Source organism: Bufo bufo, chromosome 1 (assembly GCF_905171765.1).
Source record: "Bufo bufo chromosome 1, aBufBuf1.1, whole genome shotgun sequence".
Lineage (NCBI taxonomy): Eukaryota > Metazoa > Chordata > Amphibia > Anura > Bufonidae > Bufo > Bufo bufo.
In genome coordinates this window covers 289,167,646-289,280,323 of record NC_053389.1, presented here as the reverse complement: position 1 = coordinate 289,280,323, position 112,678 = coordinate 289,167,646, and the positions used below count along the sequence as shown (strand labels likewise).

The following is a 112,678-nucleotide window of genomic DNA, read 5'->3' as shown; positions in this document are numbered from 1 at the left end:
CACCAACATTGTGTCAATGTAAACGGATCCGTCCCTATTGACTTACATTGTAAGTCAGGACGGATCCGTTCGGCTCCGCACCGCCAGGCGGACACCAAAACGCTGCAAGCAGCGTTTTGGTGTCCGCCTCCAGAGCAGAATGGAGGCGGAACGGAGCCAAACTGATGCATTCTGAATGGATCCGCATCCATTCAGAATGCATTGGGGCTAAACTGATCCGTTTGGGGCCGCTTGTGAGAGCCTTGAAACGGATCCTGAAAGGCGGACCCTGAAACGCCAGTGTGAAAGTAGCCTAAGACAGGTCTAATTAATATGCACATGACAATGTGGCGCAAGTGAGCTGAAATTAGGCGCGTGTTTCCATGAAAGTAGCCAAACAGAGGCAGAAAAATACGCCAGGCCTGGGGTGGAGTAGAAATTAGACTGTTTGTACTACTAAATCAGGCACAAAATAAACATACCGTAAATAGGTCGGGGAAAGTAGGTGCAAAATCTGAATTAGTCTTAAAATTCTAAACAGGTGGAACAGGCACAAAATCAGTTGGTTAAAATAAGACAGTTGGAAACAGGCTTTTTTCTCATGAAAACAGGCGCAAACATTGGGGGACATTTATCAAACTGGTATAAAGGAGAACAGGCTTAGTTGCCCATAGCAACCAATCAGATTCCACCTTTCATTTTCCAAATGAGTTCTGAAAAATGAAAGGTGGAAGCTATGGGCAACTAATCCAGTTTTCCTTTACACCAGTTTGATAAATGCCCCCCAATGTTTGCGCCTGTTTTCATGGCGCCTGTTTTCATGAGTAAAAGTTCGTTTTTCTCAATAAAGGTTTTAGGCTGTGAGATGGCACTAATATAGTTATGTTCAGCTGACATTAGCACATCGCTAATGTCAGCCAGCTTAATACCCATTTTTCAGGTGACAGAAACCCTTTAAAGAGGACCTTTCACTACTGTACAAACTAAAAACTAACTATATCAGTGGGCAGAGCGGCGCCCAGGGGTCCCCCTGCACTTACTAGTATGTCTGGGCGCCGCTCCGTTCGCCCGGTATAGGCTCCGGTGTCTGCAGCTCCCTCTGTTGTACTGGGCGGAGTTTTTGTATTAGGGTTGTCCCTTGCTGCAGCGCTGGCCAATCGCAGCGCACAGCTATAGCCTGGCTATGAGCTGTGCGCTGCGATTGGCCAGCCGTGCAGCAAGGGACACGCCTCATACAAAAAATGAGTCAGAGGGAGCGCAGACACCGGAGCCTATACCGGGCAAACGGAGCGGCGCCCAGACATACTAGTAAGTGCAGGGGGACCCCTGGGCGCCGCTCTGCCCACTGATATAGTTAGTTTTTAGTTTGTACAGTAGTGAAAGGTCCTCTTTAAGGCCACCTGTACATGAGTAAGTGTGAACTCATATAAGTTCTGCACATTTATGTGCGTTTCTGCACCATATACACACCAAAATCCACAATTTCTAGTTGCGGTTTTTGGTATGGATTAGATGCGATTTTGCCGTAGATCTCATTGGAAAAGGGGTGAAATGCACAGCTAAAAACGCAAATATAATTGACATGCTGCAGATTTAAAAATCCGCATGGCAGAAGGTGCGGAATCACACAAACAATTGACATGCTGATGATTTTAAAATTGTACATGAGCTTGTCGAATCTCATACACTTTTCTGGTACTGTATTAGGCCTCATGCACAAGACCATCAAGACCTTATTTTTGGTCCGTGACCAATCTGCATTTTTTGCAGATCGCACATGGATCCATTCATTTCTGTGGATCCGCCAAAAAATGCACAGCCGTATATTGTCTGCATCCATATTGCCCCGGCCGAAAATTATAGTCCCTGTCCTATTCTTGTCTGTTTTGCGGACAAGAATTATTATTTTTTTTTATAGTGGGTCCCGCAAAAATTGCAGGATGCACATGGACCACATTTGTATTTTGCGGATCCGCAATTTGTGGACCACAAAACAGGTTTAGTCGTATGCAGGGGGCCTTAGGCCCCTTTTACACGAGCAAGTTTTCCGCGCGGGTGCAATGCGTGACATGAACGCATAGCACCCGCATTGAATCCGGACCTATTCATTTCAGTGGGTCTGTGTACATGAGCATTGTTCTTCATGCATCGCTTCTTTGTTATGTGAAAATCGCAGCATGTTCTACATTCTGCGTTTTTCACGCAGCCCTGGCCCCATAGAAGTGAATGGGGCTGCGTGAAAAACGCAATGTATCGGGATGAAATGCGTTGCGATATTAAAATATGTTACTTAGCAACAGTGAAGTCGCATGACACAGGAAGTTGGCTGTTTTCAAGCATCTGCTGAGCGTTTGCAGTGTGAGGAGAAGCTTCCAACTTTTCTGCCAGCCCTTGCAGTGCATCTGACAAGATGCCCAAAATCCCCAGACCTCTGAACGTGGAGAAAATGATCGTCCTTGTGCAGGAGAGGCCCTGCATTTTGGACACACGGTCTGGGGAGCACCATGACCGGTACAAGAAGGAGGCAGCCTGGCTGGAGATTACTCAGGAGCTTTTTGCCAATGTTTGTCCAAAGACTGCAGAGAAAAATCGGCATGTTCTTGGTAAGTTAAAATTGGAAAAATTTTACTGAACATTAGCATATATTCACTAGCCTAGCACATGTCATACCCTGTAGTATATGGCCTAACACATGTCAAACAGAATGGAGAATTGTAACATTATCCTTTTTTTTGTGTTTTCTATTTTTATGTACATTTTAGTTGAAGAGGTTAAAAACAGATAGCGGAGCTGCCGGGACCAGTTCCGCAAGGATATGATGCAGACCCGAAGTGGGTCTGGGCTCCCGAAAAAACGCCCCTATATGTTTAAGGAGCAGCTTATGTTCCTACGTGACATCATGGATTTGCGCCTGTAAGTAATATCTTCATAATGTGTTGATGATGCTATATAGTAATAAAAATTATAGTATGCAACGTAAATATAATATAACTCTATATTTTTACCTTCAATTATCTTTATATAGTTTTTTTGGTTTTAATATTTGGAAAAATATGCAGCCATCTGCCATGTGTTGGTGTGAAAATAGTTTGTTTGGCCAGAATTGACTAAATGTGCTTGATTAGTGGTTTCAATAATGGTGGAGATTCTTCACACTTCTGTAAAGTATAACTGGTTTAGTTGTCCATAGCAACTAATCTGATTCCACCTTTAATTTTCCAAGTGAGGTCTGAAAGATGAAAGGAGGAATGTGCTAGTTACACATTACACCTGTTTGATAAATGTCCCCTAATGTTTTGGCCTACTTTTTCTATCAAACTGCCATACTTGCCCATATTAACCTATAATATTAGAGCTAAATGTTATAAATACATTCTGTGCTAGCAAAACATGTATTGTAGCATAGGAATCATGGATCTATGACACAAGTGCATTTAAAGGTGTTGTCTGGGTTCAGAACTGAACCTGGACAACCCCTTTAACCATCACTATGTGTACTATCGAATGGCCCCTACAAATCGTAATGTCTCAACTTGATGCTGGGGGCAGATTGTTTGTAGAACTTGTCCATTAAAAATTAGGATATGACTATACTGTATGTGTTTAGTAATATTGAATCGACATCATATTTAACATGTTGTTTTTTAGGCGACATCATATTTAACATGTTGTTTTTTAGGCGACATCATATTTAACATGTTGTTTTTTAGGCGACATCATATTTAACATGTTGTTTTTTTTTGTTGTGAAGAACAGAGGACAACCTTGAGGAGGAAGTTGAGGAGACATTGGAGCAGCACTCCAGTGCATTTGAGGAGGAAGGCCCATCATCCCAACCTCCTAACAGACAGTGGTGAAGGGAGAGCCTCCAGTGTATCCCAGGCGACTGTTCCTCCTCCAGTTGAATTGGAACCAGCTTTGACAGTCCAGACGCGGCGGAAGAAACCTACTCCAGCTACAGAGACTACAGTCAATACTCAGGCACTGGAGTATCTGTCGAGAGCACACCATGAGGATCATTTAGACCTCTATGTGAGGAGTCTGGCGACAGATTTTCTGAATCTGCCTCCAGAATAATACCTTAGAACACAATCAGCAGTAGGTATTGTTCTGGAGGCAGCCACTCCTCCAAATGATTCGTCCGAAATTTTTTGGACCTTGAAGAACTGGCGCAGCCATGGGAAAATCACTGTCCCTCTGCCAAGGCCACCTCTTCATGTTTACCAGCACCCACAAGAATACCATCCTTAAGTGCGACAATATGGCCCCCCACCTCGACATTATGGCCCTACATTATAGTGGGGAATCCACTTATAGCCAACATGCCCCCTCATCTTCCAAACCTGGCCCGTCTCACCAGCCAACTACATCCTAACCATGGGCCACATTATGAGGGACCCCCATCCACTCCTGCATGCTTTTTTCAATTGTAAATGTATGTTGTTTTATTTTATTTTTTGGACCTGCACAGGTTAATTTATTCTCATAAAGGTGATAAATCTCACTTTTATAATAAAGGATATTTTTCTTTGTTCACTTGTATGGTTTTTATTATTGAAAGCGTGCTTATTTTTATTTATTGTGTTTGTACAGACACATTCAACATATTCCTCTGTAGCCATTGTTTCAAATACCCAATGCACACTGGGGATGTCTTTGACTGTGTGCTAAAGTACAAAAATATGTATACCCTTGCTTCTAAATAGAAATACAAACATAGGTACTTTATTACACATCTTCATTAAAATACATGTCAGGGCTCAAAATATCAATGACTACAATGTACACAATTGAAAAAACAATAATAATTTTTTATTTTTACATTACATATGTAAACAATTATTAAAGTAGGCCAAATAAAATTATTGTTACAGGTAGACATATTTTTCAGAGATTGACATTACTGTACATTGCTCTGTTCCTAACAATGAGGTATTAGTCCATGTTTTACAGACATTTATAAAAAGAATATGGGGGAGAATTATCAAAATGCTGTAAGCTAGTTGTACTGTACATTACACCAGTTCAGATAAATCTCCCCCAGTACGTCTGCAAAATATGTAAGCTCGCAACCCACATCAAGGGTCCTCATTGTCTTGCAAGTCCCTAACTAAAAAAAATAGAAAAATACTCGAGGTGGGACGAATCAAATTTTTTTCAAATCCGAATCTGAAAAGGTTCTCGAATATATTGAATCTTTCGAATCTCGAATCCTACGAATCCTGTACATAAGAATTGTGTGAACGTTGTAAGAAACAAAGTCAGACCGCGTCAGTTTGTCTGAACCTCCGCCTCCACCCCCCAGTCACGGTCGCACCCTCTATGACTGCGATCATTATGCCCCTGCTCCTATCACTACAGAAATACAGGGTAATACAGCGCCCCATACCTCTTACATCCAGTGACGTCTCCTTTGATGTACATGGTCTCTTTCCTCATCTTCTCCTTTCAGACCTTTAGACCAGACCACCATTTTTCAGCCATTTTTCTACTTTTCCATCATCCTCCCATCTTCTGGACAAATCATCCTACCACCCCCAATACTGTGCCGCTGTGCTCCCCAATACTATACTGCAGAAACAGATAATACCCCTGATAATACAGAGCCCCCATATAAAATACCCTTTCTTTGTGGCCTCAGTAGATGCCCCCATAGTGCCACCCAATAATGTGCCAGTAAGTGTCCCCATATATGCCCCCCTAATCATGTGCCAGTATCAAGTGCCTCTCTCCCCCCCCCCCCCCCCACATGTGCCAGTACCAAGTGCAGAGTGCCTCTCTCCTCCCCCCCATGTGCCGGTATCATAGTGCCATCTCCCCCCTAATGTGCCAGTATCATAGTGCCATCTTTCCCCATAATGTGCCAGTATCATAGTGCCATCTCTCCCCCACTGTGCTAGTATCATAGTGCCATCTCCCCCCCAATGTGCCAGTATCATAGTGCCATCTCCCCCCCAATGTGCCAGTATCATAGTGCCATCTCCTCCCCCAATGTGCCAGTATCATGGTGCCATCTTTCCCCATAATGTGCCAGTATCATAGTGCCATCTCTCCCCCAATGTGCCAGTATCATAGTGTAATTTTCCCCCCAATGTGCCAATATCATAGTGCCATCTCCCCCCATAATGTGCCAGTATCATAGTGCTATCCCCCCAATGTGCCAGTATCATAGTGCTATCCCCCCCAATGTGCCAGTATCATAGTGCCATCTCCCCCCAGAATGTGCCAGTATCATAGTGCCATCACCCCCCCCAATGTGCCAGTATAATAGTGCCATCTCCCCCCAATGTGCCAGTATCATAATGCCATCTCCCCCCCCAATGTGCCAGTATCATAGTGCCATCTCCACCCCAATGTGCCAGTATCATAGTGCCATCTCCCCCCATAATGTGCCAGTATCATAGTGCCACCTCCCCCCCAATGTGCCAGTATTATAGTGCCATCTCCCCCATAATGTGCCAGTATCATAGTGCCATCTCCCCCCCCCCCCAATGTGCCAATATCATAGTCCCATCTCCCGCCATTTTATATTTATTTAACCGCTTGCCGCCACGCTAACGCCGAAAGGCGTCATTGCGGCGGCTCCCCCAGGCTACGCTAACGCCAATAGGCGTCATCTCGCGTGAGCCGAGATTTCCTGTGAACGCGCGCACACAGGCGCGCGCGCTCACAGGAACGGAAGGTAAGAGAGTTGATCTCCAGCCTGCCAGCGGCGATCGTTCGCTGGCAGGCTGGAGATGTGATTTTTTTAACCCCTAACAGGTATATTAGACGCTGTTTTGATAACAGCGTCTAATATACCTGCTACCTGGTCCTCTGGTGGTCCCCTTTGTTTGGATCGACCACCAGAGGACACAGGTAGCTCAGTAAAGTAGCACCAAGCACCACTACACTACACTACACCCCCCCCCCGTCACTTATTAACCCCTTATTAGCCCCTGATCACCCCTGATCACCCCATATAGACTCCCTGATCACCCCCCTGTAAAGCTCCATTCAGACGTCCGCATGATTTTTACGGATCCACTGATAGATGGATCGGATCCGCAAAACGCATCCGGACGTCTGAATGAAGCCTTACAGGGGCGTGATCAATGACTGTGGTGATCACCCCATATAGACTCCCTGATCACCCCCCTGTCATTGATTACCCCCCTGTAAAGCTCCATTCAGACGTCCGCATGATTTTTACGGATCCACTGATAGATGGATCGGATCCGCAAAACGCATCCGGACGTCTGAATGAAGCCTTACAGGGGCATGATCAATGACTGTGGTGATCACCCCATATAGACTCCCTGATCACCCCCCTGTAAAGCTCCATTCAGATGTCCGCATGATTTTTACGGATGCACTGATAGATGGATCGGATCCGCAAAACGCATCCGGACGTCTGAATGAAGCCTTACAGGGGCATGATCAATGACTGTGGTGATCACCCCATATAGACTCCCTGATCACCCCCCTGTCATTGATTACACCCCTGTCATTGATCACCCCCCTGTAAAGCTCCATTCAGATGTCCGCATGATTTTTACGGATGCACTGATAGATGGATCGGATCCGCAAAACGCATCCGGACGTCTGAATGAAGCCTTACAGGGGCGTGATCAATGACTGTGGTTATAACCCCATATAGACTCCCTGATCACCCCCCTGTCATTGATTACACCCCTGTCATTGATCACCCCCCTGTAAAGCTCCATTCAGATGTCCGCATGATTTTTACGGATCCACTGATAGATGGATCGGATCTGCAAAACGCATCCGGACGTCTGAATGAAGCCTTACAGGGGCGTGATCAATGACTGTGGTGATCACCCCATATAGACTCCCTGATCACCCCCCTGTCATTGATTACCCCCCTGTAAAGCTCCATTCAGATGTCCGCATGATTTTTACGGATGCACTGATAGATGGATCGGATCCGCAAAACGCATACGGACGTCTGAATGAAGCCTTACACGGGCGTGATCAATGACTGTGGTTATCACCCCATATAGACTCCCTGATCACCCCCCTGTCATTGATCACCCCCCCTGTCATTGATCACCCCCCCTGTCATTGATCACCCCCCTGTCATTGATCACCCCCCTGTTATTGATCACCCCCCCTGTCATTGATCACCCCCCCTGTTAATGATCACCCCTCTGTAAGGCTCCATTCAGACATTTTTTTGGCCCAAGTTAGCGGAATTATTATTTTTTTTTTCTTACAAAGTCTCATATTCCACTAACTTGTGTCAAAAAATAAAATCTCACATGAACTCACCATACCCCTCACGGAAACCAAATGCGTAAAAATTTTTAGACATTTATATTCCAGACTTCTTCTCACGCTTTAGGGCCCCTAGAATGCCAGGGCAGTATAAATACCCCACATGTGACCCCATTTCGGAAAGAAGACACCCCCAGGTATTCCGTGAGGGGCATATTGAGTCCATGAAAGATTGAAATTTTTGTCCCAAGTTAGCGGAACGGGAGACTTTGTGAGAAAAAAATTAAAAATATCAATTTCCGCTAACTTGTGCCAAAAAAAAAAAATTTCTATGAACTCGCCATGCCCCTCATTGAATACCTTGGGGTGTCTTCTTTCCAAAATGGGGTCACATGTGGGGTATTTATACTGCCCTGGCATTCTTGGGGCCCCAAAGCGTGAGAAGAAGTCTGGTATCCAAATGTCTAAAAATGCCCTCCTAAAAGGAATTTGGGCACATTTGCGCATCTAGGCTGCAATAAAGTGTCACACATCTGGTATCGCCGTACTCAGGAGAAGTTGGGGAATGTGTTTTGGGGTGTCAATTTACATATACCCATGCTGGGTGAGAGAAATATCTTGGTCAAATGCCAACTTTGTATAAAAAAATGGGAAAAGTTGTCTTTTGCCAAGATATTTCTCTCACCCAGCAAGGGTATATGTAAAATGACACCCCAAAACACATTCCCCAACTTCTCCTGAATACGGCGATACCACATGTGTGACACTTTTTTGCAGCCTAGGTGGGCAAAGGGGCCCATATTCCAAAGAGCACCTTTAGGATTTCACAGGTCATTTACCTACTTACCACACATTAGGGCCCCTGGAAAATGCCAGGGCAGTATAACTACCCCACAAGTGACCCCATTTTGGAAAGAAGAGACCCCAAGGTATTCCGTGAGGGGCATGGCAAGTTCCTAGAATTTTTTATTTTTTGTCACAAGTTAGTGGAAAATGCTGATTTTTTTTTTTTTTTCATACAAAGTCTCATATTCCACTAACTTGTGACAAAAAAATAAAAACTTCCATGAACTCACTATGCCCATCAGCGAATACCTTGGGGTCTCTTCTTTCCAAAATGGGGTCACTTGTGGGGTAGTTATACTGCCCTGGCATTCTAGTGGCCCAAATGTGTGGTAAGGAGTTTGAAATCAAATTCTGTAAAAAATGACCTGTGAAATCCGAAAGGTGCTCTTTGGAATATGGGCCCCTTTGCCCACCTAGGCTGCAAAAAAGTGTCACACATCTGGTATCCCCGTACTCAGGAGAAGGTGGGGAATGTGTTTTGGGGTGTCATTTTACATATACCCCTGCTGGGTGAGAGAAATATCTTGGCAAAAGACAACTTTTCCCATTTTTTTATACAAAGTTGGCATTTGACCAAGATATTTATCTCACCCAGCATGGGTATATGTAAAATGACACCCCAAAACACATTCCCCAACTTCTCCTGAGTACGGCGATACCAGATGTGTGACACTTTTTTGCAGCCTAGGTGGGCAAAGGGGCCCACATTCCAAAGAGCACCTTTCGGATTTCACTGGTCATTTTTTACAGAATTTGATTTCAAACTCCTTACCACACATTTGGGCCCCTAGAATGCCAGGGCAGTATAACTACCCCACAAGTGACCCCATTTTGGAAAGAAGAGACCCCAAGGTATTTCGTGATGGGCATAGTGAGTTCATAGAAGTTTTTATTTTTTGTCACAAGTTAGTGGAATATGAGACTTTGTAAGAAAAAAAAAAAAAAATCATCATTTTCCGCTAACTTGTGACAAAAAATAAAAAGTTCTATGAACTCACTATGCCCATCAGCGAATACCTTAGGGTGTGTACTTTCCGAAATGGGGTCATTTGTGGGGTGTTTGTACTGTCTGGCCATTGTAGAACCTCAGGAAACATGACAGGTGCTCAGAAAGTCAGAGCTGCTTCAAAAAGCGGAAATTCACATTTTTGTACCATAGTTTGTAAACGCTATAACTTTTACCCAAACCATTTTTTTTTACCCAAACATTTTTTTTTTATCAAAGACATGTAGAACTATAAATTTAGAGCAAAATTTCTATATGGATCTCGTTTTTTTTGCAAAATTTTACAACTGAAAGTGAAAAATGTCATTTTTTTGCAAAAAAATCGTTAAATTTCGATTAATAACAAAAAAAGTAAAAATGTCAGCAGCAATGAAATACCACCAAATGAAAGCTCTATTAGTGAGAAGAAAAGGAGGTAAAATTCATTTGGGTGGTAAGTTGCATGACCGAGCAATAAACGGTGAAAGTAGTGTAGTGCCGATTTGTAAAGAAGGGCCTGGTCTTTAGGGGGGTATAAACCTGTGGTCCTTAAGTGGTTAAACACTTTATCAGTCATCCAAAAAAAATAATTTTGTAAACATCTCATTATCAACATTTATCGTCATATTTTCCTTTACCCCCCCAAAGCGTCTTCCTTCACCACCACTCCTCCGATCAAGACTGAGGTGTAGTGGTGACGAGTGAGGAGCCGAGAAGTTCTATGAATTCCAGTCTCCCCAAATTCCAATCCATTTTTTCTCTGTATTCCTCTGCCTATACAGGATATATTTATACCTCCTAGTAGTATTCACCAGGTTTAACCATGTATTCATAGTGGGACTGTTTTGTGAGAACCAAGAGCGTGCTATCAGAAATCGTGCCAAAAACATTATCTTAAATAAAAGATTTTTTTTATGTTGTTGACAACTCACCTTGGCCAACTCACCCAGTACCCAACATTCAGCGGAAAAAGGGATCTGCACCTTCAGTTTTCCCTCAATGTGTTTATGGATAGCCCCCCAATACTGTTTCAACTCTGGACAAGACCAGAACATATGCAAATAATCTGCTTCAGGGAGATCGCACCTAGGACAGTTAGAGTCTTTCCTAATCCCACATTTATTGAGCCAGAGAGGTGTAACATAAAGTCTATGTAGAATATTAAACTGCACCACCACGTGATTAAAATTATGTGAAACCAATTTCAAATTCAAAGTTACCGTCTGCTGGTCATCCAAATGAATCATTGGACACTCATTTTGCCACGTCCTCTGACCAGCAGAGGAAACACCTCCAAATTGCGTTATTAATAAAATTTTATAAAGATGAGAAATCTTCATCTTCTGTTCTAAATTCCCAATCCACTCATTAAATTGTGTTGAAGTGTGTATTTGCAGCCTATTTTTTTCTTGTATACTCAAAAGTGCCGATCTTAACTGTAAATACTGAAACCATAATAATTTCTGTGCTTCTTTTCTCTGTGATAGTTCTACAAATGAAATAATATCTCTATTACTTACTACCTGTGTCAAATACACTGCTCAAAAAAATAAAGGGAACACAAAAATAACACATCCTAGATCTGAATTAATTAAATATTCTTCTGATATACTTTGTTCTTTACATAGTTGAATGTGCTGACAACAAAATCACACAAAAATAAAAAAATGGAAATCAATTTTTTAACCCATGGAGGTCTGGATTTGGAGTCACACTCAAAATTAAAGTGGAAAAACACACTACAGGCTGATCCAACTTTGATGTAATGTCCTTAAAACAAGTCAAAATGAGGCTCAGTAGTGTGTGTGGCCTCCACGTGCCTGTATGACCTCCCTACAACGCCTGTGCATGCTCCTGATGAGGTGGCGGACGGTCTCCTGAGGGATCCCCTCCCAGACCTGGACTAAAGCATCTGCCAACTCCTGGACAGTCTGTGGTGCAACGTGACATTGGTGGATAGAGCGAGACATGATGTCCCAGATGTGCTCAATTGGATTCAGGTCTGGGGAACGGGCGGGCCAGTCCATAGCATCAATGCCTTCGTCTTGCAGGAACTGCTGACACACTCCAGCCACATGAGGTATAGCATTGTCTTGCATTAGGAGGAACCCAGGGCCAACCGCACCAGCATATGGTCTCACAAGGGGTCTGAGGATCTCATCTCGGTACCTAATGGCAGTCAGGCTTCCTCTGGCGAGCACATGGAGGGCTGTGCGGCCCTCCAAAGAAATGCCACCCCACACCATTACTGACCCAATGCCAAACCGTTCATGCTGGAGGATGTTGCAGGCAGCAGAACGTTCTCCACGGCGTCTCAAGACTCTGTCACGTCTGTAACATGTGCTCAGTGTGAACCTGCTTTCATCTGTGAAGAGCACAGGGCGCCAGTGGCGAATTTGCCAATCTTGGTGTTCTCTGACAAATGCCAAATGTCCTGTACAGTGTTGGGCTGTAAGCACAACCCCCACCTGTGGACGTCGGGCCCTCATATCACCCTCATGGAGTCTGTTTCTGACCGTTTGAGCAGACACATGCACATTTGTGGCCTGCTGGAGGTGATTTTGCAGGGCTCTGGCAGTGCTCCTCCTGTTCCTCCTTGCACAAAGGCGGAGGTAGCGGTCCTGCTTCTGGGTTGTTGCCCTCCTACGGCCTCCTCCACGTCTCCTGATGTACTGGCCTGTCTCCTGGTAGCACCTCCATGCTCTGGACACTACGCTGACAGACACGGCAAACCTTCTTGCCACAGCTCGCATTGATGTGCCATCCTGGATAAGCTGCACTACCTGAGCCACTTGTGTGGGTTGTAGACTCCGTCTCATGCTACCACTAGAGTGAAAGCACCGCCAGCATTCAAAAGTGACCAAAACATCAGCCAGGAAGCATAGGAACTGAGAAGTGTCTGTGGTCACCACCTGCAGAACCACTCCTTTATTGGGGGTGTCTTGCTAATTGCCTATAATTTCCACCTGTTGTCTATCCCATTTGCATAACAGCATGTGAAATTGATTGTCACTCAGTGTTGCTTCCTAAGTGGACAGTTTGATTTCACAGAAGTGTGATTGACTTGGAGTTACATTGTGTTGTTTAAGTGTTCCCTTAATTTTTTTGAGCAGTGTATATAATATTGCTTTTTTGCCAACATTGTTCCTTAGCTACTTCATCTAAGGTTTGTAAATGCTGGTTATACCATAAAGGAGTGCATCCTAGTGTCACGAGGGTGTCAAGAGCCACGTCTGACTCCGTTATACCCGGGGTCAGGAAGTCGCAGTGGGTGGCTGCGCGCTCTATGTCTAAAGATAGTGCTGTTTCTTAATGGTAGCTTTCTGGGTTTGCCTTGCAATCCTTTTTGGCTCACTCAGGGATCCGTAGCTTCTCCTCCTTAGCTGTTTCTTGTCCAGCAATCCCAACCTCCTTATATTCCCCTCTCCCACTTCTCTGGTTGCCAGATATAGAGCTTCCTGCCTGGACTTCTATACTGACCCACTGGAGCTGTGTAGCTGTGATTCCTGGTTGTTGTTCCAGAGCGTTACCCTCCGGATCCCTGTTGGGCTTTTGTTGTCCGCTGTTGTCGCCCACCTGGGATTATATGTTATGTCTGTATTGTCTGTCCTCTCCTTGGTGTTTTCCTTTAGTGTTAGTGGTGCGGACTAGTGTTCCCACCGCCCTATTCACTACGTAGGGCTCATCTCAGGGAAAGCCAGGGTTTAGGCACGTGATCAGCGTACGGGTGAGAAACCCGTCTAGGGACGTCAGGGCAGTCAGGTGCCAGCCTCAAGGTGAGTTAGGGGTCACCACCTTTCTCTCTCCCTTGGACAGGGCCTTCCCATTTCCCTCCCTTTGCGTCACGTATGTGATCGGCACGTCGGTCATGACACCTAGTGAACCTTTCACCCCACACCATAGTCTAATAGCCTGCCATGACTTCATAAAAAGATTCCTGGCTGATCTAAATTCCCTATCGGGGTTGGTCAATTGATCAGACTCCAATAAAGTAAAAAAATTATCATATGGAGATCTGTTCACCAAGTCCCTACAAAGTGGGCTATCTTTCCATTCACGGGGAAAACAAAACTGTGCAGCTAAGAAATATCCCCTAAAACAGGGGAGGTTAACTCCTCCCCTCTTCAGGGGCTTTTACCAATGCTCTAACTTGAGTCTTACTCGTTTCCTCCCCCAAAGTAAATCATTAATAATTCTTTCAATTACCCTAAAATACCTAACCGGGATCCAAACTGGAGAATTCCTAAATAGATAGAGTAACAGAGGGAGAATCACCATCTTGACTAAAGATATTCTATCCGCCTTTGATAAAGGTAATCGAAGCCACGTTGTTATTTTTAACCTTAACTTATTTATCAATGGCATCAAGTTGAGCGGAATAAAATCTTCCGGCCTAGGGGAGACTGTAATGCCAAGGTACTCAAAGGAATCAGCAGTTTTCAAGATGTTCAGAGGACTATCCTTGGGAAGTGACAATTTATCTAAGGACATAGTTGTTGTATCTAGTGGCATAATTGTGGTTTTATCCCAGTTTACCTCCAGACCTGAGACTTTTCCAAAAGAGTTTATCGTTTGCATAATAGTTAACAAAGTAGACTTTGTCTGTTGGACATAGAATAAAATATAATCGGCATATAAAGAAATGCGATCTTCCGTTCCCAATACCCCAAACCCTAATATATTAGGATCTTGTCTAACCCTGGCAGCCAAAGGTTCAATATAAATATCAAATAGAAGAGGAGAAAGTGGACATCCCTGGCGAGTGCCGCTGGTCATGGGAAAACATCTTGTAAGATGTCCATTTAAATTTAATCTTGCAGTAGGAGATCTATAAAGAAGTTTAACCATATTAGTAAACCTAGGGCCAAAGCCCATCCTATGAAGCACTCTCCATAGAAACCCCCACTCCACTCTATCAAAAGCCTTAGACGCATCTATAGACAAGAGGGGAGGAGTTTGGGAAGGAGTGTGTGTATATATAGAGACAGACTCATTAGCTGGCCTAATTCATTAGCTGCAAGTACTACCTTCAAGTACTACATTAAGTACTAGTAAAGAGATATTGCAGGAGATAGTCAGGAGGTAGGCTGGAAGGTGGAAACAATACAAAAAAAAAAAGGTAAGATTTGTTTGATTTAAAGTTACAAATTATTATTATTTTTTTTTTTCTCCTCTTTAAAATGGCAGACTTGGTTCAGTGCAGGAATTGTTGTGCATTTATTTCATGTTCCACTCTTTGGAGATTCGGATGCTGTCAGATCTGTAGACAGTTCTCCTTACTGCAGCAGGAAATTGCATTTTTGAAAGCTGAAATATTTAAATTATCTGTTAAACAAACTCCAGCTAGGACTGCTGCAATGCCACTGCCACAGAGGACCCCCAGAAATGGCAGATGGGTTACTGTAGGTTCTGGAAGTCTTAGAGTGGTGGATAGAAGACATGTCCCACAGTCGGTGGTTCTCCATAATTCATTTGCAGCACTCTCAGAATGTAAGGACAACATGGATATGGACTCAAGCACAGAGGGTGAGAAACCATCGACTCCTATGTCTAATGTATGCAACAAAAAAGATAAAGTGAAGTCTCAAAGGAAGCAGCTGTTGCTGGGTGATTCAATCATAAGAAGTGTGGAGCTTAAAGAAAATGGTTTTGTGAGATGTCTCCCTGGGGCTACTGCTAGAAGAGATAGAAGACGTATTATTAATATTGTTAAGCAAGCAAAGCAGGAAGGGGACGTGGATGTTCTTGTCCATCTAGGGACAAATGACCTGGCTTGCAATGAAGTGTCAGAGGTGAAAAAAAATCTTCTATCACACTTGGTAATGACGTACAGGATTTTGCATCCACCATTTCATTTTCTGAAGTTCTGCCTGTGCATAATGTTCAGAATGATAGGCAGAGGCGCATTAAGGAGTTCAACATATGGCTTGGTAAATGGTGTCAAGAGCAAGGATTTGGCTTTGTTTCTCATGATAGCTCTACTTGGAATAGAAAGGAACTGTACAAAAAAGATGGTTTGCATCTTTCTCTCAAAGGAACAAATGTACTTAGTGAACAACTCCAAGAATTTGCGAAAGAGTATTTAAACTAGGAAGGGGGGGCAAAAGAGTGAAAATAAAAGAGTCCAATTGCCCCCCGAAACAATGCCAGAACAGGTCAGAAGCACAGAGGTTAAGAAATGATAAGCTCAGAGTCCTGTCTACAAATGCTCGCGGTTTAGGTAAAAAAATCAATGAACTTGGGTCAACATAGAGTCAGTTTGGGTTACGTTGCAGTTTGCTAACCATGCAGTAACTCGTGTAGGTGTGATATATAGACCACCTGGTCAAGTTAAAGAACTAGATGATCTACTAGTTGAAGAAATAGCTAAAATGACAATGAAAGGAGAAGTTATCATTATGGGAGATTTCAATCTTCCAGATATAAACTGGAAAACCAAAATAGCAAGTTCTACCAGGAGTACAGATATTCTAAATTCCCTACTGGGGTTATCTCTGCAACAAGTGGTTGAGGAGCCAACCCGGAGGGAGGCCATTTTGGATTTGGTATTTACAAATGGGTATTCGGTATATGATGTCATTGTAGGCGAAACCTTGGGATCTAGTGATCACCAGTCAGTGTGGTTTAATATAAGAACTGTGAAAGAGTCCCACCACACAAAAACAAAAGTTTTAGATTTTAGAAAAACAGACTTTTCAAAAATGAAATTAGTCATAAATGAGTCCTTATCAGACTGGAACGGATTACATGGAGTCCAGGAGAAATGGGACTACTTAAAAGGTGCATTATTGAAGGCAACAGAAAATTGCATTAGACTTGTCAGTAAATGCAAAAAAAGGAGGAGACCACTGTGGTACTCAGCAGAAGTGGCCCAAATCATTAAAAATAAAAAGCTAACATTTTGTAATTATAAAAAAAACCAGAGCAATGAAGATAAGGAAATCTACAAGATTAGGCAGAGAGAGGCCAAGCAAGTTATAAGAACTTCTAAAGCGCAGGCAGAAGAAAAACTAGCTCAGTCTATGAAAAAAGGGGATAAGACATTCTTCAGATATATAAATGAAAAAAGGAAATTAAAACAAGGAATAACTAAATTAAAAACAAAGGACGGAAGGTATGTAGAAGAGAATAAAGGGCTAGCCGACTGCCTTAATGAATACTTCTGTTCAGTTTTTACAAAAGAAAAAGGAGAAGGACCTCCACTAGAAAGAATGACTAATAAATCGTTTGATGCATGTATCTTTACAGAGGAAGATGTTCTAAGTTTGCTGTCTAAGGTGAAGACAAATAAGTCACAGGGGCCTGATGAGATACACCCAAAATTATTAAAAGAGCTTAGTGGTGAGCTGGCAAAACCGTTAACAGATTTATTTAACCAATCATTAGTAACAGGAGTCGTCCCGGAAGATTGGAAATTGGCAAATGTCGTGCCCATTCACAAGAAAGCTAGTAGGGAGGAATCGAGCAACTATAGACCAGTGAGTCTGACATCAATAGTAGGCAAATTATTGGAAACCCTATTAAAGGATAGGATTGTGGAACATCTAAAATCCCATGGATTGCAAGATGAAAAACAACATGGGTTTACTTCAGGGAGATCATGTCAAATAAATCTTATAGATTTTTTTGACTGGGTGAATAAAATAATAGACGGTGGAGGTGCAGTAGACATCGCATATCTAGATTTTAGTAAGGCTTTTGACACTGTCCCACATAGAAGACTTATCAATAAACTGCAGTCATTGAGCATGGACTCCCATATTGTTGAGTGGATTAGGCAGTGGCTGAGTGACAGACAACAGAGGGTTGTAGTCAATGGAGAACATTCAAAACAAGGTCATGTTACCAGTGGGGTTCCACAGGGATCTGTACTGGGACCGATTTTGTTTAATATCTTCATAAGTGATATTGCAAAAGGCCTCGATGGTAAGGTTTGTCTTTTTGCTGATGACACAAAGATATGTAACAGGGTTGATGTTCCTGGAGGGAAACGCCAAATGGAAAAGGATTTAGGAAAACTAGAAGAATGGTCAGAACTCTGGAAACTGAAATTTAATGTGGATAAGTGCAAGATAATGCACCTGGGGCGTAAAAACCCAAGGGCAGAATATAGAATATTTGACACAGTCCTGACCTCAGTATCTGAGGAAAGGGATTTAGGAGTAATTATTTCAGAAGACTTAAAGGTGGGAAGACAATGTAATAGAGCAGCACGAAATGCCAGCAGAATGCTTGGATGTATAGGGAGAGGTATAAGCAGTAGAAAGAGTGAAGTGCTTATGCCGCTGTACAGAACACTGGTGAGACCTCACTTGGAGTATTGTGCGCAGTACTGGAGGCCATATCTCCAGAAGGATATAGATACTCTAGAGAGAGTTCAGAGAAGAGCTACTAAACTAGTACATGGATTGCAGGATAAAACTTACCAGGAAAGGTTAAAGGACCTTAATATGTATAGCTTGGAAGAAAGAAGAGACAGAGGGGATATGTTAGAAACTTTTAAATACATAAAGGGAATCAACTCGGTAAAGGAGGAGAGCATATTTAAAAGAAGAAAAACTACCACAAGAGGACACAGTTTTAAATTAGAGGGGCAAAGGTTTAAAAGTAATATAAGGAAGTATTACTTTACTGAGAGAGTAGTGGATGCAAGGAATAGCCTTCCTGCAGAAGTGGTAGCTGCAAATACAGTGAAGGGGTTTAAGCATGCATGGGATAGGCATAAGGCCATCCCTTCATATAAGATAAGGGCCGGGGGCTATCCATAGTATTCAGTATATTGGGCAGACTAGATGGGCCAAATGGTTCTTATCTGCCGACACATTCTATGTTTCTATGTAAGATAGATCTTGAAGGCCCTCCAGAAGTCTGTATATTAGAAAAAAGACGATGTAGATTATAGTGTGTCCCCTTATTAGGAATAAAGCCATTTTGGTCTGGGTGTATAATTGTTGTCATAACACTAGATAGCCTCGTAGCTAAGATTTTAGAGTAAAGTTTAACGTCTGTGTTAAGGAGAGAAATAGGTCTATAAGATCCCAGATCCCTGGGGTCTTTACCCTTCTTTATTATTATTGTTATCACGGCCTCTCTCATTGATTCTGGGAGAACTCCCTCTTTTATTAAATCAGAGAGCGTTCTCCACAAATAGGGAAAAACAATCTCCCCATATTTACGATAGAACTCATACGGGAGTCCATCCAATCCGGGGGAGGAGTTACCTGAACAGGTCTTCATTGCCTCCTCTATCTCTTGGGGCGACAAATCCATCTCCAAGCATTCCTTTTGCCCATCTGTAAGAACCGGAAGGGAAATAGAATCCAAGTATGAGTCAATTGCTGCCTCTGGGAGGACGCTCTCTGATTCATACAATTCACTAAAACACTTTATAAATACTTCTAATATTCCCTCCTGATCTTCTACAGTGGTGCCATCAGCCATACATATACTACGGATCTCTTTCTTTGAATCCTGGCTTGCTACTACTCTAGCCAACATCTTCCCAGGGCGACCTGCCTCTGAAAAATATTTTTGTCCTCTAAAGAACAGTTTCTGTTGTGCTTTATCCAGGAGAAAGTCAGAGAAAGCCTGGCTTGTCCTCTGCATAATCTCTCTACCCTCCTTCGTTTTCCCCTTGGCATACCTAGCCATTCCTTCAGCAGCTGCTTCCTCTAATTCTTTCTCCTTCATCGTATTGCACTTACGCAGATTTGCCATTGTGCTGAAAAATCCCTCTCATAAATGCTTTAAACGCATCCCAACTATATTGAGATTTAGTTGAGGCATAATTCCTATCCCAAAAGGAGATAATTTCCTTTTCTATCTGATTATGGTTATCTATTATTAATAGCCAATGGGGATTCAATCTAAATGGGGGTTTCACTCTAGCATCATTCCCTGTAATACATAGCTCTATTAAGAAGGGAACATGATCTGAAATGGATCTGGCCTCGTATTTCATCCGCTTAACACAATTTAGATAACCTCTATTTATCAAGGTCAGGTCAATTCTAGACATGGAGCTTCCAGATTTACTAATACAGGAAAAAGCTCTTTTTTCTCTAAATAGATATTCCCAGACATCCACGAAGCCCACCTCTTGGCAAAAACGAGCCAGGGGGGACCCCTGGACCGGGGAACACCCATTCCCTCTAGCAGAGATCCTGTCTACCTCTGGATTCATCACACAATTGAAATCTCCATTGACCATCACCAGACAATCAGGCCACTGTTCCACAAAGGCCATCAAACAATTCAATACCTGCCTAGAAAACGGGGGAGGGATATAGATAAACGCCAAGATACATAACTTTCCATCAATCCTACCATGCAGAAAAACATATCTCCCCTGTTTATCGATAGAGGATGCCAAACATAGAAAGTTAATCTGTTTGTAAATCAATACTGTGACTCCTCTAGAGTAGGTAGTATATGTAGAGTTATAAACCTGTGTAGCCCACCTCCCCCTGAGTCGGAGTATCCTCTCCTGTGAAAAATGAGTTTCAACCATACAGACAATAGCTGGCAAATGTCTCCTTATCAAATCCAAAACTGCTTGTCTTTTTACCTTCTCCCCTAGACCCCGAACATTCCATGTCAGTATTCTTGTAATCATTGATTAATCCTACAGTCTCCAAGTACCATCCTCCTCAAACTTCACTTCGTTCCCCACTTCGATGTTGGACGCATCGCAGGACACCCTCCCCTCTAGCCCCCCCATCCTACCCCTACCCCCATCCTACCCCTACCCCCACCCAACCCCTCCCTCCACCACCCCCCACCTCCACCACCCCCCACCCAAAAATCACATATCCCCCTTGATTTGTAGTTGAAAAAAAAAACAGACCTCTTAACTAGGACCATCCCTTCGCCACTCCCCCAGCCGGAGCTCCATCCACCAAAAAAAAAGAACAAAAAGTGAGAATATCAAGGAAGAAATCATATTTTAGACATCATTCCTATCTAACCAGTCGGTGGCCATATCTGGAGTGTCAAAAAATAGTACTGATTCATTATATATGATCCTTAATTTGGCTGGATACATAAATGAGTACTTAATGTCCTTGCCCTGAAGAAGTTTTTTAACACCCAAAAAAGTACGTCTCTTATCTTGAACTTCCGTTTACACCCGTTATGAGAAATCGTAGATACTTCTCTTGCACGCCTTAGGATCATGTCTCTATCACAGGCAGCTAGCATCTTAATTATTACAGTCCTTGGGGGATTCCCCGGAATCGTTTTGCCCCACGGAATTCGGTGTGCCCTTTCAATTAGAAACAAAGCTGAAAAATTTTCCTTTCCAAGATTATCAAAGATTATAGATTGTATCATTCCCGCCAGTTTTTTTTTTTTTATCGGGAGTTTCTATTAAGCCTATGATTCGTACATTAGATCTTCTTGACCTATCCTCAAGGTCCACTGTTTCTTTTCTCAAGTAGTTGTAGACCTTTTTTACTACACTGTTCTCCGCCTTTAACATTTTCACTTCCTGCTCCAATTTATTCACTGTAGTTTCCACCTCCTTAATTATATTGTGAATCTTTGTCAGATCTTCTTTTATAATAAGTACATCTGATTGTACTGACCCCAATTGAACAGCAATATTTTGTATCGCTTTACCATTATTTTTAACAATCAATGAAATCTCCTCTAGTGGAGAGGAGTTTTCCTCTTGCTTCTCTCCGTCTCCAATATCAAGCTCCCCCTCAGGTGGATCCTTCAATCTAAGCTCGGCGATATTTTTTTTAACATTAATATCTTGCCTCCCTTTTTGTCCAGACCTAGTGCTTAAATTCGGTGATCTCAAAAATGTATCAATTTTAGCAGACTCTATTGGTTTCTGTCCTGGCTTAAATAAAGTTGAGTCCGTCGATCGTCTATTCTGTTTAGGAGCCATTTTCTCGCCCTTTTTTTTTATTTTTTCCCCTCTTTTCCTTTTCTTTCAAATTTTTTATTTTTTATTTTTTTCTTCCCTCCTGTTTTTCTTTTTGGGATTAAATTATCCCCCCTTTTCCTCTTTTCTTTTTTTTTTGCCGTTAATGTTTTTCTCACTCTTTTTCATTTTTTTTTCCTTTTGTTCCCCTTCTCACAGTTCCTAGTTTTTATTTCTTTTATTTCCTTATCTGTGTACTTTTCCCTTTTTTTTTTCCTTCCTCCCCCCTTCCAGCAAAAAAAACTGTAGATGTTAACAGTTAGTTGGAGGATGAGAAAGTTAGAACTGATGTAAAAAAAAAAAAAGGTAGCGCAGACTCCAGAAGACAAAGGGGAAAAATATCAATCCAAACAGGAGGGGAGGGGGGGCAAGGGTAGCCAAGCCAAGATCTTCAGGGTCTGGGTCCACTATCGAAGTCCAGAATCTCAGGAGAGGCACTCAGCCAGAAGGAGACCGGAGCTCCAACCAGAGGGTCCAAGCAGGAGGTCCGGAGGATCCAAACACGGGGCCAGTCCAGCCAGAAAGGAATAGCCAGGCAGCACGTCAGCAAAGAGACCGGGCAGTAAGACAGACACACACAGCCGGGGACACACAGAGCGAGGAGGGGAGGAGGGAGAGCGCAACGCTACACCATTACGTCATCACATCCTCCGTCCATGCAGTGTAGTCTCCCCCCATAATGTGCCAGTATCATAGTGCCATCTCCCCCAATAATGTACCAGTATCATAGTGCTATCTCCCCCCCAATGTGCCAGTATAATAGTGCCCTCTCCCCCCCAATGTGCCAGTATAATAGTGCCATCTCCCCCCATAATGTGCCAGTATCATAGTGCCATCTCCCCCCCAATGTGCCAGTATCATAGTGCCATCTCCCCCCACCGTGCCAGTATTATAATGCCATCTCCCTCCCATAATGTGCCAGTATCATAGTGCCATCTCCCCCCCATGTGCCAGTATCATAGTGCCATCTCCCCCCAATGCGCCAGTATCATAGTGCCTTCTCCCCCCATAATGTGCCAGTATCATAGTGCCATCCCCCCCCCCAATCTGCCAGTATCATAGTGCCATCTCCCCCCATAATGTGCCAGTATCATAGTGCCATCTCCCCCCATAATGTGCCAGTATCATAGTTCCATCTCCCCCCCCCAATGTGCCAGTATCATAGTGCCTTCCCCCCCAAAAAATGTGCCAGTATCATAGTGCCATCCCCCCCCAATGTGCCAGTATCATAGTGCCTTCTCCCCCCCAATGTGCCAGTAGTATCATAGTGCCTCTCACCTCCACCCCCCCCCCCCCCAATGTGCCAGTAACAGATAATAAAAAAAAACACTTTTACCTACCTCCGCTGCGATGCAGGCCTCTTCTGGCCTGTGCCCCGCGCTGTACGGCTCAGGCGGGGCGATGACGTCATCGCACCGCCTGCACCGGCCTCTGATAGGCTGCAGGACTTGTGCCGGCAGCCTATCAGAGGAACAGGGAAAGGAGATGCCTCTCCCTCCCCTGCCGCAGCAGCGAAGCGCTCATCTCCTGATGTGCCCTGCCGCCGCCGCCACCAGTCTGGGCCCCACTGGGATTCGTCGGATTCGTATCCGGTAAATTACGTCGGGATTCGAGTCCACGAATCCCACAAATCCAGCAAGATTCAAGGGATTCGTGCATTCAACGAATCCCCCGTCCCATCTCTAAAAAATACTAACAAAAAAAAAAAGAATCAATCCAGGATATATACATGTAAAATAATTATGTAGCTCCACATGAAGATTGCTGTGGATGAAAAGGAAATGAACCAGCTAGAGACATGAAATAATAAGAAAAAAATTCCCTCACTCTCAGTCCTGCAGAACCAGCTCTTCCAAGTTGAGAGGGGTCTCCATGGGCTGCTGCAGTAAAGACGTCCGCATCTTCGCCCGCAGTAGCCTCATACATGCGAATGTAGTTATGGAGAACTACACTTTTATAACAGTATTTAAATTTTCCTGGCCAAGCTAGATGGCAGAAAAAAAGATACGCCATTTCTCGAAGGCACACTCCACAAACCTTCTGGCCATGCTTAACATATAATTGAATGTGAACCTTTTCTCATCCAATCCTCGCCTGGGGAAAGGACGCATTAGGTTTGGCAATAGAGCAAACCCCTCATCGCCAACTATGACATATGGTGCAGGTGGGCCAGAGGAGCCAGGAAGAGGAGCTGGCTGGGGAATGTCCAGTTGGTTGGACCAAAGCCACCTACCCATTCTGGAAGCCCGGAAGATTCGAGCATCTGCTGAACTTCCATAGACCCTGATATCTACAATTATAAATCTGTAGTTTATGTCAGCCAAGGCCAACAAAACAAAAGAACCGAGAAAAACTGCTTATAATTATAGAATCGGGACCCTGAGTTCGGTGGCTTCTTCACCCGTATGTGCTTCCCGTCAAGGGCACCAATACAGTTGGGAAATTGTGCCCTCTCCAGGAAGCCACTGCTGCCTTGTTGGTTGTGGCAGCACAGCAGCTCGCAGCCGCAACCAAATAGTGGCACAAGTTGCCCTCACTATCCCAGCTATTGTGGAGGTCTCCATGCGAAATTCAAAATGTAAGGATGAAAATTAATTTCCTGTGACCAAAAATTTGTGAGAAAAAATTAATTAACATCAGGGAATGCTGAAAACACTATTACCATCCACTTTCTTTTACTAATATGCAACTTTAAATCATCTACAGTACAGAACAAAAGTTTGGACACACCTCCTCAAAGAGTTTTCTTTATTTTCATGACTATGAAGGCATCAATTAACACATGTGGAATTATATACATAACAAACAAGTGTGAAACAACTGAAAATATGTAATATTCTAGGTTCTTCAAAGTAGCCACCTTTTGCTTTGATTACTGCTTTGCACACTCTTGGCATTCTCTTGATGAGCTTCAAGAGGTAGTCCGCTGAAATGGTCTTCCAACAGTCTTGAAGGAGTTCCCAGAGATGCTTAGCACTTGTTGGCCCTTTTGCCTTCACTCTGCGGTCCAGCTCACCCCAAACTATCTCGATTGGGTTCAGGTCCGGTGACTGTGGAGGCCAGGTCATCTGGCGCAGCAACCCATCACTCTCCTTCATGGTAAAATAGCCCTTACTTTCAAAGTTTTCCCAATTTTTCGGCTGACTGACTGACCTTCATTTCTTAAAGTAATGATGGCCACTCGTTTTTCTTTACTTAGCTGCTTGTTTCTTGCCATAATACAAATTCTAACAGTCTATTCAGTAGGACTATCAGCTGTGTATCCACCTGACTTCTCCTCAACGCAACTGATGGTCCCAACACCATTTATAAGGCAAGAAATCCCACTTATTAAACCTGACAGGGCACACCTGTGAAGTGAAAACCATTTCAGGGGACTACCTCTTGAAGCTCATCAAGAGAATGCCAAGAGAGTGCAAAGCAGTAATCAAAGCAAAAGGTGGCTACTTTGAAGAACCTAGAATATGACATATTTTCAGTTGTTTCACACTTGTTTGTTATGTATATAATTCCACATGTGTTAATTCATAGTTTTGATGCCTTCAGTGGGAATCTACAATTTTCATAGTCATGAAAATAAAGAAAACTCTTTGAATGAGAAGGTGTGTCCAAACTTTTGGTCTGTACTGTATGTCCAAAGCCAAGAAAAATCCAGCTTTGCAGATGCAAAAGGTGGAATCTTTATTGTGCGATTAAAATCCAATACAAGACATCACAGGTTACAGTAACGCGTTTCAGACCATAAGTAAATCAGGGTCCTTCATCAAGGTTGCCATCCGTGGTTGCCATCCGTGCTCAAGGCAGGTGGACGGTGGGTGAGAGCTGCTCTACCTCCTTTGTTTTAAATCATCTATATATCGTAAATAAATTACTTTTATGTGTTTATAACTGCACTCATTTTTACATACCTGAGAGTTATTATGAGCCGTTCCTCAGCATGATGGTGTCCATGAAGGCCAACCCGGGCCTCAACTCCACCAAAAGTAGGGATGGATATTCTACAGTAATTATACAATTTTGCAGGGTGCTCACATAGGTCTGCATACAGACTCGTAAACTGACCTTTGCAAGGCCTCTACGAAATAATAGGATAAAACCACGGAACCCCCGTGGTTCCTTCACAAGCATTTTTCTCCGCTCTCCAAAGCATCGGTACACCAGCCAGTGCAAAAGCACATGGTCAGGATATGATAAGGAGAAAGCAGACATCCTGCTAAGGAACAATTTCAAACACTCCACACCCTAGATTATATCCTCACAAAATGGAGCTTTCCCAAACAGAAGAGCATGCCGGGTGTTTTTATATGTGTTTCAAATGAACATGTGTCTCTAGAGGATGGTTGCTTTTTTTTCACGTGCGTTAAAAACGCATGCCATCCGGATGTCATCCGCACGGAAAAAAATGCAAACACTGAACGCAATCGCAGTCAAAACTGACTTATTTTGACACCAAAATCGCACGTTTTTAACTGAACGCATCTGGAGCCAATTTGTCACGCTCGTGTGAACGAGCCCTTACTCTGCGATTTTTCTGCACAAAAGCCACACAGAAAAACTGCTTGTAAGCTGCACCATGTGCAGCCACCAACAGTGCATAATTGTGTGCGGACAATCTGTATGAAATCTGCACCAAAACACACATAAATCCACACTATTTATTGTGGTTTTGGTGCGGTTTTGATTCAGTTTTGGTGTACATTTTCGTGTGAATTTTCTGTTTATAATAACAAACCCATTGAAGTCTATGGGGAAACCACTCTACAGAACGTGCAGAGTCAAACAAACAATTGACATCAATTTCCACACCGATGTCAAATCTCATTCACTTTGCTGGTACTGTATTACGCTGCGGTTTTTCTGCAGAAAAACAGAGCAAAATCTGCAGCATGTGCATTCCGTGTCCCTATGTCTGCATGGCCGTTCCATAAAAAAATAGAACTTGTCCTATTATTGTCTGCATTACAGACAAGGATAGGACTGTTCTATTAGGGTCCGGCCGTTCCATTCCTCAAAATGTGAAATGAACATGGCCAGTATCCATGTTTTGCAGATCCGCAACTTGGGGACCGAAAAACACCAATGGTCGTGTGCATGAGCCCTAAGGGAGAGTTCACATTGACGTTATTTTTCTGCTTATCTGAGCCATCAAAAAAATAACAGAAAAACAGGCAAATAAAGAAAAATCATGTAGAAAAACAGATCCTGTGCATCAGTTATGCAAATTTGGCATCTGTTTGAGCCATGACTGAAAAAAAAGTCCCGCATGCAGTACGGAAAATTACGGTGATGTGAACTCCCCCTACCCCGAAAAAAAAACATGCACCAACCCGCGAAACCACTCTTCCATTAACAATGAAGGTAGAAGAAACAATGCGGTCGTAATTAGTTATTATGATGCATCTGCGGCTCATATGAATGCGCGGCGCTCTGCCACTTTGTGTAGTCATACCCTGCAGTTGTTTCTCTCCCAGTTAAACCTTTAATGGAGTTACCATTGAAATATAGTGCTATAGCCCTGAAAATGATGCATGGATGTGTGAGACCTTGGTGTAGTGTTGTATACTGGCATATGCAGTGACCGGGCTGCAGGGGCAACACGTGAGTTACGGTGAGCCGATGGGGGAAGTAGTAGTTCTACTCACGGTTAGCTGAGCCTTCCTGGGCTGGCGTGCAGTGATGGGGAAGACAGCACTAAATCCTCCGGGACACTCTCTAGTACAGGGATAACCAGCCAGCTAGTAGTTGAGGTGCCCTTAATGGTATAGGTGTTTAGTGTGCTTTTCAGGCTGGGACCCGGTTGTTCGTGATGCCAGCACCGTTAGGTGCAAAGGTTGGTGGTGGAAAAGATGAGGAGTCGGTTGTAGTAAAACAGTTGAACTTTTACTTAAATCACTTGTCTCCATGTAGTCAGTACAGTTCATTTATATGACATAAAGATATCACTCAGATATTGGTTTAGCTGTAATCCTTGTAACAGGTTGGACATTTGTCAGTTAAGGAGTTTTCCTAAGACGTTTACTTTAACAGGCAAGAAAAGGGCTCTTTCTTATAAAAGTCTGTGCTAAGTCCATTCTCTAGCACTCAGGTACTGAATATAATAACTCTTATTGGTCAGCAGCAATGCACAGGGTGGTCTCCCTAATGGCAGGCATCAGTCTTCTGCTCCATTCTTTGGAAAGGATGCTCACTGAAGAATTACGGTCCACTATGTCCATAGAGGCATGTGGTAAAGGACAATTTTGCGCATTGATCATGCGGCTGTGTCCAGGTACTTTTAGGTTCCTCCTGATCACTGGTGCTTGTGAAGTCCATTGGATAATTTAGCTGCAACCTCCGCTAGACTTTATATCCAGATGTAGACTCCCTGGTCTGTGCTGTGCTGCTGTAATACTCCCTTAGCCTGGCCAGAGCCAAGGGGCTAAAATAGCAGCTACATGGTAGACTAGGCCTGTTCTGCTCCTCCATTAACTTCCTACCTTCTCCTCTGTTCTCCCCTCAGCAGCCAACAACCAACTAACCACCTTTATTAGCAAACCCCAGGCTATATATATAAGTGGTACCAGCACCACCTAGGGCCGAATAAATGAAATGACGCTGCCAGCCTGTTAAAGGGCATTATAAATACATTCAATATAGATGCAAAAGTTTAAAGTGTCTCCTTTTCACACAGAGTGGGACACTGCACATACACCTACAAATTGAGTTGCTGTGGCTTAAAATTACAGAAGATAAGAGTTCACCTAAAACAACTGTACCGGAATGAGTGGTTGAGTCTTCTAATACCTTCCAAAGCAACTTTTTACCGGTTTCTATTTGAAATTACAGTTACTGCAGTACACCAGTCCTGCAGGGTGAGCGAATGTGAGGTCATGGTTAATAGGCAGAACGAGGGTTGCTCTTGGTACTCACAATTTTATTTACCCTGGGCAGGCGTACAGCAGTGATGGAGAGGCTGGCACATGAATCCTCTGGGGCACTCTCTGTGTATAGGGACCAGGCCAGGTGGTAGGTGAGGTGCCCTGGGTGTTGGAAGTTTAATGTGCCGGTGGCAAGATCCCTTATAGTTCGTGACGCCAGTGACGGTAACGGTGGCACACCGATTTGTTGTAGGAATAATTGAGGTACACAAAGTTGCAGTGAACCAGAACTTCTTTTTACTGAACAGTTCAACTATTTACAGGTTTCAGTTAGTTCCACATGTACAATGTTGGTCACAGGCAGGCTTCACATAAGTGGCAGGCAAAGTCTTTGCAAGATACTCAGAGGGAATAACACTTACAGATCAGGCTGTATTTTGCTCAGATCCTGTCTGGCTTTCTCCAAGGCCCGTATGCCCTATAGCTGGCTTTATCCTTGGGTAGGGAAAACTTCCTCAGGTATATATCTTCTTGCTGTAAATATCCTTCTGCCCTTCAGCTCTCTGCTTAGCTGGATAAAAGTGGCTCTGCACTATACTTTTCAAGGTGCTAGATATCTTCAGGAGGAAACTTCTTCTCCTGGGTTAACTTCTGAGCTTTTCTTACTCAGGAACCTCAGGCAGGCTAGACTGAGCTACATAGCCTCCTGGACTGGACTGAACTACCCTTTCCTGTCTGAGCCTAACTATATATACTAGGGGGTTCCCTAGCTCCTTCTACAGCTTAGGAGGAGAAACTACACCCCTAGCAGGCCTGGTACAGGAGATAATCATGAAATGATACATTACAATGCAATATAAAATACAATAGCAATTTCCCACAGGAGGTGGGGCAACATGACCCTTAGTAGTGCCCACCCTTACGTAGTGGGACACTACATTACTTAACATTAAAACCCTAGCAGTTTTCTTATGTGCAAAAAAACAATAAACGCCTTTTGAAACATAAAACCCTAGCAGACTCCCGTCTTACTCATCAGATGCATTGCTTACTGTTAACATCAGTCCTAGCAGCTATCCCACCTTCACTAGCAGCATGTAAGTACACCCACTCACAAGAAAAAATTTATCTTATTGCTATTCGTTACTCTTGACCCTGTTGTGGTGGTTACTCCACCTAGTTGAACTGTTGAAATTTTACTTGACTGCTGCTACACCTTTAAAGGGGTTATTTGACTATTTGGAACTGATGATCAGCATGTAATCTGTGTGGGGGTTCAACACCCAGGACCCCTGCCAATCAGCTGTTTGTGAAGGACCGGTGATCCTCTGAGCACAACAGCCTTCTCGCTGCTTACCCTAGTGACTATCAGTCACGTGGCATGGGCGCAGCTCAGTCCCATTCTGGTGGATGGGGCTAAGCTGCACCCAGGGCTACAGGTATAGATGACCTATTTATATTCAAGTGAATAGGAGCGGAAGCTGTAATTGTGTACAGTGTACAGTCTAAGGGGTTATCCTGTGATAGATAATGATGACCTATCCTCAGTCAATTAGCTGTTTCAGGGAGCCACCACACTTCCCGGAGCTCTGGGGAGCGCAGCGGGCTCCCAACAACTTTCCAAGCACAGAGCCATATATTGTATGGTGACTGGGCTTGGTATTGTAGCTCAGCCCTATTCACTTCAAGGGGACTGAATGGTAATTGGGCCATGTGACTGATGTATGGTGACATCACATGGCCTAGGAAGATGCCACCGTGTTCATAGAGCACCCACCCTCTTTAAAAAGCTGATCGGCGGGGGCCCAGGTGTTGGACCTTTAGTGCAATACTTCCTATTGTATCACATTTTATATCATGCTGTATTTTATCCTTATGTGAAATTCCTGTTACCAGGCTGTCAGGTGCACTATACACATTCCACCACTAGATGGGGATAGCACCACAGTATATATAGCACAGTTCAGGCCTAGTTAGGGTGTTCAGAGTGTGGGAGTTGAAGAAGGAGATGGAGTGAGGAGCTAGGGGGAAGCAGAGGTAACCTCTCCTCTCAGCTCTCTCTTGGGTTCCACGGCCCTGAGGAGCCAACTTATCTCAGTGTCAAGCCAGGAAGATAGGCAGAGGTGAAGTCTGTATTCTACCATTCACTCTTCTGGAGTACCAAGTGGATTTTGTCAAGTTTATTGTGGATAAAGACAAAGGATGGACAAAGCCATTATATTAGGCCTTTGTACCTAGGTGAAGGATTTATTAGCTTCCGGCAGCCTCACCATTATTCTAACGACAGATAAGATTTCTGTTGCATCACTAGTGTGTAGAAGACTAAGACTTGAACTACCTCAACTGAGACTGAAGTGAGGCAAAGAGCTGAATATCAGTGAGTACACAATTACCTACTATAGCCTGAGGCATAACTACATGTACAGCCTGTTACTGGGATTCATCACATCTAACTTGCATGTGTATCAGAGACTATTATATAACTGGATGCTAATTGTTATCAAGAACATGGTTATAGTAAAGTTTTCAGTTGGATTCAAACCTGCCTCGTTCTTCTAACTCCATACTACTACTACTCTCAACATTTTGCACCATCAAGGTGCTGGTGTCACGACATTACTTAATTCAGGGCCCAATCACCATCAAGGACACCTCAATCACCACCTGGCCGGTGTCCCCTGTAACCGAGTGTGCCCCGGAGTATCCAGTGCTGTTCTCCCCTTCACTGCACTGCTGGCCCAGGGAGGCATCTGCTAAACTGTGAGTAACCGATGAACCTCACGTGTTGTACCCCTGTGGACTGGCAGGTTGCACTCATTTCACAGAAAAGTCTATAGAAGCTGAATATGGCAATTCACTCTGCTGTCTTTATCTTCTCAAGCTTTACTTCAGGCAATGTAGTAATGGTTCTCTCAGGAGAAATCTGTGTAGTAGAAGGAGCACTGCAGTCTGTGCCCTCTCCACTCTGTCTCTAGGCAGGAACTCCTCCTCCGGGCAGGAAACAGGACAAGCCCAATGCTACCAAGAGGTTAGGAAAAGGGTGGTTAACCCTGCTCCTGCCAACCTTTCAGATTTATAGATTAATGAGCCCTTAGAGTGAGATAATCTCTCTATGGGTAAAAGAGGGGAGAGAAGTAAACAAGATGTAGGTGAAGTAAAGAAAAAAGGGTAATAACGAGCGCCACAAATCAATTAAATAGATATACGTACATGCGGTTGTTGTTAATAATTTCTACCATCAGGAGGGGATGTCAATTATAAAATCTTAAAAACATTATAGTAGTAAAATTTAGTTGTCAATTCACTTCACCGGGGAGGGTCCTAAAGGATAAACTCAGTACACCCTGCCAACCTTTGCCATGCCTTCCTTGCTGGCAGTAATAGCCAGGAAACAAACTGTGAAATGCAATGACAATAAACTATTTGTAGTATGCCCTAGTCTGGGATACTACACACCCCCATGGTGAAATGCAAACTGTTCTCGCTGTCCTCGGGATGTGCTTGTGGTCTCCCCTTGGTAGTCATACATCAGATGTCCAAGGCCGCAGTTCTCGCTGACCCTCTCCCTCCCATTGCTGTGAAGAGACCAGGTTAAGGACATAAGTGCTTATGCAACAAAACAATGCCTAGGCTAGCAATATTAATTACATGGGGAACATAAATGGCTAGAGTCCCAAGATGCAGTCCATGATAGTGCAAAGCAGGGGTGTTAGGTATCCTAGACTAATGAAACACAGTCTCAAGCTGTGGGGCTCTTCTGCGTCAGAATCCTTGGGAATCCACAGTGGTGCAATAGTGGTTCTTGGGTCTGCTGCTCTACTTCGGAGTCCCAGAAACACAGTAACCAAGCACACCTCCGCTCAGGTGGAAGGTACCGAAGGTGGGCTATAATCTTAAAAACGTTGCCAGCAATGGAACCCTTCACTTGCGGCTCTTTAGCAAAGAGTCCTGGAAGCACCTATGAAGGTCACAAGGATCTCAAGTACATTTAAGTCTATTCCTTAGGCATTTCTTCTTAAACATTACAATCCTTTCTCTCTGCAAAATTGATCCAAAAACCCAAAAAAGGAAAGGGAACGGGACACAACAGGTGCCAACTCTGGATGAATGGGAGTCCCATACGGCCTAAAGGCGCAGGAGGGTGGCAAAAATAGGGCCCATGAAACAAAGTCAAAACAGGGGCTGGTCTCATGACACAGGATACAGTGGCGCAGTGTGTCTTTTCAGCTGGGTGATCTGCCTGCCATCTTGAGCACGTGCTGGACTCTTCTACCTTCGTCTCCAAGCAGCTTCTGGCGATGGGCAAACTCTGAGTCCCAGGTACTATTCTGGCCTGAAGAGTCTTTTTGCTGCTGAGCATCTTCTCTGGTTTCCTACTTTGGAGGAGCAGTGCTTCAATGAGTCAACCCATGTGGCGTGGATCCAATATGGACGATTAACCACTTCTGTGCTGGTGAGCGATGAATGGAGTGTTTCTGGGCCATTGCAGCAAGTGAGGGTGTGTAAAACAACACTGAGGAGTCTTGTTAACATTAGGTGGCTGTAGCTTCCACTGAATTTCTTTTGGCAAGGAAACAAAGTCTCTCTTAAGGCTGGGTTCACACATGAGGGTTTTACAGCGCGTTCCTACGCGCTGTAAAACGCTCAACAGGCAAAAACCAATGCTTCGGTATGGGCATGGTTCTCACCTGAGCGTTTTACAGCGCGTACGAACGCGCTGTAAAACGCCCTATGTCCCAAGAATTACAGGAGCTTCTTTGGGTCGTATTGTCGCGCGTATTGTGGCAGTTTTTCATTGGATTAATCACACAAACGCACGTACTACGCACGTTTCCAAAATACAAAAAGGCCCCAAAATACGCCTCAAAAACGCCCAATAAAAACGCCTGTAAAAAGCGCTTATCGAATACGCTCAGGTGTGAACCCAGCCTTAGGGTCCACACAATTAGGCCATCGCTAGCAAGGCACGGAGGTTAAATGCCATTTATGCAGCATGCTCTCATGGGAGGGTCCCTAATGTAGTATTCTAGTGTCACAGAGTCCTACCTCAGGCTGTTGCTCCCTGGGGTCCATTGAAGTGAAAGCTGTAGCACTGAAGAATGAAGCCATAATTTAACGTAGCAAAGTCCTTTTACTAAGTGCAATGTAAAACTTGAAATACATACAGTAGCAGCAGACTTTAGTGCAATTCTTCTCTGGCACTAGCAAGGATATTGAGGTAGGTTGGTTGTTAGCGATTTAGCACATAGGTGATACTGGCCTAGTGGTTGTTTGGTGAAGGGTTCTTACAGTAGCTGTAATCCCTCACTTCACAGCAGTGTCTATAGAAGCTGAATATAGCAATTCACTTTGCTGTCTTTGTCTATTCAAGTCTTTATTTGAGGCAATGTAGTAATGGTTCTCTCCAGAGAATTCTGTGTAGGAAAAGAAGCACTGCCATCTGCGCACTCTCCACTCTGTCTCTAGACAGGAACTCCCTGTCAGTAGGCATGACCAACCCACTCCTACCAAGAGGTGAGGAACAGGGTAGTTAACCCTGTTCCTGCCAACCTTTAGTTGTTCCCTGTTCCTTGCTGGTAGTAATAGCCAGGAAACAAAACAGTGAAACGCAATGCATGACAATAAACAATTTGTAGTACCCCCAAGTCTGGGGTACTACAAGCAGCAGGCATTAGATAGGAGAGTGAGCTGGGGAGCTGCTAATGGAAACAAAGCCAGCAATAATTCTGAGAGAAATTAGCTAAATAGTGTAGGTGATTGGTACTAGTAATAAAGTAACAATATCTCAGGGACTAGCTAGGGCATCTGAAGCTAAGCATCACAGAAAAGTTGAGTCCTGAAATTAGGATTAGAAAGAAGCCACATAGTCTGTGCATCCTGGACATAGCCAAGGCCTGTAGTAGAAGACAAGCCTGTAAGCAAGACCATCCAGCCTGCAGCCTTTAAGTAAGGCCGCATTCACATGACCATGGAAAGATCACGCCCGTTTTGTAGACCACAAACCACAAATCTGGAAAATAGAGACACTGGCCCAGATTCAGGTAGATTTGCCCATTACTTACACCTGAGCCGCTCAGCTGAATTTCTCTGCGCTGGAGCAATTTTGCCAAATTGCCACCTGATTCAGGAATCGTTTGTTCATTTAATTTGCTCCTGTTTAAGGCAAAGCTGAGGGCGCAAGGCCGTGCAAGTCAAAGTGGGTGTGCCCCTATGTAAATGAGGAATTTTCGGCTCAGCAGAGGTTTGCTAGCATAATTTCAGGGCAAATCCTGCTCAGCTGCTTGCACTGAGCAAATAAATAGGAGCAGACTTGCGCAGGTTCTTTGCTGAATTTCATCCTGCTTTTTCCTACCCCCCCCTGAGCAAGGAAATTCAGCCCTTTTGCAAGACATGGCACCTCCCAAAGGGACCAAAAAAAAGGAAGCCCAACTTTGTGGCTGCAGAGATGGACATCCTGATTGCTGCACTCCAGCAGCATAAGGAAGTCCTATATGGTGCCCAGCGGGCAAACACCACCATTGCCCAAAGGAGGGCTATATATGAAGCCATTGCCCTGGACATCAATGCCCTGGGTAATGAAGTGCGTACCTGGGATGACATCCAGAAGAAATTAAATGATATGAGGCGCAGGGTCCGTGAAAAACTGGCTCTTATCAGGAAGCATACCGGTGGCACGGGAGGTGGTCCGCGATGTATGATCCGGCTCAATCAGGAGGAGCAGCTTATTGCACAAACGTTCGTGCAGGAGCAGGTGGAGGGACTTGAAGGGTACGACTCCACTGTTGGGAACTTGGGGACTGGTAAGTTATTTTTCTTTCATATCTGCTGTGCATCATGGGAGGGGGTACAAGTGAACATATGAGAAGTGTGTTGCACCAGCAAAATATGTCGTTTTGGTGTCATCCACAGGTGGTGATGAGGAAGAAGAAGCTGGGCCGTCTTCGGCTGCGGCTCGACCCAGCCCATCCAGACCAGAGCCAGGGGTCCAGTCAGGCCCCATGGACATTCTGGCTATGCTGGTCCAGGAGGAGATCATACCGGGGCCAAGTATGGAGGAGCAAGTGGTATTGGAGGAGGATTCCTTTTTCCTCATCCAGGAGGACTCTGGCTCCCTCCAGGAGGATACCACCATCCCTGTGCAACCCACCACCCCCCCGCCCAGCACGTCATCCCCCTCCAGGGCAAGCCCCTCCAGGGCAAGCCCCTCCCTTGTGGACCCCTCCCCTTCTCCCTCTGTCCGTGGCCGAGCCTCTCCTCCCAGGAAGGCTCTGTCCAAAACGAGGCATATATCCTCCAGCCTCCGTGACGGTCTGCTGGAGGAGCAGGCCCTGCAGACCCGCCATATAGGGGCCATGGTGGGAGAGGTGCGTCGTCTGGCGGACAGCATGGCATCCACCTCCACCTCTATGCAGCATGCCCTCACCCTGCATGAGGACCGGGACAAACATGTGGCACAGAGCCTGGGGGAAATTAGTGGCAACTCTAAGGCCATAGTCACCTGCTTGGTGGCTCTGGAGACCACACCAGCTTTGTTAAGCAGGATGACAGCTGCGGTGCAGGCCAACACCGCTGCAGTGCAGGAGGAGGCGAGAGTTACCCGCCGGCATCAGCGGGATACCACCACCCGTCAAATGCGGATGTTGGCCCAGACCAACACCATCCTTGCCCGCCTGGCCAACGCCATGGAGGGCATGCAGCCACCACCTGCAAGGAGTGTGGAAGTAGGGGTTGATGCTCCTCCCCCCCCTCCTCCCCCCACCCCTCCATGCCTCCTCCGCACCACGGAGATTGAGGAGCCAGAGCCGGGGCACCCTTGGCCCAAAGAAAAAAACAAAAAAATAATTTTATGTCTACATTTTTTTGCTCAACACAATATGTTTTTTTTTTTTTTTTTTCTATATGCTCAGGGTATGAGATTTTTTTTTTTTTATATGCTCAGGATATGAGTTTTTATATTTATTTGTAGTCCCTACACACGGTGAGGAGTGTATACTACAGTGTGACTGGTGTGTGAATGGGGGGGGGGGGTGGCACTCCTGCTGGAAAAGGGGTGTCACCCTCTGCCATGTGAAAGGTGTATGAATGGACAGCAACATAATTGGAGCCTTGACGCGGCGTTGCTGCTCCCTAATACCATGGGGTATTGTTGGGTCTAATCCAATTGGGGGTGCATGTGTCGGGTGTGTGCTAGGGACTACAGTGGTGTACATACATGCATTATACTTGTGACAAGATCAGGGTGTGTTTAATGTGCAAAGAGACGTTCCACAAGACCATTCCGGATTGCTCTTCCCTCAGAAGATCCGGTAGTGTTTCTTGGGGGGGGGGGGGGCGTGGTTCGGGGGTAAGGTCATTGCGTAGCTCAATGTGCATGCCCCTTCTTTGAGCTAAATTGTGGAGAATACTACATGCCCCTACGATTTGGCATACAAAGTTGGGTGAATACAATAGGGTCCCCCCTGATTTATCCAGACATCTGAATCGAGATTTAAGGATGCCAAATGTGCGCTCCACCACCAAACGGGTACGTGCATGGGCTTCGCGTTATATCTTTCCTCTCCTGGTGTTTGAGGGTTACGAAATGGGGTCATCATGTGAGGTCCCAGGGCATAGGCAGAGTCACCTGGAAGGGAAAAGACAGGAGGATGTTAGTCGTGCATGTGCCCCTTGTGATGTGTGCATCATGGGGGGGGGCAGTCATACCTGACACCCATGTCACTCACCAATCAGCCAGCTGTCTCCATACATTCTGGTCAAACTCGGTTGGGATGGGGCTGTGTCGGTAAATAAAACTGTCATGGCTTGACCCTGGGTGTTTGGCACGGACATGCCATATGAGGCCATGTGCATCCACAATCATCTGCACATTTATCGAATGCCAATGTTTCCTGTTGCAGTAGATATGCTCGAGGTGCCGGGGGGGGGGGGGGCGTAGTGCCACATGGGTACAATCTATTGCACCCACAGTGCGTGGAAATCTGGCTAATAAATAAAAATCACTGATTGCCTTCTGCCGCACGTCAGCCGTGGTTGGTTTGATAAATTGTGTGCCCATTCGTCTGAGTATTGCAGGGATCACTTGGTGCACACACCTGCTCATGCTGGATTGGGACATCCCAGCCACCACTCCACCTGTGCGCTGAAATGAGCCAGTTGCCAAAAAATGAAGGGTTGCCACTACCTTCACCAGTGGCTGCACTGCCTGTCCCCGATGGGTCGGGCTGCTGATGTCATCCTGCAGGATTGTTACCAACTCAAGGATGACTTCAGGGCTAAAGCGAAACATGCGATACACCTCAGTATCAGTCATCTGAAAAAGGTTGTAGCGCCCTCTGTAAATCCTCTCCCGTGCCCTCCTACGAGTCGGCTCAGTCAATAGAATATCAAGAACCATAGCTGCCCCTGGCATGTTGGTGCACAGATGTGAGGTCCCGAAAATGTGGGTGCTCTGCTTGTTCAGATCGTCTGTCTAGGTGCTGCTGAAGTTGCGCGCTCCTTCAGATGACATTTGGCCATCTTTTGCTAACTTGCCCCTGCTTTTAACAGGAGCAAGTTTGCCCAGGGAAAAAAGCTTGCACGCTTCCAGCGCAAGATGCGCATCACACGCGCATGTTTCTGAATCATCGGCAGTACCTAATTTGCATATTCGCTGAGGGAATTCCATGAAGGCGCAACTTACACCCCGCGCAAAATTGCACGAAAATTGCGCAGGAACAGCTAGGCTGCGTGCGCGGGAAAATGGCCGCATTTCAGGCTTAACTGGTTTACAGAATCAGCCGCAAATTTGCATAGGAGCAAATCAGTACTTGCGCAGCGCAAATCACACTTGTTCCCGCGCAAGTGCTTCTTGAATCTGGGCCACTGTGTGCACTCCGCATTGCTCTGTGCACTCATTGACTTTAATGGGTCTGCTATCCGCAAGAAAGTGCTGAAGATAGGACATGTCCTATCTTTTGCGGCGTTGAAGCATGGATCTAAAAGCACATGGAAACACGGAAGCCCTTCCATGTGCTTCCCAGTCTGTGTCTCCGTGCTGCAAAAGATAGGATATGTCCTATTTTCGGCTGCATCTTGCAGATCACGGACCCATTAAAGTCAATGAGTCCACAGCGCGATGCAGAGTGCACACAGCCAGTACCCATGTTTTGAGGCCCCATTCAAATGAATGAATGGATGGAGACACAAACATAAAGTCATATGAATAAGCCCTAAATCAGGGCTAGCTTAGCTGAATGTCATGAATATGATACCTTTCATTTAGTGATGAGTTGCTTCTGCAAGTGAGCTATTAACTGCACCAAGGGCAGGTCCAAGCCTCTCTCTACATCCTTGCTCTTACTGCTTCCAGCATCTCCTTCTCCTTCTTTATTGATAGGGCCAAGTTCTTGCATATTCATCTTGCCTGGCCCTGACAATGAGGAAAGAGAGGGAGAAATAAGAAAAGGTGCACTTAACTGTTCATTTGCAATTTAGTTAAAAGTAATTTTTCTCCAAATTCAGCTGAGAGAGCCCTACAAGGTATTTTGCCTAGTTTATTAGTTAATTTCTGGGGATAGAATGTCTTTAAATTACAAATGAATCCATATGAATTCCTTGCATCACCCTAGAGTGGTGAACTATGTATACCACTCAGGGCCAAAAAGATCTTTCTATAAGGTCTGACCCCTCTTAGGCTACTTTCACACTTTCGGCAGGACAGAATCCGACAGGCTGTTCACCCTGTCGGATCCGTCCTTCCTCTATTTCGCCGTGCCACCGGACCGCCGCTCCGTCCCCATTGACTATAATGGGGACAGGGGCGGAGCTCCAGCGCAGCACGGCAGTGCAAGGCGAAAGGCCGTCGGACTAAAAGTCCTGCATGTCCGACTTTTTAGTCCGGCGGCCTCTCACAGCGAACTGCCGTGCTCCGCCCCATCCCTATTATAGTCAATGGGGACGGAGCGGCGGTCCGGGCGGCACGGCAAAATAGCGGAAGGACGGATCCGACAGGGTGAACAGCCTGTCGGATCCGTCCAGCCGCAAGTGTGAAAGTACTCAGGCTGAGTTCACACCAGTTATTTGGTCAGTTTCCAGTTATTGTGAGCCAAAACTAGGGGTGGATCGAAAACACAGAACAGGTGTAAATCTTTCCAATACACCTGATCTCTGTGTAGGCTTCACTACTGGTTTTGGCTCACAATAACTGATGGAAATAACTGACCAAATAAATGAAGTGTGAACTCAGACTTAGGGCTTAATCACACGAACGTGTGCAGTCCGTGTCCGTGCCGTAGATCGCAATGCACGGGCACCAGCCGTGTAGCCACCATTTGCAGATGCATACACATTCACTTGAATGGGCCTGCGATCTGCAATATTCAGTAAGCAACGCATGTTCTGCGCTCCGTAGTGCTTTCGTGGGCCTCCGCGCCTCCGATCCGCACCGGTTCGTATCTTGTTGATTGCGGACCCGTTCAATTGAATGGGTCTGCATCAGTGATACAGAGCGCACCCGCTGCCCGTATATTGTGGACCCGCTGTTGGCGGGCTACAATATGGGCACGGGCAGCACACGTTCGTGTACATGAGCCCTTACAAGCATCCTTCTGGAGTTGGAGACTGCACACCTTATATTCTTTGCCTCCAACCGAAGCCAAGATCTTCCATACTGAAAACAATAGCAACACTGACATTTGCTATATATGGTATACAGATGGCTCACTGTGGATAACCACGACTGGTGCTCAGGTTGAAAGAAACACCCCTTGTTCTTAATTATATAGTTAGGAAATTGAACCGGCACTCAAAACATTTCGAGAATATGTAAAAAAAAATACAAATTTATTGTATAGTAAAACCGCAATATACCTAGGTAATATACATCTTATTCAATAAAAATACATAAGTGATAAAAAATAAAAAATAACAAATTCATCAATTGATCTCACTGTAAATGGAATTCTACTTTGATTCTCTATATGTATAGAGCCTTAGGCAGAAATCCTGATGGCAGTTGCCATATAATCAGTCCATATACAGTCAGGTCCATAAATATTGGGACATCGACACAAGTCTAAAATTTTTGCCTCTATACACCATCACAATGGAATTTGGAATTAAACAAACAAGATGTGCTTTAACTGCAGACTGTCAGCTTTAATTTGAGGGTATTTACATCCAAATCAGGTGAACGGTGTAGGAATTACAACAGTTTGCATATGTGCCTCCCACTTGTTAAGGGACCAAAAGTAATGGGACAATTGGCTTCTCAGCTGTTCCATGGCCAGGTGTGTGTTATTCCCTCATTATCCCAATTACAATGAGCAGATAAAAGGTCCAGAGTTAATTTCAAGTGTGCTATTTGCATTTGGAATCTGTTGCTGTCAACTCTCAAGATGAGATCCAAAGAGCTGTCACTATCAGTGAAGCAAGTCATCATTAGGCTGAAAAAACAAAACAAACCCATCAGAGAGATAGCAAAAAACATTAGGCATGGCCAAAACAACTGTTTGGAACATTCTTAAAAAGAAGGAACACACCGGTGAGGTCAGCAACACCAAAAGACCCGGAAGACCACGGAAAAGAACTGTGGTGGATGACCAAATAATTATTTCCTGGTAAAGAAAACACCCTTCACAACAGTTGGCCAGATCAAGAACTCTCCAGGAGGTAGGTGTATGTAGGTCAAAGTCAACAATCAAGAGAAGACTTCACCAGAGTGAATACAGAGGGTTCACCGCAAGATGTAAACCATTGGTGAGCCTCAAAAACAGGAAGGCCAGATTTGAGTTTTCCAAACAACATCTACAAAAACCTTCACAGTTCTGGAACAACATCCTATGGACAGATGAGACTAAGATCAACTTGTACCAAAGTGATGGGAAGAGAAGAGTATGGAGAAGGAAAGGAACTGCTCATGATCCTAAGCATACCACCTCATCAGTGAAGCATGGTGGTGGTAGTGTCATGGCGTGGGCATGCATAGCTGCCAATGGAACTGGTTCTCTTGTATTTATTGATGATGTGACTGCTGACAAAAGCAGCAGGTGGAATTCTGAAGTGTTTCGGGCAATATTATCTGCTCATATTCAGCCAAATGCTTCAGAACTCATTGGACGGCACTTCACAGTGCAGATGGACAATGACCCAAAGCATACTGCAAAAGCAACCAAAGAGATTTTAAGGGAAAGAAGTGGGATGTTATGCAATGGCCAAGTCAATCACCTGGCCTGAATCCGATTGAGCATGCATTTCACTCGCTGAAGACAAAACTGAAGGGAAAATGCCCCAAGAACAAGCAGGAACTGAAGACAGTTGCAGTAGAGGCCTGGCAGAGCATCACCAGGGATGAAACCCAGCGTTTGGTGATGTCTATGCGTTCTAGACTTCAGGCTGTAATTGACTGCAAAGGATTTGCAACTAAGTATTAAAAAGTGAAAGTTTGATTTATGATTATTATTCTGTCCCATTATTTTTGGTTCCGTAACAAGTGGGAGGCACATATGCAAACTGTTGTAATTCCTACACTGTTCACCTGATTTGATTGTAAATACCCTCAAATTAAAGCTGACAGTCTGCAGTTAAAGCAAATCTTGTTAGTTTCTTTTCAAATCCATTGTGGTGGTATATAGAGCCAAAAATGTTAGAATTGTGTCGATGTCCCAAAATTAATGGACCTGACTGTATATAGGGCTTCTGATCTTTGTATAAAGGGACACAATTCCTACATAGTCCCAAACTTTAGAGTCAATAGGGTTCACCCGTTTATAGAAAATGTAATGTACACATTTGGTACTCACGATACGTTGCGCTGATCAAAAAAACTTTTTGCGTGTAGAGGTTCTTTCAGTGGCGTCCCACAGCTCCACCACGCTCCAACAGTGTTGGTTTCGATTTGCAGCGTCTTTCGGGATCTCGTCCCAATTCTCGTGAGACTTGGTCCGTCTGTAAGCTTCGTAGGTAAAGCGATATTGTATTTCTTGACGGTGAAGTTTAGTACATGGCCATGTATATTATGTAGTTAATTAACGCACAGGTATTCTGTCCAGACGCGTTTCGAGATAACTTATCTCCTCCTCAGTGGGTCACCTGTGGTCTCAAACGTCTCAACTTTTATGCTCTCTTCATTCGTACTTAATTGTTCACATCGGGTTTAACATGTGTTGGTGATTATATTCGGTAATAGGGGATTTGCGGAGTATCCGATTTTTTTATTCTTCATAGTTTCCAGTATTATGCAAAACATATCTCATACAGAGAGAAGGGTATATGACACATAACATTAAATACCAAAAATGTGTATGTTTCCAATGGATAATAGATATACTATACAGTTTCATAGTCAGACAGTTGGATAACAGTGCGTTATTATCGCGTTGTTCACACTTCTCGATTTTATCTTTCCCTTATTTCTGGGCTGATATTTTTGCAGTCTACCAGCACTATATTCACACTTCTCGATTTTATCTTTCCCTTATTTTTGGACTGATGTCTTTACAGTCTAACAGCACTATACAGCTGTATAGATGGACATGTAGTTCTTCTATTGTTATGTTTTAACATGTGAGTATTTGGTCCCCTTGTGTGTTTCCAGAGGAGATCTTTCAAGAGGTGTGCAATTCTTCTAATATCTTATGGTTTAGATTTAGGTGCGTTTTTCATGCGTTTTTTCATTGTAACTGCGTTTTTTGTAATATATGTGCAAAAAGGTCATGTTAGTGCTCTGTATATAGTATTCTTTTCAAAAGAGTAGAATTAGTCTATTTTATCCGATTTATATCTGTGATACCCTTATAACTAAGAGGTGAAAAGGGGTGAAAGGTGAAAAAGTGATTTCTCTATCATTTTAATGTGTGTTTGAAAATTCCTTCCCTCTTTGTGTGAGACAGTGTCACTATTATAGTGATGTTTTTAAACCCATTGTAGGTTACTTACAGAAGGGAATAAGCAGTATCAATTGTTGTGTATAAATGAAGTATCTACAGTGAGATTTGTGTTAGACCAGTGATTCAGTTGAACCCAAAAATCTCTAGGTCTGAGTTCAGACCTGCTAGGAGAAGACTGCCAAAGTCATAGATTCTCCTAGACTCGGCTCGGGACATTCTCATAATATCATTGCCCCCTCTCCAGTGTACGTCTACCCTCTCCAGGGCCACAAAGGAGATAAATACCCCTGAAGTCACTATTATGTGAAACCTTGAAATGCTGAGATAGAGAATGGTTTTCAAAACCCTTCTTTATGTTGTTCAGATGTTCTGTTATCCTTACTTTCAGGGGTCTCTTAGTTCTGCCGATATACTGTCTCCGGCAGGGGCACTGGATAAGGTAGACGACACTGGAGGAGTCACATGTGAGACAACCCTTGATGTCTAGAGAAAAATTATTCTGAGTAGATTGGACTCTAGTGTTTTTTTTTCGGGAATGTTGTATTCCTACATCCCAAACATTTCCCACTCCTATAGAAGCCGTTCATATTCAACCATTTTTGGAGTGTGGTACCATCCTTCTTTGTGTGGTTTCTAATGGAAGGTGCAGTCTTCAATCCTAAGCTGGATACCTTGGTGAATGTAATAAGGGGTGAGGTATGAAGCATGGGGCCAATAATTTTATCCCTCAATAAAAAATGCCAATGTTGGTTGATGATATGGCGTACTTGTTTGGCTTGTGCACTATATGGTAGAATTACTCTAAGTTCTCCTTCTTTTGTCTTTCCCTACTGTATTTGTGGTTGAAAATATGATTTTCTATCAGTCCTCCGTGTTTTTTCTAAAGCCACCTCCACAATTTTTTCCGGGTAGTCCTTACATTTAAATTGTTCCTTCATTTTTAAGGCCTCTAACTCAAAGCTCGCCCCCTCGGTACAGTTTCGTTTAATCCAACGGAACTGGCTCTAAGGAATATTTAGGAGCCACTGTGGTAGGTGGCAACTTGTGAAGGGTATAAAACTGTTTTTCGCAGATGGTTTGTTATAAGTGTTACAGATATATTTATTGTCCCGTCGTGAAATCTGTATGTCCAAAAATTCCGTGGATTCTTGCCCTACCTTGGGCACAAAGACCAAATTCATATCATTGAGATTTAAGCTGTCTAGGAAATGCTGTAACTGATGTGTGTCTTTATTCCACACAAAAAGGACGTTATCAATGTAGCGACGCCAGAGGACCAGGTCCGTCCCCAGCCTGGGACTGATGTTGTCATGTTCCCATTGCGCCAAAAATAAGTTAGCGTAGCTGGGGGCGAACCTGGTCCCCATAGCTGTCCCACAGAGTTGCAAAAAGTAGTTGCCCTCAAAAAAGAAATAATTTTGGTGGAGTATGAACTTTATCCCATCTATCAGAAAGTCTATCTGCTTGGTGCACATAGTGCTATTTATCTCAAGCTGGGATTTTACGGCTGAGATTCCCAGGTCATGTCTGATACTGGTATAGAGGGACTGGACGTCCAACGTCCCCATGATCCAATTGGGTTGGACGTCCAGGCCCTCCAATGTACCAATGATCTCCGTAGTGTCTTTGATATATGACCCGGTTCTCCTCACCACAGGCTGTAATAGGGCATCAATATACTGGGAGAGATTCGATGTAAGTGACCCTATTCCAGATATTATCGGACGACCTGGAGGATTTTCAAGGCATTTGTGTATCTTGGGCAGACAGTAGAAGATGGGTAGTCTTCCCTGTGTGCCCAAGATAAAATTCCGCTCTTGTTCCGATAAAATGTTGTCTTTTAAGCCAACATCACAATAGTTGGTAAGGATTTTATTAAATTCCTGTTCTGGATTTCCTTTTAATTTCTGGTAGGTGGTAGTGATGGACACTACCACCTACCAGAAATTAAAAGGAAATCCTCCACAACAATTGATACTGCTTATTCCCTTCTGTAAGTAACCTACAATGGGTTTAAAAACATCACTATAATAGTGACACTGTCTCACACAAAGAGGGAAGGAGTTTTCAAACACACATTAAAATGATAGAGAAATCACTTTTTCACCTTTCACCCCTTTTCACCTCTTAGTTATAAGGGTATCACAGATATAAATCGGATAAAATAGACTAATTCTACTCTTTTGAAAAGAATACTATATACAGAGCACTAACATGACCTTTTTGCACATATATTACAAAAAACGCAGTTACAATGAAAAAACGCATGAAAAACGCACCTAAATCTAAACCATAAGATATTAGAAGAATTGCACACCTCTTGAAAGATCTCCTCTGGAAACACACAAGGGGACCAAATACTCACATGTTAAAACATAACAATAGAAGAACTACATGTCCATCTATACAGCTGTATAGTGCTGTTAGACTGTAAAGACATCAGTCCAAAAATAAGGGAAAGATAAAATCGAGAAGTGTGAATATAGTGCTGGTAGACTGCAGAAATATCAGCCCAGAAATAAGGGAAAGATAAAATCGAGAAGTGTGAACAACGCGATAATAACGCACTGTTATCCAACTGTCTGACTATGAAACTGTATAGTATATCCATTATCCATTGGAAACATACACATTTTTGGTATTTAATGTTATGTGTCATATACCCTTCTCTCTGTATGAGATATGTTTTGCATAATACTGGAAACTATGAAGAATAAAAAAATCGGATACTCCGCAAATCCCCTATTACCGAATATAATCACCAACACATGTTAAACCCGATGTGAACAATTAAGTACGAATGAAGAGAGCATAAAAGTTGAGACGTTTGAGACCACAGGTGACCCACTGAGGAGGAGATAAGTTATCTCGAAACGCGTCTGGACAGAATACCTGTGCGTTAATTAACTACATAATATACATGGCCATGTACTAAACTTCACCGTCAAGAAATACAATATCGCTTTACCTACGAAGCTTACAGACGGACCAAGTCTCACGAGAATTGGGACGAGATCCCGAAAGACGCTGCAAATCGAAACCAACACTGTTGGAGCGTGGTGGAGCTGTGGGACGCCACTGAAAGAACCTCTACACGCAAAAAGTTTTTTTGATCAGCGCAACGTATCGTGAGTACCAAATGTGTACATTACATTTTCTATAAACGGGTGAACCCTATTGACTCTAAAGGTTTGGAACTACGTAGGAATTGTGTCCCTTTATACAAAGATCAGAAGCCCTATATATATAGACTGATTATATGGCACCTGCCATCGGGATTTCTGCCTATGCAAACATGTCTCTATACATATAGAGAATCAAAGTAGAATTCCATTTACAGTGAGATCAATTGATGAATTTGTGATTTGTATTTTTATTGAATAAAATTTATATTACCTAGGTATGTTGCGGTTTTACTATACAATAAATTTGTATGTTTCCACATATTCTCGAAATGTTTTGAGTGCCGGTTCAATTTCCTAACACTGACATTTGTCCTATGACTTAAAATCTAGGGACGTCTCATAAGTATTCCCTTCCTGAGATACAGCCAGTCTATTGAGCATTCTGACCCATGACACATACTATTCGCCCTCCAGTATCTGGACATAGGACAAATTTTAAGAACGACATGGGATGCTGGTCTTTCTTATGTCAACAAACATGGTATGGATCATGGGATAAGGTGTATATGTAGAGCCAACACTTATTTCCTTTAAACTTATTATATTAGCGATCCAGTATCACCATTAGCGTAACCAATCATAGATACATAGATCAGATTGAATAACAAATCACAACTCCATCACAGTTACTTTTAAATAATCATCAATTTTATTGGTACACAGAGTTATAACCATTGCTGGCCTCACAGACCTTAAGAACATTTAAAATTAACCATCAGACTTCGGGTGTATGGCAGTTATCATTCATATAAATAAAGTGCTAGTGCAAAAGTATACATGGAAAGGTATAATCAGTGCATATACAGAGTGTTGTCCTGTCCACAATATATGGTCACAGAGCCAGAAATGCCGACCCTGGATCCTACGGACACTATCAAAAAAACACTACTATGCTAAATTATCGTACAATCAGCAAAAAGCTATGCATACTGACCCAGGTATCTGTCACACCGTTAGACTGTGCCCCGAAGCGCGTTTCGCCATCAGCTTTTTCAAGGGGTAATAATATTAACTACATAGCCGGGGATGTAGTTAATATTATTACCCCTTGAAAAAGCTGACGGCGAAACGCGCGTCTGGGCACAGTCTAACGGTGTGACAGATACCTGGGTCAGTATGCATAGCTTTTTGCTGATTGTATGTTAACTTAGCAAAGTATTGTGTTTGATAGTGTCCGTAGGATCCAGGGTCGGTAATCTGGCTCTGTGATCATACTTTGTGGACAGGATAACACTTTGAATATGCACTGATTATACCTTTCTATGTATATGATTGCACTAGCACTTTATTTATATGAATGGTAACTGCCATACACCCGAAGTCTGATGGTTAATTTTAAATGTTCTTAATGTCTGTGAGGCCAGCAATGGTTATAACTCTGTGTACCAATAAAATTGATGATTATTTAAAAGTAACTGTGATGGAATTGTGATTTGTTATTCAATCTGATCTATGTATCTATATGTAGAGCCAGTGCTACGCATGGGCAACGGCCATGGGTCCCTTAAAGCAAATGTTTTTCGTGACGCCAGTTGCAGTGAAGCAACAAGGGCACAGGGCCCCTTTTAGTGATGTAGTACATGGTAGGATAGGAATGCCAGAGTGGTGTAGAGTGGCCTAAATGTCCCTTAATGTTGGTGCACGTGTCACGGTAAATGAGCATTAACAGTTACATAGGAATAGCAATGCACATTGTATAGGACCTGCAATAAATGCATAAGGCTACTTTCACACTAGCGTTCGGAGCGGATCCGTCTGATGTTTCATCAGACGGATCTGCTCCGATAATGCAGACGTTTGCATCCGTTCAGAACGGATCCGTCTGCATTATTACTTAGAAAATTTTCTAAGTCTGAAAGTAGCCTGAGCGGATCCGTTCAGACTTTACATTGAAAGTCAATGGGGAACGGATCCGCTTGAAGATTGAGCCATATAGTGTCATCTTCAAGCGGATCCGCCCCCATTGACTTACATTGTAAGTCTGGACGGATCCGCTCGCCTCTGCACGGCCAGGCGGACACCCGAACGCTGCAAGCAGCGTTCAGGTGTCCGCTCACTGAGCGGAGCGGAGGCTGAACGCTGGCAGGCGGATGCATTCTCAGTGGATCCGCCTCCACTGAGAATGCATTAGGGCCAGACGGATGCGTTCGGGGCCGCTCATGAGCCCCTTCAAACGGAGCGCACGAGCGGACACCCGAACGCTAGTGTGAAAGTAGCCTAAGATGTGTTAGCCCATAGGAGACAGTAGCGGGGTGCGGAGTGGTAATGACACTCTGGGTCATTACACCAGGGATGGGAGAGTAGAGGTCAGGAAAGCCTTTCCCAAAAGGTTTGATCTCGCAGGATGGATGCAGCTGTAAGGGTACAACCACACAGCACAATCGTGATCTGTTCAGCCACGGCCAGCTGTGGTCAAGAACCATGCGGCCAATTAGGCCTCAGCTGCCAGATATTTCACTAATGAGTACCGCACTGTATAGGCGGTATGAATGCTTAATCGCTGCGCAGTATTGAAGGTGCCATGTGGCCATTAAGGATTCAGACCATTTATACAGTGCAATCCTCATTAGTTAAATCTCAGACAGCTGCGGCCTGATGAGTCACAAGGTTTTTGGTCGCTCCCCAGACGGATTACGACTGTGCCGTCTGTTCGTACTGTGCTGTCCCAGCATTTATTTCTTCCATTTAAGATTAATGGCTGTATTTGTGTTATCACATCATTACCATGGTATGTAAGGCTGCCACCCTGTGGTCATTCTTGTTATAGGTTTCTGAATGTATTATGTAAATACCAATGCCTTTGCTCTCTGTCTACTCCTCCTTTTCGGTGACATCATATCCTGTTGTGCTCTTCCTGTGTCTTTCTTTCTGCAGCAGACTCCTCTATATGTCTTTGCTCAAGGTAAACTCAATAAATTACCAAAGCATCTCCATTGTATCCGCCTCACTGGATCTTCAAATACAACTGGTACCACGACCTAGGGATATTAGTGAGTTCAGCTATCTACCATTGTTTGTACAGAGATTACCACTCACAACCAGAGACTTCTCTAACGCACATCTGTGGCAGAATAGTCAAAACGAAGTCTAAATCTACAGTCTTTGTATGTCTACACGCAGTCTGCAAGCAAGTTTAGAGCTGTCCGCCATCTTACATGCACGTGGCTTCATAAGCACAGTGAGTAACCTGAAATCTTTTCTTAAAGAGACAGTACCACTTAAATAGGAATAACATGTCCACAAGAGGCTCTGTGGATTTCTCGGTCACTGAACATACGGAAACTCATCCTGCTCCCAAAAACTCAGATATACAGGAAGCAGAGTCCATGTTCACTGAAAAACAAGCTGTACGATCTAAATGTGATATCAAACCAACACAAAAGATTAGAGAACTTTGAGGCAACCAAAGAAGAGTTCAGTGACAATTTAAATGATTTACGGCAAAGAACTGAACACTATATAGCAGCTCTTTCACGCTATAACAATGATGCACTAAAGTTAACCACAGCGTTGAATCATTTAACTAACGCCTATGTCCGCTATCACCGACTGTCTGCAAAGTACATCACTTTCCTGAGCGACTCCGATTTTTATGATGCTTCAGAAGAGTTGAGAGAGAGAAAAAATCTCCTACAAGAGAAGGATGCCTTAGTACAAGACACTAAGAGTAAGGCAGAACTCCCCATCGCACACTTGCAGGAGGTGAGATCCCATCGATCAACTTCAACCAAATATACGCTTTTATCTTCCAAAACCTCATGTTCCGGAAGGTTGACATTACATTAAAAGATTATAGAGATCCGGGCAGAATCAGAGGAAGCTAGTGTTAGAAGTTCCTTTGCTAAAAAAGAGGCTGAAATCACAAAGAAGAGAGCAGAAAAGGAGGCTGAGATCGCAAAGAAAGGAGCAGAAATGGAGGCTGAGATCGCAAAGAAGAGAGCAGAAATGGAGGCTGAGAACGCAAAGAAGGAGGCAGAAATGGCAAAGAAGAAAGCAGAAATGGCCCAGATGGAGGCAGAAGCCCAACAAAAAATTCTCCAAACAGAAAGGGAAAAAGCAGCTACCTTAGCTACACTGAAGGTCTTAGAGCAAGCATTAGGCCAAGGTACCGACCTGGACTGTTTCTTAAGTAAAAAGGGAGAGTGAGCACTCACAACGTCTGTATCATATGGAATTAGTTTTACTAAGACCTGGTTGGTCAAATAAGGTTGAACACTAGTACATTAAACACTGATGCATTCACATTAAAATACAATTGACTTAAAATATATAAAATTGTTGTAATATGGTACCAAATATAATTTCCACTATTTGTGGTCGGGGTAGAAAGTTCGTGGCCGCACTCCGTAATACTTGTAGCAAAAAATGTCAGTAACTGTGAATAGAGTGGGTAGAAGCGTCCTAAAAGTTCCTCATATAGTACACTTCTAAGCGGACTCCTTGTGTAATAATTCCTTTAGGAGAGTTCACTCCTATTAAGACAGTGAAGGCAATGTTCCAGACTTGTAATCACCAGTTCCTACCTGGTTCCTTGATGGTATGTCCCACTGCTCTCCTCGAGGCGAGCGGTGCCGGCCGTCCGAGTATCTTCCGCCGCAAGTATCAGGCGGGTGACGTCACAGTATCGCGGGATCCTGGTCAGCGGTCTACGCTGAAGGCTGTGTCTGTATTAGCTTTGCCAGGAATTCATTCATGCATGGCCATGCAATCCATAGGGGGGTCCGGTATATTCGGTGGGCGCTTTTTCTCCTCTGCTTACCAGACGCGTTTCGGGGCGTCTACACCCCTTCCTCAGTGGACTGTTTCATCCCAGGAGAAGTGGAAGACTCAGTTGACCGCACTGCCAGATATGTGCTAAGGCAATCATCGCCTGCTCCTCCTGCTAAATTGCATGTACCAACGCCACTTCGAAATCACCAACAGGGTGAACCCACAGAGCACCAGATATCTTCACCCGATAACAAGGTAATTTATAGCGAAGAGCCAGCTGATCCTCCAGAGACTAAACCACAGCTTAATACTTATGCCACATCATTTTGTCCTGATCAATCTCAGCCTTATGTGCCAGAGCCCCTACATGCCCCAGAGACACCACAATGCAATCCAGCAACAAGGAATGGGAGATCAGACATGTCGGACTTTGCCAGATACATGATGCTCAGGGAGCTGATTAACATTAGTCTCTCAAAGTATGATGACCGTGCTGAAAACTACAGAGCCTGGAAATCGACCTTTGAAGCTGTAATCAGTGATCTTAACCTCACTGCCAAGGAAGAACTTGACTTGCTTGTCAACTGGTTAGGCCCAGAATCTGCAGAATGCGTAAAGACATTAAGAGCAGTTCATGCAGGCCACTCAGAGGAAGATCTCGCTACAGTATGGGAGAGACTTGAACAGACCTATGGCAGTTCTGAAGCTATAGAAAGGGCCTTATTCAAGAGACTTCAACCTTCCCAAAGATAACTAGCAAGGACAATCGCAAGTTCCAGGATCTGAGCGACCTACTAAAGGAATTAGAATTGGCTAAAATGGACCCACATCTGCCAGGACTGAGTTACCTTGATACTGCCCATGGTGTCAATCCAATTGTGCTGAAACTACCACACGGCATGCAAGAAAAATGGTCTGACCAGGGCTCCTGATACAAGAGAGAACACAATGTGTCTTTTCCCTCTTTCACTTATTTTTCCAGATTCATCAGTGACCAAGCTTGAAAGAAGAATGTTCTCAGCTTTGAATTCACAGAATCCACCCTCATCCACTCTCAAGCATCCTCATACTCAAGGTATGACAACACAACAAGTATACGTAGAGACTTAAGAGGAACAGTATCAGTTAGGAAAACAAATGTCTCACTTATTGCAACCTCCACTACTAGGAAGGACACCCCTGTCCTTAAAGAAAAGGACCCTAATCGCATGTGTCCTATCCACAAAAGACCTCATCCTTTAAAAGAATGTCGTGGGCTCAAGGCAAAGACTTTGCAAGAACACGGAGAGACACTCAAAGAGCTTGGAGGGTGTTAAAAGTATTGTGCTTCGTCAAATCATATGGCAAAAGACTGTAAAGCTATCATCAGGTGTGCAGAATGCAGCAGTGACAGGCATGTTACATCAATGCATCCTATTTTGCCTCCAGACAACGCAGTATCTCAAGCCGCAACCAACGCCGTCGCACTTCATGGCGGGGAGCTAGCTACAAAGACTGTCTCCTCTTCCTGTATGGAAATATGTGTCAAGGAGACTGGTTCAAAGTGCTGTGCAAAAGTGTGTTTGGTAAACGTCTACCCAGAAGGGCAATCTGAAAAGGCCACCAAAATGTACACCATTATAGATGAACAAAGCAATAGGTCTCTGGCAAAACCTAAATTCTTTGAGATCTTTGGCATAACGGGAGAAGCAACACCATAAATCCTAAACACTTGTTCTGGTCGTGTAGAGACTTATGGCAGAAGAGCAACTGGATACCTTATCTCTTCCATTAAAGGGAACGTTCATATACCCTTGCCAACGTTAATTTAATGTGAGCAGATACCTGAGGAAGGAGATAAAATTCCTACTCCAGAAGCTGCATACCATCATTTCCACTTGAAACATCTAGCTAGTGAGATTCCTCTTATGGACATGAATGCTGACGTCCTACTCTTGCTCGGGAGAGATATTCTGAGAGTCCACAAGGTGCGGCAACAATGTAACAGTCCTGCCGACGCCCCCTATGCACAGAGACTCTACTTAGGCTGGGTTATTGTGGGCGATGTATGTATAAGAGCCACAAACCATCTCATGTGAACTCCTTCAAAACTTTTGTGCTCAAAAATGGTCGCACAACTCACATTGAGCCATGTGTTCATCATTACGAGGTAAAGGAAAAGCTTTCTAACCTCCTTAAGGCACCAGACATCATTCCTACCATTTGAAAGATCAGTGTTTTGTACAACACCAGAGGACAACAGATTAGCCTTGTCCATAGATGACAAAGAGTTTATTAAAATAATGGACAATGGATTCTTAAAAGATGCATCTAACAACTGGGTTGCACCTTTACCTTTCCGTGCTGTAAGAGCCAGACTTCCTGACAACCGGGAACAGGCACTATACAAATTCATCTCCTTGCAACGTACGTTAAAAACAAGCCTGAAATGAAAAATCATTTTGTGGTCTTCATGGAAAAGATATTTCACAATGACCATGCAGAGTCGGCTCCACCTTTGCAAGAGCATGAAGAATGCTGGTACTTTCCTTCCTTTGGAGTATAATCACCTACGTAAACCAAACCAGATAAGAGTGGTATACAACTCAAGTGCCAAACATAATGGCGTATCTCCGAACGACGTCCTTCTTACCGGTCCAAACCTGACAAATAATCTGGTAGGAGTACTTATGAGATTCAGAAAGGAGCCAGTTGCCATTACTGCAAACATTGAACAAATGTTCCATTGCTTTTTTCGTATGGCAAGACCACAGAAATTACCTCAGATTTATTTGGCACAGAGACAATGACACCAGCAAGGAAATGTTTGAATACCGCATGAAGGTGAACGTGTTCGATAACAGTCCTTCACCGGCTGTGGCTACATATGGCCTACGTAGGGCTGCCTCTGATAGTGAGTCAGAGTTTGGGAAAGATGCCCGAAACTTCATTGAAAGAGACTTCTACGTGGACGATGCACTCAAATCCTTGCCCACAGCGGAGGAAGCCATAGATCTGCTCAAAAGGACACAAGGTCCGGAGTTTTTGCTGAACCAGAGTAAAAAAAACTCCTACTCAAGACGTCTTCAGTCTCCAAGACCCTCATGAAGATCCAGAGATTCACTTTGAAGTTAGTACCCTTGCCACCAAGTCTGAAAAGAGGGCTGGCATGGGCTGTCATCGCTTTGAATGCGTCTCCAGATGGTCAAGGCTCGTTCACACCATTGCAAGGTTAGTCCACATTGTACAGTGCTTTCGCGCTGAGAAACATAACGCTGAATGTTGCAGTTGGCACGTTTGCCATAAACCTCTCTCTGCAGAAGATATTGCCCTAGGTGAGTTGCTTGTGATACAGCAGAGTGCCTTTCACATGGAACTGAAATGTATACATGACATGCCAAAAAGCAGCCCCATTGTCAACTTGAAACCAGTAATTGACGATCACGGCATGCTGAGGGTTGGTGGTCGCCTAAACAAGGCTAAGTTAGAGATTTCAGAAAATAATCCCCTCATTATTCCTGCCAATCACCATTTTACTACACTGCTGATACGGCATTATCATGAAAGAAAAAGACACAAATGCAATGGCACTCTGCAACCAGCATTCTGCCCTGCCTCTATGCTGGATGAGGCATTGGTGTACATTTTGGCCAAAGCGTAATAAGCCACTCACCACGTCAAGGTCGCCTCTATGGAGTGGTCCCTAACACTAGTTCCTACCTGTTTGTGGGCCATGACAGCCACACAAAGTCCAGGGAATGCAGGTGCAGCATGCACGCCAAGCACACTCTGCTTTTAACCCCGTCCGGTGCCATTACAGCTTTCATCGGATCCAGGGATGCAAGTACCAACATGCATGCTGAGCCCACTATATACTTCTCCTGGAGCCAAATGGCTACTGGTTGGTGCTATATATGCAGACTCAGTTTTATACCGACTTTAAAACCAGCCTCCAGGACAGATTGACTGGTCAGGTGTGCATGACTGCATGGAGATCGCCACGCCTCCAATATATACTACAAAGAAAAAATGTGGGGGATTCAATCAGCACAACACTATATGCAGGTGCACATCGCTATGGCGAAATACATATACAAAGAAAAAGACACAAATGCAATGGCACTCTGCAACCAGCATTCTGCCCTGCCTCTATGCTGGATGAGGTATTGGTGTACATTTTGGCCAAAGCGTAATAAGCCACTCACCACGTCAAGGTCGCCTCTATGGAGTGGTCCCTAACACTAGTTCCTACCTGTTTGTGGGCCATGACAGCCACACAAAGTCCAGGGAATGCAGGTGCAGCATGCACGCCAAGCACACTCTGCTTTTAACCCCGTCCGGTGCCATTACAGTTTTCATCGGATCCAGGGATGCAAGTACCAACATGCATGCTGAGCCCACTATATACTTCTCCTGGAGCCAAATGGCTACTGGTAGGTGCAGACTCAGTTTTATACTGACTTTAAAACCAGCCTCTAGGACAGATTGACTGGTCCGGTGTGCATGACTGCATGGAGATCGCCACGCCTCCAATATATACTACAAAGAAAAAATGTGGGGGATTCGATGAAAGCTGTAATGGCACCGGACGGGGTTAAAAGCAGAGTGTGCTTGGCGTGCATGCTGCACCTGCATTCCCTGGACTTTGTGTGGCTGTCATGGCCCACAAACAGGTAGGAACTAGTGTTAGGGACCACTCCATAGAGGCGACCTTGACGTGGTGAGTGGCTTATTACGCTTTGGCCAAAATGTACACAATGCCTCATCCAGCATAGAGGCAGGGCAGAATGCTGTTTGCAGAGTGCCATTGCATTTGTGTCTTTTTCTTTTTATATGTATTTCGCCATAGCGATATGTACCTGCATATAGGGTTGTGCTGATTGAATCCCCCACATTATCATGAAAGAATCAAGCACCAAGGCAGACATTTCACTGAGGGTGCTTTAAGAGCCGCAGGTCTTTGGATAGTGGGAGCAAAAAGACAGGTTGCTCATTAAATTCACCATTGCATTAAATGTCGCAAGGCAAGGGGAAAAATGCAACTTTAACAAATGTCTGATTTGCCAATTGATAGGACAAGCACCGAACTACCGTTTACTTATGTTGATCTTGATGTCTTCGGGCCATGGACAGTCACTGCATGAAGGACCAGAGGTGGCCATGCAGACAGCAAACGATGGGCAGTGTTGTTTACATCCTTAAGTGTACGTCCTATACACATTGAAGTAATAGAATCCATGAACGCTTCTAGTTTCATAAATGCTTTAAGACGATTTCTCACCATCAGAGGACCAGTAAAGCAAATGAGATATTACTGTGGAACCATACTTCATAGGCGCATTTCGAGAATTGCTAATCGACTCTAAGACAGTTCAAGACTACTTGGCCAACAATGGTTGTACATGGATCTTTAACCCCCCTTATGCCTCTCATATGGGCGGTTTATGGGAAAGAATGATAGGCATCACCCGCAAAATATTAGACTGTATGCTAATGGACTCAAACTTCTCAAAGGCTCACTCATTAGACTTTGACTACCTTCCTAGCTAAAGTATCTGCTATCGTCAACGCAAGACCTCTTGTACCTGTATCTATGGATCCAGATTCCCCTGCCATTCTAACTCCAGCAACTCTTCTCACTCAGAAGTTTGGATCTATTCCTAATTCACCTGAAGAGTCTTCTTCTGGTAACCTATATCAGAAACAGTGGAAACACTTTCAACATCTGGCTAACTGTTTCTGGAGCAGGTGGAAAAAGGAGTACTTAACCCTTCTTCAAGGACATAGGAAGTGGCAGCAGGCCAAGCCAAGCTTACAAATAGGAGATCTTGTTCTCATGAAAGACCAGAAGGTGGAAAGAAATTCCTGGCCCATGGGTCTCATCTCAAAAATGTTTGCCAGTGAAGACGGTAAGGTGGGAGTGACCATCGCAAAACAAGGCGATCCCAAGTCCTTCATCAGGCCTGCATCTGAGATTGTTCTCCTCTTACCCGTTGAGAAATTATTTCTTCTACATTGAGGGACTTGTAAGAACTTTTCTTCCATTTAGTCGTCCATCTCCGGACTATTCCTAAAATTCCAGACATTGGACTGTTCCTCTCCACCCATTCTAGTTTATTATGTTTTCTTTATTGCCTTCTGTCTTTCATGTTCCAGTATTTTCATTGAACATCATATGGACATTCATGTTTTGCATATAGTGTGAAATCTTAGGATTTCAGACAGGGACTGTGCTGTCCCAGCATTTATTTCTTCAATTTAAGATTAATGGCTGTATTTGTGTTATCACATCATTACCATGTTATGTAATGCTGCCACCCTGTGGTCATTCTTGTTATAGGTTTCTGAATGTATTATGTAAATCTCATTTCATTTGCTCTCTGTCTACTCCTCCCTTTCGGTGACATCATATCCTGTTGTGCTCTTCCTGTGTCTTTCTTTCTGCAGCAGACTCAGAGCTGGTGAGAGCATTTTGTTTTTACCTCTGATATCCTCTATATGTTTTTGCTCAAGGTAAATTCAATAAATTACCAAAACATCTCGATTGTATCCTCCTCACTGGATCTTCACATACAACTGGTACCACGACCTAGGGATATTAGTGAGTTGCAGCTATCTACCATTGCTTGTACAAAGATTACCACTCACAACCAGTCAGAGACTTCTCTAACGTACATCTGATGCAGAATACGTACCCAAATACAACCATATGCACAGGACTTGCAAAAATCCCAAGCCACTAGACTGAGCTGGACTGGACACTTTAAAGGGTGATCTTTGTAAAGAGTTAAAAATTGAGAACCTGAATTTTGGCCTAAAGGAGCATTTTAATAGCAATAAGTACAATACAATTACATTTGGAATATGTAAATGATGAGGCTGTAGAACCAGCCTTTGAAAAAATATTTAAGACAAGTACAATTTAGTATTTTTCTTTAATGTGGTTTGGTGATATCATCATTTAAACATAAAACCCCATACACACAAAAATCTAGATGTCATCCCTGGTTTCTTACTCTGGTAGTGGACGTTGGTGGGAGGACGGTAACCCTTGTGGTTACAGATGAGCTGCCCTGTAAGTTTTGAGCTGTACAGGTATAAATACCATCATCCAAAGCACGAGCTTCATCGATATACAAAATACTTTGGGACTGCTGCATTAGCTGTCCTCCACGTCTTGTCTGTGAAACGTTCTCTCGGACATAAGGAGGTCTACCAATCTGTGGAAACACAAAACTGTAAGTCTATGGCTGTATATAAGTTATGTTTTTTTTTTTCTGGCTCTGGCTTACAAGATGCATTATCCTATGTAATCATGACCTCCCACTTGTGGCTCTCCAGCTGCTGTAACCCTACAACTCTCAGCATGCCTATTTCATGCTGGGAGTTGTGGTTCTGCTGGAGAGTCACAGGTTGGAGACCATAGGGCACATTTATAGGTGTAAAAATGCTGTTTTAGACTGTCTTATTTTTTAGTCACATTTACTACTGAAAATGTGCCTGTTTTGGAGGCATTTGCTCCTCGGTCACCTATTTTGATTCTTTAGACGTTTTTAAACTTTTGCTACTGTTTTCCGACCTATTTATGTTGGTGAACCTTTTTTGGAGCCTGTTTCAGTCTCAAAAACAGTCTAATTTCTAATTAATTTTCTTCAGTCCAGGGCTGGTGTCGTTTTCTTTTTTTGTTTTTAATGGTGAGTTGTACAAAATTCTGCCTAAAAAGTCGCACTTTCATGAAGATGTGAGCCTATTCTCCGCTCACTTGCACTATAATTTCATGTGCATACTAATTAGTCTTAGTGAATATGAACCTGTCATACTGATAAAGAACCACTAGAGGTCATACTAATAACAATATGCCTATTCTAATTCATGAAGTAATATAGTTTATAAGGCTAACATCTGTCCATCCAGTTCAGCCTGTTATCCTGCAAGTTGATCCAGAGAAAGGCAAAAAAACAAGCCCTGTGAGGTAGAAGCCAATTTGCAGCCTACAGGACCGCAGGGGAAAACACGTGAGGCTCACGGTGGGTTGATGGGTGAAATAGTTCATGTACTCACGGTTAGCAGATGCCTCCCTGGGTCGGCAGTGCAGTGGATGGGAGGACAGCACAAGATCTTCTGGGGCACTCTCTGTTGCAGGGAACACCAGCCAGATGTTGGTTGAGGTGCCCTTGATGGTGGTGATGTTTAGGGTGCTTGTGGCTGGGCCCCTGGTTCGTGACGCCAGCACCGTTAGGTGCAAATGTTGAGTAGTAGTTGTAAGAATGAGGAGTCAGTAATTGTAAACCAGTTGAACATTTACTGAAGATCAATAGTCTCTGGACAGTTGGTACAGTTCATCAATGGACAGCTTTTGTATGCATAAAAAGTTCAATGGTATTCTGTTATCTGGTAGTGGCAACTGTATTCAAGGAGTTGTCCTTTTGGGAGTAGACTCTTGGCAGGAAAGGATCCTGATAGAAATCCTATGTTTACTTCACAGCACACTGGCACTAAAGATGCTAATAATTGTTCATCTAGGAGTTTTCCTTCAAGGGCTTCCCCCTTACGGCATGCAAACACATTTGCTTAATTATTTGGCAGCAAACTCATCTAGAAAGGATTTTATGTTTTCTCACTACCACACGGAAGGTTAAAGAGGTTGGCCACCATAAGTATAAAAACAAATAAAGTGCCCCAGACAATACCTAAAGCCAAGAGGAATTTGTATCATGACAGATATACTGTATATACTGTATATCATTTTTCTACTGCATTTAACATAGCATGCTCCCATTAATGAGAGGCTGTGTGGGCGGAGCAGCTGCAAAGTGAAAGTAAAAATCCCAGCATGCATCACAGCAAGCATCTCCAGGGGAGCAGTCACATGACATCTCTGCCTACTTGTGATGCCATAGTGACAACAGCACATTAGGTGTCATTTCATCAGTGCTTTAGCATACCTCCCAACTTTAGAATAAAAGGAAGAGGGACACTACGTGCCCAAGGCTACTTTCACACCTGTGTTTTTTGCGGATCCGTCATGGATCTGCAAAAACGGTTCTGTTACCATAATATAACCGCATGCATCCGTCATAAACGGATCCATTTGTATTGAAAGTGAATGGGGGATGGATCTGTTTTCTATTGTGCCAGAGATAACGGATCCGTCCACATTCACTTAGATTGTGTGCCAGGACGGATCCGTTTGGCTCAGATTCAGGCAGCGTTTTGGTGTCCGCCTCCAAAGCGGAATGGAGGCGGAACGGAGCCAAACTGATGCATTCTGAGCAGATCCTTATCCATTCAGAATGCATTAAGGGCAAAATTGATCCGTTTTGGACCGATTGTGAGATCCCTGAACGGATCTCACAAACTGAAACCAAAACGCCAGTGTGAAAGTAGCCTTAGAGAAGTGCCTGTGGGGAAGAGCAGGTAAGGCAGCGTTTTGGTGTCCGCCTCCAAAGCAGAATGGAGACTGAACGGAGGCAAACTGATGCATTCTGAGCGGATCCTTTTCCATTCAGAATGCATTAGGGCAAAACTGATCAATTTTCGACATACCTCCCCTGTATGGCTTTAGGCCTCATGCACATGACCATAGCCTGCCTGTGCCTGTATTGTGGCCAGCGAACAGGGGGTCTGCAATATACAGGCACCAGCCGTGTGCGCACCGCACCGTATCAAGTGATGGGTCTGAAATCCGAAAGATACGGTGTGGTCTGGAATGGAAGCACAGATCGGAAACCTATGGAGTCCATCCATGGGTTTTCTGTCCATACCTCCGCACTGCGAAAAAGTGCTGTCGGATGCAGATTGCAGACCCCATTTAAATGACTGGGTTCATGTCTGCAGACAGTGGACACGCTGTCGGCGCCCATGCATTGCAATGTATACATACATACACACACACGTGTGTAAATATATGTATATAAATATGTATATATACACATGTGTATGCATATTCATATATATATGAATACACGTGTCTATATATATATATATATATATATACAGTACAGACCAAAAGTTTGGACACACCTTCTCATTCAAAGAGTTTTCTTTATTTTCATGACTATGAAGGCATCAAAACTATGAATTAACACATGTGGAATTATATACATAACAAACAAGTGTGAAACAACTGAAAATATGTCATATTCTAGGTTCTTCAAAGTAGCCACCTTTTCTTTGATTACTGCTTTGCACACTCTTGGCATTCTCTTGATGAGCTTCAAGAGGTAGTCCCCTGAAATGGTCTTCCAACAGTCTTGAAGAAGTTCTCAGAGATGCTTAGCACTTGTTGGCCCTTTTGCCTTCACTCTGCGGTCCAGCTCACCCCAAATCATCTCGATTGGGTTCAGGTCTGGTGACTGTGGAGGCCAGGTCATCTGGCGCAGCACCCCATCGCTCTCCTTCATGGTCAAATAGCCCTTACTTTCAAAGTTTTCCCAATTTTTTGGCTGACTGACTGACCTTCATTTCTTAAAGTAATGATGGCCACTCGTTTTTCTTTACTTAGCTGCTTTTTTCTTGCCATAAATCAAATTCTAACAGTCTATTCAGTAGGACTATCAGCTGTGTACCACCTGACTTCTCCTCAACGCAACTGATGGTCCCAACCCCATTTATAAGGCAAGAAATCCCACTTATTAAACCTGACAGGGCACACCTGTGAAGTGAAAACCATTTCAGGGGACTACCTCTTGAAGCCCGTGAAGAGAATGCCAAGAGTGTGCAAAGCAGTAATCAAAGCAAAAGGTGGCTACTTTGAAGAACCTAGAATATGACATATTTTCAGTTGTTTCACACTTGTTTGTTATGAATATAATTCCACATGTGTTAATTCATAGTTTTGATGCCTTCAGTGTGAATCTACAATTTTCATAGTCATGAAAATAAAGAAAACTCTTTGAATGAGAAGGTGTGTCCAAACTTTTGGTCTGTACTGTATATATATATATATATATATATATATATATAAAAAGCAAAACAACAGCACTCTCAATAGATGAAAATAGAAAAAAGATTATTCACCCATGTGGACGCGATGTTTGTATATATATATATATATATATATATATATATATATAATCCAAAAAGCAGGCAGCATTTCCAAGGTAAAGGTGTATGTATATATATATATATATATATATATATATACACTGCTCAAAAAAAGGGGACACAAAAATAACACATCCTAGATCTGAATTAATTAAATATTCTTCTGAAATACTTTGTTCTTTACATAGTTGAATGTGCTGTGGAAAAACACACTACAGGCTGATCCAACTTTGATGTAATGTCCTTAAAACAAGTCAAAATGAGGCTCAGTAGTTTGTGTGGCCTCCACGTGCCTGTATGACCTCCCTACAACGCCTGTGCATGCTCTGTGGCGGACGGTCTCCTGAGGCAGTGGCGTACACACAATTCATGGGGCCCCGGTGCGAAACTGATCCATGGGGCCCCCTCCCCGTCGACGCCCCTCCAACCCGCCGCCGCGCGCGCGTGTGTATGTGTGTGTGTATGTATATATATATATATATATATTATATTGTATATGACTATATACAAGAGGATGATATTCGGTATAACCCATGGTATTCCCACGTAAAACCAGCTCTGCTACATTATGTAGCAGTGCTGGTTTTGTCATGCATTTCTTTTGCCTTCATATAGTAAAATACATTGGCTTATCAATGGCTTTATAACTAACTCTGCTATATTTCTGTAGCCTACAACCTCTGACTGCCCAGTTGGGCTGAAACTACTACACCCAGCATGTTCTGGCAGTAATAGTAAATGGATATTGGTGCAATTCTGAGCTACTAGTCTATATAATACATATGTAGCCTACATATTGTATTATATAGACTAGTAGCTCAGAATTGCACCAATATCCATTTACTATTACTGCCAGAACATGCTGGGTGTAGTAGTTTCAGCCCAACTGGGCAGTCAGAGGTTGTAGGCTACAGAAATATAGCAGAGTTAGTTATAAAGCCATTGATAGGCCAATGAAGTATTTTACCATATGAAGGCAAAAGAAATGCATGACAAAACCAGCTCTGCTACATCCAAGCATATACTAGAAGCTCAATAGAAGTGCCTACACAAAAGAGCTGCACCCCAAGACAACAGAAAAAAAAACATTACTTCATAGCACAAGTCACCAGTCATAACTTTACATACATTGCCCATTGAGGGTGACAATTGAACAACAGGTGCGCAGCGGGTGTATAGCAACACATGTGCTACAATGCCGCAACACCTAAGAACAAGATGTATAAACAGGCAAAATCAAAGTGGCCATAAGCAAAATGAAGTATAGATAGTGTAGTAACTAATATAATAATACATAACGGCCGTTGCCCCCATAATAAATGAGGATGCCTTTCAGAAAGATGTGGGAACACATCTCAGACATTTCCAAATCAGAGGATACACCAATAGCTCTCCACGTGACAGCTTGTGATAAAGGCAAGGTAACCTCGGTGCAGTTTCAAGGAATTGAACAAATCAGGATGTCAGCGAGAGGGGGAGATGTTGACCGTTTTTTGCTGCAGAGAGAGGCTCAGTGGATCTTCAGATTACAGACTACCAAACCCACTGGCCTCAATGATGATATTTCATGTCTCCTTCATATAAATCCCCCCCCCCCTCCCCCCACTTGCTGGAAGAAATTGTGTGGTCTTTACTACTACTCTCTGGCATGTCCCTCTATATATATTAGGCCACTACCTAACACTTTCTGAAAGGCATCATTATTTATTATGGGGGCAACGGCCATTATGTATTATTATATTAGTTATTACACTATTTATACTTCATTTTGCTTATGGCCACTTTGATTTTGCCTGTTTATACATCTTGTTCTTAGGTGATGTGGCATTGTAGCACATGTGTTGCCATACACCCGCTGCACACCTGTTGTTCAATTGTCACCCTCCTCCATTGATAAGTATAGGTGTCCACATCCTATTTCAGTAATTACACCCCTATGGTTTTTTTCTATAGGGTGTCTGTCCTCACCAGTGGTCATGTGTGATCACTTGTCTGCACCAGGGATCTTCTTGGATCGCCCGGCCACTCTCTGGTTCACTTACATATCCAGCCCCCAAGAACCGCCGTTAATATTTATTTTCAGCGCGGCTGCGCTTTTCCCGGGGTGTACCCTAGTTCCTCCTCCTGGCTCTCCAGCTGACTGGCGATGTCAGAGGCAACGTCATGTCCGGCAAGCCGCACCGCCGGCCGGGGAGGAGACTCAGGGGGAGGAGACTCAAGGGAGGGTAGGGCTGGCTGCAAGGAAAGTCAACACTGGGGGGCGGGCCCCGGGCCTGCCGCCCGGGTTATACAGGCACAGCACTACTGCAGGGCGGGTCCACAGGCGGCCGGGCCCCCTGGAGTGCCGGGCCCGGTCGCAAGTGCGACCCCTGCGACCCCTGTATGTACGCCACTGTCCTGAGGGATCTCCTCCCAGACCTGGACTAAAGCATCTGCCAACTCCTGGACAGTCTGTGGTGCAACGTGACGTTGGTGGATAGAGCGAGACATGATGTCCCAGATGTGCTCAATTGGATTCAGGTCTGGGGAACGGGCGGGCCAGTCCATAGCATCAATGCCTTCGTCTTGCAGGAACTGCTGACACACTCCAGCCGCATGAGGTCTAGCATTGTCTTGCATCAGGAGGAACCCAGGGCCAACCGCACCAGCATATGGTCTCACAAGGGGTCTGAGAATCTCATCTCGGTACCTAATGGCAGACAGGCTACCTCTGGCGAGCACATGGAGGGCTGTGCGGCCCTCCAAAGAAATGCCACCACACACCATTACTGACCCAATGCCAAACCGGTCATGCTGGAGGATGTTGCAGGCAGCAGAACGTTCTCCATGGCGTCTCAAGACTCTGTCACGTATGTCACATGTGCTCAGTGTGAACCTGCTTTCATCTGTGAAGAGCACAGGGCGCCAGTGGCGAATTAGCCAATCTTGGTGTTCTCTGGCAAATGCCAGACGTCCTGCACGGTGTTGGGCTGTAAGCACAACCCCCACCTGTGGACGTCGGGCCCTCATATCACCCTCATGGGGTCTGTTTCTGACCGTTTGAGCAGACACATGCACATTTGTGGCCTGCTGGAGGTCATTTTGCAGGGCTCTGGCAGTGCTCCTCCTGTTCCTCCTTGCACAAAGGCGGAGGTAGCGGTCCTGCTGCTGGGTTGTTGCCCTCCTACGGCCTCCTCTACGTCTCCTGATGTACTGGCCTGTCTCCTGGTAGCGCCTCCATGCTCTGGACACTACGCTGACAGACACAGCAAACCTTCTTGCCACAGCTCGCATTGATGTGCCATCCTGGATAAGCTGCACTACCTGAGCCACTTGTGTGGGTTGTAGACTCTGTCTCATGCTACCACTAGAGTGAAAGCACCGCCAGCATTCAAAAGTGACCAAAACATCAGCCAGGAAGCATAGGAACTGAGAAGTGGTCTGTGGTCACCACCTGCAGAACCACTCCTTTATTGGGGGTGTCTTGCTAATTGCCTATAATTTCCACCTGTTGTCTATCCCATTTTAACAACAGCATGTGAAATTGATTGTCACTCAGTGTTGCTTTCTAAGTGGACAGTTTGATTTCACAGAAGAGAGATTGACTTGGAGTTACATTGTGTTGTTTAAGTGTTCCCTTTATTTTTTTGAGCAGTGTATATATATATATATATATATATATATATACACACACACAAAATCATAGTTCCTGGCTAGATGTCCTGCTTTCCCTGTTGGTTGCAGGGGGCGTGGCCTAACGGAACCGGTGGGTGTGGCTTAGCGGGTCGGCTGTGTGGTGGTAGTGCAGGAGGATGGGGATTGACTAAGTAGCTTCTGCAGTATGGACTCTTAGGCTGGGTTCACAACTGAGCGTATTCGATAAGCGCTTTTTACAGGCGTTTTTATCGGGCGTTTGTATCGGACATTTTTAATGGGCGGAAACAAGCAAACACCCATTTAGGCGCGTTCCCGCAGAAGTCTATGGGCGGGAACGCGCGTCAATCTGCCCCAAAGAAGCTCCTGTACTTCTTGGGGCGTAGGGCGTTTTACAGCGCGTTCGTACGCGCTGTAAAACGCTCAGGTGAGAACCATGCCCGTAGGGAAACATTGGTTTTCGCCTGTTGAGCGTTTTACAGCACGTAGGAACGCGCTGTAAAACGCTCAGGTGTGAACCTAGCCTGAAGGTTTTTTATCACAGCCAGCTTCGGACAGGAATCAGCTGTTTGTAGAGAGGGAACAAGCAGCTGATTCCTGTCACAGTTGGAGCGGGCAGCAGGGAGCCAACCACTGACAGGAGCAGACTGCACATGCGCATGGACGAGCTTCCTCTCAAGCTCCTCCATGTCGCGTGCAGCCATGGACGAACTCAGCTGCAAGGTAGAGCAGGACTAAGGGGGAGTGGCTAATAACTGAAAGAAAAGCAGGCAGATGTGTTTAACCACTTCAGCCCCCCTAGCTTAAACACCCTTAATGACCAGGCCACTTTTTACACTTCTGACCTACCCTACTTTCACCGTTTATTGCTCGGTCATGCAACTTACCACCCAAATGAATTTTACCTCCTTTTCTTCTCACTAATAGAGCTTTCATTTGGTGGTATTTCATTGCTGCTGACATGTTTACTTTTTTTGTTATTAATCGAAATTTAACGATTTGTTTTGCAAAAAAATGACATTTTTCACTTTCAGTTGTAAAATTTTGCAAAAAAAACGACATCCATATATAAATTTTTCTCTAAATTTATTGTTCTACATGTCTTTGATAAAAAAAAAAGTTTGGGTAAAAAAAAAAATGGTTTGGGTAAAAGTTATAGCGTTTACAAACTATGGTACAAAAATGTGAATTTCCGCTTTTTGAAGCAGCTCTGACTTTCTGAGCACCTGTCATGTTTCCTGAGGTTCTACAATGGTCAGACAGTACAAACACCCCACAAATGACCCCATTTCGGAAAGTAGACACCCTAAGGTATTCGTTGATGGGCATAGTGAGTTTATAGAACTTTTTATTTTTTGTCACAAGTTAATACAAATAAGTCACAGGGGCCTGATGGGATACACCCAAAGCTATTAAAAGAGCTCAGCGGTGAACTAGCAAAACCATTAACAGATTTATTTAACCAATCACTGGCAACAGGGGTCATCCCAGAAGATTGTAAATTAGCAAATGTTGTGCCCATTCACAAGAAAGGTAGTAGGGAGGAATTGGGCAACTATAGGCCAGTAAGCCTGACATCAATAGTGGGGAAATTAATGGAAACCATACTTAAGGAGAGGATTGTGGACCATCTAAAATCCCATGGATTGAAAGATGAAAAACAGCATGGGTTTACTTCAGGGAGATCATGTCAAACTAATCTTATTGATTTTTTTGATTGGGTGACTAAAATAATAGATGGAGGAGGTGCAGTAGACATCGCTTATCTAGACTTTAGTAAGGCTTTTGATACTGTCCCACATAGAAGGCTTATCAATAAAGTGCAGTCTTTGGGCTTTGACTCCCATATTTTTGAATGGATAAGGCAGTGGCTGAGGGACAGGCAACAGAGGGTTGTAGTCAATGGAGTATATTCAGACCAAGGTCTTGTTACCAGTGGGGTACCTCAGGGATCTGTTCTGGGACCCATATTGTTTAATATCTTTGTCAGCAAAATTGCAGAAGGCCTCAATGGTAAGGTGTGTCTTTTTGCTGATGACACAAAGATTTGTAACAGGGTTGATGTTCCTGGAGGAATACACCAAATGGAAAAGGACTTAGGAAAACTAGAGGAATGGTCAAAAATCTGGCAACTAAAATTTAATGTTGATAAGTGCAAGATAATGCACCTGGGACGTAAAAACCCAAGAGCAGAATATAAAATCATTGATACAGTCCTAACCTCAGTATCTGAGGAAAGGGATTTAGGGATCATTATTTCAGAAGACTTAAAAGGTAGGCAGACAATGTCACAGAGCAGCAGGAAATGCTAGCAGAATGCTTGGGTGTATAGCAAGAGGAATTACCAGTAGAAAGAGGAAGGTGCTCATGCCGCTCTACAGAGCACTAGTGAGACCTCATTTGGAGTATTGTGCTCAGTACTGGAGACAATATCTCCAGAAGGATATTGATACTTTGGAGAGATTTCAGAGAAGAGCTACTAAACTGGTACATGGATTGCAGGATAAAACTTACCAGGAAAGATTAAAGGACCTTAACATGTATAGCTTGGAAGAAAGAAGAGACAGAGGGGATATGATATAAACTTTTAAATACATAAAGGGAATCAACAAGGTAAAAGAGGAAAGAATATTTAAAAGAAGAAAAACTGCTACAAGAGGACATAGTTTTAAATTAGAGGGGCAAAGGTTTAAAAGTAATATCAGGAAGTATTACTTTACTGAGAGAGTAGTGGATGCATGGAATAGCCTTCCTGCAGAAGTGGCAGCTGCAAATACAGTGGAGGAGTTTAAGCATGCATGGGATAGGCATAAGGCCATCCTACATATAAGATAAAGCCAGGGGCTATCCATAGTATTTAGTATATTGGGCAGACTAGATGGGCCAAATGGTTCTTATCTGCCGACACATTCTATGTTTCTATGATTTTTTTTTTTCTTACAAAGTCTCATATTCCACTAACTTGTGACAAAAAATGAAAACTTCTATGAACTCACTATGCCAATCAGCGAATACCTTGGGGTGTCTTCTTTCCAAAATGGGGTCACTTGTGGGGTAGTTATACTGCCCTGGCATTCTAGGGGCCCTAATGTGTGGTAAGTAGTTTGAAATCAAAATCTGTAAAAAATGGCCGGTGAAATACGAAAGGTGCTCTTTGGAATGTGGGCCCCTTTGCCCACCTAGGCTGCAAAAAAGTGTCACACATGTGGTATCGCCGTACTCAGGAGAAGTTGGGCAATGTGTTTTGGGGTGTCATTTTACATATACCCATGCTGGGTGAGAGAAATATCTTGGCAAAAGACAACTTTTCCCATTTTTTTATACAAAGTTGGCATTTGACCAAGATATTTATCTCACCAAGCATGGGTATATGTAAAATGACACCCCAAAACACATTGCCCAACTTCTCCTGAGTACGGAGATTCCACATGTGTGACACTTTTTTGCAGCCTAGGTGGGCAAAGGGGCCCACATTCCAAAGAGCACCTTTCGGATTTCACCGGCCATTTTCTACAGATTTTGATTTCAAACTACTTATCACACATTAGGGCCCCTAGAATCCCAGGGCAGTATAACTACCCCACAAGTGACCCCATTTTGGAAAGAAGACACCCCAAGGTATTCGGTGATGGGCATAGTGAGTTCATGGAAGTTTTTATTTTTTGTCACAAGTTAGTGGAATATGAGACTCTGTAAGAAAAAAAATAATAAAAAATCATCATTTTCCGCTAACTTGTGACAAAAAAAAAAAAATTCTAGGAACTCGCCATGCCCCTCACGGAATACCTTGGGGTGTCTTCTTTCCAAAATGGGGTCACTTGTGGGGTAATTATACTGCCCTTGCATTCTAGGGGCCCAAATGTGTGGTAAGTAGTTTGAAATCAAAATCTGTAAAAAATGGCCGGTGAAATCCGAAAGGTGCTCTTTGGAATGTGGGCCCCTTTGCCCACCTAGGCTGCAAAAAAGTGTCACACATGTGGTATCTCCGTACTCAGGAGAAGTTGGGCAATGTGTTTTGGGGTGTCATTTTACATATACCCATGCTTGGTGAGATAAATATCTTGGTCAAATGCCAACTTTGTATAAAAAAAATGGGAAAAGTTGTCTTTTGCCAAGATATTTCTCTCACCCAGGTTCATATTCTGACCCGCTAGATTCGTCAGATGAGGGTTCCCATTCCTCATCCGGCTGGGTCAGAAGCCTGTAGGCCTTTTCAGAAGAATACCCCCTGTTTGACATTTGGACTACTAAATTTAGGGGTATTCCTTGAGACTACTCAAGAAAAAAAGCAAGCCTGTCTTACAAAGGGGAGGCTAGCGAAGTACCGGAGGCTGCTGCGATTGATAAAAAATATCAAAACTGATTTTTTTATCGCCGCAGCGCTTGGAAAGTGATTGTGCAGTGATCAAAAAATATAATATTTTTTGTCACTGCGGCGGGGCGGGCGTGGGATAACGCACGTGTGGGCAACCGATCAGGCCTGATCGGGCAAACACTGCGTTTTGGGTGGAGGGCGAACTAAGGCGACACTAATACAATTATAGATCTGACTGTGATCAGTTTTGATCACTTACAGATACTATACAAGTACAAATGCTGATTAGCGATACGCTAATCAGCGAATCAGTGACTGCGGTGCGGTGGGCTGGGCGCTAACTGACGCTAAACTACCTAACCAAGGGGCCTAAACTATCCTAAAACCTATCAGTCAATACCAGTGAAAAAAAAATGTGACAGTTTACATTGATCACTTTTTTCCTTTCACTAGGTGATTGACAGGGGCGATCAAGGGGTGATCAAGGGGTTAATTCGGGTGATGGGGGTGATCTCGGGCTAAGGTGTAGTGTTTGGTGCTACTCACTGTGATGTCTGCTCCTCTGCTGGAACCAACCGACGAAAAGGACCAGCAGAGGAGCAGACAAGCCATTTAACACATCATATTTACTAATATGATGTGTTATCTGGCTTTTCAGCTGGCAAGCTGATGACCCGACCCCCCTCTAAATTTTGCCGGCCCGCGATGCGCATGCGCGGGCCGGCTTTGAGCGAAATCTCGCGTCTCGCGAGATGACGCATATATGCGTGACTCTGCGCAGGGCTGCCGCCTCCGGAACGCGATCCTGCGTTAGGCGGTCCGGAGGCGGTTAATGAAGTATATTAGGGACTTCATTTTTTTCCTGCCTGCCACACTGTAGTGGAGAGTATTTAAAGAGTGGTCAACCCCTTTAAGTTAGTGATAAGGACAATTTGGCCTAAATTATCTGGTTGTGTTCAGTACAAGCTACTCCTGGTCACTTGTTCTAATGAGGCCCATAAGCCTTAGTTAGCTGTTACCCTCACTAGTCTCCTTGCATCTTGTGTATAGACTCACTGTCTGGTGCTGGTCTTCTGTAGATATACTCTCTAGGCTTGATCAAGGCCCAGAGGAAAGTACAGCCGTTACATGGTGACTTTAGTCTGTGTCTCTCCTCCATGAGCTTGCTTCTTGCTCCTCTCAACAACTACATTCTAAACTTCTCTTAGCTAGACACCCCCCCCACTATATATACTATGTTGTGCCAGCACCACCTAGGGGAGAAAGGATGTAATTACATTGCCAGCCAGAAAAAAGTAAATACCATACATTGAGGTTCAATATACACATATTCAGATGTTTGAAGTGTCCCCTTTTCACACATATGTGGGATACTGCAAATTTTCCTTACTTTAGGGGGAAAAAAATCCTTCCCGACTCCAATCAGGCAATCAGAATAACTCCCTGGATCAATGACCCCTCTCTAGTAGCTATAGCCTGTAATATTATTACACTCCAGAAATACATCCAGGCCCCTCTTGAACTCTTTTAGTGAACTCACCATCACCATCGACTTTTTATAAATAATAGGCAATAGACTGACAGACGAAGCAAATATGCCTGTCTAATTGTACACCTAAAAACAGGCGAGACGGATAAATGTGCCCCCATGATCATACAAAAATAACACATCTTATATGGCGAATATTCACTTCTCTTTACCTGTTGTCCTGGATATTCCCAGGTAAACTCCACACTGATCTCCAGTTCACCTAGAACCGTACACGTGAGAACAAAATTTTCTCCTGCATGTACTGACTTCACTGATGCTTCAATGGTGGGTTTAGGAGGGGCTGATGGGTCTGCAAAATATAAAAAAAACTTTATAAAAATGTACAAATTTTCTTCCCAGTACACATTTCCTGCTTCAAAATCAATTTTATATGCAAATTACCGCGGACAGGGATATAAGGGAGCTGCCACATATTCCGATTTTTTATGCTGTTTTGGAATCCAAGACCAAGAATAGAAGTAGTATCTCTCCTTAATCCTTTCCCTCCTTTAATGATCCACTTCTGATTTTGGCAGCACCCTTATACATTTAGAAAAATTATAACTTGCCTGGTACAACTTGGGATTAAGGGCTCATGCACACAAACTTATTTTTTTGACTCATCTAATATGCATTTTATGCAGGTTGTATGCAGACCCATTCACTTCAAATTGGGCCGCAAACGATGTGGACAGCAAACTGTGTGCTGTCCGCATCCATATGTCTTTTCTATTGCACACGCAAAACAATAAAACATGTCCTATTCTTGTCCAGGATAGGACAGTTCTATAGAGGGCAGGATGTTCCGTTATGCAAAATGTGGAATGCACACAGACGGTATCCGTGTTTTGCAGATCCGCAATTTGCGGACCTAAAAAATAAAAACAGGCTATGGTCCATGTGCATGAGCCTAAAGGATTATTCTCATTTTGTAAGTGATGCCATGTATCAAAGACACCCACAATCATGGGAATGAAGGGGCCACAGCACAGGTGTAATGCTACTTCTCTTCACAGCGGCTCTCCTGGCCATCTGGCTGTGCAGGGAACTGCGTATGAGTAGGCTGGCTGCTTTTTCCTGCTCAATTTTGGGGGAATACGTAGAAGGGGACACAGTACTGCAGCCCCTTTCTCCTTAGAATTGAGGGGGTCCCAAAGATAGGAATGCCACTGATTATAAAGTGATGTCCTGTCCTAATGGCATGTGACTTTATGAGATAATAATACCCTTATAATCACCATATAACACTTTTGAAGATGATGTTTAGGGTCCATGCACCTGGTATTGCCATATGCCTGAAACCTATAGGTAGGCACTCCATGTAGGCATTCCAGGTCCCGCTGTATAGTACCTTTGTTATGCAATGTATTCTTCATGGACGCAGGTCCGAATCAGAGAGCCATACAACATGGATCCACCCTACACCTATGTGCATGGTGTCTAAAGTTGGGGATACAATACCCAAATTTGAACAGTCAATGAGGTCACAGTACTAACAGTTAAAAGTTACTGGTACTGCAGCTCAACTCTAAGTAAATATGCAGTACCAAACACAGACTGTAGACACATGTATTGCTGTTTTTTAGAAGACAGCAACCATGTTTTTCTAATACTGTACAGTCCCTTTAAAAGTTGTTTGTGGTACAACAAAAGTCTCCATGAATCTGCAGCCTAAGCTAGAAATAGTACTAACGTCTGAACTGGACCTAATGTGGATAAACCAGGGAAAGAGACTCATGGCTAGGACAAATTCTCTTGCCCCCGGAAAAGGCTCCATCCCTCACATGCCTGAGGTATAATGGTTCTATTGGTGTGGTCTATACTTGTCCCATCCCTGAAAACAGTTCAAACATACTTGACTTGACTTTAATTTTACACCACTGCTGGTCTCAAGCCTCACCCACTCCTTCCTGTTGTCATTGCATAGTGTTGACATGTTGTCTACTTCCACCTGATCATAGCAGGCAATCAAAGATCACAACAAGGGTTCCACTATGAACACCACATATCTACGTGATCAGCATTTTGGTGTTTTTTTGCTATTACTTTTGGTTAACTATTTTAGAGGTCAGAAAACACCCTTTAAATCTTGTATGGTTATCTGTGGAGGTTGGTGATACATGGAAAAGGCACTCACAGTGCACATATATCAGCATGTACTTAGTTGACATCTGTCGAAGATTTCCATGCTCTGCAATGCAGAACAACGATCCTGCAAGAGATGGATGTGGTTGGTATATGACGAATCCCTTCTTCAGGTCAAAAGCAATCTTCACGCCATCCACAGGGATCTGTTCTGGTGGGAACTCTCTATTCAGAGTGACCTTGGCTAGTGGGTTAGTGACCTGGCATGGAAGTAATGCTGGTTGTCGTGTTCGGAGCTGGACAACCACATAATAGTCCTCTGTCGGGACAAAGAGTTCCTGAGGATCTAAACGAAACGATTTAGAGAAAAATATGTAATTTTATAGACTCAACAATGACTAATCACTTAAAAATCCAAAATAGTGTGGCATCATGAAACCATATCTGGTGATATTTCCTTCTGATTGTAAGGGTATATTTAGATATTGTAGCAGTTTTACAGCAAAAACATCCATTTACCTTATGCAAGGATAGGCCGGACCAGGGGGCAAGGCCTTAGGGGAGGCCGGCATGACAGGGGGTTTGGTTAGGGAGCCCCTGGCCTGGGTTGGCCAATTTGAGTCCATGGGGGGTGGGCTTAAAGGGACACTGACAGGCCCAATAAGCATATTTAGGTATATATATGACAGTACAGGTCTTATAAAGTGTATTAAAATCATCTAAGTATCCCCCCTGTCCACCTTATAAATACAGTAAACTGAAGTTTTATAACCTGCTTGAATCGTCTTCAATCTGCCCAAGGGGCGTTTTATCTCCACTTGCCCCCAGCCAGCCTCGCCCCAACTGCCGTTTTGAAGCGCCGCCCAGCTCATCAATATTCACTTAGCTGGGCGGCTTCTGCTGTCCCCACTCTGAAGCGCTACGCTGAACAGTGCCCGGCGCATGCGCATAATGCAGAGGCTGAAGCGGCCTCTAAGATGCAGACTGTACGCAGGCGCGATGTGATCCCGGCCAGTGAGGGTGCCGGGCGCATGCGCTGAAGATGAGACGGAGGCCGATGCCCATAGGATTGTATTGGGCATGCGCCAGATCTTGTGAAGTCGGGGACAGTAGTAGCCGCCCAGCAAAGTGAATATTGATGAGCTGGGCGGCGCTTCAAAACGGCAGTTGGGGCGGCTGGCTGGGCGCAAGTGGAGATGAAACGCCGCCCATTGGGCAGATTGAAGACGATTCAAGCAGGTTATAAAACTTCAGTTTACTGTATTTATAAGGTGAACAGGGGGGATACTTAGATAATTCTAATACACTTTATAAGACCTGTACTGTCATATATATACCTAAATATGCTTATTGGGCCTGTCAGTGTCCCTTTAAAATGGGGGTTTTATAAGGGGGAGTGGGAAGAAGACAGGGGCCATTTTGTGGATTGGGGAAGCTAATCAGCTAGCCAGCTAAGCTAACCAGTGTATTAGGTTACCCCTTTATCTTCTAAATGTCTCAGGTTGAAGCTCTATCGTGGTGCAGGATGGGTCCAGGAGCAGCTTCAAGGGCTCCTGCGGGGGGGGTGGCTGAGGCACCAGTCTCGCCTCAGCCTTGTTCTCACCAGCCGCGGCGGGCCCAGCCGCCGGCGCACCTCAGTCCTGATCAGCCCCCCCAGAGTCCAGAGCCGCATTAGGAGCCCCACAAGGGACCCTTCTCGTAGACAGGTGGCGGGCCAGACTACTGCCCATGCGCCTTGGCGGAGAAGGAATCAGCAAGGTAGGCGGGACTCAGGGGGTGGCCGGGCTCGGTCACCCCTACTTCATGCAGTGGTGACATGCAACGTGGGAGCCAGACCACCTCTTCGTCCAGGTGGGGAGGGGGCCCCTCTGCAGGACCAGGATGGCGGTCGAAACTGAACTGCTGTGGCTCATGTGGCAGCAAGCTCTTCTCCTCCTGTGAGCAGCATGGAGCTGGCTCCGCCTCCTCTCTCCCTTGCAGGCATCCGGGAACAACGGCTGTAACGTCCAAAGGCGTCGCTACAGGGGGGCAATTGCCCCCCCTAAGTTATTCCTTGCCCCTCCCCCCCCCCCCCCCCCCCCCCCCCGCTGATTCCCCTTTAAAACCAGTGCCGTCTTTAACGCGCGGCAGCTGCCCCGGGCCCAGTTGCTACTGGGCGCCCCAAGGCAGCTGGCTCTTGAGCCCTGCTGGCCGGTGAATACTAATGAAGCGCTTTGTGACGTCACGCTGTGCGCGCCAGTTCAGAGCACAGCCGACAGCAGGAGGAAGAAAATCGCGGGCAGCGAGGAACGGCGGCATCCAGAAGCAGGAAAGGTAAGTGTTTTTTTATTTTATAAAAAATGAGGCTGCTGGAGGCATAAGGTGGGCTAATTAGAGGCATAATGGGGGCTAATGAGGCATAATGGGGTTAATGAAGCATAATGGGGGCTAATGAGGCATATGGGGGCTAGTGAGGCATATGGGGGCTAATGAGGCATATTGACGCTAATGAGAGGCATAATGGGGGCTAATGAGAGGCATAATGGGGGCTAATAAGGAATATGGGAGCTAATGAGGCATATGGGGGCTAATGAGGCATAAGGGCTGATAATTGGGGTTAATGAGGCATAAGGGATGATAATGGGGGCTAATGAGGCATAAGGGCTGATATGGGGGCTAATGAGAGGCATAATGGGGGCTAATGAGGCATATGGGGGCTAATGAGGCATATGGGGCTAATGAGGCATATGGGGGCTAGTGAGGCATATGGGGGCTAATGAGGCATATGGGAGGGGCTAATGAGGCATATGGGGGATAATGAGAGGCATAATGGGGGCTAATGAGGAATATAGGAGCTAATGAGGCATATGGGGGCTAATGAGGCATAAGGGCTGATAATGGAGGCTAATGAGGCATAAGGGCTTATAATGGGGGCTAATGAGGCATAAGGGCTGATATGGGGGCTAATGAGGCATAAGGACTGATATGGGGACTAATGAGAGGCATGGGGGCTGATATGGGGGTCATGAGAGGCATAATGGGGGCTAATGAGAGGCATGGGGGCTATGATAGGCATAATGGGGGCTAATGAGAGGCATAATGGGGTCTAATGAGAGGCATAATAACAGTGTCAACCATAGATCCCCCATAACAGTGTCATCCACAGATGCCTCATAACACTGTGTCATGCTCAGATGCCCCCATAACAGTGTGTCATCCACAGATCCACCATAACAGTACGCCTGCGCACTGAGGAGAGTCAGAAAGGAGGGGATAGAATCCGCGGAAGCAAGCAGAGGACGGCACAGCAGACGACTGAATAGCTTCTTTTGTAAGTAAATTGTTTTATTATAAATGCGCTCCCTGCATACCGCAATTCTCTCGTATTTTGTAATCTTATTTATATATACTTATTTAGTTTTTTTCAGTAGTATGATTAAGTGGTGAAAATTATTAGTGCCCCCCATTTTTGACTGTTGTATCTTATGTGCCCCCCCCCTATATATTGTTCCTAGAGTCGCCACTGGTAACGTCCCTTGCATGGGAGATGCTGGTGGATCTGGGAGTGAAAAGTCGTCGCCGGGATCTTCTGGGACAACACAGAGTAGAGATCAGCTGGACTCTGGATCTGCGGCTGATGGGATCACAGCACCCAGGCAGCCAAGTGAGATAAATTGAGGAACTGTATTGCCTTTTATATGCAATGGGAATGTGGGGGGATTGGAGACCCCCCCGGCGGAGTTAGGTAGGGGTTTAGGTCAGTTACTGGGCGGTCTTACAGGGTTGTTGGTCGGGTGTGGGACATCAGGGGGGTCGCCGTTGCCAGCGTGGGGGGTTGTGGTGGACCCTTGGGTCCTGGGGGGCTGCGTCGGGGGCACGTGGTGGCTCGGTGTCGGTTGAGACGCAGGCGGGGGAACCGTTGGATGATGAGACAGTTAGGTTAGATGATAGAGCAAAAGGGGAGGTATACGTTTGTTTTGAGGACCCATTGGGGACACATTTGAAACAGGAGGTGTGCGAGCAAATATGGAAAGGGGAGTATATGGAAATATTTTCCTTGCTCCCCTTGGAAAAATGTAATTTGGATAGGGCTAAGAGGGATTACAGTAAACAGGAAGACGAGGAAAAGTGGCGGTATCGGTTGATCCCACACACTTTTCCGAATTGGTTGCAGGCGTTTGCGATATTGGCAAGCGTGATAGGGGAAAAGATGCCGGAGTGTTGTTCGGCATTGTTCTGTTATCTGTATGCCAATTGGGGAGGCGTATCGTGTGTATGGTGGCCAGGCGTGGCTTCAATACGACGAGCAATTTCAGCAGCGGAAAGCAGTTCGGACTAACATTAGGTGGGATCACAAGGATATTGCCTTGTGGTTAAAAGTTACGGCCCGGGTCAGGTCAGTTCTTTCGGGGAGAATCTGGAAATGGAGGCCAATCCAGTTTTGCGGCAGTGCACGCAAAAGGATTGTGCTTCTTGTTTAACCACTTAAGGACCACAGGTTTATACCCCCCTAAAGACCAGGCCCTTTTTTACAAATCGGCACTCCACAACTTTAGCGGTTTATTGCTCGGTCATGCAACTTACCACCCAAATGAATTTTACCTCCTTTTCTTCTCACTAATAGAGCTTTCATTTGGTGGTATTTCATTGCTGCTGACATTTTTACTTTTTTTGTTATTAATCGAAATTTAACGATTTTTTTGCAAAAAAATGACATTTTTCACTTTCAGTTGTAAAATTTTGCAAAAAAAACGAGATCCATATATAAATTTTGCTCTAAATTTATTGTTCCACATGTCTTTGATAAAAAAAAAATGTTTGGGTAAAAAAAAAATGGTTTGGGTAAAAGTTATAGCGTTTACAAACTATGGTACAAAAATGTGAATTTCCGCTTTTTGAAGCAGCTCTGACTTTGTGAGCACCTGTCATGTTTCCTGAGGTTCTACAATGCCCAGACAGTACAAACACCCCACAAATGACCCCATTTCGGAAAGTACACACCCTATTCGCTGATGGGCATAGTGAGTTCATAGAACTTTTTATTTTTTGTCACAAGTTAGCGGAAAATGATGATTTTTTTTTTTGATTTTTTTTTTTTCTTACAAAGTCTCATATTCCACTAACTTGTGACAAAAAATAAAAAGTTCTATGAACTCACTATGCCTATCACGAAATACCTTGGGGTCTCTTCTTTCCAAAATGGGGTCACTTGTGGGGTAGTTCTACTGCCCTGGCATTCTAGGGGCCCAAATGTGTGGTAAGGAGTTTGAAATCAAATTCTGTAAAAAATGACCAGTGAAATCCGAAAGGTGCTCTTTGGAATATGGGCCCCTTTGCCCACCTAGGCTGCAAAAAAGTGTCACACATCTGGTATCTCTGTATTCAGGAGAAGTTGAGGAATGTGTTTTGGGGTGTCTTTTTACATATACCCATGCTGGGTGAGATAAATATCTTGGTCAAATGCCAACTTTGTATAAAAAAATGGGAAAAGTTGTCATTTGCTAAGATATTTCTCTCACCCAGCATGGGTATATGTAAAATGACACCCCAAAACACATTCCCCAACTTCTCCTGAGTACGGAGATACCAGATGTGTGACACTTTTTTGCAGCCTAGGTGGGCAAAGGGGCCCATATTCCAAAGAGCACCTTTCGGATTTCACTGGTCATTTTTTACAGAATTTGATTTCAAACTCCTTACCACACATTTGGGCCCCTAGAATGCCAGGGCAGTATAACTACCCCACAAGTGACCCCATTTTGGAAAGAAGAGACCCCAAGGTATTCGCTGATGGGCATAGTGAGTTCATGGAAGTTTTTATTTTTTGTCACAAGTTAGTGGAATATGAGACTTTGTATGAAAAAAAAAAAAAAGAAAATCATCATTTTCCACTAACTTGTGACAAAAAATAAAAAATTCTAGGAACTCGCCATGCCCCTCACGGAATACCTTGGGGTGTCTTCTTTCCAAAATGGGGTCACTTGTGGGGTAGTTATACTGCCCTGGCATTTTCCAGGGGCCCTAATGTGTGGTAAGTAGGTAAATGACCTGTGAAATCCGAAAGGTGCTCTTTGGAATATGGGCCCCTTTGCCCACCTAGGCTGCAAAAAAGTGTCACACATCTGGTATCTCCGTACTCAGGAGAAGTTGGGGAATGTGTTTTGCGGTGTCATTTTACATATACCCATGCTGGGTGAGAGAAATATCTTGGCAAAAGACAACTTTTCCCATTTTTTTATACAAAGTTGGCATATGACCAAGATATTTCTCTCACCCAGCATGGGTATATGTAAAATGACACCCCAAAACACATTCCCCAACTTCTCCTGAGTACGGCGATACCAGATGTGTGACACTTTTTTGCAGCCTAGATGCGCAAAGGTGCCCAAATTCCTTTTAGGAGGGCATTTTTAGACATTTGGATCCCAGACTTCTTCTCATGCTTTGGGGCCCCTAGAATGCCAGGGCAGTATAAATACCCCACATGTGACCCCATTTTGGAAAGAAGACACCCCAAGGTATTCAATGAGGGGCATGGCGAGTTCATAGAAATTTTGTTTTTTGGCACAAGTTAGCGGAAATTGATATTTTTTATTTTTTTCTCACAAAGTCTCCCTTTCCGCTAACTTGGGACAAAAATATCAATCTTTCATGGACTCAATATGCCCCTCACGGAATACCTGGGGGTGTCTTCTTTCCTAAATGGGGTCACATGTGGGGTATTTATACTGCCCTGGCATTCTAGGGGCCCTAAAGCGTGAGAAGAAGTCTGGAATATAAATGTCTAAAAAATTTTACGCATTTGGATTCCGTGAGGGGTATGGTGAGTTCATGTGAGATTTTATTTTTTGACACAAGTTAGTGGAATATGAGACTTTGTAAGAAAAAAAAAAAAAAATTCCGCTAACTTGGGCCAAAAAAATGTCTGAATGGAGCCTTACAGGGGGGTGATCAATGACAGGGGGGTGATCAATGACAGGGGGGTGATCAGGGAGTCTATATGGGGTGATCACCCCCCTGTCATTGATCACCCCCCTATAAGGCTCCATTCAGATGTCCGTATGTGTTTTGCGGATCCGATCCATGTATCCGTGGATCCGTAAAAATCATACAGACATCTGAATGCAGCCTGACAGGGGGGGTGATCAATGACACGGGGGTGATCAGGGAGTCTATATGGGGTGATCACCCCCCCTGGAAGGCTCCAGGGAGACGCCTGTATGTGTTTTGCGGATCCGATCCATCTATCAGTGGATCCGTAAAAATCATGCGGACGTCTGAATGGAGCTTTACAGGGGGGTGATCAATGACAGGGGGGTAATCAATGACAGGGGGGTGATCAGGGAGTCTATATGGGGTGATCACCACAGTCATTGATCATGCCCCTGTAAGGCTCCATTCAGACGTCCGTATGCGTTTTGCGGATCCGATCCATCTATCAGTGGATCCGTAAAAATCATGCGGACGTCTGAATGGAGCTTTACAGGGGGTTATCAATGACAGGGGGGTAATCAATGATAGGGGGGTGATCAGGGAGTCTATATGGGGTGATCACCACAGTCATTGATCACGCCCCTGTAAGGCTCCATTCAGACGTCCGTATGCATTTTGCGGATCCGATCCATCTATCAGTGGATCCGTAAAAATCATGCGGACGTCTGAATGGAGCTTTACAGGGGTGTGATCAATGACAGGGGGGTGATCAATGACAGGGGGGGGTGATCAATGACAGGGGGGTGATCAGGGAGTCTATATGGGGTGATCACCACAGTCATTGATCATGCCCCTGTAAGGCTCCATTCAGATGTCCGTATGTGTTTTGCGGATCTGATCCATGTATCCGTGGATCCGTAAAAATCATACGGACATCTGAATGCAGCCTGACAGGGGGGGTGATCAATGACAGGGGGGTGATCAGGGAGTCTATATGGGGTGATCACCCCCCCTGGAAGGCTCCAGGGAGACGCCTGTATGTGTTTTGCGGATCCGATCCATCTATCAGTGGATCCGTAAAAATCATGCGGACGTCTGAATGGAGCTTTACAGGGGTGTGATCAATGACAGGGGTGTAATCAATGACAGGGGGTGATCAGGGAGTCTATATGGGGTGATCACCACAGTCATTGATCACGCCCCTGTAAGGCTCCATTCAGACGTCCGTGTGCGTTTTGCGGATCCGATCCATCTATCAGTGGATCCGTAAAAATCATGCGGACATCTGAATGGAGCTTTACAGGGGTGTGATCAATGACAGGGGGGTAATCAATGACAGGGGAGTGATCAGGGAGTCTATATGGGGTGATCAGGGGTGATCAGGGGCTAATAAGGGGTTAATAAGTGACGGGGGGGGGGGGTGTAGTGTAGTGTAGTGGTGCTTGGTGCTACTTTACTGAGCTACCTGTGTCCTCTGGTGGTCGATCCAAACAAAGGGGACCACCAGAGGACCAGGTAGCAGGTATATTAGACGCTGTTATCAAAACAGCGTCTAATATACCTGTTAGGGGTTAAAAAAAATCACATCTCCAGCCTGCCAGCGAACGATCGCCGCTGGCAGGCTGGAGATCAACTCTCTTACCTTCCGTTCCTGTGAGCGCGCGCGCCTGTGTGCGCGCGTTCACAGTAAATCTCGGCTCACGCGAGATGACGCCAATCGGCGTTAGTGTGACCTGGGAGCGCCGCAGAAATGACGCCTTTCGGCGTTAGCGTGACGGTAAGTGGTTAATGAAGGGAGCTGTAAATTTGGAACAAAATGCAAGTTTAAGCATGAGTGCTCAGCGTGTAGGGGGGCTCATGGAGCCACACGTTGTTTTAAGGGGAACAAACAGAAAGGGGGGGAACCCCATAGCAAAGGGGGAGACGCCGGTTCGGTTGGAAAGGGTAGAGCTGTTTCTAAATAGATATCCAGATAGGGCGGCGGCAGATTTGTTAAGGGTGGGGGGGTTTTGGTTGGGTTTCAGATTCTGTTTCGTCCATCTGGGCCAGTGTTGGTTAAAAATAATTTGAAATCAGCCTTAGGGCTTGTTCAGATGACCGTGCCGTGTTTTGCGGTCCGCAAATTGCAGATTCGCAAAACACAGATGCCGCCCGTGTTCCTTCTACAATTTGCAGAACGGAACGGACGACCCTTTATATAAATGCCTATTCTTGTCCGCAAAACGGACAAATTTTTGCGGGGCCACGGAACGAAGCAACAGATGCGGACAGCACACAGAGTGTTATCCGCATCTTTTGCGGCCCCATTGAAGTGAATGGGTCCGCATCCGAGCCGCAAAAAATGCGGCTCGGATGCGGAACAAAACCACGGTCGTGTGAATGAGCCCTTGGATCGTCCTTAGGTGGTTCCTGAGAAATTAGCCAAGGAAGTCAGGTTGGGTAGGATGGCGGGACCGTTTTTGGAACCTCCTTTGGTTGATTTACGTTTGTCCCCGTTAAGGGTGGTTCCAAAGAGGGAGGTGAATAAGTTTCGTCGGTCAATGATGCTATTGACCCGGATATATGTTCCATGTTTTATACCTCATTCGACACGGCAGTGGCATGGGTTCGTAAATTTAGTACAGGGGCGTTGTTAACTAAGACGAATATTAAATCGGCGTTTCAGTTGTTGCATCTTTTGGGGTGTTTCTGGGAAGAGGTTTTTTTCGTTGACCGGTGTTTGCCGATGGGATGTTCCCTATCATGCGCGTATTTTGAGACGTTTAGCTCCTTTTTGAAATGGGTGGTGGCGGATGCAGCGGGGTGTAAGTCTATCATCCATTACTTGGATGACTTCTTATGCATTAGTCCCTCGGATTCGTGGGTTTGTTCGACGTTGTTGTGCACGTTGTTCGCTAGTTTTGGGGTACCTTTGGTGACGGAAAAAAAAAACGTGGGTCCAGCTACAGAGTTGAGTTTTCTATGGATAGTGATTGATACCGTGAGGATGAAATGTCGATTGCCCCTGGATAAACTCATGGATTTGAAGAAGGAGATGTTAAGGGCGGGGCATTTACATAAGATTCAGTTACGTGAGCTTCAATCCTTACTAGGCAAACTTAATTTTGAGTGTAGGATTATGCCTATGGACAGGGTTTTTAGTCAGTGATTTGCGGGGGCGGCGGCCGGGGTGTCTATGCTGCATCATTACGTGCGGTTGGACAGGGAGTTGAGGGCAGATTTACATGTTTGGAGTTCTTTTTTAGATACATACAATGGCAGGTTACTGTTTATGGGGGATGTAGTAGATTCTTTTGATTTTGAGCTATTTACAGATGCGGCTGGGTGTTGTGGTTTTGGGGTATATTGTGTGGCCAGATACAGTGGGATGCGAAAGTTTGGGCAACCTTGTTAATCGTCATGATTTTCCTGTATAAATCGTTGGTTGTTACGATAAAAAATGTCAGTTAAATATATCATATAGGAGACACACACAGTGATATTTGAGAAGTGAAATGAAGTTTATTGGATTTACAGAAAGTGTGCTATAATTGTTTAAACAAAATTAGGCAGGTGCATAAATTTGGGCACCACAAAAAAGAAATGAAATCAATATTTAGTAGATCCTCCTTTTGCAGAAATTACAGCCTCTAAACGCTTCCTGTAGGTTCCAATGAGAGTCTGGATTCTGGTTGAAGGTATTTTGGACCATTCCTCTTTACAAAACATCTTTAGTTCATTCAGGTTTGATGGCTTCCGAGCATGGACAGCTCTCTTTAAGTCACACCACAGATTTTCAATTATATTCAGGTCTGGGGACTGAGATGGCCATTCCAGAACGTTGTACTTGTTCCTCTGCATAAATGCCTTAGTGGATTTGAGCAGTGTTTAGGGTCGTTGTCTTGTTGAAAGATCTAGCCCCGGCGCAGCTTCAGCTTTGTCACTGATTCCTGGACATTGGTCTCCAGAATCTGCCGATACTGAGTGGAATCCATGCGTCCCTCAACTTTGACAAGATTCCCAGTCCCTGCACTGGCCACACAGCCCCACAGCATGATGGAACCACCACCATATTTTACTGTAGGTAGCAGGTGTTTTTCTTGGAATGCCGTGTTCTTTTTCCTCCATGCATAACGCCCCTTGTTATAGCCAAATAACTCAATTTTAGTTTCATCAGTCCACAGCACCTTATTCCAAAATGAAGCTGGCTTGTTCAAATATGCTTTAGCCCAACTCAAGCGGCACTTTTTGTGCTGTGGGCAGAGAAAAGGCTTCCTCTGCATCACTCTCACATACAGCATCTCCTTGTGTAAAGTGTGCTGAATGGTTGAACGATGCACAGTGACTCCATCTGCAGCAAGATGATTTTGTAGGTCTTTGGTGCTGGTCTGTGGGTTGACTCTGACTGTTCTCACCATTCGTCGCTTCTGTCTATCCGAGATTTTTCTTGCTCTGCCACTTCGAGCCTTAACTTGAACTGAGCCTGTGGTCTTCCATTTCCTCAATATGTTCCTAACTGTGGAAACAGACAGCTGAAATCTCTGAGACAGCTTTCTGTATCCTTCCCCTAAACCATGATGGTGAACAATCTTTGTCTTCAGGTCATTTGAGAGTTGTTTTGAGACCCCCATGTTGCTTCTCTTCAGAGAAAATTAAAAGAGGAGGGAAACTTACAATTGACCCCCTTAAATACTCTTTCTCATAATTGGATTCACCTGTGTATGTAGGTCAGGGGTCACTGAGCTTACCAAGCCAATTTGAGTTCCAATAATTAGTTCTAAAGGTTTTGGAATCAATAAAATGACAACAGTGCCCAAATTTATGCACCTGCCTAATTTTGTTTAAACAATTATAGCACACTTTCTGTAAATCCAATAAACTTCATTTCACCTCTCAAATATCACTGTGTGTGTCTCCTATATGATATATTTAACTGACATTTTTTATCGTAACAACCAACGATTTATACAGGAAAATCATGACGATTAACAAAGTTGCCCAAACTTTCGCATCCCACTGTAGCTGGGTGATGAAGGGTTGGGCTAATAATTTGTCCTTATTGGAGCTCTTTCCAATAGTGGTGGCAGTGATGCTTTGGAGAGAGCTTTTCTGTAACAAAAAGATCAGTTTCCATTGTGATAACTGTTGTTCAGGCGATTAACAAGTTGTCAGCGTCGTCACCTTTGGTAGCGAGGCTGTTACAGCGTTTGGTGCTGGAATGCTTATTACTGAATGCTTGGGTGGTGGTGGTGCATATACCTGGGGTTGACAATTGTATTGCTGATTCCCTCTCTCGTTCACAGTGGGAACAATTTCTGCAGTTGGCCCCCGGAGACGGAGGAAGTTAGGCTGTCATGCCCGGGTTGCCTGTGGGATCTATTGGCAGCACAGTAGTGGTGCTCATCCAGTCATCTTTGGCGCCCGGTACGTGGGATACTTATATTAAGGCGTGGTGTTGCTGGGAGGAGTGGTGTGTTAGGCTGGGGACTAGTGAGGGTGATTTAGAAGTGCCTTTATTGTTTTTTTCTGGGGCATTGCAGGGAGGAAGGGTGGTCGGTGTCCAAAGTGAATAGGTATGTTGCGGGAGTAGCCATCGCTTTTAAGTTGCACAAGATGACGGACTTCACCAAGTCTTTTCTGGTTGGCCGCGCGTTTAAGGGGTGGCGGTGGTTGTAAGTAGGGGAAGATGGGCGTCGATCCGGTTTCTTTTGCCTTGCTTTCGGATTTAGGGTAGCAAGTATCAGCAGTCTGCAGTTCTTCTTGAGAGACGCAGCTATTTTGGTTAGCATTTTCTTTGGCGTTTTTTTGGGCCATGAGGTTAGGATTTCTTGTTTCTCCTACGATTCGGTGGGTTGGGGGGTTGCTTGCAGAGGATGTTAATGTATATTTATGGATAGGGTAGAGTTCTGCATCCGCCTGTCAAAGATGGATGTGGAAGGGAGGCAAGGTAGTCCTGTATGCGATTCCCGGGTGTTCAATGTGCCTGTATGGTGTTCATCACATGGTCCATCACATGATCCATCACCATGGTGATGGATCATGTGATGAGCGTAGTGACGTCATCGAAGGTCCTATTGCTCACAGTTAGAGACAGAAGAGATGCCGGCTGCGCGAACAAGTGGATTAAGGTGAGTTAAATTTTTTATTTTTTATTTTTAACCCCTCCAGCGCTATTGTACTATGCATTCTGTATTCAGAATGCTATTATTTTCCCTTATAACCATGTTATAAGGGGAAATAATAATAATCGGGTCCCCATCCCGATCGTCACCTAGCAACCTTGCGTGAAAATCGCACCGCATCCGCACTTGCTTGGGATTTTCACCCAACCCCATTCATTTCTATGGGGCCTGCGTTACGTGAAAAACGAACACAGAGGAGCATGCTGCGATTTTCACGCAACGCACAAGTGATGCGTGAAAATCACCGCTCGTGTGCACAGCCCCATAGAAATGAATGGGTCCGGATTCCGTGCGGGTGCAATGCGTTCAACTCACGCATCGCATCCGCGCGGAATACTCGCCCGTGTGAAAGGGGCCTAAGTGTGACATACTCAGATTGTGGCCTTTGTTCCCGAAGTTGGTGACCGTATGGTCCAACATTGTTCCGCGTAGGGTATGGTGTGGAGCTCGATCAGTCGAGGCTGTGAATAGGGCCCATATTAAAGTTAATCGGTTAATCGAGTGGGCATTTTATGGAACGGCGCGGTGGCGGTTAGGCATATGGAGTTAGAAAAAGGCCTTGGGGGGCTTTGGCAGGAAGATGGAGTACATCTCAATGCAGTTGGCATTGACATGTGGTGTCTGGCCCGACTGCGCTGGATGTAAGGAGGGACGCGCAGTCTTAAGGGTGGTCAAGTCTGCGCGTTGGTGGCGGTGGGAGGTCCTTGGAGTTGGAGAAAAGGTCGGAAGGAATGAACGGAGGGCTCCATGGTTGGGGCTGGACTCCCATGGTTGATGGTTGGTTCTGGTTGTGTTAAGGGGCCATCAGTGGTGCCTCCGTGCTGGCGCTCATCGGCTGGGGACAAGATGGCCTACCCCGGAGGGGGTGATATCATTGTTTGGGGCTTCAAGGACCTCCTCCTGTATGTTTATGTTATATGTTATACATATGGGGGAATGGGTATTGTTCATATGCTGTTGCATATGGGTTACTGGGAATATTATATTTGCTCGTGTTTTGTTTTTTATTTGGGTCCAGAAACTTCAAATAACACCTATCATCATGGAGTTTGTATATTCTAGTCTGATTTCTGCCTTTTGACTAAGTTTCTGGTGCCGTAAACTACTTTTCATCAGTTACTGTAGGTCCCATTCATTCTTGGATTGTTTTTATCTTCAAATTTATCTCATTTGCAGTTTTTTCTTATCCCCCATGCTTGCATCTTACTTCCTGGTTTGTCAAGTGTCTGTGAGATGTGTCCTGCCATCAGCAGATTATGTGACATTAACCATGCCCCTGGTTCTTACCAATGATACGTCCTAAATCTTACCAGTGGCGACTCTAGGAACAATATATAGGGGGGGCACTGTCACGGCGCCGTCTAGGAGGCGGGCACGTCCAGAGCGCGCGCGCATCATCAGTGCGTCCAGCGTCACCCGCGCTCCTGATAATACTATGTGTGCATCTATCTGCATTCATGCTAATGGTTTTAGGGCTGAGCACCGAGCTGATCACTCGGTGCTAGGCTGTGTAGTCTGTGTGAAGTCATGTGACGCTGGCCACGTCACATGACCCCTCTAGCTACCTATTTAAACAGGCAATCTGCTGGCCACAGATTGCCTGTTATTTAGGTTCCACCTGCGATTTTGTCTTTCCTGGCGTACTGACCCCCTGCTGAACTCCTGACGATCCTCTGCTGACTCCTTTGGTACTTCACGACTCTCCTGGTATTTATGACCCCGGCTTCTCCTGACTATTCTCTGCTTGCTCCATTTGTACTTTGTAGATTTCCTGGTATTGACTCGGTCCGTTCACATTCTGTTGTTTGTCTGTCTGTCATCCCTGCACTTATTCCAAGCTAGGGATTGCCGTCCAGTTGTCCCCTGTCATTAGGACTCGCGAGGCAAGTAGGCGGGGCCAGGGGTGAGGGTGGAGCACAGTGGTCACTTCCCTCCCCCTGTGTGTGTGTGTACGTGACCGTTACATAATAACAGGCCTACTGAAACCACTGTACCATGAATCCTCTAGTGACCCTGACTGAGCATGTGTCAAACCTGACGCAGATGGTGCAGGAGCTAGGGGAGAAGATTCTTTCCCTAGAAATAGGACAATACGCCGCTGCTCCTCAGGCCTCTGGTCCGAACTTGAGCCCTCATATGGAGCCACTGATCAAGCTTCCAGAGCCCTTCTCTGGAGTTCGGAGGAAGTTTCACTCCTTTAAGGAGAGCTGTAAATTGTATTTTAGTTTACGCCCCTTGTCTTCCGGGTCGGAAAGCCAACGGGTGGGCATTGTTATTTCCCGCTTACAGGGGATCCCCAGGAGTGGGCCTTTTCTTTACCCCCTGATGCTAGTTGTTTAACCACGGTAGAGGTTTTCAGGCTCCTGGTGGCTCTGGGTACCCTGTATGATGAACCAGACAGGGCCCTGGTAGCCGAAACTGCGCTGAAAGCATTGGTTCAAGGCAACCTCTCTGCGGAGGAGTATTGCACCCAATTTAGAAGGTGGTGTGTTCCCTCAGGGTGGAATGAGCCAGCTCTTAAGTGTCAATTCAGGTCAGGCCTATCTGATAATCTAAAAGACCTACTAGTGAGTTATCAGCTCCCTGAGACTCTTGAGGAGACTCTGACCCTAGCAGTCCGACTCGACCGACGTGTGAGAGAAAGACGACAGGAACGACAGTTCTCTTTTCAGGTACTGGTCCAGTCTGAGGGTTGCACCAGGAGTGGTGTGGAGGTCTCCTCTGAAGAACCTATGCAAATTGGGATGACCAGAGGGGATCAGCGCCGCAGACGTGGGATCTGTTTCTACTGTGGAGATCCTGACCATTGGATCAATCAGTGTCCAAAGAGGATCCTTTCTGATAAGGCTTCCAAGACAAGACCACCAAGGGACCAGGTACTCCCTGTTATTACTAAGAGTAAGCTTTTAGTTCCTATAACAATTTCTCTTGGTTCTAATAAGTGGTTGGGTCAGGCCTTTATAGATTCGGGCTCAGCGGCCAGCTTTATTGACCAGGGGTATGCTACTAGACAGGGTATTCCAATTTTTGTTTTACCCACGCCCATCCATATCATGGGCATCGACTCCACTCCCCTGGTGGGGGGTACTGTGAGGTCATGTACCTCAGAGATTTCCTTAGCTGTGGGAGTGTGCCACTTAGAGAAATGTTCCCTGTTAGTCCTAGAGAACTTACCAGTCGAGGTGGTATTGGGGATGCCGTGGCTCCAATTACACAATCCTACGATTGATTGGACCAGAGAGGAACTGGTGAGTTGGGGATCTGAGTGCGGCTCGTGTTTGGCTAGAATACGGGTTGGGTTCTCTGTGGAGACTGAGGTATTACCTGCAGTCATAAAGGAGTATGCTGATGTGTTCTCATCGTCGTCCACAGAGGCTCTTCCTCCCCATAGACCTTATGATTGCGCCATAGTCCTGGAGAAGGGGGTAAGGTTTCCTAAGGGGCGTATTTACAATCTTTCCAAACCTGAACGTGAGGCCATGGAAGATTACATTAAGGAGAGTCTCATTAAGGGGCACATTAGACCCTCGGTTTCTCCCATGGGGGCGGGGTTTTTCTTTGTTAAGAAGAAGGATGGTGGTCTTAGACCCTGTATAGATTACCGGAAATTAAATGAGATCACTATCCGGAATACTTAGGTACTCCCTCCCATTGATTCCGGATTTATTTAACCAGGTATTAGGGGCGGCCTGGTTTTCTAAGATTGATTTAAGAGGAGCATACAATTTAATCCGAATCAAGGAGGGGGACGAGTGGAAAACAGCATTCAATACCCCGGCTGGTCACTTTGAATATCTCGTTATGCCTTTTGGACTCAGCAATGCCCCGGCTGTGTTCCAAAATTTCATGAACGATATTCTTAGGGAGTTCTTGGGAAAATTTGTCATTGTATATCTCGACGACATTTTGATATTTTCCCCTGATTTTAAGAGTCATGTGTTTCATGTTAGACAGTTGTTGGAGGTGTTGAGAGAGAACCAATTATCTGCTAAACAGGAAAAATGTGTTTTTGGGGTGCAGGAGATTATATTTCTCGGACATGTTCTGACTCCCCATGCCATAAATATGGATCCTAGCAAGGTTTTAGCGATTAAGGGATGGGTAAGACCATCATCCTTAAAGGCCTTACAAAGTTTCCTTGGATTCGCTAACTACTACCGTAAGTTCATAAAGAATTTCTCAGTAATCGCTAGACCACTGACCGACCTCACTAAAAAAGGGGCGGATCTGGAAAATTGGACCACATACCTTAGATTCATTTGAAACCCTAAAGGATGCTTTCAGTAGCGCTCCCGTTCTAACCCAGCCAGATCAGGAAAAAACTTTTATCGTGGAGGTGGATGCTTCTGAGCACGGGGCAGGAGCAGTCCTCTCGCAAGGTCCTGCTACCCTCACTAACCTGAGACCTTGTGCTTTTTTTTCCAGAAAGTTTTCCCCCTCTGAGAGAAATTATGACATAGGAAATCGGGAGTTACTGGCCATTAAGTGGGCATTTGAAGAATGGAGAAATTTTCTTGAGGGGGCAAAACATTGTGTTACTGTTGTTACCGATCATAAGAACCTAATGTTTCTCGAGTCGGCTAAAAGGTTAAATCCCCGTCAGGCTAAATGGGCATTGTTTTTTACTCGCTTTAATTTTTCCCATAACTTTCAGACCTGGAAGTAGAAACGTGAAGGCCGACGCACTCTCTCTGAGTTTCTGTGCGTACCAGCCTACAGAGACTCCACCTGAAACCATTTTACCAGCTAAGGTCTTCGTAGCAGCCTTGTCTCAGGACATCACGACTCTCATCAAGGTTGAACAACACCTAGCTCCGCCATCCACTCCTACAGATAAGTTGTTTGTTCCCGTACAGTTTCGTCTCCAACTGCTGGGTGAGTGTCATGACTCTGTTTTTTGTGGACATCCGGGCATTGAGGGCACTAAAGAGCTGGTTTCCAGATCATTCTGGTGGCCTACTTTAACTAGAGACGTCAAGTCTTATGTGTTGGCCTGTGAGGTTTGTGCGAGGTCTAAGACCCCTAGGACTCGCCCGGCTGGGGACCTACGACCCTTACCCATTCCCAGTAGACCCTGGTCTCATATCTCGATGGATTTTATCACTGATCTGCCACCTGCAGTTGGTAAAACTGTGGTTTGGGTAGTGGTCGATAGATTCAGCAAGATGGCTCACTTTATTCCCCTGCCTAAACTCCCTAGTGTGAAGACCCTAGCATCTTTGTTTGTGGAACAAATTGTACGTTTACATGGCATTCCAGAAAATATTGTATCTGACAGGGGTGTGCAGTTTGTGTCCAAGTTTTGGAGGGCCTTCTGTCTGAGATGCCGGATTTCTCTGTCCTTTTCATCTGCTTATCACCCTGAAAGTAATGGACTGACTGAGCGCCTCAATCAGTCGGTGGAAAAATTTCTCAGGGCATATGTTGCAGATGATCAACAGTTGTGGGTGAAATACCTTCCATTAGCCGAGTTTGCTCTGAATAACCGTGTTAATTCCTCTGCTGGGGTCTCTCCTTTTTTTTGTAACTATGGCTTTCATCCTCATTTTCTTTCTGGGTCATCCGTCTCCTCCTCTAACCCTGAGGCGAATAGGCTCTCCTCTGAACTGTGCACAGTATGGGCTCGGGTTCAATCGAACCTGGAAAAGGCTCAAGATACTCAAAGAGTCAAGGCCAATAGGAGACGTTCCACGGGGGTGAACTTTCAGGTGGGTGATAAGGTGTGGTTGTCCTCTAAAAATCTTTCACTCAAAGTTACTTCAAGAAAGTTTGCTCCTCGCTTTGTAGGGCCGTACAAAATCGTAGAGGTGATTAATCCTGTATCATTTAGGTTAGAATTGTCCAACTCGTTCCACATTCACGATGTATTTCACAAGTCCCTACTAAAAAAATACATCGAACCTATTGTACCGTCACAAGCCGCGCCTCTGCCTGTTCTGGTTAAGGATTCTGTGGAGTATGTGGTATCTAAAATTGTGGATGTCAGGAGAGTGCGTAATTCCTTGCAGTATCTGGTGCACTGGAAGGGCTATGGACCTGAGGAGAGGTCTTGGGTACCAGCTAGGGAGGTTCATGCCCCTAGACTGGTTAAGAAATTTCATGAGGATCATCCCGAGAAGCCGTCACCTGAGTCCTTGGGTCCGGTGGCCCCGCGTAAAAGGGGGGGTACTGTCACGGCGCCGTCTAGGAGGCGGGCACGTCCAGAGCGCGCGCGCATCATCAGTGCGTCCAGCGTCACCCGCGCTCCTGATAATACTATGTGTGCATCTATCTGCATTCATGCTAATGGTTTTAGGGCTAAGCGCCGAGCTGATCACTCGGTGCTCGGCTGTGTAGTCTGTGTGAAGTCATGTGACGCTGGTCACGTCACATGACCCCTCTAGCTCCCTATTTAAACAGGCAATCTGCTGGCCACAGATTGCCTGTTATTTAGGTTCCACCTGCGATTTTGTCTTTCCTGGCGTACTGACCCCCTGCTGAACTCCTGACGATCCTCTGCTGACTCCTTTGGTACTTCACGACTCTCCTGGTATTTATGACCCCGGCTTCTCCTGACTATTCTCTGCTTGCTCCATTTGTACTTTGTAGATTTCCTGGTATTGACTCGGTCCGTTCACATTCTGTTGTTTGTCTGTCTGTCATCCCTGCACTTATTCCAAGCTAGGGATTGCCAACCAGTTGTCCCCTGTCATTAGGACTCGCGAGGCAAGTAGGCAGGGCCAGGGGTGAGGGTGGAGCACAGTGGTCACTTCCCTAGCCCTGTGTGTGTGTGTGTACGTGACCGTTACAGGCACATAAGATACCACAGTCAAAAATGGGGGGGGCACTAATAATTTTCACCACTTAATCATACTACTGAAAAAAACTAAATAAGTATATATAAATAAGATTACAAAATATAAGAGTATTGCGTTATGCAGGGATACATTTCTAATAAAACAATTTACTTACAAAAAAAGCTATTCAGTCGTCTGCTGTGCCGTCCTCTGCTTGCTTCCGCAGATTCTATCCCCTCCTTTCTGTCTCTCCTCAGTGCGCAGGCGCACTGTTATAGGGGATCTGTGGATGACACACTGTTATGGGGGCAACTGTGCATGACAGTGTTATGAGGCATCTGTGGATGACACTGTTATGGGGGATCTATGGATGACACTGTTATTATGCCTCTCATTAGCCCCCATTATGCCTCTCATCACCCCCAAATCAGCCCCCATGCCTCTCATTAGCCCCCATTATGCCTCTCATGACCCCCATATCAGCCCCCATGCCTCTCATTAGCCCCCATATCAGCCCTCATGCCTCATTAGCCCCCATATCAGCCCTTATGCCTTATTAGCCCCCATATCAGCCCTTATGCCTCATTAGCCCCCATATCAGCTCTTTTGCCTCATTAGCCCCCATTATAAGCCCTTATGCCTCATTAGCCCCCATTATGCCTCTCATTAGCCCCCATATCAGCCCTTATGCCTCATTAGCCCCCATTATCATCCCTTATGCCTTATTAGCCCACATTATCAGCCCTTATGCCTCATTAGCTCCCATATTCCTTATTAGCCCCCATTATGCCTCTCATTAGCCCCCATTATTAGCCCCCATTATGCCTCTCATTAGCCCCCATTATGCCCCCAGCAGCCTATTTTTTGTTTATAAAATAAAAAAACACTTACCTTTCCTGCTTCTGGACACCGCCGTTCCTCGCCGCCCGCGATTTTCTTCCTCCTGCTGTCGGCTGTGCTCTGAACTGGCATGCACAGCGTGACATCACAAAGTGTCTCACGCTGTGTGCAGCCCTGCACAGCCGACGACCAGGAAGGGTAAGTACAGAGCGTTCACCGCTTCCTGGTCCTCCGGTACTAATGAGCGCTTCCAAAATGGAAGCGCTTCATTAGTATTCGCCGGCCAGCAGGGCTCAAGAGGCAGCTGCCTTGGGCCCCCCAGTAGCAACTGGGCCCGGGGCAGCTGCCGCGCGTTAAAGATGGCACTGGTTTTAAAGGGGAATCAGCGGGGGGCAAGGAATAACCTTGCCCCGCTGTAGTGACGCCTCTGCATCTTACATTACAAGACTCCAATGCAGGACATAACCTACAGCAACTGAATATTGAAACAGATTTGCCGCAGGGTGCACAGGTAGGCTAATAACTTTAGAATAAGGCAGTTTTGATAAATGTTGGTAGTTGGGGAAAGTGATATAACAGCGATATCTGTTGGGCGCGATACATTTATATTAGTAGTACAACCCATTTAGCTCACCTGTGACAAACACATAGGTCTTGCCGGTTTTCTCTTCTCCGTCATGGCAGTCATGTCCACTGCACTGGTAACCTCCACAACTGAATTCCCCTGTGTCGGCTGCTGAGGTGTTAACCAGGATGAGCTGACTGTAACGTCCAAAGTGTTTTATCCTATATATAATAATAAAATGGCAGATTATTAATTTGATTAAGATATGACTTTTACACTTCTACAAAGTGTAGAGCTAGTAGAGAAGGTGAACATTATGAGCATCATGAGACAGCCTGACTGCATTTAGCATCTTCTCACAGCAGGATAGGGCTGGAGAGGTAAATATCCCTATGGACACAAGATATGAAAAGGCGAATCCATCCATTACTGAAGATGACTAGAGATGGTTTCATTAACATCTTCACTACCCTAGATATGCAAAGCTGTTAACCATGAGCCCATTTATTACCCTAGATCGGCAGGGATGTACATATTGCCTCTTTATTGCTCCAAACGACCAGTACCATCAATAATGCTGTTGCTTGAGAGGTATGGGTGTAAGTTCCACCATCAAGCACAAATTAACCTTGACCAAAGGGCAGATGAGCTTGGCCATTGCTACTTGTTAACACTCCTTTGTTTCCTTCAAACAACTTAAAAGGATGCAAAAAAGACTAAAAAGGGTGTACTAGACACCCCGATCAGGCAGATGATTGTTGGGAGGGAAGTGTTCACCTGCTCACTAGCGGAGAAGACCGCTACTATTAAATGCAGCAATCTCCTACACAGCATGGGAAGGAGTGATCACTATGCCATCGCTTGTCCCCATACTATCTAGTTGTTTGCTGATGGCAGATCATAATTAGACACCGCGATCTGCTGCCGGCAAACGAGGCAAGCATTCATTGGGCAATTGGCATCAGTATTACACTGCACGATGATCGCTAACGAGCTTTCATACGAACGCTCGTTAGTGATCATCGGGCAGAAAATCTGCTCATGTAATACACCCTTAACATGGTCATATTATTTACTTTGCAGTGCTAGCAATTATAGGAAGAAGAGGGGGGCCCACTGGCGTGAGGGAGGACATGTTACTGCCAATCAAGGCTTTATACCATAAGGGGAATTAAACTGTGGGATTCCACCTATGAATTATACAATACAGTTAATACCATACACTAATAATTATACTTACTTTAACCTTCCCTCATCATCCTCATGCAAGTAATGAGGATAGTTCCAGCGTACAGAGGTGCCTTTGCAGCGGAGATCCAGATTTTGACCAGCTTTAACTGTCAATGTGTCACCAACTGGTTGAAACCTTCCTGTCTGGAGAACTTGAGACAGAATGGACCCTACATTTTGGCCCTGAGAGGAAGGAGTGGCAGGTTTAGTCTTGGGCTGACGTTTGATGGGGTCTTGCTTAAGCTTCTTTGTTGTAGATTTAGTTGACACCCCAAGGGCTGCTTGTTTTGCCAACTTTTTGTCTGCTGTCTTTTCTGGTCTTTGTTTGACATCACATTCAGCTGGAAATGCATTCATGAGAGAATATGTTAAGTCTATATAGTGCAAAACTCCATTACTTTATTAAGGGTAAGTATTTTACTTATCTACATTGTGTTGCTTGTCAGTTTTTGGGGTGTTGTTAGCCAGAGACGGGGCAGGGTTTAAAGTATGCACAAATTGCAATTCAAATGTTGGAAGTTATACTTAAAGAGGACCTTTCACCTGGAAAAACATTGTGAACTAAATATCCTGACATATACAGCGGCGCCCAGGGATCTCACTGCACTTACTATTATCCCTGGGCGCCGCTCCGTTCTCCCGTTATGTCCTCCGGTATGTTCGGGGACTTGGTTATAGTAGGCGGAGTCTGCCCTTGTTCTGCTGGGCGTCTCCTCCTCCCAGGCTGTGAGCTCTGCGCTGCGATTGGCCAGCGCTACAGCCTAGGAGGAGGAGACGCCCAGCAGAACAATGACAGACTCTGCCTACTATAACCAAGAGTCCTAAGTCTCCGCCTACTATAACTTACTGAGCGAAGATACCGGAGGACATAACGGGAGAACGGAGCGGCGCCCAGGGATAATAGTAAGTGCAGTGAGATCCCTGGGCGCCGCTGTATATGTCAGGATATTTAGTTCACAATGTTTTTCCAGGTGAAAGGTCCTCTTTAATATCCTGTCCTTAAATATTTAGTCCCTTAGGCCACATGCATACGACCGTGGTGTGTTTTGCAGTCCGCAAATCGCAGATCCGCAAAACACTGATGGCGTCCGTGCGCGTTCCGCAATTTGCGGAACGGCACGGACAGCCTTTACATATAGCTGCCTATTCTTGTCCGCAAAGCGTGGACAAGAATAGGACATGTTATTTTTTTTGCGGGGCCACGGAACGGAGCAACGGATGCGGACAGCACACAGAGTGCTGTCCGCATCTTTTGCGGCCCCATTGAAGTGAATGGGTCCGCATCCGAGCCGCCAAAACGGACCAAAACAACGGCCGTGTGCATGAGGCCTTAATATGCTGTCCCTCGATTATATTATATGCTGTATATGCAATGGATGACCATCATCCAAGTCCCACCCCTTAGCCAACTCAGACCCATTCAACCATCTATCAACAGAAAATGAATGAGAGCAAGATTACAACACGACTTTTTTGTTTTAGGAATATGAACAATACTGGCTAGGTTTAATTTTTCTGTTCGCCATTAGGGAATCCCACCTAAATATTCCTATATTTAATACAATAATGCTGTGATGCTCAGGCTGGTCCTAGACAAGGGATCTCACCAATGTTATCTTTTTTTTTTCTATATGCCATGTAAGAGTAAGGCTACTTTCACACTCGTGTTTGGTGCGGATCTGTCATGGATCTGCACAAACGCATCTGTTCAGATAATACAACCGTCTGCATCCGTTCAGAACGGATTCGTTTGTATTATCTTTGACATAGCCAAAACGGATCCGTCTTAAACACCATTGAGAGTCAATGGAGGACGGATCCGTTTTCAATTGTGCCAGATTGTGTCATAGAAAACTGATCCGTCCCCATTGACTTACATTGTGTGTCAGAACGGATCCGTTTGGCTCAGTTTCAACAGACGGACGCCAAAACGCTGCAAGCAGAGTTTTGGTGTCCGTCTCCAAAGCGGAATGGAGACGGAACAGAGGCAAACTGATGCATTCTGAGCGGATCCTTTTCCATTCAGAATGCATTAGAATGCAAACTGATCCGTTTTGGACTGCTTGTGAGAGCCCTGAACGGATTTCACAAACGGAGAGCCAAAACGCCAGTGTGAAAGTAGACTAAGGTGGAATTCTTCTTTGAAGGGATTAAAGGGCAGTGATCAGCTGTAATCTACAATGTTCAGTTTCCCTGCACCATCACCACAGGGAAACCAAGCTTTACACAACTCCCATTGGGATACCACTGTGAGGGATGAAAATGCCTTTTGTATAAACATGTCCTCCATCTTGTGCATATGTGGAAAAATTAATAAGCCAGCTGGCAGGAGGTAGGGAGTCTCTGCGTATATAGTTAAAAATGTGTTCTAGCTACAAGGCCAAGGTAATCAGCTCCTTTGTTCCCCTTATCAGAGTCTGACATAGAAGAGAGAGTCATATTCCTTCTTATTTTGGGAGGTACTGCTGAAGAATGTCAACTTTGAGATAAGATGCTGCAGAAACCTTTTTAATTAGTAGAGTCTTGTTAGTATGGTGCGGAAGCATTGTCTTTTTTTGAATCATGGATCAAATCATTACTTTCTATTTCCACCTCCTTGGTGGTGTGCTAGATTTGTCTGTTCTTATCTATAGTGTTATAAAAATGTATGCTTTTATGGAATAAAGGAGAGAGAATTTGATTCAGCCAGTGTGTCTGTGTCAGATCCCTGAGCGCTCATAAACAAAACTTCAATTGGAATCCCAACAATCATAGAGGTGTGGGTTTTGCCCCAACACCACTAAGGCCCCTTGCAGACGAGCGTGTCCGGATAAGGTCAATGAGTTTTGCACGCGCGTGATAAAAAACTGAATGTGGTACCCAGACCCGAACTTCTTCACAGAAGTTCAGGTTTGGGTTCAAGGTTGTGTAGATTGTATTATTTCCCCTTATAACATGGTTATAAGGAGAAATAATAGCATTCTGAATACAATAGCGCTGGAGGGGTTAAAAAAAAAATAATAATAATTTAACTCACCTTAATCCACTTGCTCGCGCAGCCCGGCTTCCCTTCTGTCTTCTTCTTTGAGGAATAGGACCTTTGATGACGTCACTGCGCTCATCACATGATCCATCACCATGGTGATGGATCATGTGACGGACCATGTGATGACCGCAGTGACGGCACCACCTTTTCCTGTGCACAGCAAAGATGAAGACAGAAGAGAAGCCGGGCTGCGAGAGCAAGTGGATTAAGGTGAGTTAAATTCTTTTTTATATTTTTTTAACCCCTCCAGCGCTATTGTACTATGCATTCTGTATTCAGAATGCTATTATTTTCCCTTATAACCATGTTATAAGGGAAAATAATAATGATCGGGTCCCCATCCCCATCGTCTCCTAGCAACCGTGCGCGAAAATCGCACCGCATCCGCACTTGCTTGCGGATGCTTGCGATTTTCACGCAGCCCCATTAACTTCTATGGGGCCTGCGTTGCGTGGAAAACTCACAAAGAGGAGCATGCTGCGATTTTCACGCAATGCACAAGTGATGCGTGAAAATCACCGCTCATGTGCACAGCCCCATAGAAATGAATGGGTCCGGATTCAGTACGGGTGCAATGCGTTCACCTCACGCATTGCACCCGCACGGAAATCTCGCCCGTGTGAAAGGGGCCTAATGGAGGCAGATCAGCAGCTGCTATGGGGCCTGTGTGAGAAGGGTGCTTGGCCATGAACAAAAGTGGGGGCAAAATTAGGCGTATTTCAGGCGCAGATGGCAGCACAACGGTTAGTTGTGTCGTTATCTGCGACTTTTCTCTACTCACGCCAGGTCTAAAATTGTGGGCGTGGCGTGGACGGGTAAGAGGCCCGTCTTATTCACCATTTTCTCCATCTGTTTTAGGAGTAGAAAATGGTCTAAATGTAAGACAGCTCGGAAGCTGTCTTACATTTAGAACTGGTGCTGCATGCGGCGAAGTTATGTAGAGGCCTGCACCTCTTCATAATTCCGGCGGAACCTCCTCCAGCTATGGGGCTGTATTAAGACCAGCGTCTAAAACGCCAGTCTTAATAAATGTCCCCCATAGTAGTCACGGCGCAGTGTAGTAAATACACTCCACACTAAACACAGAAGGGAAGGGAAAAAGTTATTAGGCCTGGAACCTCGGGAGAAGGAAATGGTCACACCTAGTGAGTCCCTACGCCGAGCGCTGACTGCTATCAGTATGAACAGACCTTGATGGTAGGTATGTTCATACGCAGGAATCTAAGCCCAATCTCACCCTCACCCCTGCAGATAGTGTCAGGACATGGATGGCATATTCCTTCCCAGATGAAGGAATAGGAGACCCCCTAAGGCCTAATATCAGCGGGTAGGAGAAAACAACAAACAACAAAGAAGATAAACTTAACTTCCAGAAGTATGCCGACGAACAGGAACACCAGGACTTCCACACCAGAACACCAGGACTTCCACAAACAAGGAGCTATCAACCGCATAGCATGATGGGTAAGGCCAGACTAAATAGAGAAGGAATGACCACTTAAGCTACACCTGAGACAAGAGGTGTGGTCATTCCCAGCAACAACACAGAAAAGTGAAACCAAAGGGGCTGTCAATCATGTGCAGACAGTCTCCTCGATCTTCTAGTCCCTGTCACAAGCGGGACCATGACAATAGTTCTCTCCTCATACCCCAAACCTCTAATGTCCACTGTTGCCCCAAAATAATAGTATGGACATACTGGGAGTTGTAGTTTTCTCCTTTTACCGCCTCCATATATTCCCTTCTAATTTCCAATAATAACAACCTGGTCATGGTCAGACTTGTAGTTTTCTTGTCACTATTATGATGTTCTGCCGCATCTGAGATTTTATTAGGCTTTGTTCACACCTGCGCTAGTGAATTTTGCTGTTCTGCTCTGTGATAAGAGGCTTACAACAAAAATTATGGTAGTGCCAGATCTGTCACGTCACGGATGACAAAACCTTATGGATCCCGCTGACTATGATGAGATCCTATGGGTTTCCATCATGGAGCCTGGAAGGGGCAAAATTGTGTCAGGCATTTATGACATAAAGCTTGATAAAGGCCTTAACACAGGTGTGTTCAAAGCCATATGTGTTCTGTATCATCAGATAATCATGTTCTGCAGCAGCTAAGGTGTGCATTATGAGGTTCTGCAGCAAATGTGGTATATGTATTATGAGGTTCTGCAGCAGCTGAGGTGTGTATTATGTTCTGCTGCAGTTCATGATAGTGGGTGGGGGAAGTTTGCCGATAAGAATTCAGACTTGCAGTGCATGAATGGCTGGGTGGTGGTTTATAAGATTGAATTGTACATCTTTGTCCTTTATTTGTAGGTAAAAAGGGACGGGGCAGGGATGAGCCAGGGGGAGGGGAGGGGGAGAGGCCAGGGGAGGGTACTGGAAGGGGACAGAGCATGGGGGCCTAGTTTATATTCTTGCATAGGGCCCAGTGATTTCTATGTACGCCCCTGAGGTTAGCTCCCACTCCCAAGGTGACATAGATCCATGAAATAGTTCAGTAGCTGCACTCTAATCCTATTGAGCACTAAGGCTATGTTCTTGCTTGTGGCCAGATTTACTAATGTAAATGCACCTAGACCCTGTCATTTCTGGCACATAAAATGTATCAGGTTTTAGACGTATTTATGAAGTCAAAAACAACAATCCACTAGGTCTATCTAGCCTGCTAAGGTTTTCCTACTCAACAAAGAACAGATGGTAGAGCTTAACTGCTCAGAAGCAATATGGAAGGGAAAGTCCAGCATGATCTTGTGGACTTTATATATATATATTGAGCTCCATGGAGTACGATTTGGTGGGAAATGTTATGTGGTTTCATGTAGTTAGGTAATTCCCTTAGGTTGCAATAGGTACCCTAGTACAACTGAAGTAAACAAGGTCTAAGAAGCACAAAGAACGTACTATGGCTTTCATACCTTCACAAGAAAATCTAGTTCATCTACAGTAGTTGTAAATGTGTGCTCCCCTCATATAATAATCTCTCTGTCCATTAAGCTACATTAGATATGTGCACAAGGTATATTGATGAGCTATAATATCATGAATGAGGGAACAGATTTAGGATGGTACTTACCTAGAAGTAAGAGGCTGGGTAGTAGGATCAGCAGCAGTTTATAATTCATGACTAGTCCTGCAAATTCCTCTCCAGAGTGAGAAATTGTGAGTACAGGACAGCTATGGAGGGTCACAGGAATCCACTGCTTTCCTGCCAGGAGGAGGGGAGGTGCACAGAGGGGACATTGCCGGGAGGTGGTGAGAACGAATGAAGAGGTGGGATTGTAGTTCAGGTTACGTTAGGAACTTGTTGGAAGGAACCAGGAGCTGGTGAACAGACTACGTTTAGCCAAAGTAAGATTCATTCAAAACTGTTTTAACTGAATACTGTATAATTTTAGAAACCTTAGGGCTCATGTATGCACAGACCCAATTATGGTTTGGGCATTAAAGGGTGAATGTATCAACTTTATGCACCAGAAAACTGGCATACAAAAGTTGCAAATGTGGCAAAGTAAATTTTTGTGGCAAATTTTGCGACATTGCAGTTATTACACCATCCTCACCTTTTTTGAAAAGAGGAGGGGCCCCGGCATTCTGGGGGTCATTATAGGGATTGCTAACCCGTTTAAGGCCTTATTCACACATCAGTAATTGGTCAGTGATTTCTATCTGCGAGCCAAAACCAGGAGTGGGGGCTACAAAGAGAAAAGGTGTAAGGAAAAGACCTGCACCTGGTTTTGGCTCAAAATCACTGATGCAAATCACTGATCGAATACTGGGGCACATTTATTAAGGGACTAGCTATTTTAGTTAAAAATAAAAATAGTCACAAGTCCCCTTTTTAACCGGCCATGCAACAATATTTAGTCGCATTTTACGCCGTTCGGACGGGGAGGTGTTGGTGGTGGGACTCCAGCCCTAGCAGATTTACTAACATTTATGGCAAAAAAGGATGCCAGGCCCTGGGGCATGCCTCGTAATAAATTAGGCTGATCCTCTGGCAGCGTAAGGGGAAACACGACATTCTTTGTAAATGTACCCCAAGGTTCTTTATGAGAGTATGACCCCTGACTGTTCAGGAGACTTCTTTGTGGCAGTGTTCCATCTATGCAAAGGCTCAATGAGCCTTAGGCCTCATTCACACGACCGTTGTGTTCCGTTCCGCAAAATGGGGTTCCGTTGTTCCGTGATCCGTTTCCGTTTTTGTTTCCGTGTGTCTTCCTTTATTTTTGGAGGATCACCAGACATGAAGGAAAGTAAAATGAAATCTAAGACAGGTTTGCCATGCAAATGATAGGAAAAAAACGGACTCGGACGCGGATGACAATCTTGTGTGCCTCCGTGTTTTTTAGCAGTCCCATTGACTTGAATGGGTCCGCAAACCGTTTTCCGCGAAAATAATAGGACAGGTTATATTTTTTTGACGGACTGGAACCACGGATCACGGACGTGGATGACAAACGGTGCATTAGCCGAGTTTTCAACGGACCCATTGAAAGTCAATGGGTCCGCAGAAAATCATGAAAAACGGCACAACGGACACGGAATAAAACAACGGTCGTGTGCATGAGGCCTTACGGTATCAGTCAGTCTCCCTTTTAATTTGGATCAGCACACTTGCCCTGGTCAACGAGTGCATTTTACACCCCACAAGGGGGAGACAGCAGCTTACAAAATGAAAATTGAGCAACTACAAGTGTTGCTGAGAAGTTCCACGGTTCTGCATGATGAGTCCAGATGGACTTTTCTTTTTTAAAAAAAAGGCTATAATTTACGCCTGAAAACTGGTTTAAAATATAACAGAAGTCTACACGAGAACCTAGGTGATATAGGTTTCAGTATATGGCACACAGACATCACAGCTGCAACAAATTTAGGTCTCATACACACAACCGTATGTATTTTGTGCTCAGCAGATTCACAAAATATGGATACCGACCGTGTGCATCCTTATACTTCCAGGGGTCCTATTGTCAAAATTACTGTACTTGTCCACGCAAAATGTTTTTAGTTTTTTCTTCAGGACAGATTTTTTACAACCCTGTTGAAAATGTCCACATCCAAACCGCAAACAAATGCACATTGGATGCGGGGGGGGGGGAATATGGTTGTGTGCATAAGGCCTTATTAAGTCTTGTACCTCTAATAAATTTGATATTGTGGTCACATCTTGCTCCAGCAGTTTAACGTGTGAAATGCTAGTCTTCAGTAAATGAGCCACATTTTTGCTTGGTATATCTTCCTGGATTTAAGTTTTTTATTTGCATTGGACAATCGCTTTTTAGAAAGATCCCCTGAAAATATGTCGAGATTAACAAGTGGCTCAAGAACTGGTGTAGGATGGAGGGGTTTGGGTTCCTGGAGAACTGGGCCGACTTCTCTGTCGGCTACAGGCTCTATCGTAGGGACGGGCTGCACCTCAATGGGGAAGGGGCAGCTGTGCTGGGGGAGAAGTTGTCTAGAAGGTTGGAGGAGTGTTTAAACTAGGGACCTGGGGGGGAGGGTAATTACACTATAGAAGGGGAAGATAGTGCAGATAGAGACCGGGGGCAAGGGAGTGGGACTGAGGGAGGAATGGAAGGAGGGACTAGAACAGTTCAGAAGGAAAGGTGTAGGGTAAAAAATATACATAAACCTCTCAAATGTATGTATACTAATGCCAGAAGCCTGACTAATAAAACTGGGGAGCTGGAATTAGTGATGTGTGAGGAGGACTATGACATAGTGGGAATATCTGAGACATGGCTGGATGATAGCTATGACTGGGCAGTTAATGTACAAGGATCGTCAAAACCGGAGAGGGGGAGGGGTTTGCCTTTATGTAAAGTCTTGTCTAAAGCCCACACTCCAGGAAGATATAAGTGAGGGACATGAACATGTGGAGTCACTGTGGGTAGAGATACATGGAGCTAAAAACAACAATAAATTCCTAATAGGAGTTTACTATAAACCACCTAATATACCAGAGTCCACAGAAAATCTACTACTAAGCGAGATAGACAAAGCGGCAAATCATAATGAGGTGGTTATTATGGGGGACTTAAACTACCCAGATATAGACTGGGAAACTGAAACTTGTACAGTCGTGGCCAAAAGTTTCTGTGATGTTGAGAATGACACAAATATTAGTTTTCACAAAGTTTGCTGCTAAACTGCTTTTAGATCTTTGTTTCAGTTGTTTCTGTGATGTAGTGAAATATAATTACACGCACTTCATACGTTTCAAAGGCTTTTATCGACAATTACATGACATTTATGCAAAGAGTCAGTATTTGCAGTGTTGGCCCTTCTTTTTCAGGACCTCTGCAATTCGACTGGGCATGCTCTCAATCAACTTCTGGGCCAATTCCTGACTGATAGCAACCCATTCTTTCATAATCACTTCTTGGAGTTTGTCAGAATTAGTGGGTTTTTGTTTGTCCACCCGCCTCTTGAGGATTGACCACAAGTTCTCAATGGGATTAGGATCTGGGGAGTTTCCAGGCCATGGACCCAAAATGTCAACGTTTTGGTCCCCGAGCCACTTAGTTATCACTTTTGCCTAATGGCACGGTGCTCCATCGTGCTGGAAAATGCATTGTTCTTCACCAAACTGTTGTTGGATTGTTGGAAGAAGTTGCTGTTGGAGGGTGTTTTGGTACCATTCTTTCATGGCTGTGTTTTTGGGCAAAATTGTGAGTGAGCCCACTCCCTTGGATGAGAAGCAACCCAACACATGAATGGTCTCAGGATGCTTTACTGTTGGCATGACACAGGACTGATGGTAGTGCTCACCTTTTCTTCTCCGGACAAGCCTTTTTCCAGATGCCCCAAACAATCGGAAAGAGGCTTCATCGGAGAATATGACTTTGCCCCAGTCCTCAGCAGTCCATTCACCATACTTTCTGCAGAAGATCAATCTGTCCCTGATGTTTTTTTTGGAGAGAAGTGGCTTCTTTGCTGGCCTTCTTGACACCAGGCCATCTTCCAAAAGTCTTTGCCTCCCTGTGCGTGCAGATGCGCTCACACCTGCCTGCTGCCATTCCTGAGCAAGCTCTGCACTGGTGGCACTCTGATCCCGCAGCTGAATCCTCTTTAGGAGACGATCCTGGCTCTTGCTGGACTTTCTTGGACGCCCTAAAGCAGCGGTGGGGAACCATTTTGCTGCCAAGGGCCATTTGGATATTTGTAACATCATTCGGGGGCCATACAAAATTCTCAATAAAAATTTTTTACTGCTGTATTTGGTCAAACATATAATTGACTTAGGGATAAGTTACAGAAATTGCACTTCAATTAAAATAATCTAGAGGGCTGTATTTTTGCAGCACAAAATAGCGCCTGCACTATATATATACAGTATATTACATACAATACAGGCGCCATATTGACCACACATAGCAGTCTAATTTTTAAGTTCAGAATGTTACTTATTTGACATTAATGGCAGGAAGCTAAACCCAGGGGGTCCAGAGAGGGGTTCACCCAGCTTTCACTCTCCCTGCCTCTTTCTTCGCAACTGTCCCTGCCTTTGTCCCTTTCTCAGCAAAATATCTGCCCCCACCTCCATCAGCCTGAAATCAGCCTCCTATCAGACCCCCCAGGCCTACATCAGCCTCAGATCAGACTCCCATCAGACCTCTAAGCCTCAGATTAGACCCCAATCAGACCCTTCCTAGCTTCAGATCAGACTCCCATCAGACCCCCAGCCTCAGACCAGACCCGGATCAGACGCCCAGCCTCAGATCAGCCCCCATCAGACCCCCCAGGGTCAGATCAGCCCCTATAAGACCCCCCAGCCTCAGATCAGACCTTCATAATACCCTCCCTAGCCTCAGATCAGCCCCCATCAGACCCTCCCCAGCCTCAGATCAGCCCCCATCAGCCCCCCTAGTCTCAGATCAGACCCCTATCAAACCCCAGCCTCAGATCAGACACCCCCAGCCTCAGATCAGACCCTCCCAAGCCTCAGATCAGACCCCCATCAGACCCTCCCCACCCTCCTTTAGCCTCAGATCAGCCCCAATCAGACATCAGATCAGATACTGTATTTAAGATAAACAAATAAACTTACCTCTCCAGCTCCGTACGGCGCTGCCTCTTGGCAGATTCACTTACCCTCCCTGTTCTTCTTCCTGCCGCACTATATTGTCACCTCACACCGCACAGCGTCAGGTCATAGTGCACGTCTACGTGCACTGCGTCCTGACGCTGGATGTGTCAGGACACAGTGTGGGGCTGAAAGAAGACCAGGGAAGGTGAGGACAGCCAGTGCAGTGCTGTTCTCACCTTCCTGTGCCTCCCGTATGCTAATGACCGCTTCCATAATGGAAGGGGTCATAAGCATTTTCACATTATGTTCTGGCAGGGGGCCGGGGGCCACATGAAATGATACCGTGGGCCGCATACGGCCCTCGGGCCGGAGGTTCCCCACCCCTGCTTTAGGTGTTCCACAAGAGTTATTGGCAAATGGAGATGAAATTTGGGAATTTCTATTTTTTGGCAAATTTTCCATTTTAATCCATTTTTCCCAGTAACAAAGCAAGGGTTAACAGCCAAACAAACTCAATATTTATGGCCCTGATTCTGTAGTTTACAGAAACACCCCATATGTGGTCGTAAACAGCTGTACCGGAACACGGCAGGGCGCAGATGAAAGGAATGCCATACGGTTTTTGGAAGGCAGATTTTGCTGGACTGGTTTTTTTGACACCATGTCCCATTTGAAGCCCCCCTGATGCACCCCTAGAGTAGAAACTCCATAAAAGTGACCCCATCTAAGAAACTACACCCCTCAAGGTATTCAAAACTGATTTTACAAACGTCGTTAACCCTTTAGGTGTTCCACAAGAGTTATTGGCAAATGGAGATGAAATTTCAGAATTTCAATTTTTGGGCAAATTTTCAATTTTAATCCATTTTTCCCAGTAACAAAGCGAAGGGTTAACAGCCAAACAAAACTCAATATTTATGGCCCTGATTCTGTAGTTTACAGAAACACCCCATATGTGGTCATAAACAGCTGTACCAGCACACGGCAGGGCGCAGATGAAAGGAATGCCATACGGTTATTGGAAGGCAGATTTTGCTGGACTGTTTTTTTTGACACCATGTCCCATTTGAAGCCCCCTTCATGCACCCCTAGAGTAGAAACTCCAAAAAAGTGGCCCCATTTTAGAAACTACGGGATAGGGTGGCAGTATTGTTGGTACCAGTTTAGGGTACATATGATTTTTGGCAAGATAACAAGAAATAGCTGTTTTGGCACTGTTTTTATTTTTTGTTATTTACAACATTCATCTGACAGGTTAGATCATGTGATATTTTTATAGACAAGGTTGTCACGGATGCGGCGATACCTAATATGTATACTTTTTTTTATTTATGTAAGTTTTACACAATGATTTCTTTTTTGAAGCAAAAAAAATCATGTTTTAGTGTTTCCATAGTCTGAGAGCCATAATTTTTTCAGTTTTTGGGCGATTACCTTGGGTAGGGTATGATTTTTGCGGGATGAGATGACGGTTTTATTGGCACTATTTTGGGGTGTGTGTAACTTTTTGATTGCTTGCTATTACACTTTTTGTGATGTAAGGTGACAAAAAATGATTTATTTAGCACAGTTTTTATTTAAAAAAATTTACGGTGTTCATATGAGGGGTTAGGTCATGTGATATGTTTATAGAGCCGGTCGATACGAACGCGGCGATACCAAATATGTATACTTTTTTTTATTTATGTAAGTTTTACACAATAACAGCTTTTTTAAAACAAACAAAAAGATGTTTTAGTGTCTCCATATTCTGAGCCATAGTTTTTTTTATTTTTTGGGCGATTGTCTCAGGTAGGGGCTCATTTTTTGCGGGATGAGGTCATGCACTCCTGACCACCCTGTCTGCCTTACAGGCCGATTTTAATTAGTGTCAGTACATAGTCAGGCCTGCTCCACTTCACTCACTGAAGCCATTGCACCAGGAGTGAGATAGTTTGTGGACTCTCACTGCAGCCCTTGGTATCCATTGGCGGCGGTGATGCTGTGGAGTGTGCCTGCTGTGTAACCTACACTCCCTGAAGTGTATGGAAGCCGTCATGGCGCCTAACAGGTAGAATTTAGCGTAGGAACCCGTCTAATAGAGATTGCCTTGACGTTCGGCAGACGGGCTCAGATTATTTTGTACAAAACGATTTGCCAAGTATCTCTCACTTATAGTGTAAGCACTTGTAATTTTTATGCAATTTTGTACTTTATATTGCAGTGAATTGTCGCATTGCATGTTCTCGTCTTTTCGGGATGAGGTGACGGTTAGATTGGTACTATTTTGGTGGGCAAACGCCTTTTTAATCGCTTGCTGTTGTACTTTTTGTGATGTAAGGTGTCAAAAAATTGTTTATTTAGCACAGTTTTTATTTTTTATTTTTTACGGTGTTCATCTGAGGGGTTAGATCATGTGATATGTTTATAGAGCCGGTCGATACGGACGCGGTGATACCTAATATGTATACTATTTTTTACCAATTTTTTTAAACTTTATTTGGGGAAAATGATGTTTTTGTTTGTTTTTACTTGAATCTTTTAATTTTTTGGGGGGAAAACTTTATTTTTTCAACTTTTTTTTTCACTTTATTTTTTGTCCCACTTTGGGACTTGAACTTTTGGGGGTCTAATCCTTTACAATGCATTCCAATACTTCTGTATTGGAATGCATTGGCTGTATGAGTAATACTGTGTGTATTACTCATACAGCTTCCGGCCTCTGAGACCCAGGGGGCTGGATCTCACAGGCTCTTCACCGGCCATCGGGTCCCCCCCACAGCCCCATGGGGACCCGATGGCACCGCCGACCACCGCCGCCGCACCAGGTAAAAGTCACAAACCGCAGGTCTGAATTGACCTGCAGTTTGCGTCAATCGCCGACACGGGGGGATCACGGGACCCCCCCGCGCATTTAGCCGTGGTGCCTGCTCAATGATTTGATGACGGAACTATAGATGACGTACCAGTACGTAATGGGTCCTTAAGGACTCGGGAACCATGCCGTACCAGTACGTCATGGGTCCCTAAGGGGTTAAAGGCATGTGGTCCTAAAATTTGAGTTTCAGTTTAATCGTTATTTTCAATTAATTGAATGCTCAAAAAATGTTTTGTCTCACTCTCATTTCTTCTTGTTGCATGTTGAACCTCTACTTGGAACCTTGTTAAGATCCAACAATGTAAAATATGATTTTTTGCCATTTTTCAAGTGGTCTTAAACTTTTGATTAGGACTGTATATCTCATAAAGGAAACAGGTTCTTGGCAATAACCAAAGACAATTACCTCTCCCAACTGGTTCAGGAACCGACTAGAGGGACGGCCATACTGGACTTAGTATTAACCAATAGGCCTGACAGAACAACAGACGTGCATGTTGGGGGACACCTGGGAAATAGTGACCATAAAGTAATAACCTTCCAATTATCATTCAAAAGAGCGTTTCTACAGGGAGGAACAAAAATACCAAACTTCAAATAAGCAAAATTTAGCAAAGCTGTTAAATATTTTTTTCTCCAATGTATTCACTGAGGAAAATAAACTGTCAGATGACATGCAGAATGTAAAAATAAATTCCCCATTAAAAGTGTCCTGTCTGACCCAGGAAGAAGTACATCAGCGACTTAAAAAGATTAAAATAGACAAATCGCCAGGACCGGATGGCATACACCCCCGTATCCTAAGGGAATTATGTAATGTCATAACCAGACCCTTATTTCTGATATTTGCGGACTCTATACTGACAGGGAGTGTTCCACAGGATTGGCGCATGGCAAATGTGGTGCTAATATTCAAAAAGGGTCCAAAAACAGAGCCTGGAAACTATAGGCCGGTAAGTTTAACATCTGTTGTGGGTAAACTGTTTGAAGGTTTTCTGAGAGATGCTATCTTAGAGCATCTCAACGGAAATAAGCAAATAACGCCATATCAGCATGGCTTCGTGAGGGATCGGTCATGTCAAACTAATTTAATCAGTTTCTATGAGGAGGTAAGTTCTAGACTTGACAGCGGCGAATCAATGGATGTCGTATATCTGGACTTCTCCAAAGCATTTGACACTGTACCACATAAAAGGTTAGTATATAAAATGAGAATGCTCGGACTGGGAGAAAACGTCTGTATGTGGGTCAGTAACTGGTTCAATGATAGAAAACAGAGGGTGGTTATTAACGGTACACACTCAGATTGGGTCACTGTCACTAGTGGAGTACCTCAGGGGTCAGTATTGGGCCCTATTCTCTTCAATATATTTATTAATGATCTTGTAGAAGGCTTGCACAGTAAAGTATCAATTTTTGCAGATGACACTAAACTGTGTAAAGTAACTAACACTGAAGAGGACAGTATACTACTACAGAGCGATCTGGATAGATTGGAGGCTTGGGCAGATAAGTGGCAGATGAGGTTTAACACTGACAAATGTAAAGTTATGCACATGGGAAGGAATAATGCAAGTCACCCGTACATACTAAATAGTAAAACACTCGGTAACACTGACATGGAAAAGGATCTAGGAATTTTAATAAACAGCAAACTAAGCTGCAAAAACCAGTGTCAGGCAGCTGCTGCCAAGGCCAATAAGATAATGGGTTGCATCAAAAGGGGTTCAGATGCCCGTGATGAGAACATATTCCTACTACTTTACAAATCATTAGTCAGACCACACATGGAGTACTGTGTACAGTTCTGGGCTCCAGGGAACAAGGCAGACATAGCAAAGCTGGAGAGGGTCCAGAGGAGGGCAACTAAAGTAATAACTGGAATGGGGCAACTACAGTACCCTGAAAGATTATCAAAATTAGGGTTATTCACTTTAGAAAAAAGACGACTGAGGGGAGATCTAATTACTATGTATAAATATATCAGGGGTCAGTACAGAGATCTCTCCCATCATCTATTTATCCCCAGGACAGAAAGAAAGAAGGTTTGTACAAAAACATAGAAGAGGATTCTTTACGGTAAGAGCAGTGAGACTATGGAACTCTCTGCCTGA

General features: G+C 44.5%; 1 protein-coding gene across 1 annotated transcript; it reads right to left on the bottom strand.

The window, feature by feature from the left end:
* Positions 1 to 58,441: 58,441 nt before the first annotated feature.
* LOC120986972 (platelet-derived growth factor receptor-like protein) lies at positions 58,442 to 102,865 on the bottom strand. The gene is made up of 6 exons (XM_040415654.1): positions 102,752 to 102,865; positions 96,659 to 96,989; positions 95,488 to 95,639; positions 74,217 to 74,510; positions 72,250 to 72,389; positions 58,442 to 58,774 (listed from the first exon to the last, which is right to left on the bottom strand). Exons 1-6 carry the CDS (start codon positions 102,798 to 102,800, stop codon positions 58,553 to 58,555), a joined length of 1,188 nt encoding a protein of 395 aa, XP_040271588.1. The 5' UTR covers positions 102,801 to 102,865; the 3' UTR covers positions 58,442 to 58,552.
* Between the last annotated feature and the right edge of the window lie 9,813 nt (positions 102,866 to 112,678).

Excerpts from the sequence above, each read along its gene's own strand:
- LOC120986972 (XM_040415654.1), bottom strand. The coding sequence starts at position 102,800 with ATGAATTATAAACTGCTGCTGATCCTACTACCCAGCCTCTTACTTCTA. Across the intron at positions 95,640-96,658 it reads GATGATGAGGGAAGGTTAAA|GATAAAACACTTTGGACGTT; the intron begins GTAAGTATAATT and ends TATTATATATAG. Across the intron at positions 72,390-74,216 it reads CATGCTGATATATGTGCACT|ACCCATCAGCCCCTCCTAAA; the intron begins GTGAGTGCCTTT and ends TATATTTTGCAG.